We start from the raw sequence: 127,124 nt of genomic DNA, 5'->3' as shown, positions 1-127,124 counted from the left end.
GAAGATGAGGCATTCTTCCTCCAGGCGTCTGGTGGTGAGGGAGCGGCGGTGAAGGAGGCCCAGGACCTCCATGTCCTCGGCAGAGTGGGAGGGGGAGTTGAAATGTTGGGCCACGGGGCGGTGTGGTTAATTGGTGCGGGTGTCCTAGAGATGTTCGCTAAAGCACTCTGCTGGGAGGTGCCCAGGCTTCAACCCAGGGTATCAACCCAGGGTTTTGGGGAGTCAGGAGGGGAGTTACTCGCCACAGTATTCTGAGCCTCTGACTTGCTCTAGTAGCCACAGTATTTATGTGGCGAGCCGAAGAATGAAGGGCTTATGCCCGAAACGTCGACTCTCCAGCTCCTTGGAGGCTGCCTGACCGGCTGTGCTTTTCTAGCGCCACACTCTTCAACTCTGATCTCCAGCATCTGCTGTCCTCACTTTCTCCCTGTTTATGTGGTGAGTCCAGTTGAGTTTCTGGTAAATGGTGATTCTCCAGGATGTTAATGGTGGGGGATTCAGTGATGGTAACACCATTGATAGTCAAGGGGCAGTGGTTAGTTTGTCTCTAATTGGCATTTGGTTGCCATGAATGTTCCTTGCCACTTGCCAGCCCAAGCCTGGATACTGTCCAGATCTTGTTGCATTTGAATGTGATGTTGTGATGCCAGTATTGGACCAGGGTGGACAAAGTCAGAAGTCACATCACACCAGGTTATTGTCCAACAGGTTTATTTGAAATCAAAAGCTTTTAGAGCGTGGGCCCTTCGTCAGGTGAAATGGAGGGAAGCGCGCAGGCCCAGAATCGATCTCTGCCTCCAAACTCTGTCTGTGTGCTTCCTTCCACTTCTCTTGACAAAGGGGCCACGCTCTGAAAGCTTGTAATTTCAAATAAACCTGTTGGACTATAACCTGGTGTCGTGTGACTTCTGACTTTGTCCACCCCAGTCCATATTCAGATATGCCAGGCCATGAGGTTACAGATTGTGCTGGAGTATAGTTCTGCTGCTCTTTATGGCCGACAGCATCTCATGGATGTCCAGTCTTGAGTTGCTAGATCTGTTTGAAGTCTGTCCCATTTAGCACGGTGACAGTGCCACACAACACGATGGGGGGTATTCTCAATGTGAAGGTGGGACTTTGTTTCCTCAGGGACTGGGTGGTGGCCGCTCTTACTGATGCTGTCATAGACAGATCCATCTGCAGCTGGCAGATTGGTGAGCATGAGGTCAATTATGAATTTCCCTCTTGTTGGTCCCCTCACCACCTGCTGCAGACCCAGTCTGGCAGCTATTTCCTTTAGGACCTGACCCGCTCGATCAGTAGTGCTGCCGCTGAGCCACTCTTGGTGCTGGACATTGAAATCCCCCACCCAGAGTACATTCTGTGTCCTTTCCAGTCTCAGTGCTTCCTCCTCAACATGGAGGAATACTGATTCACCGACTGAGGAAGGATGCTTCATGGTAATCAGCAGAAGAATTGACTTGAACCCAAGAGATTTTATGAGGTCCAGAGTCAACATTGAGGACTTGCAGGGCAACACCTTCTGGACTGTATCCCACTGAGCCGTCACCTTTACTGTATGTGAGGCAGGACCTATCCAGGGATGGTAATGGTGGTGTCTCTAGGGTAGGATTCCCTGAGTATGACTAGGTCAAGCTATTGCTGTTCCAATCTTATTTCTTGTTCTCTGCCTCATCTCTTTCTCCAGGGCAGTGACAACTGTATCAATATTCCCTCCTGCTCACGCCCTGAACTGAAAAATTCATCAATTCAACCATCATTGTTTCGTCTCTCCTCCCCTTCATACGTTCAATCTCCAACTCTTCCCATCTTCAGCTTCTCGGTCTCCATGGTTGGGATTTTACAGTTGATCCAGTTTCACTCCAAGCTGACAGACTCCCTGCCCCTCCTGCCTGCTCTTGCTCATGCCCCATTTCCTGCAGGGACTCGATTCCATTCTCCCCAATTTCTCTGCCCCCTTGGCACTTGTTCAGACAATATAACTGTCCACACCAGCATCTCCGATTTGTCATCCTTTATCTTCAGCTGAGGACTCCCCCCATTACTCCTATTGAGTCAGGTGGACAGGATCCTCCAGTCTGTCTGAGCCATTTCACACACACCCGCTCTCCACCCTTCCTCTGCCTCCCAGAATGACGATAGAGTTCCCCTTGTCCTCACCGCCTCTGACCAACCTGTGGTCCATTAGACCACACCCCGCTCCAGTATGACGCCACCATCAAACACACCATCCCCTCCCCCACCAACATTCCAAAGGGGCTAGTATTTCTGTGCTGCCCTGGAGCAATCCTCAATCACCCCTCACAGTACCTTTCCATCCAAACCCAGGAGATGCCACCTTTGCCTGAACGGTTTCAGTTTGTAACACTGCGTTCCTGCTGACAGTGTGCTGTCCTCTCCATTGAGTTTGTGGAAGGTCTTTGTCCGTCCACAAGCATGACCCTGAGTTTATCCTTGTTCTTCCTCCCCTTGCTTCCCTCACTGCCCTCTCTGTCCTTGGTCTGCAGCAGCTTCCAACACAAGCTCAAGGTGACAGCAGCAGCTCATCGTCTGACCCAGCACTTCACAGCCTCCAGAGCCAACACTGAGCTCAGCAATTTTAGATCCTCACCTCAGCCCCCATTTTGCTTTGTGTTTGTTTGCTGGTTTGTGTTTTTGTCATTCTGTCATCTCTCTAATTGATTTTGTTTTCATAGAGCAAGTGATTCAGGGTCCTATCATTCACACCTCCTCGAGAGATAAGTCTGAATTTTTACTTACCCATTCCCTCTCCCTTTGGTCTTTTATCACTGAATCTCTCCTGGCATCTTCCCTTTCACTCTGTCACACTGGTCTCCTGCTCCCACCACTCCACTCGCTCTCCTCCACTTTCTCAAAACTTACCTCATTTCCAACTTGTCCCAGTTCCGGAGACAGGTCACAGACCTGAAACTTTAACTCTGTTTCTCTCTGCACAGAGGCTGCCAGACCTGTTGAATAACTTTGAAATCTCAGGTTGTATCTTTTGACTGACCAGCAACATCAGCAGCTTCATTTTGAGAGTGAGAGAGTCCCAGCTTTGCACCCCACCTCCCTCCACTGTCTGTCCACCAACCTCAGTGTGGGAAAGCATTTCCTGACATCATCCTGGTGTAAAAAGACCCAGTTTGGAACATGACAATACAGCGCAGAACAGGCACTTCGGCCCTCGATGTTGCGCCGACCTGTGAACTAATCTAAACCCATCCCCCTACACTATCCCAATATCATCCATGTGCTTATCCAAGGATTGTTTAAATCTCCCTAATGTGGCCGAGTTGACTACATTAGCAGGTAGGGCATTCCACACCCTTACCACTCTCTGAGTAAAGAACCTACCTCTAACATCTGTCTTAAATCTATCACCCCTCAATTTGCAGCTATGCCCCCTCGTAGAATCAGATGTCATCATCCTAGGACTTTCACTGTATACCCTATCTAATCCTCTGATCATCTCGTATGTCTCTATTAAATCCCCTCTTAGTCTTCTTCTCTCCAGTGAGAACAGACCCAAGTCTCTCAGCCTTTCCTCATAAGACTTTCGCTCCTAATAAGGCAACATCCTGGTAAATCTCCTCTGCACCTTTTCCAATGCTTCCACATTCTTCCCGAAATATGGCAACCAGAACTGTTCACAATATTCCAAGTGCGGCCGCACTAGCATTTTGTTTAGATAAGACTCCCTACAGTGTGGAAACAGGCCCTTCGGCCCAGCCAGTCCACACCAACCCTCCGAAGAGTAACCCAACCTGTCCATTACTCTCTGACTAATGCACCTAACACTACGGGCAATTTAGCATGGCCAATCCACCTGACCTGCACATCTTTGGACTGTGAGAGGAAACCGGAGCACCCGGAGGAAACCCACGCAGACACGGGGAGAATATGCAAATTCCACACAGACAGTTACCCAAGGCTGGACCCTGGTGCTGTGAGGCAGCAGTGCTAACCACTAAGCCACCGTTTAATTGCAGCATGACATCACGGCTCTAGAACTCTATGAATGAAACCTAACACACCATATGCCTTCTTAACAGCACTATCCACCTGGGTGGCAACTTTCAGGGATCTATGTACATGGACTCCAAGATCCCTCTGTTCCAAGAATCTTCCCATTGACCCAGTACTCTACCTTCCTGTTATTCTTCCCAAAGTGAATCACCTCACATTTAGCTGTATTGAACTCCATTTGCCACCTCTCAGCCCAATTCTGCAGTTTATCCAAGTCCCCCTGCAATCTGTAACATTCTTCCAAACTGTCCACTACTCCACCGACTTTAGTGTCGTCTGCAAATTTACTAACCCACCCACCTTTGCCTGAATCTAAGTCATTTATAAAAATGACAAACAGCAGTGGTCCCAAAACAGATCCTTGTGGCACACCACTAGTAACTGGATTCCAGGCTGAATATTTTCCATCGACCACCACTTGTTGCCTTATTTCAGAAAGCCAGTTTCTAATCCAAACTGCTAAATCACCCTCAATTTCATGCCTCTGCATTTTCTCCAACAGCCTACCATGTGGAACCTTATCAAAAGCTTTACTGAAGTCCATATATACCACGTCAACTGCCCTACCCTCATCTACATGCCTGGTCACCTTCTCAAAAACTCAATAAGGTTTGTGAGACACGACCTGGCCATGACTATTTCCAATCAAATTGTTGCTTGCTAGATGATTATAAATCCTATCTTTTATAATCCTTTCAAAACCTTTCCTACAACAGAAGTAAGGCTCACTGGTCTATAATTACCTGGGTCATCTCTACTGCCCTTCTTGAACAAGGGCACAACATTTTCAATCCTCCAGTTCTCTGGTACTCAACCTGTAGACAATGACGACTCAAAGATCAAGGCCAAAAGCTCCACCATTGCCTCCCAGAGAATTCTCAGAAAAATCCTGATCAGCAACGTGGTGGAAAACAAAAATTTTTTGTCCAATAATTACCATTCATAGCTCCAGATCACAATGTACATGTATGTGGTTTGATCTGAAAATAACTCTCCAGAGGCCAGTATCCCATCATCAAATCCCCTTTTATTTGGATGCAGCTCCCTCAGAACCAGCTCTCAGAGTGACCAGGCTGTCTGAAAACTCCTGTTTTTCTTTTCTCTTTCTTTTATCTTTCCCCAGCACCCATGTGTAAATCTTTATTTATATTCAGGAAGAAAGGAAACACCCGAGTGGCCAGTGACAGGCAGCGCCCTCCCCAAAGGGCAATGCTGTGTAACACCTTCCTATTGATCCTATAAGACTCTTTAATCATCTCAAACAACTCAATCACATCACCTTATAATTGTACAGTTTGTGTATCTGTCAGGTGGTGAAATTTGAAATCATAAATAAAATAAAAACCTGGAATTGAGAGACTAATGACAACTATGAATCTATTGTCGATAAAACCCATCGGGCTCACTAATGTCCTTTAGGGAAGGAAATCTGCCATCCTTACCTGGTCTGACCGCCATATGACAGCAATGTGTTTGGCCAACTGCCCTCTGGGAAATTAGGGAGGGGTAATAAATGTTGGGCCAGCCAACGATGCCCACATCTTGTGAATGAATATAACATATTCCAGGAGTAAACACCTGCAGATGCTGGAATCTGACCTGAAAACAACCAAATTCTGGAGATCACGGTGGGTCAGGAGCAGCCGTGGAGAGAGACTGTGAGTGAGCTAACATTTGGAGTGTAAGTGATTGATGAAGAGTCAGTCTCTCTCCACGGCTGCTCCTGACCCACTGTGATCTCCAGAATTTGGTTTATTGGGGATTAATAATTTTAATCATTTAAATTATCAATACACTTCCTTTTCCAGGCCAGTTTTGCCTGTTACCTGCTGAAGATGCAGATATTTGGACTGGGGTGAACAATGTTAAAAATCACACAGCACCAGGTTATAGTCCAACAGGTTTAATTAGAAGCACTAGCTTTCAGAGCACTGCTGCTTAGTCAGGTGTTAGTGCTTCCAAATGAACCTGTTGGACTATAACCTGGTGTTGTGTGATTTTGAACCCTGTTGAACTTGTTTGACTAGTGTTTTTTAGGGCTTTTGCCCGAAACGTCGATTTCGCTGCTCCTTGGATGCTGCCTGAACTGCTGTGCTCTTCCAGCACCACTGATCCAGAATCTGGTTTCCAGCATCTGCAGTCATTGTTTTTACCTTTTTAAAGTACGCTCCTCTTTTCAGTTAAAATCCTGGGGCTGGACCTGTGTGGCTTCACAGACACAAGGGACCAAATGGACTTTCTGTGCAATCTTAATATCCCTGATTCCATCCATTAATAAATTGGCATTTCTCTGTAAAATCTTGACCTCATAGCAACAGATTTTCCGCAGATCCCACTGGCGAATTGGAGGATTTCAGTATCTCTGACATTGAATCAAGACATTGGTCCGAGTGAACTTTCAGGGAATCTGATCAGATCTTTGCAACGATTTCATGCAGCTGACTAAATGAACACGGGTGAGAGTGAGTCATTTCTGCAGACGGTGGAATCCTTTGAAGGGGAAGTCAAAGGCAGGGCAGGACAGAATAAAAGCGGGGTGTTATTCAGGCAGAGTCACACACTCGTTGCAGAATGGACTCTCGTTGCCAGTACAGTACCTTCCAAAGGATTCTTCAACCGACTGAAACGGGGTAAGAAACAAAAAAACTCCTCTTAGATCCAGTAACAGAAACTTTTATTTGGAATAAAGCAGTGCATCTTGAAGAAAACAAAAGTTATTTCACAAAAAAATAAAATTTTGAAATATAAACGTCACTGTTTACAGCCTCTCTTCAGTAGTTTGTACAATTCTCCCATTTTAAGTTGACTAACATCATAATTTTCTTACTCCCTCTAATTTTTCTTCAGTAAGTTGTTATGCCTCAGCATATGGCTAGTTGTCTTTCCTTGATGCGGTGCCTTTATCTCGCCGGTTTAACTTGGTGAGGAGTCCTCACCAAAGTCTGAAATAAAATCAGAAAATGTTGGAAATGTTGAAGTGGTCAGGCAACATTGCCTGAGGAGAAACAGGTCTGTCCCAGCACAAAACAGCATCCGGTCACCATCGCCTGCTTTTGTGGGATCTTCTTGTGCATGCCTGGTGCGTTGTGTCACCTTCACTGTGACAGTGACTACACGCCTGAATGTAATTCACTTTGGAAAACCCTGAGACTGTGCAAAACAACAAGTCTTTTTTCCTGTTCTTTGTTCAGACTTGAAAATGATACATAATGATACCGTGTACAGGCAATAGATATGAGTGATATAGGGTGAGGTAAGTGAGAGAAATGATTTATATAGGTGATAGTGCATATATTTGGCATATATGATACAGGGTGATATAAGGTGACATTAAGGTATTCCCCAAGTGATGCTATCTAAGATGTCATAGAGTCATAGAAATGTACAGCATGGAAACAGACCCTTCAGTCCAACCCAATCCAATCTAGCAGCACCCAGCCCATATCCCTCCAAACCCTTCCTATTCATATATCCATCCAAATGCCTCTTAAATGTTGTAATTATACCATCCTCCTCCACTTCCTCTGGCAGCTCATTCCATACACGTACCACCCTCTGCGTGAAAAAGTTGCCCCTTAGGTCTCTTTTATATCTTTCCCCTCTCACCCTTAACCTATGCCCTCTAGTTCTGGACTCTCCGACCCCAGGGAAAAGACTTTGCCTATTTACCCTATCCATATGGCCCTGCTAATATATTAAACACATGATATATAGAAACATGGAATAAATGTGGAATTGTCAACTCAACCTCTACTTCAATCAATATAAGTGGTACATATCGGTTGGAAGAATTTATCAATTTATTGGTCCCCCAGTGCTGAATTCTAAAATTCTTCTAATCCACAGGTTTCCAGCTCATTTTTAGCAGCCTAGTCCTTTGACCTAATACTGTCTTTAACTGCCATTGATAGTAAAAGCACTCTCCACTTTACCCTTAAAAGTATATCCCTTTTTAAAACCAAGCATTTATTGCTTACATATTTGCCAATGTCTATCTATAGTCAAACCTGTTAATGTAACTTTCCAATCCACTATAACCAACTTCCTCCTCATGTTTTCAAAATTACATTCATTTCAATAGAAAAGCTCAGTTTCATACTGAACCTACACCCTTTTTCAACTTCACGGCATATTCTATCACATTATGATCACTTTCCCTAAAGGGTCTTTTACAACAAGATTTTTAATAGCCCTTTCTCATTGCATATTATTAGCCCATGTCTTAGTTTGTCAACATATTTCTCGAGGAAATGCTGTTAATCATATTCCAGGAATTTGACTTTCACAAGATTGGTATCTATTAGATGTACCTTCCTTTCTGTAGATTAAAGTCACCCATGATTACTGTATTCCCCTTGTTACTTACATCTTTCATATCTGAATGTATACAGTGTGCTACACTGTCACGGCTGTTTCACTCCTCACAATGTTTGCTGCCTCTTGCTATTTCTTAGCTGCATCCAAACAGATTCTACACCCTCTTCTTTTGATTAGAGGTCCTGTCTAACTATAACTGATCCCATTCCTTATAATCAGTGTTTACCCAGGTCTCTCTCCTTTTATCTGTCATTCCTAAGCGTCAAATATCCTTTAATATTCAGCTCTTGGTCTTGTAAACTCCAATGACAAGTTTCAATTTTGCCTTTTTAACACTGTTCTGCAAATTCTGCAAATGATTTGCTGCTTTTCACTTTCATTCTCAACTTTGTTACTTCCCATAAAAAGCTTTTGTTTCTTTTTATGTGGATTCCCTCTCGAGTTTGCAATTTCCCTGACAAGTTTAGTTGAAGTTCATTCCACCAGCACAGGCAAATCTCCCCCTGGGACGACACAAGCTCCAGTTCTGATACATACCATGAGATTACATCAAGACAGCTATTCAATCTCCTGCAGAATCAAGTTAAAAATGTGCCAACCTAAGCAGAGTTAAAAACTAGACAAACAATTTCAGCAGGTAACAGGCAAAACTACGGACTGGAAAAGGAACTATGTTGATAATTTAAATGATTAAAATTATTACTCCCCGATAAACCAACCTAATATTACAAGCACTAAAAGACAATGCAAATTCCATAAAGGTAACTATATCATTGTGAGACCAAACCATATGAGGACCAGGGCTACATGTGAACAAGACTCAACCCATTTGGTCAGAACTTAAAATAATCCTCATACATCCCTTTGGAAATTCAGGAAAACCTTTTCCCAGGGGATCAGAAGAATGTGGGACTCACTCTCCAAGGAAGTAGTTGAGTTGAATCGCACTGATGTATTTAAAGAGGAAGCTAGATCAATGCACAAAGTAGAAAGCAAAAACAGTGTATAGCGATGAGGATGGGGATATGAAGAGGGAGTGGGAGGTGATTGGGGTGGAGCAGAAATGCTAATACGTACTCATTGGCTTGAATGGCCTATCTGTGTGAAGTCGACATGATAATAGCCTCCACCTTCCAGGAGATTCCAGAACCGTTGGTTGTACTTGGCAGTCTTCACCGCAATCTTGGGAAATCTGAGCTTTGGCTATGCCCTCGTCTACACCTCTCCTGTGATCCCAGAACTGCAGCAGTCTCCCGACCCACTGCTTCGACTGGATGACTACAAGGCCTCCTTTTTTGAGGTAATCAAAGGAAATAACTCATGTTTTCAGAAGAGAATTGTTATTTGTTAGAATGGGCTGTGTAGAAGGTAGCTTTACTCTTTATTTAACCCCGTGCTGTTCTTGTCCTGGGAGTGTTTGATGGAGAACATTGTAGAGGCAGCTTTACTGTTTCTCACCTCCTGCTAGCACACACACAGATACATGTTCAGATACACACACACTCCCAGAATCAAGTAAAAAATGTGCCAACCTAAGAATAACGTGGTTAAAAAACACACATACACGCACATGCACACACAGACACTCTCTCTCTCTCTCTCTCTCTCTCTGTGGGTGCTATGGCTGGTGGGAAAAACTGGGAAGGCACTTCAATGGCCCCTGACCACAGGGAGAGCTCGGAGATATTTGTTTTGGTTTGTCCAGGACTTGCTGCTCCTCAATCTTCCTTCTCCAGGGACATTCACCTGCTGCAGAGGCACAGACTGACTGATTCATAACTTATACAATCTCTGACTTACTGGTTAAACGCATAGGCTTCCAAAAACTGATGAGGGGAATAAACAGACCTCCTTCAGACATCATGTGGTTGTTTTTCACTGCAGTGTAAAGCACAGCACGTCCTCTTTTGCAGGTTCAAAGGCTTCTGGCTAAATTGCTCACATCCAGAAGCTTCAAGCCAATCACATCGATGTTGGAAAGTAGGAGTGATGGTGACATAGTGATATTGTCAGCGGCAGAGTGATCCTGAACCCTGAGTTAATGTTCCAGGGATGTGGGTTCAAATCCTGTTAAGGCAGATGGTGAAATTACAATGTATTAAAATTAGTTATATAACCATTGTTGATTACCATAAAAACCCATTTGCTTTGCCAATGTCCTGAAGGGAATCTGCCAAACTTACCTGGTCTGGCCTACATGTGACTTCAGACCTGTTACAGAGTCATACAGCATGGCAACAGGCCCTTCAGCCCAACTCCTCCATACTGACCAACTTTCCCAAACTGAACTAGTCCCATTTGCCTGTTTTGGCCCATGTCCCTCTAAACCTTTCCTGTGTATGTACCTCTCCAAATGTCTTTTAAATGTTGTAATTATACCAGACTCTATCACTTCCACTGGGAGTTTGTTCCATACACGTACCACCTTCTGGGTGAAAAAGTTACACCTTAGGTCCCTTTTATATCTTTCCCCTCTCACCCTAAACCTATGCCCTTCTAGTTATGGACTCCACCGCCCCAGGGAAAATACCTTGTCTATTTATCCTACCCATGCCCCTCATGATTTTATAAACCTGGATAAGGTCACCCCTCAGCCTCCGATACTCCGGGGAAAATAGCCCCAGCCCCATTGATTCTGAACTGCCCTCTGGGGTGGAGCCACATGACGGAACTGAGGTAAAAGGCTGGTCACCGTTCCACAACCAATCAGTGACTTGTTGCTGGTGGAATCTCCCTGTGTACAGACCCCTGGCTCCAACTAGCCCACAGTAACCTCCGCTCGGCCTTTCCTTGGTTCATTAAACAGGACTTTTCCCAATTCAGTCCATGACCGTAACTACAGATAAATAATAAGATGTAGTGGTTACACCATGTGTGTGTTTCTCTCTACTCTCACAGTCTGTCTTCACCTTGGGTGTTGTGTTTGGAGGCCTCACCACCATGCTCCTGAATGATCTCGTCGGGCGGAAGCTGACCATCATGCTGTCCAGCGTGCCCTCTGTTTTGGGATTTCTCATCATGGGCAGTGCCCAGGCAGTGTGGATGTTGGACCTGGGTCGGGCATTGACTGGGATCGCAGGGGGAATGCTGTCAGGCACAGTTCCGGTAAGATGTGAACAGAAAATCAGGCATCAAGACACTGAGTGGCAGTTACTGAGATAGCACACTGCTGGCTGGGGGCATGGGGGTGGAGGAAGAGAGGGAATGGCATTCGGGGTGGGGTGAGAGATGGGGGTGTGTGGGACCATCATGGGAGGGGGGCGGGGGCTCTCCGTGACCATTGAATGAATCCACACATTACACAGAGTGAGGAGCAGAAAAGATCAGAGCAAAGTGACACTGAGGCTAAGTACCATAAACCCCACCATGGACCCAATGGGCTGAATGGCCTGTTCAGGTGCTGGAAATACCAGACTAATGCAGTCACCACAAGAAAGGTTGTGTTGGAAATGTTTTTTGAACCACTGCAGTCTGTGTGCTGTAGGTAGACCCACACTGCATGTAAGGAGGGAATTCCAGGATTTTGACCCAGCGACAGTGAAGGAACGGTGATTTATTTCCCAGTCAGGATGGGGAGTGACTTGGAGGGGAATTTGCAGGGGGTGGGGTTGCCACGCACCAACTGCCATTGACCCTCGAGATGGAAGTGGTTGTGGGGTGGGAGAGTGCTCGTGGATCCCTGTACTGTACAGCGGGCTCAAGAGACAAACATCAAGAATAAACAGAGATGAAAGATGTGATGGAGCATTGGAGGGACAGGATCGAAGTGTGATCTTTATCAGGAACATTTGAAGAATCAGACTCACCCCATCGGAATCCACTCGTGAGCACTAAATCTGCCTGACACTTCCAGTGCCACACTGTTGGAGGGTCAGTGCTGAGGGAGCGCCGCACTGTCGGAGGGTCAGTGCTGAGGGAGCGCTGCACTGTGGGAGGGTCAGTGCTGAGGGAGTACCGCACTGTCGGAGGGTCAGCGTTGAGGGAGTTCCTCACTGTCGGAGGGTGAGTGCTGAGGGAGTGCCGCACTGTCAGAGGGTCAGTGCTAAGGGAGTGCCGCACTGTCAGAGGGTCAGTGCTGAGGGAGTGCCGCACTGCTGGAGGGTCAGTGCTGAGGGAGTGCCACACTGTCAGAGGGTCAGTGCTGAGGGAGTGCCTTACTGTTGAAGGGTCAGTGCTGAGGGAGTGCCACACTGTCAGAGGGTCAGTGCTGAGGGAGCACTGCACTGTCGGAGGGTCAGCGCTGAGGGAGTGCCACACTGTCAGAGGGTCAGCGTTGAGGGAGTGCCGCACTGTGGGAGGGTCAGTGATGAGGGAGTGTCGCACTGTTGGAGGGTCAGTGCTGAGGGATTGTCGCACTGTCGGAGGATCAGCGCTGAGGAAGCACCGCACTGTTGAAGGGTCAGTGCTTAGGGCGCGCCGTGCTATCGGAGGGTCAGTGCTGAGGGAGTGCCGCACTGTCAGAGCGTCAGAGATGAGGGATTGCCGCCCTGTCGGAGGGTCAGCGTTGAGGGAGTGCCGCACTGTCAGAGCGTCAGAGATGAGGGATTGCCGCCCTGTCGGAGGGTCAGCGTTGAGGGAGTGCCGCACTGTCAGAGCGTCAGAGATGAGGGATTGCCGTCCTGTCGGAGGGTCAGCGTTGAGGGAGTGCCGCACTGTCAGAGCATCAGAGATGAGGGATCGCCGCACTGTCAGAGGGTCAGTGCTGAGGGAGTGCCTTACTGTTGAAGGGTCAGTGCTGAGGGAGTGCCACACTGTCAGAGGGTCAGTGCTGAGGGAGCACTGCACTGTCGGAGGGTCAGCGCTGAGGGAGTGCCACACTGTCAGAGGGTCAGCGTTGAGGGAGTGCCGCACTGTCGGAGGGTCAGTGCTGACGGAGCGCCGCACTGTGGGAGGGTCAGTGCTGACGGAGCGCCGCACTGTGGGAGGGTCAGTGCTGAGGGAGTGCCGCACTGTGGGAGGGTCTGTGCTGAGGGCGTGCCGCACTGTCAGAGGGTCAGTGCTGAGAAAAGATTGACTGAAATTTTCATTCCACTTTGTGTGTTATGTCAGGGAACCCCTAGAATTCTCAGTCTGAGGAAGTTGAAAGTTGTGCGGATATGTAGGTGATCTCCCTGTGTACTGTGTTGTCCATCTGAGCAGTAGGTCTAACCAGCAGTCCTGGGTTTGCTCAGATACAGGAGACAGTGATAGTGCAGCAGATACTAAAGGATTTTGTTCTTGTGTTGCAGGTATACATTGCGGAGATCTCGGTGGCCAAGCTGAGGGGGAGAATGGGAGTTGGACCCCAAATCATGCTTGTACTTGGAACACTCCTGCTGTATGCACTGGGTGAGGAATTCCACAGATTGGGAACGCTGCTTGGTGCAGAGGGATTCTGTCCACTGGCAATGAGAGGAATGTTTGTACTCAGTGGGATCATTCCCTGCTCCAATGCAAGACCTCCGCTCAGAGGCCTAATCAAGGACTGACTATTACACTCGGCCTGTCCATAAACGTTGGACTATATGGCCTACTCCTGATCCTTCTGCCTTTTGAGTCTGCCCCCACTACTCAATATCATCACCACTGGTCATCATCAAATGACCAAAGAGGTCGGGGATCAATGTGAAATCGTTCCATCCCTTTCCAATGTGTGATGGCAAGATTCCTGGTCAACCCTGGGACGGGGAGCACTGGAATCTCTTTGGGACTGGATCCAGGATTAAACATGCCTGCAAATGATAATGTTACCACAGCAACATGGTGCTCACTGTCACCAACAGCACAATCTGAATGAATGGGAAAGGGGCTAATTCATCAGGATTGGAGGGAATAAGGAGGGAGGGATTTGATGGTCCAAGTTGGTTGAGTTTGTGGGGATTATTGGGGGGAATGGGGAGGGAGGGGTGGAATTCGTTGAGTTTGTGGGGATTATTGGGGGGAACAGGGAGGGAGGGGTGGAGTTGGTTGAGTTTGTGGGGATTATTGGGGGGAACGTGGAGGGAGGGGTGGGGTTGGTTGAGTTGTGGGGATTATTAGGGGAACAGGGAGAGAGGGGTTGAGTTTGTGGGGATTGTTGGGGGGAACAGAGAGGGAGGGGTGGAGTTAGTTGAGTTTGTGGGGATTATTGGGGGAACGGGGAGGGAGGGATGGAGTTGGTTTAGTTTGTGGGGATTATTGGGGGAACGGGGAGGGAGGGGTGCAGTTGGTTGGGTTTGTGGGGACTATTGAGGGAACGGGGAGGGAGGGGTGCAGTTGGTTGGGTTTGTGGGGATTGTTGGGGGGAATAGGGAGGGAGGGGCAGAGTTGGTTGAGTTTGTGGGGATTGTTGGGGGGAATAGGGAGGGAGGGGCAGAGTTGGTTGAGTTTGTGGGGATTATTGGGGGGAACGGAGAGGGAGGGGTGGAGTAGGTTGAGTTTGTGGGGATTATTGGGGGGAACAGAGAGGGAGGGGCGGAGGTGGTTGAGTTTGTGGGGATTATTGGGGGGAGCAGGGAGGGAAGGGTGGGGTTGGTTGAGTTTGTGGGGATTACTGGGCGAAGCCGTTGGTGATTAAAGAGTCAATTTAACATGGAATTGTTCTTGTCCATCAGCCCTGGTGCTCTCCTGGCGATGGCTGGCTGTTGTTGGTGCCTTTATCCCCACCATCATGATCACTCTAATGTGCTTCATGCCGGAATCCCCACGCTATTTAATCTCCAAACACCAGTCCAACGAAGCAATGGAGGCGCTTGCCTGGCTTCGGGGTCCTGAGGCCAATTACCAACATGAGTATAGAGAGATCGAGGCTTCACTCAGCAGCAATGTAAGTGGTTGTTTTATCTTCACTTTGCATTGAAATGTCATTGGGAGGCTTCACTGACTCTTTCCACTTTCAGGGATTGGGTCCACATCAGAGACAGTTTCCATGGTAACCAGGTGCCCTCTGGTACTGAGCTCAGATGTGATTCTGTCACTCAGTTTACCCTCACCCAGCGATAGGTCACTCTCACCCTCACTCAGCGATAGGTCACTCTCACCCTCACTCAGCGAGAGGTCACTCTCACCCTCACCCAGCAAGAAGTCACTCTCACCCTCACTCAGTTAGGGGTCACAGGCCAGTCCTGAACCAATGATGGGAATACCTGTCACATTAAACCAATGAACATTCACAGAACAGAGGGTCAGTGGTCAGGTCCCACTCCAGAGACATGAAGCCAACATCCAAACTCACATTATACCACACTACTGAGGGAGCCTGGTCCTACTAAGGGAGCCCGTCCTACTGAGGGAGTGCTGCACTGTCGGAGGGTCAGTGCTGAGGGAGCAGGTACTGTCAGAGGGTCAGTGCTGAGGGAGTGCTGCATTATTGGAGGGTCAGTGCTGAGGGAGTGGGCACTGTTGGAGGGTCAGTGCTGAGGGAGCACCTCACTGTCAGAGGGTCAGTGCTGAGGGAGCAGGCACTGTCAGAGGGTCAGTGCTGAGGGAGCACCTCACTGTCGGGGGCTCAGTCCTGAGGGAGTGGGCATTGTTGGAGGGTCAGTGCTGAGGGAGTGCCGCCCTGTGGGAGGTCAGTGCTGAGGGAGCACCGCATTGTCAGAGGGTCAGTGCTGAGGGAGTGCGCACTGTCGGAGGGTCAGCGCTGAGGGAGTGCCGCACTGTCGGAGGGTCAGTGCTGAGGGAGTGCCACACTGTCGGAGGGTCAGTGCTGAGGGAGCACCGCACTGTCGGAGGGTCAGTGCTGAGGGAGTGCCGCCCTGTGGGAGGGTCAGTGCTGAGGGAGCACCACACTGTCAGAGGGTCAGTACTGAGGGAGCACCACACTGTCGGAGGGTCAGCGCTGAGGGAGCACCGCACTGTCGGAGGGTCAGTGCTGAGGGAGCACCACACTGTCGGAGGGTCAGTGCTGAGGGAGCACCGCACTGTCGGAGGGTCAGTGCTGAGGGAGCACCGCACTGTCGGAGGGTCAGCGCTGAGGGAGTGCCGCACTGTCGGAGGGTCAGCACTGAGGGAGTGCCGCACTGTCGGAGGGTCAGTGCTGGGAGAGCAGAACACCTGAGAGTCCGTACTGAGGGAGGGCCACATCTGCTGTCAGAGCCGGAGACCTTTCCTGACCATATTGCATCATTGAAATAAAATGCTGTCTGTGGGATTTTGCTTGCCTACCTTACCTATTGTGTTTCCATCATTAAAGAAGTGCCCAGGCCTGCAACCTAGAACCATAGAAAATAGGTGCAGGAGTAGGCCATTCGGCCCCTCAAGTCTGCACATCATTCAGTCTGATCATTGAGATCAATACCCTCCCCACAACCACTTTCTGTGTGAGTTAATTCCACACGCTCTCCACACTCTGGCTGAAGGTATTTCTCCTCATCTCAGTCCTAAAAGGTTTATCCCTTATCCTTAGACTATGGTCCTGGTCTGGATTTTCTCGCAATCAGGAGCATCCTTCCTGCATTTACTCTGCCTATTCCTGTTGGAACTTTATAGATTTATCTGAGATCTCCCTCATTCTTCTAAACTCCAGTGAATACAATCCAAACTGATTCAACCTCTCCTCATATATCAGTGTTGTCATCTGAGGAGTCAGTCTGGTCAGCCTCACTGCACTCCCTCTATATCCTTCCTCAGATAAGGGAATCAAAACTGCACACCATACTCCAGGTGTGATCTCACCAGAGGCCTGTATAATTGCAGCAAGACATCCCTGCTCCTTTACTCAAAGCCTCTCACTGGGAAGGCCAACATACCATGTGCCTTCTTTACTGCCTGCTCACTTCCAGCGTCTGGTGTATGAGGACACCCAGACCCTGTTGAACGTTCCCCTCTCTCAATTTACAGGCAATAATCTGCCCTCTGGCAATTGCTACCAAATATTGGTCCACATTATACTATATCAGCCACTTACACACTCATGTATCGCTGCATCCTCCTCACAGCTCACCCTCCCACCCAGCTTTGTGTCATCTGCAAACTTGTAGACATTATATTTAGTTCTGTCACCTAAATCATGAATATATATCATGAATAGCCGGGGTCCAAGCGCTGAAATCTGCACTACCCCTCGAGTCAATGCCTGCCATTTAATAAAGACCCATTTATTCCAATTTGTTGCTTCCTGTGTCCTAACCAATTGACTGTCCATCTCTATACACTACCCCTGATTCCAGTAGCTTTAATTTTACATGTTAATCTCTTATGTGGGACCCTATCAAAAAGCCTCTGAAAATCTAACACATCCACCAGCTCCCCCCCATCAACTCCATTTGTTGCATCCTCAAAGAATTCAGCTTTGCTGAGTTTGATTTCTCTTCCATAAAACCATGTTAATTGTGTCTGATTCAACCAGTTTTCTGTTATAAGATCCTTGATAATGCACTTGAACATACTGCACTGGCTGTAAATGATGAGAGGCTGCTCTGACTCTAGAATTGCAGGGTTTTTGTTTGCAGAGTGAGAATGTAACTCTATTCACCACTCAGGTCAGTCGGTTTTCATGTTCTGAATTAAGTCAACGTCACATCTACAAACCCATGCTAATTGCGGTCTTCATGAGGATCTTCCAGCAGTTCAGTGGAATTACAGTGTTCCTGGTCAACATGCAGATTATCTTTGACAGTACCGCTGTAATTCTGGTAAGTAGCAACCAAACAGCCAACACTCATCCAAATCCCACACCCAGGCATATTTCAGATTTCAGCGTCCTGGCAGCACCAAGAGCTACTGCCCAGCTCAAGCCCACTGTGAAACTAATGCCAGGCACCACCATGAACCAACGATGGGCACCTTTCAGGTGAGACTGCAAACAAAACTGGAGTCAGTGGGTATCAGGGGGCAATCTCTCTGCTGGTTGGAGTCATACCTGACACACAGGAAGATGGCTCTGGCTGTTGGAGGTCAGTCATCTCAGCACCAGGACATCTCTTCAGGAGTTCCTCAAGGTAGTGTCCTAGGCCCAACCATCTTCAGCTGCTTCATCAACAACCCTCATAACCATCATAAGGTCAGAAGTGGAGATGTTCACTGATGATTAAAATGTTCACCACTCCTCAGATACTAAGCAGCCCATGTCCAAATGCAACAAGATCTGGACAATATCCAGGTTTGGGCTGACAGAAGGCAAGTAACATTCATGCCACACAAATGCCAAGCAATGACCATCTCCAATAAGACACAATCTGACCAGTGCCCTTTGACAGTCAGTGGTGTTACCATCACTGGATCCCCCACTATCAACATCCTGGGGGGTACCATTGACCAAACACTCAACTGGACTCACCACATTAAAATTCTAAGTAGTAACAGTGTGTGCTATCTACAAGATGCAGTGCCGAAATTCACCAAAGATCCTTAGACAGTACCTTTCAATCCCATGTCCAATTCCATCTAGAAGGACAAGAGCAGCAGATAAATGGGAACATCGCCCCCTGCAAGTTCCCCTCCGAGCCACTCCCCATCCTGACTTTCAGTGTCGCTGGGTCACAATCCTGGAATTCCCTCCCTTGTCCCACAGCAAGTGGACTGCAGGGGTTCAAGAAGGCAGCTCACCCCCATCTTCTGTAGGGATGGGCAATAAATACTGGCCCAGCCTGTGATCCCCATGTCCTCTGAATGTATGAAAAAGATAATGCAATGAGACCCTGTCTCATTGGTCAGGGTATTGGAATCATCCCAGAGCACGAATAAATCCCACTGTTCAGGCATTTGACCCTCTGCCACACTATAAAAACAGCTTATCTTGGTTACTGCACTGCACTGGAGTACACAGTGTGGCTGACCTTTCTCTTATATTACACCAGTGATTACAAAGGTCTTTCGGATGTTTTGTTGTGTTAAAAAGTGCAATCTAAGCTTGTCCTTTGTACTAAAGCAGAGGCCTGCTCTCAGGGTCCAGCTCCAATTGGCTAAAGATGGCAGCTTTCCTGCCTGCAGGGAACGCTGTCTCCCGACGGTCCGACAGCTTTGTGGTGACTTTTACCACTTTCCAAATTTTTAATTTTGAAATTCTGGAACAGGCCAGGACGGGATTCGTTCTTTTTCCTGGATGTTTAATCAGGGGTCATGGTTCCCAGCCCAGTAATATAACCTGCACACTGTCATACAGAAAGTGCCTGACAGTACTGTCCCCACTGACTCACTGGGGGGGATTGCTGTCTCCAGCATTGTCCCAGTTCCCTGGTCACACCCAAACCTACAGCCAACACTGTCCCAGAACAGGAATGTCGTAGCTTTCATCCTCTGTCTCTAAGATACCAACTGAGCTGGGAGCAGTGGAATGATAAATCATATTACCATCTGAACTAGGAGCAAGAGAACGCCATTCAGCCCCTCAAGCCTGCTCCATCATTCAATAAACCAGAGTTGGCTCTTTGTAACTTGAAAGCCACATTCCCACTTGTCTCAAATGACCTTACACCCCCTAATCAAGAATCTATCCAATTCTGCTGTAATCTCTTGATACTCCTGGGAGTTAGAATGAGAGGATATCTCTGTCTTCTCACTCTCTGGTATCTTACTCTCTCTCTACCTGACATATTGTCTCACTCTTCTGTTCTTTGTTACACTCATTCTGTCTGCACGTCTCTCTCTCTCTCCCCCACCGAGTCTCACTCTCTGCCCCTAACCCCTCTTTTCTCTGTTCCTCTCTCCACCTCTCCCCATTTGTCTCTCCCCTCTATCTCTCTCCCAGCCAGCTTCCTCCCACATTTCTCTCTCCCCTTTCTGTCTGTCCCCCGCTCCCTCGCCTCACGTACTAATGAAGGTTTGTTTTTATTAGGCAGGCCGTCAAGATGCAGTGCTTGTGGGGGTTGTTCGATTGCTCTCTGTCTCAGCAGCTGCCTGGCTGATGGACAAAGCTGGAAGACGGAGACTTCTCTTTGTCTCAGGTAGAGTAAGGCAGGGGCTTCAACTGAACAGAATGCAAGAGCCTATTGTTCATCAGGAACTCAGCAAACAGCAGAGAATGGAAATGAGGGATCCCACTTGATAACATGGTGCTGCTGGGGGAGGGGTGGCATGCACTGAAATTGTTTATTTGCCTCTCTGGAGTTAGGCCAATCAGCTGGGACTCCTGTTCCTGAGCACTATCCTGATGGTACTCCGAGACAGGACAAGGCTCAGCTGCAATGACCCATTGTCAATCGTCTGACAGTGAGACAGGAGACAGCACTGTCATCCTCTGTCTATCCGACTCTGTGATTCTGCTGTTCTGAGATCTGGGTGAGGGTTTGTCCTGACATTCTGAACAATTTGCATCACACATCAGTCACTAAAACTGCCTAACTCCCAATGAAAAGCCCAGGTGGTTAATACCCAATCACAATACTCTCAGCCCAACTCTGAGGTTGTTCTGACAATCAGTGAATGCTGGGACTATTGTTTGAAATAACTCTCAATGTTTGAGCCTTTTTTGATAAGACAATTGCTAACTGTCCTGAACCATTGGCTTTGGTACAAATGGAATGGTCACTGCAGGGGGTCATTGGAATGGGACTGGAGTCACATGGAGGCCATTTCCTCTCCTGAAGGATACACAGGATCCAGTGGGTTTTATGAAAACCTGATCACATCAGGGTCCTGATTTCAGTTTATTAATCAGATACCATGATGATATCCCTTGGTACATTAATCCAGAAATGTAGCCATCAAACTGCCCATAGCTAGCGCAATCCACATCCCCATCATTGATAGTGAAACCACCAAAGAAACTGACCTCTCTCCTCCTCCTCCTCCCCCTGCCAGGTGTCATCATGTCCATCTCAACATTGAGTCTTGGCGTCTATGTCAAACTGGATGAATTTAAATATAATCATACCAGCAGCAATGCTTCCTTTGAAAATACGGCCCACTTAACAGCTCAGCATTTACTTCAACACAAAATGACAGACTGGTTAACCATCATTCCCCTCATCAGTGTCATGGTTTTCATTTTTGGTAAGTTCAACTGTAAGTATTTGATGGAGGACGGTAGAGGGAGCTTTACTCTGTATCTAACTCTGTGTTGTCCCTGTCCTGGGAGTGTTTGATAGGGACAGATAGAGTGGAACCTTCTCAACTTGCATCCAATGCAAATATACTCTTCGCACTTAAGTGAGAATATTCCAGGGGCAGTGTCCTCAAGGCCTGCAGTTTTATCCCAGGGATTCCCTGTTTTATACTCCATTTTTCACTCAATAAGGATCAACGTTCCATTTGCTTTCCTAAATATTTGCTGAACATCCAAATGGGTAACTAGCTTCCGGACGTGAAACATCAGGACACACCGATGCCTCTGATCTTTAGAGTTGTGTAGTCTCCCTCTATTGCTCTATTTATTCTTCCTGCCAAGGTGAACAATTTCCAATGTTTCCACATTGTATTCCATCTTGCAAATTTTCAGCCAATTCCTGAACCTATTTATTTCCCTTTAGACTCTTTACATTCTCTTCACAATTTACTTTCCTACTTACCTTGATTTCACAAGCAAATGTAGGTAGGCCATTCATTCAAGTTATTAATAAATAGTTGGGACCCCAACACTGATCCCTGCAGTAAACTATTTAGAACAAAGAAAATTACAACACAGGAACAGGCCCTTCGGCCCTCCAAGCCTGTGCTGATCCAGAATCTATATCTAAACGAGTTGTCTATTTTCTAAGTGTCTGTATCCTCTGCTTCCTGCCTATTCAGGTATTTGTCTAGATACATCTTAAATGACGCTACCGTGTCCACCTCTACCAGCCCCCCAGCAACGCGCTCCAGGCACCCACCACTCTCTGAGTAAAGAACTTTCCATGCACTTCTCCCCCTCACCTTGAACTTGTGACCCCTAGTAACTGAGTCCCCCCCCACTCTGGGAAAAAGCTTCTTGCTATCCGCTCTGTCTAATGATTTCTCTCATGATTTTGTAGATCTCAATCATGGCCCCCCTCAACCTCCATCTTTCTAATGAAAATAATCCTAATCTACTCAACCTCTCTTCATAGCTAGCGCCCTCCATACCAGGCAACATCCTGGTGAACCTCCTGTATGCCCTATCCAAAGCATCCACATCATTTTCGTTATGTGGTGACCAGAACTGTGCACAATACATCAAACGTGGCCAAACCATAGTCCTATACAGCTGTAACATGACCCGCCAACTCAATACCCTATCCAATGAAGGAAACATGCCGAATGCCTTTTTGACCACTCTATCGCGTTGCCACCTTCAGGGTACAATAGACCTGACCACCCAGATCGCTCTGTACATCAATTTTCCCCAGGTTGTTTCCATTTACTGTATAGTTCACTCTTGAATGGGATCTTTCAAAATGCATCACCTTGCATTTGCCTGGATTGAATTCCATCTGCCATTTTTATGCCCAGCTCTCCAATCTACCTATATTCTGCTGTATTCTTTGACAGTCCCCTTCACTATCTGCTAATCCAATAATCTTAGTGTCATTTGCAAACTTGCTAATCAGACCGCCCATACCTTCTTCCAGATCATTTATGTATATCACAAACAACAGTGGTCCCAGCACAGATCCCTGTGGAACACCACTGGTCACAGGTCTCCATTTTGAGAAACTCCCTTCCACTATTACTCTCTGTCTCCTGTTGCCCAGCCAGTTCTCTATCCATCTAGCTAGTACACCCTGGACCCCATGTGACTTCACCTTCTCCATCAGACTACCATGGGAAACCTTATCAAATGCCTGACTGAAGTCCATGTATATGATTTCTTTAGCCCTTCCCTCATCAATCAACGTTGTCTATTAAGTTGGTAAAACATGACCTTCCCTGCACAAGAACATGTTGCCTATCACTGATAAGGCCATTTTCTTCCAAATGTAAATAGATCCTATCCCTCTGAATCTTCCCCAGCAGCTTCCCTACCACTGACATCAGGCTCACTGGTCTATAATTACCTGGATTATCCTTGCTGCCCTTCATAAACAGGGGGACAATATTAGGTATTCTCCAGTCCTCCGGGACCTCACCCATGTTCAAGGGTGCTGTAAAAATATCTGTTAAGGTCCCAGCTATTTCCTCTCTTGCTTCCCTCAGTAACCTGGGGTAGATCCCATCTGGACCTGGGGAGTTGTCCACCTCAATGCCTTTTAGAATACCCAACACTTACTCCCTCCTTATGCCAACTTGATCTAGAATAATCAAACATCTATCCCTAACCTCAACATCCGCCATGTCCCTCTCCTCGGTGAATACCACTGCAAAGTACTCATCAAGAATCTCACCCATTTTCTTGGACTTCACACATAACTTTCCTCCTTTGTCCTTGAGTGGGCCAACCCTTTCCCTAGTTACCCTTATATATGAATAAGAGGCTTTGGGATTTTCCTTAACCAGGCGGTGCTGAGTTCGAGGGTTGGGACTGAGACAAGGTGGGGGGAGGGGAAATGAGGAAACTGGAGAAATCTGAGTTCATCCCTTGTGGTTGGAGGGTTCCTAGGCGAAAGATGAGGCGCTGTTCCTCCAGCCGTCGTGTTGCTATGGTCTGGCGATGGAGGAGTCCAAGGACCTGCATATCCTTGGTGGAGTGGCAGGGGGAGTTGGAAGTTTTGAGCCATGGGGATGGTTGGGTTGGTTGGAGGGGTGTCCCAGAGGTGTTCTCTGAAATGTTCCGCACTCTTCCTTTCAGGCAGCATGGTGGCTCTGTGGTTAGTACTACTGCCTCACAGCACTAGGAACCCAGGTTTGATTCCACCCTCAGACAGCTGTTTGTGTGGAGTTTTCACATTCTCCATGTGTCTGTGTGGGCTTCCTCCAGGTGCTCTGGTTTCCTCCCACAGTCTGAAGATGAGCAGGTTAGGTGAATTGGCCACCCTAAATTGCCCATCGTGGTCAATAATATGTAGGTTAGATGCATTCATCAGGGCTAGATGTAGGAGAATGGGTCTAGGTGGACTTGTTGGGCTGAAGGGCCCATTTCCACACTGTAGGAATTCTATGACTGTTCTCATCTTTGTCCACGAGTATTCTAAAACTTACAGAATTGTGATCACTATTTCCAAAGTAATCTCCTACTGAAACTTCCACCACCTGACTGGGCTCATTCCCCCACACCAGGTCCAGTATGGCCTCTTCCCGAGTTGGACTATTTACAGACTGCTCCATAAAACTCTCCCGGATACTCCTCACAAATTCTGCTCCATTGAGACCTCTAACACTAAGTGAATCCCAGTTAATGTTGGGAAAATTAAAATGTCGTATCATAACCACCCTGTTGCTCTATATTCTTTGGACCAGTATCTCTCACTTGCTGTTGGGAGACCTGTAGTACAACCCTAACATTGTTACCACACCCTTCCTATTTCTGAGCATACCCTTACTGCTGGAGTCCTCCATAGGGCCCTCCTTCAGCACAACTGTGATATCCTCTGTGGCCAGTTATGCAACACCTCCACCCCTTTTACCTCCCTCTCTTTCCCGCCTGAAGCATCTATATCCTGGGATACTTAATTGCCAATCATGCCCTTCCCTCCACAGCTTGCTAACGTGCAGTCCTCCATCAGCCAATTTCATCTGTTAATATGTCACCCCCAATATCTGAGCTCTTATCTTACATTTTAATTTTGGACTTATTATCTTTAGTATGGAGCCTTTTGCCTAAGCATTGGGTTTGTGAATTGCCTCCATGTGGTTGAACTTTTCCCTTTTGACCCGTGTATACAGGTTATGCCTTGGGCTGGGGACCAATCACCTGGCTGATGATGTCGGAGATCCTTCCACTCAAGGTCCGTGGATTCGCATCAGGCTTGTGTGTGGTTGTCAGTTGGGTCACAGCCTTCATCTTAACAGAATTCTTCTTACAAGTGAAGGTCGGTTTTTCTTTAGTATCTTTGCGTACACTTTTCCTCAGTGCCTGATTTATTTTCTTGCTCAGAATTAGCGAAAGGTTTACTCCACCTGCATTTTCGATGTGTCTCCTGGGAGATGACATGACTGTTTGTGAAATTACATTCATAGAAACTAGAAGCAGGCCACTCAGCCCAACTCCAAACGGACCCCACCACCAGGGATATATTTCCCTTCCTTCCCCTATCAGCGTTCCAAAAAGACCACTCCCTCCATGACTCCCTCGTCAGGTCCACACCCCCCACCAACCCAACCTCCACTCCCGGCACCTTCCCCTGCAACCGCAAGAAATGCAAAACTTGCGCCCACACCTCCTCCCTCACTTCTCTCCAAGGCCCCAAGGGATCCTTCCACATTCGCTACAAATTCACCTGTACCTCCACACACATCATCTATTGCATCCGCAGCAGCCGATGTGGCCTCCTCTATATTGGGGAGACGGGCCGCCTACTTGCGGAACGTTTCAGAGAACACCTCTGGGACACCCGGACCAACCAACCCAACCACACCGTGGCTCAACACTTTAACTCTCCCTCCCACTCCATCAAGAACATGCAGGTCCTTGGACTCCTCCATCGCCAGACCATAATAATATGACGGTTGGAGGAAGAGCACCTCATCTTCCGCCTGGGAACCCTCCAACCACAAGGGATGAACTCAGATTTCTCCAGTTTCCTCATTTCCCCTCCCCCCACCTTGTCTCAGTCGAATCCCTCGAACTCAGCACCGCCCTCCTCACCTGCAATCTTCTTCCTGACCTCTCCGCCCCCACCCCACTCCGGCCTATCACCCTCACTTTGACCTCCTTCCACCTATCACCTCTCCATCGCCCCTCCCCCAAGTCCCTCCTCCCTACCTTTTATCTTAGCCTGCTGGACACATTTTCCTCATTCGTGAAGAAGGGCTTATGCCCAAAATGTCAAATTTCCTGTTCCTTGGATACTGCCTGACCTGCTGCACTTTTCCAGCAACACATTTTCAGCTCTGATCTCCAGCATCTGCAGTCCTCACTTTCTCCACTCAGCCCATCAAGTCTACTCCACCATTCAACATGATCAGTTCCCTTTTCCCACTTTCTCTCCATACCCTTTAGCCCTGAGAACTAACTCCCTCCTGAAAATGTTCAATGTTTTGACCTCAACCACTTTCTGCAGGAGAGAATCACAAAGAATCACTCCCCACTCTCTGGGGGAAGACATTTCTCCTCTTCTCAGTCCTAAATACCTATCCCATATACTTTAGACTGTGACTTTTGGTTCTGGATTTCCCAGCCATCAGGAACATCCTTCCTATGATTATCCTGTCTAATCCTGTTAGAATGTTCTAAGTTTCTAGAAGATCCCTCTTCATTCTTTTGAACTCCAGCGAACACAGTCCCAACTAATCCAGCCGACCAATGTGGTAGGATGTGGGATGGAAGAGACTATTCCATCTGGATGTAGGTTTACTCACTGAGCTGGAGGGTTCATTTTCAGATGTTTTGTCACCATACCAGGTAACATCTTCAGTGACCTCTGGACGAAGCATTGCTGATGATTCCTGCTTTCAACTTAGACGTTCGGGTTTCTTTGGGTTGGTGATGTCATTTCCAGTTCTTTTTCTCAAGGGGTGATAAGTCAGGTCCAAGTCAATGTGTTTGTTAATAGAGTTCCACTTGGAATACCATACTTCTAGGAATTCCCATGTGTCTCTCTGTTTGGCTTGTCCTAGGATGGAATGTGTTGTCCCAGTCGAAGTGTATCTGTACGTAAGGATACTAGTGAGAGAGGGTCAGGTTGTTTTGTGGATAGTTGATGTTCATGTATCCTGGGGGATAGTTTTCTGCCCAATTGTCCAATGTAGTGTTTATTACAGTCCTTGCAAGATATTTTGTTAATGACATTAGTTTTGCTTGTTGTCTGTATAGGGTCTTTCAAGTTCATTAGCTGCTGTTTTAGTGTCTTGGTGGGTTTGTGGGCGAGTATGATGCCAAGGGGTCTGAGTAGTCTGGCAGTCATTTCCAAGATGTCTTTGATGTAGGGGAGAGTGGCTAGCGTTTCTGGACGTGTTTTATCTGCTTGTTTGGGCTTGTTGCTGAGAAATCGGTGGACTATATTCATTGGGTACCCGTTCTTTTTGAATACGTGGTATAGGTGATTTCCCTCCGCTCTGCATAGTTCCTCTGTGCTGCAGTGTGTGTTGGCTCGTTGGAATAACGTTCTGATGCAGCTTCATTTATGGATTTTGGGGTGATTGCTTCTGTAGTGCATTTGGTCCATATGTGTTAATTTCCTGGAGACGCTGGTTTGAAGTTCCCCATTGGCTGTTCGCTCCACAGTGACATCTAGGAATGGCAGTTTGTTGTTGCTTTCCTCCTCTTTAGGGAATTTTATGCCAGAAAGGGTATTATTGACTGTCTTGAAGGTTTCCTCTAATTTGTTTTGTTTGTCATCACCAAAGGTGACATCTACATTGCAGACCCAGAGTTTGGGTTGGATGGTTGGCAGAGCTATTTATTCGAGTCTCTGCATTACTGCCTCTGCTAAGAACCCTGATATCGGAGATCCCGTGGGTGTTGCATAGGTTTTGTTGTTGAAGGTGAAGTGGGTGGTAAGGCATAGATCCACGAGCTTGACGATACTGTCCTTGCTGATGAAGTTGGTGGAGTTTGGTATCTGTGTCTTTGGGTTGTCTAATAATGTAGTCGGTGTCTTCTTGACCAGGTTAATGTTGAGTGATGTGAACAGGGCTGTTAGATCCAAGGTGACCATTATTTCACCCTCTTCTATCTTAGTGTCTTTGATGGTCTTCAGGAATCCTTGGATGGAGTGGTGTGAGCCTTCTACTAAGTGTTTTAGTCTTTAGTCTAGCTCCTTGGCCAGTCTGTAGGTAGGTGGTCCAGGTAGTGAGACTGTGGGTCTGAGGGGGGCTCCTGGTTTGTGAAGTTTGGGTAATCCGTAGAAGCGTGGTGTGTTGGATCCATTTTCTGGAAGTCTGACTTATTTATTTCTCCAGACTTCTGAAGATTTTTTGAGTAGGGCTATGATTCTGTTCTCTAGTTGTAGGGTCAGGTTATCGCCACTTGTTGGTAAATATTACTATCTGCAAATAGTGCTTTCACTTTTTCAATGTAGTCTCTTTGGGTTAAAATGACTGTCATACGTTCTTTACCTGCAGGTAGGATAACAATGTTTTTATCTTTTTAAGTCCTTCTAGTGCTGTCGTTTTTTTGTGTATTGAGTGTGTTTCCTTCCTTTTTCTGCTATCAGGTGTGACTACCTGCCTGATAGTTTGCTGGGTTTCTTCTGTGAGTTGGTTGTCTTTTGGTGTTGTTTTTAATGCTGTGAAGAAATCTTCCTTGTCTTCATCCTGGACGGTGTAACTTAATGCTCTAAGTTGGCTTTTTCAGTGTCTGTTAAGTGTTGGTCAGATAGGTTTTTTATCCATGCTTCTGTGTTGTCACTTTGTGTAAGTTTGCCTAGTCTTTTTATGCAGTTCTAGTTTTTTCATATTTATGGCTTATTGTACGGTGTCTGCCCATTCATGGTCTGTTACTTGAGTGAGTAAAGAGTTTTAGTGCAAAATGTCCTGATTATATTTACAGAGTCTGTTGTGGTATCATTAATCATTTCTCTAAGCATTCTGCAGCCATTTTGCTTTGTTATTCTTATGGCCAGTGGGGTATTGAAGACATTTAGGTAGTACCTGCTACCTTAGGCATTCGTGCAGGAAGTACAGCTGTTCGCGAGTGGCACACAGTCCATTGGCATTAATTTCCCATTTTCGGGCCAGTTTTAGCATATTGCACCCATAGGTCTAAACAAGTTTTGAGAAGATTTATAGCTCAGGTCGAGTTCTGGAGGTAGGTTTCTGAGGAAGGGCTTTTGCCCGAAACGTCGATTTTCCCACTCCTCAGACACTACCCACCTGCTGTGCTTTTCTAGCACCACTCTAATCTCCAGCATCTGCATTACCCACTTCCTACTATTTCCTACAGTCCAGCAGTTACTTCTCTTTTCTGTAAATGACAATGAACTTCACAAATTAAGTTGTGGAAGTTTGCCTTTCTAATGTTCACTCTTTTATCCTGCTTATCAGACTCTCAAGGGTTAAACATTGTACAGCTTGTATAAAAGCTGCTGATCACAACAGGAACAAAGACAGAACTTGAAACCTTATCTTTTCTTTTCCAGCATACCTTTGGACTTGCTGTCCCCTTCTTGTTCTTCTGTGCAGTATCCATTCTGGGAATAATATTTACTGCTTTCTGCATTCCTGAAACAAGGAAGAGGAGCTTGGAACAAATTCAAGACTTGTTCCAGAACCCGAAAGCACCCAGAGCTGTTGTGAACAACTGACGAGGGAAAATATACTTCGAAAAACTGAAGTCCCACCGTTAATCCTTCTCATTGTTCACTGAAGCTACAAGGTTAGACTAATCCTGCTGGACTATGATTTTATTTAACATTTACATTGATGGCTCATAGAAATTGTATATACATTTACCTATGTCCCTCCATTGTCCCCATCAAACACTCCCAGGACAGGGACAGCATAGGGGTAGATACAGAGTAAAGCTTCCTCTACACTGTCCCCATCAAACACTCCCAGGACAGGGACAGCACGGGGTTAGATACAGAGTACAGCTCCCTCTACACTGTCCCCATCAAATATTCCCAGGACAGGGACAGCATGGGGTTAGATTTGGAGTAAAGGCCTCTCTGCAGTGACTTCAAACATTCCCAGCATGGGTAATATTATAGAAAAGCCTCTAGAACAGTTCATATTCTCCAGTGAGACAATTCCAAAATCACTTCTTCAGAAGCTACACAACACCGAAGATGTCACCCAGAAGGTTGATATCTTTGCAAGAAAAATCAACCAACAACAACTACATCCAAAACATGCGGAAGGAACAGATGTGTTGGTTTGAATAGTTCTTTTTCCTCAGTGACAATTCACTGAAGTTAGACAAAGGCTTTGTACAGTCAAACCACAGTTAGTATAAATACAGTTCAAAGGTCCTGCTGATGAATAGGAGTCTTTTGATAGGGAGGATGTTTAAAAGATTGCCTTCATAAGTGTATTCACTAACTGTAACTAAACATGCACTTTTAAAACTGCACACATTTATGTTTGTAAATACATACAGAATCTCTTCTGCAGGTATTCCTGGTTTATATGGGAGTATGAATTACTGATGCAAAATTAAATATATATGAAGAAAAACTCCATGTTCTCAATGAAGAGTCCATTTAATATTCTTCACCAGAATGAAACGATAAGTTCTATATAAAGAATAACAGATACCCAAGAGTGAATTACGTACTGGAATCTAAATGAGGGGTTATGGGATGGTTTATATATAGAACAACAGATACCTGGGAGGGAGTTACAGACTGGGATTAAATCCACTCTAAGTGACTATAACTCTGTTGTATCCAGTTATGTTTCAATAACAGGAAACCCACTTCCAAAAAGACAAGACGCAGAGTAAAACTTTTTTATTTCACAGTACATGGTCAGAAATTGGTCAGAAACAGACATTTAAATAATTGAGAATAAAGTGCAATAATCAAGCTCAGCCCCACCACAGAGACAGTTTGAAGGCTCTCTCATACAACTCCCTCTCAGTCATTGTATAGCGGCCACAATGTATAACTACAACAGGGAAATATCCCAGCAATATGGAACAAACCCATTTATTCACAAGGTCTTCCAGCATAATTCCTGTGGAAACTCTGCTGGAAATGACAGCAGCATTGGGGAATTTCACTGCATGATGTTTCAGTTACTTGGCCGCTGGTCTCATGGATGCCAATATCTCTGGACTGTATTCTAACTAAGAGCCATTTTTAACAAGTCCCACCACTCCTACCCTCAACACTACACACCAGTACAACAGGCAGACACTGCAACTGTCACTCCCATTTAATAAAACAATTCAAACTCATATACAAGCCCAACTCCAGCTCAGAAATGAGAAACTCACAAACTTGCTGGAAAGTTGCAGTATCTTTATAAAGTACACACTGAATTATAACAAGTTAAATAGCAATAACTAGCTAAGGACATTAAACCTTTATAAATAATCAATAATTTAAAATTATCCACAAAGATTGATCTTCTCATAAGTGAGAAGTACAATAGACAGGCAGTGTTCCAGTATAACTTAGCAAGATGTGACTCAATCCTGTCTCTTTCGAGCCCCCCACTTTTGGCTAATATTGTCCTGAATACCTGAAAGCACAGCCTCTCAGTGGGAAGCACCAGAAATATCCCACTCCCTCAGTCTAATGTCCACTTCTCGCAAGAAGGTTCACCATGAGCACTGGCAGGACATTACAAACCACACAGCAAGGAATGTCAATTGCAACTACCCTCAGTCAATATTCACACATGCCAGAGGGGTCAGCTACGGGCTGTCTGCAGTTTTGCTGAAATTCAGAGGCACTACAAACAAAACTAGCAGCCAGTGAATAAACAGAATATAAAATTCAAGAGGTAATGAGGAGTTCATATAAAACCGAAGGCTCAAGTTAAACAAATATTCACAATATGGAGCTTCACTTTACAGGAAAGGTATGAATGTTTCAAAAAATGGACAGCACTGTGCATCAGAAGTGGATATCAGGATATTAGTTCTTTAGAAATTTCAATACAAAGTCTACAAAATTGGGATCTCTTGTTTGATCCTGAGGTCACAGAATAATAGGAGAAAGTATTAACATTTCAAAAGGACAGGCAGAGTTTACAAGTTTGTTCCAATAACAGATTTTACCTCACTCTAGTGCCTCTAAGATAATCAGGTTAGAAGTCAGCAGAAACAGAGTCCTGCTGAGTTCTGGTATTCACTCCCAGGGGCTAGAACCCACACTCTCACCTACAAACGGTCAACATCAGACAGGAGGGTGGGGGGGGTTGAAGGGAAAGGGAGGTGACAGGAGATGGGGAGTATGAATCACAAGCGTACTGCATGTGGGGTGAGGGGTTCCCTGACGACTGGGCAGAGGGTAGCCATCCAGCCTGATCCTGCTGTGGATGAATTGTCCCAATTGGCTCAAACACTTCAAGGGTACTTCCAATTATATTTTAACTGTAAATCAGACCCTTTTGAGGGAGGGTCATTTGACCTAAAATGTTAACCCTGATTTCTCTCCACATATGCTGCCAGACCTACTGAGCTTTTCAAGCAATTTCTATTTTTGTTTGTGATTTACAGTATCAGGTTCTTTGGGTTTTGTATTTTAACCGTTAGGAGAGTTTCTGCCTTCACTGCCCCGTGAAGCAGTGAGTTCCTGACACGCACCTCTGCTGAAAATATTTCCCCTTGAATCTCCCTACCCCCAAACCTACGGTCATTGATTCTGGATGTTAGAACCACTTCCTCACGTACAGAAGCAATACGAACAGACTGAAGCTGAATGCCTCAGTCCATACTGTACATAAATAATGTGCTGTCCGCACAGTTACTGAATATTAAAACCTTTTTCCACTGATTGAGCTGAAAGACCTCTTCCCCATGCTTACTCCTGCATCGTGAGACTTTATGATTTTGCAAACCACACCACCTTCCCTACCGCCCCCACCATCCCACAAAGTTAACCCGCTCATCCCGTTTCTACAGAGTACCAATACAGCATAGCCATAAACTGTTGAACACTGCTTGGAACCCAGTCATTTTCAATTTCAAATCACACAAGGTAAACTCTTTTACATTAACTCGCTACGAGTGTGTCCAATGGCCATCACCAAGCTTCCCAGGGAAATTAATCCACATGTTGCTCAAACCACATCAGATATGGATGCTTGCTCATATCCTGACTGGAAGCTAACTTCATAAATCTCATTACAAATCTATATTAACCAGTGGAATCCTCAGTTAGTTCTTGCCAAAGCTGGGCCTGTGGTGGGTGTGGTACAGTAGCAGCAGTCTGTATACAGGCAGTGTCTTTGAAACAAGTCCCAGGTGCTTTGCTTAAAGAACTAAAACAGGTGCAACAGCAGGAAAATCTCCCGGAGTTTCTAAATGTCAGCAATCCCACCTCACAGAAGAGATACCTAACTTGCTCTGGGAGTTCAATATAGATCAAACTTGTATTTGATTGGAAAAGCCAGATTATGTCTTATCAGGCTGCCCCAGATCACATATTAGATTCAGCAAGGATTCACCTCTCTCTACATTAGCACCTCATATAAACAAAACATTTCGATATACAATTTCAGGTACCACAATGAATTTCAGAATTGGGAGCGGGTACAATTAATCCAGGAAGAGGCAGAATAAAATCCACCCTCTCTGTGGTATGGATCCTGGCCTCATACTCAGAAAGACTAGAGCAAATTATCCAGCACAGGTTAAAGGATGAATTATTCATTTGGTGTCGCTATCTCAGTAGGTAGGGTCAGACGCTTGATTGCAACTCTCTGCAGGAAACTCTCACAACTCTTCCTTCATCACTCCCACTGATCTCCCAATGTTTAAAGCCCCCTCCAGATTAGAGTCAGACTCGAAACATAACTTCAGCCTCTCCTGTTCATAGCGAGGAAGCTACAGGTTACAAACAAAGCAGTCCCTGAACAAAACCTTTTTATTTACTCTTTCAGAGGATGTGGGCATCACTGGCAAAGCCAGCATCTGCTGCTTCTCCCGAACTGCCTCAGTATTTGAGTGGCTTGCTGGGCCATTTCAGAAGGCAGTGGGGAGTTAACCACCTTGCTGGGGCCTGGAGCCCCATGCAGGCCAGACCAGGTGACGATAGCAGATTTCCTTCCCTGAAGGGACGTTAATGAACCAGGCATTAGACGATTATGACTCAATCAATGATAGTGTCACGGTCATCGTCATTGAGATTAGCTTTCAATTACAGACTTATTTATATTTAAACCCCCAACTATCATGGCGGATTTGAACCATGATTCAGATCATTAGCCTGTGCATCTGGTTGTCTAGCTCAGTGACAATGCCACTACACCAACCCTCCCCATGCAAGCTAATATTGCACAACTGCCCCCAGTGGAAGAGTTGGCTGGGGAGGGTGGGAGAGAGTAATGACCCATTTTTGATGATTGCCTTCTCAATCCCTGATTTAAGAGAGCTGGAAAGAGCAGTACTTATTTAAAAATGTGCTTTAGATAGCAGCAGTACAATGGCAGCTCTGACCTGAATCCCATCAATGCTGTAATATAAAAGATATTCCAGACAGTGCAAGGCTCCCAGCAACTGTGACCAGAATCTGTTCAAGTCATGTATGCTCCAATTGCAACTGCTGCCCTCAATATTAAAAAAAACCAAATCCACCAAATTGGGACGATTTAGTCAGTAATGGAATTAATCAGAGCTCCAAACATAACCCACAGAGTCATAGAGATGTACAGCACAGAAACAGACCCTGATTAAGACAAATGTACAAAAACACCAGATTTAAAAGAGAGCTGGCAGCTGCTGTCCAATTGAACAATCAGCTGTATATTGAGCAAAGAGGGAACCCACCCTGGAGCTCACCCCTCTTTGCAGTGCATAGATAAAACAGATATCCACGTTGAGAAAGCTTCGTCAGTTTGCTAACCCAGGCGTACAGATCCCAGTCCCTTTTATTGTTCTGCTGTCTCACCCTGGAGCATTCCAGACTGTTTTTCCTCATCAGCTGCTCTCCTGTCCTGGAGCTTGGCATATGAAACAGCATCGCCCCTTTGGAAATAGAGGGAGCAGCATTAGCAAATGTCCAAAACAAGTACTCCAAATCCAGCTTAACACACAACTGAGGGATTGAGATACATGCAGCACTCAGCTGGCTACTCATAGTTTATGAAGATCACAGTTTCAATGGTTTATTCATTCAATTGGTATAAGAAATGTTACACTTGTTGAGGCAACTCCTTCCTTGATCTTTGTTGTTTTCACCAATCAGGCTGTTCAGCCCATTTTGTCTGTGCTAGCTCTTTGAGAGCCACTCAATTAACTGTACTCTGCCCTACTCTTTCCATATAGCTCTGCAAATCTCTCTTTTCCAGTATTTCTGCAATTCCCTTTGGAAAGTTCTGATTGAATCTGCGTCCATCATTCTTTCAGATAGCACATCCCAGATCACAACATCAAAAACATTCAAAACTGCCCAACCACATCATCTCTGGGTTTTTAGTCAATTATTATAAATCAGTGTCTCTCCAGTTATCAATCTTTCCGCCCAGAAACAATTTCTCATTTACTCCAGAAAGCCCTTATTAATCCTGGACATGTCTGTTAAATCTTCCCTTAATCCTCGCTGTAACATGTACAGCTACCTCAGTTTATGCATATCCAGTAATGAAAAACCCTTCCATCTCTGGAACTATTTACATAATCCTGAAATTCCAATATCCTGAAATGGCAGTGGGCAGAATTGTGACTCAATCCTCCAGCTGGGAAGAGAGAGTTTTAAAGGTTTAATACAACTTATACCAGAGGAATGTCAATGAGGGCCCCAAGCAAATTAACAACAAGTAAAGAACGATTTGCATTATAATGTTACAGTACAGAAAAATGAGTCACTCTCTGACACCATACCTGGGTGGCCCAGCCAAAGCAAAAAGCAGATTATTTAAAGCTGAAAGGTATTGTAACCAACTCTATCCTGTCCTACCTCAGAACATAAACACAGGCAGAAGCTTGTAAATCAAAGCGAAACAACATTTTGATGAAGGGAGTACTGACAGCACTACAACCAATGAGTTGTAAAACTGAGCTAAACAGACTTTGAGTTTTTATTATTCATTCCCGGGTAGGATTGTGTGATTGGCGAAGTGGTGTTTATTGCCCATCAACTGCTCGAGGTGGGGATGGTGAGCTGCTTTCTTGACCCACCACAGTCCACAACCTGCAGGATCTACCTTTAAATCTGTTTGCTGTGATCTGCTTTTAATAGAGTAGTACAAACTACGACACTGAAAAATATATCTAATGCTGCACAGTCCCAGGTGAAAACAAGACCATTTCTCCAAAGAAATACTGAGAGTGATGGATAGTCACAGAATAAAAACAAACTGCAGAAAAATTAATCCTAGGCACTGAAGGCACTGCAGTCTCTGGCATAAACAAATGGAAATTACACAATTATCTCCTCTGTTCCGGGTTCCTCCTTTTCCTACTCCCCACTCAAGGTAGCATTTTTGTTTAAACTCTGAATCCATGCAGTTTCCACGTGACCATATCGATACCTAACCCTGACCTGAGGCTTCCTCCCTCAGGTTTTGCGGCAGATTTTCAGCACGTGTAAACCACAGCCAGTTAAGGATTACACATTCTGTGACAACCAACACTGCCAAATTGTCCAACTTTAAAAGCACCAAATAATAAATTGTTCACTACTGACATATCGTGAAAACTCACTTTTTACCAAGTGATGCGAGTCCATAAAGTACTCCTGATGCAAAAGCAATAGCATTCCCAAATAATGTAGTGATTGAAAATTTCAGGAATATTGGGAAGATTGCCATCCTGTGGAGAAAACAGATATCTCAGATATTATGTGCACCTGTCACAAGAAAGTTATAACAAATTGGCAAAGTTATTTGAGAGGCATGTGATTATCGGTCAGTCAACGTTGGAGCAGCATTAAACCTCATATCTCCCACCCAAAATCAGGGGCATTCCAGCTCTGTTACATCACAGACTGAACACTCACTGTGACCAATGTGTGCCAGACAGACTCCATGCTTACCCGCAGTAAAAGACTGCTTTCTGCCAATATCGGAGTTTATCAGCCCTCGCTGACACAGCATTCGCAAACTCAATAAACTGGCAGCAAAACGGAGCTTCACAGAGGAAGAGGACAAATGCATTCAGTCTGCATATGAAAATTAAAAAGAGCGATTAAAGGTTGGAGAACACACTGTAACAGGCCACCAAAACAGGTTGCTTTAGATCACAACTCAATATTAGACTTAGTGGGGAGAATACAAACCCTACAGGAAATTAAATATCTCAGAGATGTTTAAGGGAAAATTAGAAGTAGAGGTGTTGGTGAAGTGGCAATGCCCTGGTGAGCTGAACTCAAATCCCAGAACAGCTGGTGGTGTCATTTGAATTCAATAAAGTCTGGAATTAAAAGCTGAGGCAAAATTAGAGGGCTCTTGTGGTCGAGTCTTTCTCTGTCAGGTCTCACATGCTGAAGGTGCAGCTAGATGTTGAGCTGGGAATCAGGTCACTGAGTGCAATTTCCCACTCTGTCACACTCACAGCAGATCCTTGTTGGAACAGCTGCCAGTTTCACTGAAACCGAGGGATAAAGAGAAGCTCCCTGTCAGTATCCAGGACAATGTCCCATTGCTGTATTATCCAGGCATTAACCTCACTGCTCAACAACTAAACCAGGCAAACTCTGGGAAAGGATACAAGATCAAACTGCTGTTCAAACTGATCCTTCAAATCTTTAGAAAGATGGATAAGAAAAGATCTATTTTAAATGAGTTTCAGTCAGGACATAGTGGCTCAGGATTAAAGCTTGGCACTGTGGGAAGAGGTGGAAAGGACTTGAGCAGGATGCAGTTGATAAAGTGGGTGGACTAAGCTACTCGGACCAATAGCTGTAGTGAGAAAAAAACAATTACAGTGACACTGGAGGAGAGTTTTGAGGAAGTTCAGGAATTGACTGAATCAATTACCCTTAAGTTTCCGTTCATGCTCAGCAGTCAATTGGATTCAGCCAGTGGGCTAGTCTAAAATGATTTTTAATTGAAATGAGGTTGGCATTGGAAAGCTGACAGAATCAAACATTGGAAACTGGAGAACTTGACAAAGTGTTTTCGAGAATCACAGGACAGCTTCTACTCAATTACTTACATCATCCAGACCCCGGCTGCAATGTTGAGGGGATCGAAGGTTACACAGTTCCAAAGGCCAGCGACTGCACATGCTGCAAAACCACACAGAGAAAGATTACTTCAAAACTGGCAACAGTGATACACTAGACATCTCAACATACCCATCAGTCCAGGCAATGTTCCTTTCTGCCTCCTTGGAATCTACTTTCAGCACTTTCACTTTTTTAAAAAATTCATTCACAGGACATGGGTGCCACTGGCTGGGCCAGCATTTATTGTCCATCCCTAACGACAGTTAAGAGTCAACCACACTGGTGGGTCTGGCATCAAATGTAGTTGATACTAGGTAAGAACAGCAGAGATCCCTCCCTAAAAGACATCAGTGAACCTGATAAATTTTCCAAACAATTGACAACACTTTCGTGGTCACGGTTAGATGCTTTCTGCATTGGTCTCCCCCACTCCTTTCACTTCCAGGCCTAGGATATAGAGTTTCAGTTTGAACAATACTCAATCTGAGATCGAGTCGTAATACCTCCGTCTCATTATGGATTCTGCATTAATGTTTCTAGTTTTTGAATAATTCACTACACCTAGTGAGTGAGGTAGAAGACACAGAAATTGCTCTCTACACTCCAAATTAAGCTGCATCCTCTAACATTGCCCAGAAAAATTCAACTAAAACAATGGATCAACATTTACAACTTAGGAAAAGGTAATTCAGCCCATCTGCTGGACTTTCTGCACCACACAAACCTCCTCACACCCTGTCACTCTATCCTTCGATTCCTTTCCCTCTAAGGCAACCCTTTAAACATATTGTTAATAAACAATCCACTATTTGCTGCTGCAGCAAGGTGCACTTCCTCACTACTCTCCGTCTGTGCTGGGAATTCAGGGCAATACTGGGCACTCAACAGATATTTTCCAACCAGCCTGCTCAGAGATGCTATTGCTCACTTCTGAAACAGGTGGGACTTTAACCTAAGTCTCCTAGCTCAGAAATCATCATTACCTGTGTACACAATATCTTTTATTAAAACACTCCGCATCTTTAATCTGCATTAAGTCACAAAATTGGAGAAAATTAGGAAGGGAGGGAAGCTTATTTTGACTAAGGTATTATAACACGTCTCATCTTACTGCATCTGCCTTTAGATCAGATTAACCTGCTGAATTATACAAACAACCCTTGTTAAAAATGTACAACCTGCTGGAAGCAGATTATCCCACATATCGAGTATCAGAAACTTGGATAGTCGGCACAGAGCAATGACTTCCATAGCACCCATCCCACAAACCACTACCTTATCAAACTGCTGTTCTTTCAATTAGCACAATATTCTGGTGTAGATGGGTATAATGAACACTTCTGCTATTACATCTTATGGTCTAATGCCTCATCCTCCTGCAGCAAATTAAACAATTCTACCCTATAACATCTCAGTATAACTGGAACCTGCATTTGACTGGGGTTCCTATGAGTACAGAGCCCAGAGTGGTACCTACCCATCGACTCTCCCATCTTTTCTGATTTCTGCAGGATTAAAGCAAAAGAGCAGGAAACAGTGAAAACCATTGTGAAAGGGCATTTCAGAACAGAGTGGAGTGCTAAACCCCTGATCTAGGATCTCACTCTGATTGATAGCACCAAACTATTAGTAGAAGCAGCTCGGGGACATGCTGAAAGTCAGGTGAAGTACGACAGATCATGTCAGAGCAACTCACTTACACTTCCTCAGTGATGTCTAAAATTTGGAAATACTCTTAGGTGGTTACACCCTGGAGGAGGAGAAAGTGAGGACTGAAGATGCTGGAGATCAGAGCTGAAAATGTGTTGCTGGAAAAGCGCAGCAGGTCAGGCAGCATCCAAGGAGCAGGAGAATCAACGTTTTGGGCATAAGCTGAAGAAGGGCTTATGCCTGAAACGTTGAATCTCCTGCTCCTTGGATGCTGCCTGACCTGCTGCGCTTTTCCAGCAACACATTTTCAGCTCTACACCCTGGAGGAGACTATTCCACTCATCATTTGGGTGCTAGTTCTTGGCTGGAACAACCTAATGTAATTCCACTATTCAGTCTCTCCCCAACATAAATCTTGGGATATCTGGTTAGCAGCATGTGGGCAGGAGACAAGAGCCATCAGGATCAGATCACTCACGTCCCACCTTCAGCATCCTGGACAATAACCCTGCTCACCATTAAAGGCACAGACATTTAAACACAGGACAGCAGATGCTCAGGCCCGTCCCTGAGCTGGGATATATCTCAGCTCCCATCCATTCCCCCAGCCTCTCCCCTCCCTCCCTCCCTCCCTAATCCAATCTCAATGCGGTTTGCTGAGGGAGACACTCGCTGAGGTTCAGGGCCGCTCACAGTCAAGAGCTGCTGCTGCTGGGCTCTCACCCGCGCCCCTGTACCCACCCCCCGAGCCCCCTCCCCCCGTACCCACCCCCACACACCCCCCTCCCCCCGTACCCACCCCCACACACACACCCCCCTCCCCCCGTACCCACCCCCACACACACACCCCCTCCCCCCGTACCCACCCCCACACACACACCCCCTCCCCGTACCCACCCCCACACACACACACCCCCTCCCCGTACCCACCCCCACACACACACACCCCCTCCCCGTACCCACCCCCACACACACACACCCCCTCCCCGTACCCACCCCCACACACACACCCCCCTCCCCCCGTACCCACCCCCACACCCCCCTCCCCCCGTACCCACCCCCACACACACACCCCCCTCCCCCCGTACCCACCCCCACACACACACCCCCCTCCCCCCGTACCCACCCCCACACACACACCCCCCTCCCCCCGTACCCACCCCCACACACACACCCCCCTCCCCCCGTACCCACCCCCACACACACCCCCCTCCCCCCGTACCCACCCCCACACACACACCCCCCTCCCCCCGTACCCACCCCCACACACACACCCCCCTCCCCCCGTACCCACCCCCACACACACACCCCCCTCCCCCCGTACCCACCCCCACACACACACCCCCCTCCCCCCGTACCCACCCCCCACACACACACCCCCCTCCCCCCGTACCCACCCCCCCACACACCCCCCCCTCCCCCCGTACCCACCCCCACACACACACCCCCCTCCCCCCGTACCCACCCCCCCACACACACCCCCCTCCCCCCGTACCCACCCCCACACACACACACCCCTCCCCCCGTACCCACCCCCCCACACACACACCCCTCCCCCCGTACCCACCCCCACACACACACCCCCCTCCCCCCGTACCCACCCCCACACACACACCCCCTCCCCCCGTACCCACCCCCACACACCGCGTCCGTGACACACCCCAGCCCCAGCCTGACTCTGTTAGACTGGGGGGGGGGGGGCGGGGGGAGATCCGGGCTGGGGAAGAGGGTGGGGGTAGGAGGGGGGCGTGGACCTCGGGGGGGGGCGGGGGGGAAAGGGGGAGGAGGGGGGAGAGGGGGAGCCAGGGGAGGGGGGGTGCTGGGGGGAGGGGGGGGCTGGGGCTGGGGCTGGGGCTGGGGCTGGGGCTGGGCCTCGGTCGTCCCCCCCCGCCCCCCGGGGCTCGGTAATAACGCCGGTCCCCTCCCCCTCGGGCCCCGAGCACTCACACACTCCGCCGATCACCCCCGCGATCCGGCACAGCCAGCGGTACCACCAGGTCATGGGCTCCCCGGTACTGGAGCCGGGAGCGGGCCGGGGCCCGGGCTCCTCGGGCCCGGGCTCCGCGCCCCCGCTCTCCCCGCTCCCGCTCTCCCCGCTCAGCATCGTCACCGAGAGCCCAGTCCCGAAACGCGCCTGCGCGCGCCGCGACCTCAATGGGCGGAAACCACTGTGGACCCACGTGGCACGGCGCGGCCCTCAATGGGCGGGGCCAGCCTGAAGCCGGTGTCGCATGCGCAGTGCACTGGACAGTGCCACGTCTCAGTGTGCCGGAAGTAAGGAGACCACAATGGGTTTTAATTTAGAAATACCAGAACACAATCTAACAGCGCTAACATACTTGTATAATAGGAAAATTGTTTTTTAAAATGTATTAGAGTCCTTTGAAGTCGCTATCGGAAGTTAACGCGTAGATGTAGCAGGTTTGGATTTCCAAAAAGCATTTGAGACGATACCCAATAAAAACGTTGATGTGGAGTTTCTGGGATGGACAAAGTTAAAACTCACACAACCCCAGGTTATAGTCCAACAGGTTTAATTAGAGGCACATAGTGTGCGTGTCTGTAAGGGTGTCTGTGTGTATATAGGAGTGTCTGTGTATGTGTGTGTGTGTGTGTACGTGTGTCCCTGTGTATGTGAGAGTGTGTGTGTGTGTGTGTGTGTGTGTAGTGCAATGGTGATCACCTGTAATGTGACATGAACCCAAGGTCCCGGTTGAGGCCCTCCCTATGGGTACTGAACTTAGCTATCAGCCTCTGCTCGGCCACTTTCCTCTGCTGCCTGTCCTGAAGTCCGCCTTGGAGGATGGTCACCCGAAGGTCCGAGGCTGAATGTCCTGGACCACTGAAGTGTTCCCCAACTGGGAGGGAACCCTCCTGTCTGTTGATTGTTGTGTGGTGCCCATTCATCCGTTGTTGTAGCCTTTGCTCGGTTTCCCTAATGTACCATGCCTCCGGACATCCCTGCCTGCAACGTATAAGATAGACAACGTTGGCTGAGTCACATGAATACCTGCCATGTACAAGGTGGGAGGTGTCCCCACATGTAGTGGTGGTATCTATGTCCACATTCTGACATGTCTTGCAGCGCCTACCGTGACAGGGTTGTATGGAGTTGTCCTGAGAGCCGGGCAGCTTGCTACAAACAATGATCTGTTTGAGTTTGGTGAGGTGTAACCGACAGGGTACCCTTCGTTGTCCAGTATTTCCCAGGACTTGAAAAATTACACCATGTTCTTCGTGACCTGCAACACATTATCAATGAGGATAAGCACCTCACCAAGACCTTCCCCACACCTCCACTACTTGCCTTTAAACAACTGCCAAACCTCAAACAGATCGTTGTTCGTAGCAAGCTGCCCAGCTCTCAGGACAACTCCATACAACCCTGTCATGATAGGTACTGCAAGACGTGTCAGAGTGTGGACATAGATACCAACATTACACGTGGGGACACATCCCACCTTGTACATGGCAGGTACTCATGTGACTCAGCAAACGTTGTCTATCTTATACGTTGCAGGCAAGGATGCCCAGAGGCATGGTACATTGGAGAAACCGAGCAAAGGCTACGGCAACGAATGAATGGGCACCGCACAACAATCAACAGACAGGAGGGTTCCCTCCCAGTTGGGGAACACTTCAGTGGTGAAAATGTGCTGCTGGTTAAAGCACAGCAGGTTAGGCAGCATCCAAGGAACAGGAAATTCGACGTTTCGGGCCAGAGGGCTCTGATCTCCAGCATCTGCAGACCTCACTTTTTACTCGAACACTTCAGTGGTCCAGGACATTCAGCCTCGGACCTTCGGGTGACCATCCTCCAAGGTGGACTTCGGGACAGGCAGCAGCGAAAAGTGGCTGAGTAGAGGCTGATAGCTAAGTTCGGTACCCATAGGGAGGGCCTCAACTGGGACCTTGGGTTCACGTCACATTACAGGTGATCACCATTGCACTACGCACACACACAGACACTCCTACACACACACAGCTATACACACATACACATGGACACACATATACACAGACGCGCACACAGACACCCACACACACCCTTACAGACACACACACTCACACATGCACCCCCTCACAGACACTCTACACTCACTATACACACACACATATACTTTATCACAGTCACAACCTCCAACCCAGACAGACAGACACGCACACAGACAGACAAAGACCCATATCACATATATTTTGTGGGGTGAATTTGTACTTGCAGAGTTACATTGTACTTTGCTCAAAAACTGCATGAATTCATGTAAAACTCTGAGCTCAAAAATTGCATAAAACTCTGTTATCTCACTTTTTTAGATTAGAATTAATCTAAACACCATGGCATAGACAGAGAACACAGGGGGCTAACACCTTCAACACATTGTCTAGCTATCACCCATTGTTAACAGCTAACCTGAGAATGCAACTTTTTTAAAACAAAGGTTTTGTGATTTACACATGAAAGAAGTGAAACTATCTTGGTATTCTAACAGATGAAAGACTCAACAGACAATCAATTTTTCAATGTATAATTTCAGTTACATCACACTGTAAATTTTTGCTATAAATTCTGTGTGTTAGGATTGAGCCCTCCACTACCACCTGATGAAGGACCGACGCTCTGAAAGCTAGTGTGCTTCCAATTAAACCTGTTGGACTATAACCTGGTGTTTTGTGATTTTTAACTTTGTATAAAAACTTCACAGTGTTAGGGGAGTGATAGAACACAGACTGAGGACTGCTTATCTAAACAAAACAGAAGGCTCTGGATAAATGGATAATGTCTGTCTCTGTCACATGATGATGCCCCCCCACTCCCCCCCATTAAGGTTCCATGCTACTTGCAGTTGATAGGACGCTTAACTGTGTCCAACCCATTTCCTGCTCTTTTGCTATCCCCATAATAATGATACGGTCCTTCTTGTCCATTCTAACCACCAACCTCCTCATCCAAAGGACTGTAAGCCATCATTCCATTAACTCCGGCAGGATTCCACCACCAGATACATGTTCCCCTCCCTCCCTTGTCAGCATCCTGCAGGGACCTTACCCTGTGGGAGACTCTGGCCCACTTCTTTTTCAACACCTCCCCACACTCTCAGGGCACCTGCCCATTTACTTTCTCTCTACTTATCATCCAAGGTTAACTTACTGCCGGTCCCTGATATTCATGTGATGTGTTGCATCTACCACTAATCGATTGTGAGACATTACTCTGCTCCACTCCATCAATTCAGATGGGGTTCTACATGCACGAATATGCTCATGAGTTTGGGAAAGATACATCAGCCTAAGGATCTCCTCTGTTGAGCTGGCACAGTGGGTGGCACCTCTTTTCAACTCTGAACGGCCATCTGACTCAGGCTGGGTTGGCTCAAAGATGGCAGAGTTCGAGAGACACCCACAAGTGGCAGTGTGTGAACTCGGTGGGATGTGGGGACCTAAGTCACTGTCCCACCACTCAGTGTAGATGTAATACTGTACCACGAGACCTGATGTTCCTCAACACTGTCTACATACACCTTTACTCAAATTTGAAATTTTTAACATGAACAATTTATAGGTAGCATAAATATAATATAGTCAGTATTAAATCAACAGGAAATTCAGAAGAAACCTCTAAACAAAGAGCATTGAGAAAGTGGAATGTTGTGAGCATTTAAGTTTTTAAAGTTTTAATTGAGACCAGCCCACCCCTACTATAGCCACAGGATTAACAGTCTTAACTCAGGGAGAGAAAGTTCTGGATTTCCTTGGGTGAGGACATTCTTTTGACATCAGCCCTGAAAGCCTGGCTTGAATTTGAATAATCTTCCCTTTCACCCCAGAACCTCCGCTTCCTTCAATTGACCCTATCAAATCCTAAATCATCTTTAACAGCTCAATTAGATTATCCCTTAATCCCCTTTTAAATTATCATTCCCAGGTCGTCAGAAATGAAACACAATGCCTCTTTGCTGCTCTTCTGTGTAAACAAGGAGGGTCTTGCTTGGAGCTTGAATTGGGACAAATACCATTTTCTAATTATTCTCTGGTTCATCACAATTGATGCAGTGGTTCTGAACAATTGGAAACCTTGGGCAGTCGAAAGCACAGACTGAAACAGATAGTCTCTAGTTATAGCTCGAACATTTCAGTGTCCATTCGACTACCTTCGAGTTACTGAAGCCTGCGATTAGGTTCTACACAACGGGAGCTTGCAGCTTAACATCACGGCAAGTTTGGTTTCTTTTGGGAGGTAAGTACAGCAAAGATTGTCTTGGCTTTGGAGAAGGTTGATCAAGTGCCACCAGGTGGTGAGAACCAGAGAATGACCATGTGGAAATGAGGAAGCAGCAGGGTGATCCAGGGGGAGAGAGATTCTGCCTCAATGTCTCAGCCACAGTTCAGCCTCCGGGTAGTACCGAGGGTCAGGGAGGGCAGAGCTCTGAACAAAGCCCGGAATCCGAAATCACCATGAAATTCAATCTCAACGGAGTTTCCCTGTGATTGCCACTGGAACAGGCTGTTACCACGGTATGCCGAATACCTCTGTGTGGTGACATCTTTTAGCTAAGAACAAAAAGACTTTAACAGTCAATGACTGAGCAACACTGTAATGACAGGAGCATGACTGAATCCATACAGGCTGAAGATTAAAGTCAGTAGTTGTTAACATTTGAAATAACTGTAATCACTAACATGATGTTAACGTCATCTCTCCTCTTTGAGAAAATTAGAACTTGTTGTCTGGAAGGAGGCCATTTGGCCCATAATGACCCTCCAGCTGTTTGCAAAAAGATAGCAATATGTACCCCAGTGAGAGTCAGTGTGTGTGGGAGCTGTACCCCAGTGAGAGTCAGTGTGTGTGGGAGCTGTACCCCAGTGAGAGTCAGTGTGTGTGGGAGCTGTACCCCAGTGAGAGTCAGTGTGTGTGGGAGTGTACCCCAGTGAGAGTCAGTGTGTGTGGGAGTGTACCCCAGTCAGAGGCAGTGTGTGTGGGAGTGTACCCCAGTGAGAGGCAGTGTGTGGGAAACCATACCCCAGTGAAAAAAAGAGAGAATTGGGGTAAACTAAGTGAAGAATATAAATTCTTGAAACAAATTCACAGGATTCTAACTCCAACTCACAAGAATGTAGTCAGTTGCAGTCACATTGAATAGAATATTGAATCTGAGGTAAAGGACTCTGATTGCGATCCGGTTGGTTGGAGCCACATTGATAATGGTCCGACAGACTTGCCCCTCTCTGTAGGGCTGCATGGGACTCACTATAACGCCCTGTGGTCCGTACAGCTGCCTGTCGCATTCTGCAAAAAAGACAAAGATCATTTGGGAAACAGATATCTGTTCTGGGGAAAAAAGCTTTCCAGATTTTCACTGCCCTTTTGAGAGGAAGTGGTTCCCTATATCAATGCAGAGCAACCTACTTCAGTTTTATCATTGTGTCCCCTACCACCAGCAGTACCTCCTGCACCATTCCCCACCACAGGAAATAGTCAGTTCTGAAGAGAGGTCATTGGAAGGAAATGTCAACTCTGAATTCTCTCCAGAAATGCTGCCAGACTTGCTGAGCTTTTTCTGTTTTGATTTTGTTTTAGTCTTTTTTTAAAGGCCCTACTGTAATCACAAACATCTTTATCCCATCGCAGCCTTTTCTGTTATTCTTGAAGGAATCTACAAACCTAAATTATGCAACCTCTTAATCAGCTCAAACCTCTGACCCTGGCATTATTCTGGTCATTCTCTATGTGCCCTCTAAGGCTTATTTACCTTTTCTATAGAGTCCAGAACTGAACAATTCCAAATGAGCTCTGTGAATGTGTAAATATAACTTGCACCTATTTAGATAGCAGTCCTCTGGAAGTAATGTCCAACTTTCCTGTTAGCCTTTTTCATTAGTCTTTGGTACCTGTCCATGGAATTTTAGAAACATCCGTAGGAGACTGCACAGATCTTGGATTAACCTCTCATCTCTGAAAGTACAGCAGTCTCTGGGTACTGACCTACTGACATTGCAGATTGTCTTTATTACTGACCCTCCCATAGGGGCACTGGACTGAAACTTTCAACATTTAGCAGGGTGTTGAACAGACTCGATGCTGAGACGGAGTTCCCCCGTGTAGGAGAATCTAGCACCAAGGTGGGCATTATCCCAGAATGAAGAATTCCTTCTATCAAAGAGTGACAGTGCGGCACTCCCTCAGCACTGACCCTCCGTAATACAGCACTCCCTCAGCACTGACCCTCTGACAGTGTGGCGCTCCCTCAGCACTGACCCTCTGACAGTGTGGCACTCCCTCAGCACAGACCCTCCATAAGTGTGGCATTCCCGCAGCACTGACCCTCCATAAGTACGGCACTCCCCCAGTACTGACCCTCCGACAGTGTGGCGAACCTCCAGAATTGCAGCAGGATTGTCAGTTGTCCAGATTTTGAGATCAATGCTCTGAAGCGGTTCACAACTGAGCCACAGTTGATCATGTGAAACGGATGAGCCCAGATTCTAGCAGAGTACCCACCTCTGTAATACTGTCGAGATGAGACACTACTGAAGTACTGAAGGATGGTTCCACTGTTGTCTGTGTTGGTCCGTTGCCTGATTGTGAGTGTGTTAGTGATGGACGAGAGCTTAAACCCACTCAATGGCGAGCAAGTCTTCCAAAACAATCGACGCCCACAAAAAGACAAAGAGTCCTCTACAAGGAAGAAACCAGAAAGGCCAGCTCAGAAACATTGTACTGAGTGTCACAAAGGCACTCCTGAAGGTCAGATCTCTCACTGGGGTACGGCTCCCACACACACTGACTCTCACTGGGGTACAGTCTCCCACACACACTGACTCTCACTGGGGTACAGCTCCCACACACACGGACTCTCACTGGGGTACAGTGCCCACACACACGGACTCTCACTGGGGTACAGTCCCCACACACACGGACTCTCACTGGGGTACAGTCCCCACACTCACGGACTCTCACTGGGGTACTGTCCCTCACACACGGACTCTCACTGGGGTACAGTCCCCACACATACTGACTCTCACTGGGATACTGTCCCTCACACACGGACTCTCACTGGGGTACAGTCCCACACACACTGACTCTCACTGGGGTATGGTATGATCACAAAGATTCTGGGTTCTTACTCTTTGTGCAGTTTAAGGAGCTGGTCAGAACGCGAACAGTGATGACTTCATTGAGTGGTCGTCCAATGGTCACCAGGCAATCCTTCCCCCATAAACTGGTCAGGTTCAGAGTTCCTGATTCACTGAGAAACAGCTTTCCACAGTGACCTGGAATTAGGGAGATGATAAATCAGTAGGCATTTGGTCTCTGTGTATTATAGTCAATCTGCAGCAGCCTTTTAATCTCTGCAACTTTTACACACTTTCTCAGCAAGTGTGTGGAGGACTGCATACCGAGGAAGTCGACCTGGGTGTTCCCCAGCAGGAAACCCTGGATGAATCAGGACATACAGAACCTGCTAAAAACCAGACGTGAGGCCTTCAGATCAGGAGACCCACTCAAATATAAGGAATCCAAGTATAGCCGTTGCAGAGCCATTAAGACAGCCAGGGACCAATCCCGATCCAAACGAGAGACTCAGACAGACACCTGGCAACTGTGGCAAGGACTGAATGACATCACAAGGTTCTAAAAGGAGACAGGGCAAGACAGCAGACGATGACATACCCCTCCCAGATCGTCTCTATACCTTCTCTGCTCGCTTTGAGCAGACTTTCGGCGGAGAGGTAACACCTATTCCGACAAGTCCTGGTGAACCTATCCAAACCGTCACTGCATCAGAGGTCAGATCAGCTTTCCTTCATGTGAATCCAAGGAAAGTGATGGGACCAGACGGAGTACCAGGCTGCACACTCAGAGCAAGCGCAGATCACCTGGCGGAGGTCTTCTCGGACATCTTCAACCTCTCCCTGCAGCAGGCCATTGTTTCAAGAGGGTCAACATCATCCCTGTGCCGAAGAAGACTCATGCAGCATGTCTCAATGACTACTGCCCAGTGGCCCTAACTTCGGTGGTCATGAAGTGGTTTGAAAGACTGGTCATGGTATTAATCAACTCCAGCCTCCCCACTACTCCTGACCCACTCCAATTTGCCTATTGGACCAACAGATCCACGTCAGATGCCATATCACTTGCCCTTCACTCCTCCCTAGAACACCTTGATACCAAGAACAGCTACATAAGAATTCTACTCATTGACTACAGTTCAGCCTTCAACACTATTATCCCCTCGAGACTGATTACTAAACTTAGTGATCTCAGACTGAGCCCCACTCTCTGCAACTGGATCCTCAGTTTCCTGACCCACAGGCCACAAACAGTGAAGATTGGGGTCAATATTTCAACCGCACTAACACTCAACACTGAAGCCCCCCAGGGGCATGTACTCAGCCCCCTACTGTACCCACTGTATACCCATGGCTGCATCGCCAAATACCAGACTAATGCCATTTACAAGTTCACTGATGACACCACCATGGTTGGTTGAATCTCAGATGGCGATGAAACAGACTACAGGCAGGAGGTGGAAGACCTGGAAAAGTGGTGCACTGAGAACAACCTAGCTCTCAATGCCGGCAAAACCAAGGAGCTCATTATTGACTTTTGGTGGGATGTTACTCACGCCCCCCTGCACATTAACAGCACGGAGGTGGAACGAGTGGAGAGTGTCAAGCTCCTAGGAATGGTCATCCACAACAAGCTTTCTTGGATTCTTCATGTAAACGCAGTGGTTACAAAGGCCCAACAACGTCTCTTCTTCCTCAGGCAGCTGAGGAAATTTGGCATGACGGCAAATCCCCTTACCAACGTTTATAGGTGTGCCATTGAGAGTGTTCTGTCTGGATGTATCACTACCTGGGATGGCAACTGTACCATTCAAGATCAGAGACGGTTACAGAGAGTGGGGAACTCATCCCGGACAGTGACAAAGGCCACCCTCCCATCTATAGAATCCATCTCCCAGGCCGGGTGTCAAGGAAAGGCCGCCAGCATTCTCAAAGATCCATCCCACCCTGGCAATGTTTTTCTACAACCTCTACCATCGGGGAGAAGGTACAGAAGCCTGAACACACACCAGCCGGTTTCACAACAGTGTCTACCCTCCTGTTGTTAGAATACTGAATGGACTCTCAAACTCATAACATTCGCTTGTACCTGTGTTTTTGTTTTTGCTGCTGTTTCCCTATTATTTACTATCTACGCTACTTAACTCGGTGATCTGCCTGTATTGCGCACAAGACAAAGCTTTTCACTGTGCCTCTCTACACGTGACAATAAATGCAGTTCAATGTCAGTCTGTAACCAGCCAAAAGATATGAATGTTTCTGACAAATACACATCTGAAGGATGAGAGATGTCATGATAAGGGTGTACAAGATGTTAAAAGGCATAGATAGCACGGATAGCCAGAGACTTCTTCCTAGGGCAGGAATGGCTATCATGAGGGGTATTTTAAGGTGATTGAAGGAGGGTTTAGGGGAGATGTCAGAGGTAGGCTCTTTACACAGAGAGTGGTGTGTGTGTGGAATACACCGCCAGCAGTGAGAGTAGAGTTGGATTAATTAGGGACATTTAAGCAACTCCTGGATAGGTACATGGAAAATAGTCCAATGAAGGGTATGTAGATTAGTTTGATCTTAGAGTAGGATAAAATACATTGAGGGTTGAAGGGTCTGTACTGTGCTGCATTGATCTATGTTATATACACAGGGAAAGCATTCACTGGTTTGAGGTGATGACATCAAAAGACATATTTGTGCTGACTGCAGATCAAAATGATCAGCTGATGGAAACCTCCTCTGTATTATTTAATCACATGGTTAACATGTTAATTTGAATTTAAACTTTTTCACATTTTAGACTGTATTGTTAACTCTGTATCTAACACTGTGCTGTCCCTGTCCTGGGAGGGTTCGATGGAGAGTCAGAATGGTTCAAGGAGTGTGTTGTAAATATGTAACGGGTATCCTTGCCTCCTTTATCCTTTCTGGATTTAGGAGGGTTGATTCTGTTTGTCACCATCCCAGATTCCATCACAGCTGAGCGACTCATGGAGGCAGTGCCTCTGGGGACTGGCCTGGTTGTTGTCAGGTTTGGCCTGTGTGTTGGGCAGGGTCCTGAGTCACAGGGCTCCACTGTAGCGAGCTTTGTCAGATGGTCGCAGAAAGCATCTGACACAGTCTCTGTTGTTTCCATGTTGCTGCAGAGCAGTTGTCGGTTCCGGGTTCCCTGGCCACAGGAAACTGAGCACTGCAAAAAAATGGAACAGACAGACACCCTGAAGCCTGCATTCATCTATCCACATTTCCCACCACCAACCCTCCCATTCTCTCACCATACTGACCCATTTGCACCTGCTAACCCTCTCCCAGATTCCTTGGCCTCAAACAGTAGAATCAGTGCAACAAGGAAAGTAGCATTCTGTTAAACCAACATCTGACTTGGGGGTGTTCTTGCAACTTCTGACCACAAGCAACAGAACTGAGCAGTTTGTGCTGATTCATGTTCACACTGTACAAACTGAACGCAATACAAAACCTTTTATTAAATTCAGGTACACGTGACAATAATAAATCAAATCAAAAAGACCAGATTAGACGATATCTGGTGCACAATGTACTGTTCTGACCACAGCCACAATACTGGCCTTCAAAAGAAAGCAGGAAACGAGGCTGTGATTTTCTGGACTATAGGAGATGAAGCCATGTTTTGTTTGAGGTCTTTAGATCATGGGAAGGAATTGAGAGAATCAACTTATAAGGTGCTAAAGAGGATTGACAAATTAGATGTAGAGAGGATACTTACTTGGGGCAATTTAGAATGAGAGATCATAGTTTTAGGGTCACGGGTAGCAGAGTTAAAACAGGGATGAAAACAATTACTTCTTTCAAAGGGTCATGACTGTGTGGAATTCACTGTCCCAGAGTGTGGTGGATGCTGACATATTGAGTACATGTAAGGAGGAGATGGGCAGATTTTAATTAATAACAGGTTGAAGGGTTAACAGGGAAAGGACAGGAAAGTGGAGTTGAGGCTGAGATGAGATCATCCATGATGGTATTAAATGGTGGAGCAGATTTGAGGGGCTGGATGATCTCCTCCTTCTCCAGGTTCTGATGTTTCTCTGATAGAGGGAAGCAGTTTCTGTGGATGCGGGCTTCAGGGGAAGGAGCCAGAGACATTAATGTCAGACTGGCAAGATCAGAAATGAAATAAAGAACTTGGATGCAGGAAATCTGAGACAATTGGAACCAGAAATAGTTAGAGAAACTCAGCTGGCCTGTCTGCACCCGAGGAGACAGAAACAGAGTAAACATTTTGAGTTCAGAAACACTCTTTGCACAATAGGTGGAAGATGTGTAAAACTCTCTCCCACAATTAACATAGAGGCTACCTCAATCATAAACTGATATCAGAGACCGATCGTGTTTGTACATGTGGACAAAGGGTGGAGAAGCAGATTTACACATCAGCCATGATCATACGAAATGCTAGCTCAGGCTTGGGGCTCTGACAGGTCTCTGACTGTTCGGAATGTCTCAATGTAATCACTTACCCCTGCCTTCCACTCTCTACCCAATCAGGACACTCACCTTGGACCAGTTCTGGACATTCCAGCCAAATGGACAATTGCTGACCACACAAGGAACAAGAGACAGTGGCTCCTCCAGACCCGAACACAGAGTCTTTTTCACTTCCACATTGGTCCCGTTGTGAAACTGGACGCAAGTTACCCTCCTCTTGGCCAGACCGTTCCCACAAACCACAGAACATCGACCCGGCACGGAAACCAGCCACCTGTCCATCAACACATAAATAAAGAGTTATTCCAGCTCAGGATTCCTGCCTGCTCCTCTATCCCTGTCATAGAGAAAGCCAAAGAATCTGGCTCCAGCTCAGTATTCCCATTCCATTTTAGAGAATCTACTGCACGATATTGAATGATCTCATTGATTCTTCAAATAGAGTTCAGCAGCTCCACATAACTACCGAACTCCAAGCCAACTCTACTTGTTTTAGGAGTTGCATTATCAAAAAATTTATGACTTGAATGTTGCTGTACGATCTGTACCCCAGTGAGAGTCAGTGTGTGTGGGACTGTACCCCAGTGAGAGTCAGTGTGTGTGGGAGCCGTACCCCAATGAGAGTCAGTGGGTGTGGGAGCTGTACCCCAGTGAGAGTGAGCGTGTATGGGAGCTGTACCCCAGTGAGAGTGAGTGTGTGTGGGAGCTGTACCCCAGTGAGAGTCAGTGCATGTGGGACTGTACCCCAGTGAGAGTCAGTGAGTGTGAAGCTGTACCGCAGTGAGAGTCAGTGTGTGTGGTAGCCATACCCCAGTGAGAGTCAGTGTGTGTGTGGGACTGTACCCCAGTGAGAGTCAGTGCGTGTGGGAGCTGTACCCCAGTGAGAGTCAGTGCGTGTGGGAGCTGTACCCCAGTGAGAGTCAGTGCGTGTGGGACTGTACCCCAGTGAGAGTCCGTGCGTGTGAAGCTGTACCCCAGTGAGGGTCAGTGTTTCCAGGAAATTGAGAAGAAAATGGAAAACATTGCAAACCTTGGTGGGCATGGATGGAGATTACAGGGTTCTCCGTCTTCAGGTTTAGGCAAATGTAAACATTCTTTTTGCGGTACGAGCTGTTCCAGTTCTCCCTGAGTTTTTATACAGTACCGCAGCCTTCTCCTGAAACCTCCTCCACATGACACCGTGCACGTTTCAGACTTGGTCTGCCATCTACACAATGGGTTAGAGAAAGGAAACCTGTTCATGCCATCAGCTGGAGGAGTGCTCACAGTTGGCTGTGCTCGTGATCCATACTCCAAGAGGGAAGAAAAGAGAGATTTCATCCCAAGAAATGAGGAAGTAGCTCATTAGAAGGATAGATCAGGAAAGGCTAGGTTATTACTCAAAAATAACTCAGGATAGTAGACTTGTGCAAGTTAAATAATGTAAAAGGCCAATATGATGATCCCCAGAATAGACGTGTGTCTTGTGAGAAAAGGCTAAACAAGTTGGAACTCTACTCACTGGCGTTTAGAAGAATTGAAGGTGATCTTATTAAAACATATCAAACTCTTAAGGGGTTTGACAGGGTCAATGCTGAGAGGATGCTTACACTCATGGGACCAGAGGGCACACTCTCAGAATAAAGGGGCATCAATTTAAGACTGAGTTGAGGATGAATTTCTTTTGTCAGGGAGTCATGAATCTTTGGAACTCCTTGCCACAGAGCTCTGTGGGGGCAGAGTTATTGTGTATATTTAAGGCCGAGATAGATTCTAAATTAGATGGGGAATCAAGGGTTATAGTGAAAGGGCAGGAAAATGAATGTGTGGTATATAAGATCAGCCATGATCCTACTGAAAGGCAGAGCAGGCGGAACCGTTTCTATTTCATGTGGTCATATGGCAATAGTGAATGCTAATGTTTGACCATTGGAAGTCCATCAATTATTCATGAAGCATTATGTATATCCCTAAGTGATGAGAGAAGAAGTTGTACCAATATGAGCTCTTTAGAAATAATTACTCAAACCAATATATGTTTGGAATAATGACATAATCATCAACTCACCAAGACTTCTTTGACACAACCTTCCAAACCCACAACCACTTCCATCTAGGAGGAAAAGAGCAGCTGGTACATGGGCACACCACCCCCTGCAAGTTCCCCTCCGAGCCACCCACCATCCTAACTTGGAAATATATCACCATTCCTTCACTGTTGCTGGGTCAAAGTCCTGGAATTCCCTCCATAAGGGCATTGTGGCTCTACCCATACCACTGATTCAAGGTGGCACCACCTTCTCAAGGGCAATTAGAGACAGCTGATAAATGTTGGCCCAGCAGCAATGCCCATTCCTTGAGAACTATTAAAATATACATTGGCAGTGGAATCTCAACAGTTTGATGAGTTGAAAATGTAGTTGGTGCAACATTGGCACTGGGTTAGAGAGTGAGTGCTGGTGAATTTGTTGTGGGTAGGGGAGTTGATGGGTCTGGTGCAAGATTGTGTGTCAGAGTTTAAGGAGGTTGAGATGGAAGAGTCAGAGGGTGGAGATGGGTGTGCTCAGGGGACTGGCATTTGCAGGAGCTTGGGAGAAGGCAGGTGGAGGTGGGGGTTAGAGGGAGGTTTGGGGGTCAGTTGATTCTGGAGATTGGGTTTTGGTTTGTCAGTGGGTCTCGGGTGTTGATGAGTTGGCAGGGGGTTTGATAGGGAGAGATTGATTTTGGTGTGTCCAATATTGGATTGGATGCTGAATTGGAGGCAAAGCTCAAGGACAATTTTTCACCAATGAAAACTACTTACCGCACAGGACAGGGCTCTGTGTTACAGATCTGTGTGGATGCCGGCCTGAGTGTGATTTCACATGATGAAGGAGGCACCCTTTGTCTCACACTCCTCTCTTCCTTTATGCAGTACACGTCCCTCTCCTGAATCCCACCATCACAACTCACATTGCATGGACCAAACACATTGACTTCCCACCTTGCAAAGAAGAAATAACAGTTATATACACTGTTACAGACAACCTCTGTATTGCTGGATTCATGAATGGTAATTTAAGCCAGGTTCTCCTCTCCTGATTACTATTCAATCACTACTGTGTGCACCTGTTAAATACTCTTTGATATTTCTATTTTTGTTAATATTTATAATTCATTCTCAGGGAGCAAGTATCACTGGCTGCGTCACATTTATTGCCCATCCCGAGTTGTCCTTAGGGAGGCATTTCGAGAATTTTGACTCATGACAGTGAAGGAATGACAATATATTTCCAGGTTAGGATGGTGAGTGGCTTGGAGGGGAACTTGCACAGGGTGGTGCTCCTGTGTATCTGCTGCCCCTGTCCTTTCAGGTGGAAACGGTCGTGGTTTTGGAAGGTGCTGTCTCAGAAGCCTTGGGAAATGGGAAATCTAAGCTCTCGTATAAACTCAGACTAGGTCAGGATGGCATTTTTCTGTCCCTGCAGAGTATGGGATGAACTAGGTTGGGTTTAGAATAATCTGAGAGTCTCATGATCACTTTTACTGATTTCTAGCCTAGGAATGTTTGATGTGGCAGTTGAAGGGAGTGTGACCTTGCTAAGTGAGCAATAACAGTTTCACTTGGCAATGCCATGCTAAAACTTACCGGGGGGGACAGGGTTGAAGGTTACACTGCATGAAGCGTGGGTGAGGCTGGAAGGTCTGGTGGCAGAGCTCCTGCTGTGCTTCCTCCCTCGTCTCAGGGTCAGCACACACATACCTGACATCAATCACTCCTGTGGACAGATAACAGCTGTTAGTATAACTTCAATCCAGCTCAAAAGACTACTGACCTGGCAAGAGAAAACCTGTACAAGTTTTCTCTTGGGTGAGAAGCCTGTGCCTTATTAGTGTTGGGAAGGATGAACTCTAAGACTAAACTGAGCTGCTTGACCTCAGAGATGTTGAAGACGGGACCTGGTGGCAGGGAACATAAGAACAGCAGGAGGCCATTCAGCCCCTCCATAGTTCAATGAGATCACCAAAGAATTTTTAAATCAACTGGGGAAGAGGGAAAGAACTTGGGGCTTGTTTTACAATTAAATAATGGGAGAATCGTCATAAGGAAATCCTGATTTTCTGGGAAACTGTTGATTGCATTTCTCTGGCCCAGAGTGATTTATGTGACAGCATTGTGGGGAACGAGAGTCACATTTAGACACAGTCTGGATAAGAACGTCTGTTTTCCATCAATGTTCTCTGCTAACCAGTTGGATATTTTCAGTGCTGTGACTGCCCACACAGGGTAGAGTGACTTGGATTTCCATTATGATAATACATCGGCAGTAATAGTGATTTAATTTATAAATGACCCAATGGGGCCATAATTGTAATATCACTGGGTTAGCAATCCAGAACTGCAAACTAATGTTCTGAGAACATGGAACTAAACCTTACCATGGCAGACAGGGAAACTTGAATTGAGTCAAATCTATAATTAAAACAATGCTAGTCTTATGGTGACCATGTAAATAATGTTTATTGTCATACAAATACATCTGGTTCACTACTGTCTTGAGAATCTGCCATCCTTACCTGATTTGGACTATATGTGGCTGCAGACCCACAACAATGTGGTTGACTCTTAAAGACTCTCCAGGGAAATTAGGGATGAGAAATAAATGATGACCTAACCAGCATCACTCACGTCCCATGAACTAGAATGAAAATAAAACTATATCCCTCAAACTACGACAGAAGAGCTGAATAGTTGACACAATCCAGTCCAAATAAAGGAAGGGTTCTCTGAGTGGCTCTGTTGTTCAATGCACTGTTTGCTGGAGGCTGGCAGGTGGGACTAGATTGGGTTGGGATATCTGGTTGGCATGGACGGGTTGGACTGAAGAGTCTGTTTCGATGCTGTACATCTCTATGACTATGACTGAGGGACACAGATGAAGGACATTCCTGGTCAGTTCTGGGTTTGGATGGAGTTAGCTGATAAACCTGTATGTCTCTGGGTTAGTGCCCCTGACTCTATCAGAGTCAGTCTTCAGTGACTCCTGCTAAGCGTCAACACATGTGTCACGCAAGATTGCACTTGAGGTGATGTCACCTTGGTTCAGTGTCTGTGTACACACTGTGGGCCTTATGTATGAAAATTGGACATTTGCCTGCAATGACCCCTTCTGCTTAAAACCTCTTTCTTTGACCAACTTGTCACCCTGTTCTAATATTTCCTTATGTAGTTGTTGCCAAATTTTGGGTGATTACATTCCTGTGAAACATCGTGGGATATTTTACTACATTAAAGGCACTACATAAATATTGATTGTTGTTGAGATTAACAAGAAACAGTCTTCCAGTGATGTTTGCTTCAAGACGTGGGTGATGGGGAATGGGAGCGGCTCTGGCGATGGATCTGGAGAGGGATGGAGGGAATGAGGAGGGGGTGTGATAAGGGTGGGGGAGGTAATGAGGAGGGGGTGTGATAAGGGTGGGGGAGGTAATGAGGAGGGGGTGTGATAAGGGTGGGGGGGTGGTGAGGAGGGGGTGTGATAAGGCTGCGGGAGGTGATGAGGTGGGGGATGTGATAAGGGTGGGAGAGGTGGTGAGGAGGGGGTGAGATGGTGAATGTGGGAGAGGTGATGGTGGGTTAATGAGGGGGGGGGGGGGGGGGGGGGGGGGGGGAGATGGATGCGATGCCTATTTGTTTGAACTGAGCAATAGCAGTCAGTATAGCGTGAACATTGTTACCATCACCTTCTCCACAGCTCGTTGAACAAGATCCCAGGATCGGAACCCAAAGGTACGTGCGCCTCACACTTAGGGAGTCTGGAATGGCTGTGGCATTTGTGATGTTTCCAGTGTCTCTCTGCAGTTGTTTGGAGATCTGGAACAGTGGTTTGAAAACTCTTTCACATACGCACTTTAAATCTAGCAGCTCCTTATTGTACTAAAGAAAGCAAAACAAGGCCATTGGCCTATTGTACCTTTTTAGAAATCCATGCTCTTTCTCCACGTCTCTGCGTGTTTTTTTTCACGTAGAGTATTTTCTCAGTTCCTTTTGAATCTGCTCCCACTGCCCTCTCGGGCAGCATGTCCCAGATTCTTTGAGAAGATGATCAAACAGGTGGATGAGGGTAAAGCAGTTGATGTGGTGTGTATGAATTTCAGTAAGGCATTTGATAAAGTTCCCCACGGTAGGCTATTGCACAAAGCACAGAGTTTCAGGGTGGAAGGTGATTTAGCGGTTTGGATCAGAAATTGGTAGTTCATGGGTGTTCAACCTGGAGTTCAGTTAATAGTGGGGTACCACAAGGATCTGCTTTGGGCCCTCTGTCATTTGTCATTTATATAAATGGCCTGGATGAGGGCGTAGGGTTAGTAAATTTGCGGATGACAATAAGGTCAGTCGAGTTGTGGATAGTGACAAAGGATGTTGCAGGTTACAGAGAGACATAGATAATAGGAATGCAGAGTACTGGGCTAATGGTAAGATTCTTGGTAGTGTCAATGAGCAGAGAGATCTCAGTGTCCAGGTACCTAGATCTTTGAAAGTTGCCACCCAAGTTGATGGGGTTGATAAGAAGGCACACGATGTGTTAGCTTTTATTGGCAGAGGGATTGAGTTATGGAACCACGAGGTCATGCTGCAGCTGTACAAAATTCTGGTGCGGCCACATTTGGAGAATTGCGTACAGTTCTGGTCACCGCATTATAGGAAGGATGTGGAAGCTTTGGAAAGAGTTCAAAGGAAATTTACCAGGATGTTGCATGGTTTAGAGGGAAGATCTAATGAGGAAAGGCTGAGGGACTTGAGGCTGTTTGCATTAGAGAGAAGAAGGTTGAGAGGCAACTTAATTGAGACATATCAGATAATCAGAAGGTTAGACAGGTTGGACAGTAAGAGCCTTTTTCCTCAGATAGTGATGGCTAGCGCGAGGGAACATAGCTTTAAATTGAGGGGTGACAGATCTAGGACAGATGTCAGAGGTAGTTTCCTTATGCAGAGAGTAGTAGAGACGTGGAACACACTGCCTACAACAGTAGTAGACTCACCAACTATAAGGGCATTTAAATGGTCATTGGATAGGCATATGGATGAGAATGGAATAGTATCGGATAGATGGGCTTCAAGTTGGTGCTACAGGTCGGTGCAACTTCGAGGGCCGAAGGGCTTGTACTGCGCTGGAATGTTTTACGTTCTATCACAAAAACTCACTGTGTTAAATACATTCCCCTCCTCTCGCTCCCGGCTCTTTTTCCAAGAAGTGTAATTTTGTTTCCCTGCCATTGCAAACAGTTTCTCCTTATTTACTGTATTAAACCTTTCATCGTTCTGAATGCCTTGATTAAATCTCCCCTTAACATTTTCCATTCGAAGGTCAACAATCTCAGCTTCCCCAGCTGACCGTGTCTCCGTTACATATTCTATATTTTTGGTAAACATAATTTCTGGTGGATGGTATAACTGAGGAAAAGACTGGCTACAATTGTCCTTCACTTCCCTGGACAGCTATAAAATAGTAACTCTTCATAAAAGGTGGGAAGTGAAAAGTTTAAACTGAAGATGGTACAATGAATACTTTCTGGGACACACACACACACACACACACACACACACACATTCTCACACACCCACATAGACATTCACACACATACATACAATTCACACACCGACACTCACACATACATTCACACACCCACACACACCTTTACATATAAATAGTGTGTGAATGTATTGTCTTATACATACACACACGCACTGACACAAACAGTAAGAATTATTGGGCATTAATAACTTCAGTTACCTCTGACCAGGGTGTCTGCTCCAGTTCAAAAGGACAGATGCTCACAATACAAGGCGTGCGCCCAGGGGGCTGTGCTTCTGCTGGACACAGAGTCACATTCACTTCCACATTTGTCCCATTAACAAACTGGACACAGGTAACTGACCTCTCAGCAACTCCAACTCCACAGGACATGGAACAGATACTCCAGTTCGAAAATGTCCACCTAAAATTAACAGAATTAGAGCTTAACAGCTGCACTGCAAACAGTGTACCTAAGTTCTCTGGACCTCCATGATCATTCTGAACCTGACTGAGTGGAAAGGAGTGACTCCACAAAAGGGCTCATGTGAAATCCAGTCAGAAATCCCTTTGGACCTGAAACTCAATAGCTCACAAAACACTCCCAGGACAGGGAAGGCATCGGATTAGATACAGAGTATAGCTCCCTCTACACTGTCCCCATCAAACACTCCCAGGGACAGGGACAGCACAGGATTAGATACAGAGTATAGCTCCCTCTACACTGTCACCATCAAACACTCCCAGGGACAGGGACAGCACAGGATTAGATACAGAGTATAGCTCCCTCTACACTGTCACCATCAAACACTCCCAGGGATAGGGACAGCACGGGGTTAGGTTCCCTTCCCAGGTTCACTTTCCAATGGGAATTCAGATAAATGAGAACCCGTGAGAATTCTGGGGGAAAATGACAAGGGCCAAAATAACAAGGCTCGGCCACACCCAGCTGCTTCCTTAACAAGCACCATGTCCTCAATGTACCAATGTCTCACATGCAGTGGAACAGCCGCCACTTCACTCCTGTCCAGCAGGTGGTGCTGTCTAGCTCAGTCCAAACCCTCCAACTGTGAGCAGGTGCCTGTGACAGTGACACATTACCCCAGTTTCCCCATCTTGGGCTCCATGGAATACTGGGCTGAGCAGGTCAAAGAATGGGCAGCATCACCCTATCTAGGATGCAAATAATACCCGGGTAAGGATCAGAGCTGAGTGACGGAATGACACATGCTTCATAAAGAAACGTATGAATCATTGGATATATCACACCAAAGGAGAAAGTGAGGACTGCAGATGCTGGAGATCAGAGCTGAAAATGTGTTGCTGGAAAAGCGCAGCAGGTCAGGCAGCATCCAAGGAGCAGGAAATTCGATGTTTCGGGCATGAGCCATTCCTGAAGAAGGGCTTATGCCTGAAACTTCGATTCTCCTGCTCCTTGGATGCTGCCTGACCTGCTGCGCTTTTCCAGCAACACATTTTCAGCTATATCACACCAAAGCACTTCAAAGCACACTCCCAATCTGTGGCACCAGGGAGGCCTGGCAAAGCTGGGCATCAGGGAAAACTCTCTGCTGGTTGGAGTCATTCCTGACACATAGGGTGATGGTTGTGGCATTGGAGGTCAGTCATCTCAGCTCCAGGACATTGCTACAGGAGTTCCTCAAGATAGTGTCCTAGACCTAACCATCTTCAGCTGCTTCAGCGATGACCTTCCCTCTATCAGAAGGTCACAAGTGGGGGCACTGATTAATGAATGCACAATCGTCAGCACCACTCACAACTCTTCTGATACTGAAGCAGTCTGTGTTCATACACAGCAAGACCTGGACGATATCCAGGCTTGGGATGGCAAGTGGCAAGTGGCACTTGTGCCACATACATGTCAGGCAATGACCATCTCCAACAAGTAAGAGCATAACCATCACCCTCTGATATTCATTGGTCATATCTTCGCTGAATTCCCCGCTGTCAACATTCTGGGGGTTACCATTGGTCAGTAACTGAATTGGACCAGTAAGATAAACACAGTTGCTACCAGAGCAGGTCAGAAGATGGGAATCCTGCATTAAAAACTCCACTTTCTGACTCCTCAAAGTCTGCCCACAAGGCACAAGTTAGGAGTGTGTGGAATACTCCCCATTTGCTGGATAGGTGCAGCTCCAACAACACTCAAACAGCTTGACATCATCCAGGACAAAGCAGCCCATATGATTGGCACCACACCACAAGCATTCACACACTCCGCCACTGACAGTAGCAGCAGTGAGGACTATCTATGCAATGATTCCCCAAAGCTCTTTAGGCAGCACCTTACAAATCCACAACAACATCAATCTAGAATAATAAAGGTAGCAATTACATGGGAACACCAGGAATTCCCTCCCCAGGTGTATTATGGATCTACCCACAGGTCATGCACAGCAACGGCTCAAGGCAACAGATCACCACCACCTTCTCCAGGGGGAACTAGGGACAGGCAATAAATGCTGGCCCAGTCATCAACGTTAATACCCTGAATGAAAAACAAATCATGTCTGATACCCTCGTACCTAGTGTAACACCTACCTGAAAGGGCAGGGCTGGCTATTACACATTTCCACTGGCTGGGGTCTTGCAGTAGCTGCACACTCAGCATCAGATGTCCGTTGTCTCACAGGTGCCTCCTGCTTCACACAGTGAATGGACCTTTCTCGCTGACCTCCACCGCAAGTAACACTACACTCATCAAACTCCCCCACTTCCCACCTACACAGCACAGGATGAGAAGAAATGGGCAGTTATAGGGTTTGTCTCTCAAAGGGATTCATTTCGAATTCGAAAGCTCAGGTGCCACACTGGACCACAGAGTCAATCGAAACAGAAATAAAACCAGACAATCCTGGACCAGTGACTGTGAAGAGAAAACCAGAATGAGTACTTCGGGCTTGTGAATGTGTGTCGAGTGAGCAGCACAGTGGCTCAGTGGTTAGCACTACTGCCTCACAGCGCCAGGGACCGGGGTTCAATTCCAGCCTTGGGTGACTGTCTGTGTGGAGTTTGCACATTCTCCCCGTGTCTCGTGGGTTTCCTCCGAGACCCCCGGTTTCCTCCCACAGTCCAAAAATCTGCAGATCAGGTGAATTGGCCATGCTAGATCACCAATAGTATTAGGTGCATTAGTCAGGGGTTAATTTGGGTGGGGGAATGGGTCTGGGTGGGTTACTCTTTGGAGGGTCAGTGTGGACTTGTTGGGCCAAATGGCCTGTTTCCACATTGTAGGGGATCGAATCAAAGTTGCAAAGAGAGGTTTAAAAGAGTGGTTTTGATAGAGTGAACAAGGAGAAAGTGTGGGACTGTACCCCAGTGAGAGTCAGTGTGTGTGGGACTGTACCCCAGTGAGAGTCAGTGTGTGTGGGGACTGTACCCTAGTGAGAGTCAGTGTGTGTGGGGACTGTACCCCAGTGAGAGTCAGTGTATGTGGGGACTGTACCCTAGTGAGAGTCAGTGTGTGTGGGGACTGTACCCCAGTGAGAGTCAGTGAATGTGGGGACTGTACCCCAGTGAGAGTCAGTGTGTGTGGGACCGTACCCCAGTGAGAGTCAGTGTGTGTGGGGACTGTACCCCAGTGAGTGTCAGTGTGTGTGGGACTGTACCCCAATGAGAGTCAGTGTGTGTGGGGACTGTACCCCAGTGAGAGTCAGTGTGTGTGGGACCGTACCCCAGTGAGAGTCAGTGTATGTGGGGACTGTACCCCAGTGAGAGTCAGTGTGTGTGGGGACTGTACCCCAGTGAGTGTCAGTGTGTGTGGGACCGTACCCCAGTGAGAGTCAGTGTATGTGGGGACTGTACCCTAGTGAGAGTCAGTGTGTGTGGGGACTGTACCCCAGTGAGAGTCAGTGTGTGTGGGGACCGTACCCCAGTGAGAGTCAGTGTGTGTGGGGACTGTACCCCAGTGAGAGTCAGTGTGTGTGGGACTGTACCCCAGTGAGAGTCAGTGTGTGTGGGACTGTACCCTAGTGAGAGTCAGTGTGTGTGGGAGCTGTACCCCAGTGAGAGTCAGTGTGCGTGGGACTGTACCCCAGTGAGAGTCAGTGTGTGTGGGGACTGTACCCTTGTGTGTGTGGGGACTGTACCCCAGTGAGAGTCAGTGTGTGTGGGAGCTGTACCCCAGTGAGAGTCAGTGTGCGTGGGACTGTACCCCAGTGAGAGTCAGTGTGTGTGGGGACTGTACCCTAGTGAGAGTCAGTGTGTGTGGGGACTGTACCCCAGTGAGAGTCAGTGTATGTGGGGACTGTACCCTAGTGAGAGTCAGTGTGTGTGGGGACTGTACCCCAGTGAGAGTCAGTGTGTGTGGGACCGTACCCCAGTGAGAGTCAGTGAATGTGGGGACTGTACCCCAGTGAGAGTCAGTGTGTGTGGGACCGTACCCCAGTGAGAGTCAGTGTGTGTGGGGACTGTACCCCAGTGAGAGTCAGTGTGTGTGGGACTGTACCCCAGTGAGAGTCAGTGTGTGTGGGGACTGTACCCCAGTGAGAGTCAGTGTGTGTGGGGACTGTACCCCAGTGAGAGTCAGTGTGTGTGGGACCGTACACCAGTGAGAGTCAGTGTATGTGGGGACTGTACCCCAGTGAGAGTCAGTGTGTGTGGGACCGTACCCCAGTGAGAGTCAGTGTATGTGGGGACTGTACCCCAGTGAGAGTCAGTGTGTGTGGGACTGTATCCCAGTGAGTGGGGTGTGGAGGAAATATACACTTAGGCCTTACCATGGAGGGCACGGTGCAATGTTACAAGATTCCAGCCTATCAGTGGGCTTCTCTGACCGCAAGCAATGCTGTTGTTCCACAATTTCCTCAGAGTGGCGATCAGCACAGACATAATGGACTGTCACAGTTCCTATCAAAGTGCAAAACACACCAAAGCAGCATGAAAAGCAACACTGGCATCCACCCAACAAAATGAAACAACATGCAGTTCAAACTGCTGTGCCAAATCCAACCCAGCTCTGTCAGTCCACTCTGAATGATGAGCATGTGATGGAAGGTGCTGTCAACAGTGTTATCCAGTGGAACATCCTCAACAATACCTACTCACTAATTATCCGGTTTGGTTTCACAAGGCCCATCTTCTCTTTACACCTTGCAGCCTTGATCCAACATGTTCAAATGACCTGAACCCAGGGTGGGGGATGGGGAGAAGTGTGGGTGACTGCCCTTCATAATGAGATTGTATCTCCAGTTTACCTAGTGTGGCATCACGGAGCCTTAGCAAAACTGGAATCAATAGGAATCCAGAGGCAAACTCTGTGCTGGTTGGAGTCATACCTGACACTTGGGAAGATAGTTGTGGTTGTTGGGGGGCAGTTATCTCAGCTCCAGGACATCTCTGCGGGAGTTCCTCAGGGTAGTGTCCTAGACCCAACCATCTTCAGCTGCTTCATCAATGATCTTCCCTCCATCATAAGGTCAGAAGTGGGGATATTTGTCAATGATGGCACAGTGTTCAGCACCATTCACAAATCCTCAGATACTGAAGCAGTCATGTTCAAATGCAGCAAGACCTGGACGATATCTAGGCTTGGTCTGACAAGTGGCAAGTAATATTTGAGACACAAATGCGAGGCTATGACCATTACTGCATGTTGTCTCTCTCTGATAAGAGACAATCTAACCATCTCACCCTGTCACTCAGCACTGTTTTCAAGTAATCCCCTCACTATCAACATCCTGGGGGTTATCACTGACCAGAAACTCACCATAAACACAGTGGCCACAAGTACAGGGGAAACACCAGGAATATTGTGGCGAGTAACTCCCCTCCTGACTCCCCAAAGCCTGTCCACCATCTACAAGGCACAAGTCAGGAGTGTGATGGAATACTCCCCACTTGCCCTGGGTGGGGGCAGCTCTAACACTGAGAAACCTGACACCATCCAGGACAAAGCAGGTAATTGATTGACACCACATCCACAAATATCCCCTCCCTCCACCCCCGATGCTCAGCAGCAGTGTTTACCATCTATGAACAGCACTGCAGAAGTTCACTGAAGATCCTCAGACAGCACCTTGCAGTAGATACATGGGAACACCACCCCCTGCAAGTTCCCCTCTGAGCCACTCACCATCCTGACTTGGAAATATATCTCCGTTCCTTCAGTGTCATTGGGTAAAATTCCTGGAATTCCCTCCATAAGGGCATTGTGGGCCAATCTACAGCAGGCGGATTGCAGCAATCTAAGAAGACAGCTCACCCCCACCTTCTCAAGGGGCAACTAGGGATGGGCAATAAATGCTGGGCCCAGCCAGCGACACCCAGAAGCTGTGGGTGAGATTAAGTAAACAAAATCATAGTCACCCAGACAATTAAATTGGGAAGTGACCGTTACGCAGGGAAGAGACCTCATTCTGTTGCAGCTCTACTCAGTGAGTGTCTGTTACTCTGATCATTAGAAGTGATGGGAATAATATGAGTGGGATGCTCTACCTGGCCCACAGCTGGTTGAACAGGCGTCAGTAACCTCTCGCCAAACGTACAACTCCTCCTGTTTCGGGACATACAGACTGTAGGTGATTTTAGGACTTACGATATCCCCGTATTCCTCTCCATATTTCCGGAATACCTGAGATTGCAAGAATAAAAGCAACATAGACAAAATAACACAGTTTGCAAATACGAGGGATGTCCAGGACCTCTGGTAAATGGCAAGTTAAAATATCATAACTTTGGATTTAAAAGCTGAAGGATAATATCTCCGACACTGCGGCACTCCCTCAGCACTGACCCTCCGACACTGCGGCACTCCCTCAGCACTGACCCTTCCACAGTGCGGCACTCCCTCAGCACTGACCCTCCCACAGTGCGGCACTCCCTCAGCACTGACGCTCCAACAGTGCGGCACTCCCTCAGCACTGACCCTCCCACAGTGCGGCACTCCCTCAGCACTGACCCTCCCACAGTGCGGCACTCCCTCAGCACTGACCCTCCCACAGTGTGGCGCTCCCTCAGCACTGACCCTCTGACAGTGCAACACTCCCTCACCACTGACCCTCCAATAATGTGACACTCCCTCAGCACTGACCCTCCCACAGTGCGGCGCTCCCTCAGCACTGACCCTCCCACAGTGCGGCACTCCCTCAGCACTGACCCTCCCACAGTGCGGCACTCCCTCAGCACTGACCCTCCCACAGTGCGGCACTCCCTCAGCACTGACGCTCCAACAGTGCGGCACTCCCTCAGCACTGACCCTCCCACAGTGTGGCACTCCCTCAGCACTGACCCTCCCACAGTGCGGCACTCCCTCAGCACTGACGCTCCAACAGTGCGGCACTCCCTCAGCACTGACCCTCCCACAGTGCGGCACTCCCTCAGCACTGACCCTCCCACAGTGCGGCGCTCCCTCAGCACTGACCCTCCCACAGTGCGGCGCTCCCTCAGCACTGACCCTCCCACAGTGAGGCACTCCCTCAGCACTGACCCTCCCACAGTGCGGCGCTCCCTCAGCACTGACCCTCCCACAGTGAGGCGCTCCCTCAGCACTGACCCTCCCACAGTGCGGCACTCCCTCAGCACTGACCCTCCCACAGTGCGGCACTCCCTCAGCACTGACCCTCCCACAGTGCGGCACTCCCTCAGCACTGACGCTCCAACAGTGCGGCACTCCCTCAGCACTGACCCTCCCACAGTGCGGCACTCCCTCAGCACTGACCCTCCCACAGTGCGGCACTCCCTCAGCACTGACCCTCCCACAGTGCGGCACTCCCTCAGCACTGACCCTGCAACAGTGCGGCACTCCCTCAGTACTGACGCTCCAACAGTGTGGCACTCCCTCAGCACTGACGCTCCAACAGTGCGGCACTCACTCAGCACTGACCCTGCAACAGTGCGGCACTCCCTCAGCACTGACCCTGCAACAGTGCGGCACTCCCTCAGTACTGACGCTCCAACAGTGCGGCACTCCCTCAGTACTGACGCTCCAACAGTATGCTGCATGTTAGGCCAAAGAACCTGTTATATTTTTTGTAATTATTCATTTCTCAAATATTGCATTGAACAGAACCATTAAAAATTTCACAGCAGGGAGAGAAGCCATTCAGCCCATCATGTCTGTGCCAGCTGAATAAACTAGCCCCTATTCTAATCCCATTTCCCAGCCTTCTCTCTGTGACCTTGCAGGTTCCAGTGTTTCAGATCCAAGCTCCTTTTAAATGAATTGAGGCTCTCTGCCTAAACCACCCTCAGGGCAGTGAATGTTAGAGACACCCCCACTACCCTCTGGGGGGAATGTTTTCCTCAGGCCCACCCTAATAATTGGCTTTTCTCTCCTTCCCACCTGTATTTCGATGGTGTCACTGGTGGGTCCATCAATCACAATCTCCTCAGTGTCCGGTAGCTTCTGCTGTGTCAGGTACAGCCGGTACTCGATCCTGTTGTCCTCCAGGATGCTCGGGTATGAGACATTGAGTGAGATCTTCTGGCCCCCAGCCACAACATACTGATCTTTAATCTTAACCCCTGGAACAACCACCACAACAATTTGAATTGATATGATACCTTCAATATCCAAAATCATTTCATAGGAAGATTCGGTGGACACAAAACTTGATACCTACAAAGTGATTATGATGGAGAAAGTGAGATGCTGGAGATCAGAGCTTAAAAATGTGTTGCTGGAAAAGCGCAGCAGGTCAGGCAGCATCAAAGGAGCAGGAGAATCGACATTTCGGGCATAAGCCCTTCTTCAGGAAATCGATGTTTCGGGCAGAAGCCCTTCTTCAGCAACCTGAAGAAGGGCTTATGCCCGAAACGTCAACTCTCCTGCTCCTTTGATGCTGCCTGACCTGCTGTGCTTTTCCAGCAACACATTTTTAAGCTCTTAAAGTGATGATGATACTGAACTTGGGATCCAGAGACCTGGATTCATGAGGAGCTCAATGGTTTAAGTTGGAATATGAGGTCAGATCCCAGCACGCTAGGGACATTGAGTTCCATTAATTAAATACATCAGGAAAACAATTAATGCATCAGTGATCACCACCATGAGACTACCAAATTGTCACAGAATCCAGATCTGGCTCACTAATATTCTTTGGGGAAGGAAATCTGATGTTGTAACCTGGTCTGGCCTACATGTGACTCCAGATCCACAACGAGGTGGTGGACTCCTCACGGCCCTCTGAAAAGGCTGAGCAAACTCTGCAGGGATGTGGCTCACCACCCCACCCTCTCAATGGCGATCAGTGATTACATGTAAATACTGGTCTTACCAGAACCCCTCACATTCCAGGAATAAATTCCAAAAAAGCCACAGGGAGAGTTGTTCGGACAGGTGATCAAAGCATGTTCAAAAGTCTGTTTGAAAGGAGAACTGAGAGATGGAGAAGGTTAAGGAAAGATCTGCAGAGCTTGGAGCTCAGGCAGCTGAAGGCATGGTCGACAATGATGGGGTGATAGAAATCAGGGAAATTCAAGGAACTAGAGGAGCACAGACAGGTCAGAGGCTTGAGGAACTCTAGACAGTTACAGAGTTACAGAAAAGCAAGCTTTACCTGCTCGGTTTCCATTCACAATGACCAACTGTGCTTTTAAATTGCCAATGACAAGGGTCCTGTGCCAATCAGAATGATGGCCAGCTACACTTCCGGGTATTCCATGGTGGTAACCCCCTCCTGTTGTTCAGACACACCCGTTCGCTCTGCACGTCAGTGTTGTGAGGGGAAGGTGCGGGCTTTAATCTTCTTCGTTATGAAAAGGATATTGAGATCCTCAAGAAAAGGCGCACAGAAGATTCACCCGAATGCTATTCAAGCTGGGAGATGACATGTCCCAGGAGGAACAGCGTGGCTTGGTGCTCTTTTCTCTGGAAAAGAGAAAGCTGAGGGCTACCCTGTTGGACAACTGCTTCAATGTGCAAGATCCAGAGAAGTTGGTTCAACAGTCCCAAGCATGGGGGCCACCAATATAAATCCGTCACCCATCAATTTAATTGGGAGTTTAGAGATACTTCTTTCATCAAAGTGAACGTGAGAAAGTGGAACTGAAACAATCAATGGGAACTGACACATTCTTTCACACATTTGTTTAACGAGAATCTCTCCACCTCTGCCTTAAAAATATTTGAGGACTCTGTTTCCATCACCTTTTTCAGGAAGAGTGTTTCCAAAATCTCACAGGGAAATAAAAAAATCAACTCATGTTTGTTTTAAATGTACAACTGCCAGTTTTAAACAGTGACCCCTATTCTGAATTCTCCCTGAACAACAACAGGAATAATCCAGGAAATTTATAGACCAGTGAGTCTCACATTGGTGCTTGGGTAACTATTGGAGAGAATTGTTAGGGTTAGGATTTACACACATTTGGAAAAGCCTGCCCGAATTAGGGACAGTCGGCATGGCTTTGTGCATGGCAGGTCAGGTCTTGCTAAATTAATTGAATTTTTTAAGGTGACAAAGGTGATTGATGAGGGTGGAACAGTGGATGTTGTCTACATGGATTTTAATAAGGTTTTTGACAAGGTCTCTCACGGTAAGCTCATCCAGAAGATTAAAATGTATGGGATCCACAGTGACTTGGCCATGTGGCCTTGTACATAGAAGGCAGAGGGTGATGGTGGAAGGGTGTTTTTCAGGTTTGAGGTCTGTGACTAGTAGTGGTCTGCAGTGATCCATACTGGGATCTCTGCTGTTTGTGATATATATCAATGACTGATGCATATGTAGATGGATGGGTTAGTGAGTTTGCAGAAGATACAAAGATCACTGCAGTTGTGGATTGTGTAGAAGATTGTCAAAGGAGACAGTGGGGTATATATCAGTTGCAGATATGGGCTGAGAAATGGCAGAGTTTAATTCGGGTGAATATGAGGTGCTGCATTTTGGGAGATCAAATGTTACGGAACAGTATACAGTAATGGCAGGATCCCGAACAGCATTGACGTACAGAGAGACCTTAGGGTTCAAGCCGATAGCACCCTGAAAGTGGCCATGCAAATAGATAGGGTGGGTAAAGAAGGCGTTTGGTATGCTTGCCTTTATTGGTTGGGGAACTGAGTATAAGAATCAGGATATCATGTTGTAGCTTTATAAGACTTTAGTGAGACCACACTTAGAGTATTGCATTCAGTTGTGGTCACCACATTACAGGAAGGATGTGGAGGCTTTGGAGAGGGTGCAGAAGAGGTTCACCAGGATGCTGCCTGGATTAGAGGGGATGAGCTATAAGGAGAAGCTGACATGTGCTTGGCTGCTGATGGATTTTATCCAGGGATCTTAAACGAATTGGTTAGTGACCCAGTGCTTATAATTTTCCAAACTGCGTTGATACGGGATCTGTCCCTTTAGGTTGAAAGATAACGAATGTAACTCCTTTATTCAAAAAAGAGAAAACTCCAGATTTAATACCAGTCATTGGGATAATTTTCAAAACTATTACTAATGACATTCTAACACGACTTTTGGATAAGTTCAAGGTCATCAGCAGAACTTGATTGTTAAGATAATGCTAAGATCGAGAGGGTCTTGGGAAGGTGGATGTTGAGAGGATGTTTGCTAGAACCTAGAAATAAAACATAGAACAGCGCAGCACAGAAACAGCCCCTTTGGCCCACGATGCTGTGCCAAACATGAGGCCAAATTAAACTAATCCCTTCTGCCTGCTCTTGGTCCACCTTCCCCCATTCCTTGCATATTCATGTGCCTACCTAAAAGTCCCTGAAACACCCATATCATATCCACCTCCATCACCATTCCTGACAACACCTTCCAGACTCCTAATACTCGCTTGCCCCTTACATTTCCTTTGAACTTTCCCCCTCTCACCTTAAATACATGCCCCCTAGTTTTACACATTTCAACTCTGGGAAAAATATTCTGACCATCAACCCAATCCATACATCTCATAATTTAAAGACTTTTATCAAGTCTCCCATCAGTTTCTGTCACTCCAGAGAAAACAACCTGAGTTTTTCTAGCCTCTCCTTATAGCTCATACCCTCTAATCCAGGCAGCATCCTGGTGAACCCCTTCGAAAGCCTCCACATCCTTCCTGTAATGCAGCAACCAAAATTGAACGCAATACTTTAAGTGTGGTCCAATTAAAGTCTTATAAAGCTGCAACATGACATCCTGATTCAGCCCATAGCTCCAACAAATTAGTCAGTGAAAATTTCTGAGGAGAGAACCCACCATCTACTAATTAAACAAGTTAAGAAGAGCACCAAGCCTTAAGGAAGAAATGTATAATCATGCAAGTGTGAGTGGCAGGTCAGAAGACAAAGACCAGTGAATGATGACTACAAGATTAATCAGGGCTAATAAATTACAGCATGAGAAGAAGCCAGCTAGAAATGTAAAAACTGACAATAAGAGTTTCTGTGGAAATCTAAAAAGGAAAATATTAATTGAGTGTTGCACCTATAGAGGGGGTGAGAATGGGGAGTGAATAGTAGATAATAGAGAAATGGCAGATGTAATGAATAAACATTTTGTTTCTGTTTTCATCACTGAGGATACAAAAAGAAATCCAAACAATACTGGAATAAATCTGGAGGTTCAGGGAAGAGAGGAACTTGGTGAAATTATTATCACGAGGAATGTAGTACTGAGCAAACTGATGGAGCCATAGCCAATAAATCTGCAGGATTAGAATCCTTTGAAGGAGTATCATGCGCTCTGGGTAAAGGGAAGACCATTGATATCCAGTACAGGGATTTCCAGAAGGCATTTGACAATGTTCCACATGAAAGTTATTGTGCAAAGTAGGAGCTCATGGTACAGATGGTAACATCTCAGAATGGATCGAAGACTGGCTGGTTGGCAGAAAACAGAGAGGATGTATAAATGGGTCTTTGTCTGATTGCAGGATGTGACAAGTGGGGTCCTGCAATGGTCTGGGTCCTCAATATTTTACAATTTACATCAATGACTTGGATGAGGGGTAACTATTAATCTAATCTATTAATCCAGGAAACTCAGCTAATGTTTTGGGGAGCTAGGTCCAAATTCCATCACAGATTGTGAAATTTGAATTCAATAAAATAAATCTGTAGTTAAGAGTCTAATTTTGACCATAAATCCATTGCTGATTGTCAGAAACACCATGTCTTTGAGAAAGTGACAAAGTTGATTGATGAGGGAAGTGCTGAAGATGTCATATACATGGACTTTAGTAAAGCATTTGATAAGGTTCCCCATGGTTGGCTGATGGAGAAGGTAAAGTCACATGGGGTCCAGGGTGTACTAGCTAGATGGATAGAGAACTGGCTGGGCAACAGGAGACAGAGAGTAATAGTGGAAGGGAGTTTCTCAAAATGGAGACCTGTGACAAGTGGTGTTCCACAGGGATCTGTGCTGGGACCACTGTTGTTTGTGATATACATAAATGATCTGGAGGAGAGTGTAGGTGGTCTGATTAGCAACTTTGCAGATGACACTAAGATTATTGGATTAGCAGATAGTGAAGGTGACGGTCAGAGAATTCAGCAGAATATAGATTAGAGAGCTGGGCAGTGAAATGGCAGATGGAGTTCAATCCGAGCAAATGCAAGGTGATGTATTTTAGAAGATCCAATTCAATTGCAAACTATGCAGTAAATGGGAAAGACCTGGGGAAAATTGATGTACAGAGAGATCTGGATGTTCAGATCCATTGTTCCTTGAAGGTGAAAACACAAGTCAATAAAGTGGTCAAGAAGGAACACGGCGTACAGCATACTTGCCTTCATCAGACGGGGGATTGAGTACAAGGGTTGGCAGGTCATGTTACAGTTGTATAGGACTTTGGCTCGGCCACATTTGGAATACAGCGTACAGTTCTGGTCACCACATTACCAAAAGGATGTGGATGCTTTGGAGAGGGTGCAGAGGAGGTTTACCAGGATGGTGCCTGGTATGGAGGGTGCTAGCTATGAACAGAGGTTGAGTAGCTTAGGTTAATCTCATTAGAAGGATGGAGGTTGAGAGGGGACATGATCGAGGTCGACAAAATCATCAGAGTTACAGACAGAGTGGATAACAAGATGCTTTTTCCCAGAGTGGGGGACTCAATTACTAGGGGTCACGAGTTCAAAGTGAGAGGGAAAATGTTTAGGGAGATATGCGTTGAAAAGTTCTTTATGCAGAGGGTGGTGGGTGCCTGGAACGTTTTGCCAGCAGAGGTGGTAGACACAGGCTAGACAGATACATACATGGGCAGGGAGTAAAGGGATACAGACCCTTAGAAAATAGGCAGCAGGTTTAGATAGAGGATCTGGAACGGCGCAGGCTTGGAGGGCTGAAGGGCCTGAACCTATGCTATAATTTTCATTGTTCTTTGAAAGGAAACTGCAACCCTTACCTGGTCTGGACTACATGTGACTCCAGACCCACAGCGGTGCAGTTGACTCCTAACTGCCCTTTGGGTAATTAGGGATGGGCAAGAAATGCTGGCCCAGCCATTCGCATCCTCATCCCATGAATACATTTTTAAAAATACTACCCTGTACTTGACTAATGCCTTCCCCATCCACTTTTGAGGTGGCATAGTGGCACAGTGGTTAGCACTGCTGCCTCACAGCGCAAAGACCTGGGTTCAATTCCCAACTCAGGTGACTGAGTGTGTGGAGTTTGCACACTCTCCCTGTGTCTGCGTGGGTTTCCTCCGGGTGCTCCGGTTTCCTCCCACAGTCCAAACATGTGCAGGTCAGGTGAATTGGCCATGCTAAATTGCCCGTAGTGTTAGGTAAGGGGTATATGTAGGGGTATGGGTGGGTTGCGCTTCGGCAGGTCGGTGTGGACTTGTGGGGCCAAAGGGCCTGTTTCCACACTGTAAGTAATCTAATCTAATGTGGTCTAATGATATTCTTTTTCTGGTTCTGCTTTTGGTCCTGATCATTCCTGATCAAAGCTGGGTTTAGGGTCTCACAGAAAAGGTTTTCCTTTTCAATTCTGTCAAGATAAGTAATGTCTTACCGAGATGGGAGAACACAGCTTGAGTGTTGGAGACTCGGACCTTGGTGGACCGTGGTGGGACTGTGAGAAAAGTGACATACGCTGTAAATTCAAAAGCAAAGCACATCAGTTATTGTGGTGCACTCACTGAAGGGAGCAGAGATGAACAATACACCCCTCCCTACGTAGCCCTCAGTTAAGCTCCAGTTAAACCCACCTCCCAACACTTCCTTCAGATTCTGTCGCCCCATCCTTGCGTAAATGAAGACAGAGAGGAGGGAAGCTAATTGGTGATGGATTGAACTGAATTGCACTCATACTCTTGGAAGAATGAAACATCTCAAATTCTTTGAGGTCCTGACAAGGATAGATGCTGAGATAGTGTTTGCCCAGGTTAGGGCGGTGAGGGCGGTGTGATAGGGTGGTCATTACAACTGAAGTGAAGAGAAACGCTTTTGTTCAGAAGATTGGAAATCTAAAACTCTCTACCCCAAAGAGCTGAGGTGACACACTCAATGAGCATGTTGGGGCTGGGGGAGCGGTTTGCGAAAGAAACTATTTCTGATGCTGCCATGCTCCAACTCCCAGGTTGATCTCTTTGAGATGGGACAGTGATTATGAGGACAGATCGCAGTGGTTAGACATTTCAGGGTAATCTATAAGAGGTGTTTATAATGATTAAAGGATCCAATCCGGTAGCTGAACAACTGTTTATTCCAGTTTGGGGCAGGGGTGGGAACGAAGAAGTCTAGAACAAGGGGCAGAACCTTAAAACTCAAGCCAATCTGGAGGGGTGACATCAGGCAATACTTCCACACACAACGTGGGAGTAAAAATCTGGAACTCCCTCTCTCCAAGAGCTGCAGAGGCTGTTGTTCAATCAAAATTTTACAATTGGGTTGATAGATTCTTGTTAGGCAAAGGTATCCAGGAATTACAGAAGCAAGATGGGTAGATGGAGCTGATATACAGATCAGTAAGAGGTAAACTGACTGGTGGAAAAAGCTCAAGCAGCCAACTGGTCTGCTTTAGTTTCTCTTCCCTCCCTATCTGCTGCTCCTGCTCCGGGGGGGGGGCGTTGATTTTGGAAAAGGACCGTGTAGGGTTGAGACCTGTGTTGCAACACAAGATCTGAAATTGGGAATTTAGCCTAAGACTGGGTTAAAATCCTGAACCTCCCTCGCTAACAGCATTATATCTCTACACCTGGAGGATCACAGTGGGTTGAGAAGACAGCTCACAGTCTTCTTTGCAACAGCAATTCAGAATGGACAATAGATATCAACTTAGTCAGTGACATGCACATCCCATGAATGAAGAAAAATCTTGGTGTGACGTTTCGGATTGTGACTATTTTCTGTCTTCCTGCTGTTTAAGAAACAGAATAAGAGTTAATGATTCTGGCCAGCTTGTTACAGTGGCCGGGTCAGTGCTGGTTACCTCTGGGGCTGCCCTTGGTGTAGGAGCCGACTACTTCCCGGCAGCTGGAATTATTGCCTCCACACACCTGACAATTGTCCAGCACCTGGCCAGAGTCCAACTTTCCATCACAGCCAAATATCTATAAAAGGACCATGTACAACAGAATCAGTAACACAAGAAATAAAATCATGGACTTCAATGCAACTGTGGCACATCCACAATGACTCTTACCAATGTTTACAGATACACCATAGAAACATCCTGTCTGGATTTATCACACCTTGGTATGGCAACTGCTCTACCCAAGGCCACAAGAAATGAGAGAGAGTTGTGAACACAGCCCAGTCCATCATGAAAGCCAGCCTTTCTTCCAGTAACTCCATCCGCACTTTCTGCAGCTTTGGGAAAGCAGCCATTATTAAAGGGTCCTCCCACCCCAGTTATAACCCCTTCCACCCTCTTCCATCAGGCACAAGATACAAAAGTACCAATAGATTTAATGGATCTCGCGTGTACTGGAGTTGATCTTTTTCTGCACCTTCTCTGTAGCTTTAACAATATGTTCTGCATTCGGTTCTATTATCCTGATGTACTTATGTAAGGTATCATTTGTCTGGATAGCAAGAAAAACAGTACTTTTCACTGCACCTCAATACATGTGACAATAATAAACCAAATCAAATCAAATCAAAACTTCTCAAATACAGATAGACAAACAGAGAAGGAAAGACACTGGACATCAAAACCAATGTATGAGAGACGGTAGATATGAGTCACAGAGAATAACAGGCACAGAGCAAGAGGGACACAGAATGAGAGGTTGGACACTAGGTTAGTGTGTAAGGTGGTGGGGGGGGGGGTCTGGAAGTGAGGGGCACTGGTAGTTAGCAGTACTGGGGTAAGGGACACTGGAGGTGAGGGACATTGGGGACGAAGGGCTGAGAGTAGATTCTGGGCACAAGCTAAGGGTCTCACAACAATGCTGAGGGATTAAACTGGTGCTCAGTATTTACCCTGCAATGTCCTGTGACACACAGTTTGTACGATGGTGCTGTCTCTGGATCACTCATCTCACACCTGGTTCCATCCACAAAACTGTTCCCCCGGCTCACCATGAAACTTTTTCCCTCCGCTCGGCACATATGCTTACACAGCTCATAACCTGTGCACAGGCAAACAGAACGGCATCATGATCCAGCAGCAGCTTAATCAGCATGATGAGATTATGTACAACAGGAGGTTATCAAACAATAATCCAGGTACAGATCTATTCATTCGCAGCAAGTGATCAGACAGAGGTGTTACTGGGATTGTTACAGATGGCACAGATTTAATAATAGAGGGGAAATGAAGAGAAACATTGTTCAGAGCCGGTTGTGATTCACAACGCACTGTCAGAAAAGGAGGAGAAGCAGATTCAACAGGCACTTCCTTTAAAATGTAACTGAATAAATGTTTGAAATGAAAAATTTGCAAGGCTATTGAAAAACACTAAGAGATATGGACATCTCGTTCAAAGAACAAGTACAAACATGATACTCCAAGTGACCCCCTATTAGCATTTCATCCAAACAAGTATTCAATATTGACGTCACAGATAAACATGATTCAATAAGATTTTACCTTTTGCATAGCCAAGGGCAGGCTGCCACCTGTAGTAAACTGGAACACTGGAGGAGTGGTAGAGAGGCTGAGAATTGGTGTCAGAACACTGTGTAGCCATGAAATCCAACTGAGTTCCCTGGCAGGGCTGCATAAGGAATAGGAGAGGGTAAACAGTACATCACCATGAGAAATACTTGAGACAATAGTGGTTCAGCCATCATTTAGGTAATACTAAGGTCACCCAGTTAGCATCAAATATTCCACGGCAGGGACAGCATGCGGTTAGATACAGAGTAAAGCTCCGTCTACACTGTCTCCATCAAACAACCCCAGGACAGGGACAGTTCAGGATTAGGTACAGAGTAAGACTCCCTCTATGCTGTCCCCATCAAACACTCCTAGGACAGGCACAGCACAGGGTTAGATACCAAGTATTACTCCCTTTGCACTGACCCCATCAAACACTCCCAGGACAGGGACTGTACAGGGTTAAATACAAAGTAAAACTTCCTCTACACACTGTTCTGATCAAATAATCTTACAGTACAGCACAGGGTTAGATCTTCAAACAGTCCTGTCCACCTTGGTAAAGTTCCCAATCTGCACAGGCACACCTAGGCATGCCTGAAGCTGGGGCTCTGCAATATATCTCCTTACATGTCCCATTACTGCACTGCCCATCACATAAAGGTAACTGTTTTACCCAGTTTCTGCATGGCTGCTCAGATTCTTTTTCTATGTTAAACAAATAACAAAATTATTTATTTTTGTGAAGGCGAGTTTTATGTGGCAAAGCAATAAAGCCAGTTAGTACAATTTGAAAATGCACAGACACAAGTAGACTCGCTCGTTCACTCTGGGAGCAGGGGGAGAATGGATCTGTCTCTCTCTCTCTCTCTCTCTCTCTCTCTCTCTCTCTCAGCAGAAATCATTTTGGGGAAAAAACAAACACTTTCAATCAATGATAGTTAGTTCTGGAAAGCTAAAGGATAAGTTTTGTAATGTTTGCTGTTGATCTGGTGCTCTGGTCATTGTAGATGGGTGTTACCTAGTATTGGTGGTTGTCTCTGGGCTCTTTATAAACACTGCATTGAGGATTCTTCCAAATGCTCTTCAAGACAGTAATTGGGTTTCACATTGGTGTTACATCAGAATTCGTTTTCAGAACCAGAACAGATGTGCTGGCTAGTGCTTTTCCTTAGCAGGATTCTCACCAGCTACTCCAAACAATCTCCAAAGCAGAAACTGGAACCTAACACTCAAAACCGCAGGCTGGTAGTCTCCAGTAAACGAGCACTTATCACAACCTACATGACTACCAAGAAATTCCTTATTTAAAACTATTGTTCCTTTCAGTGGATTCTTTAAAAATAAAATGCAATGTCACTATACTGATGGCAATAGTGCAACAGAAATGTGAAATATGGCCAGCTTATCTCAAGGATGGCTCCAATGACATGTGGAGGACAAAGTTAAAAAACACACAACACCAGGTTATATGCAACACGTTTATTTGGAAGCAGTAGCAGGTGGTTGTCCTGATGAAGGAGTGGCACTCTGAAAACTAGTGCTTCCAAATAAACCTGTTGGACTATAACTTGGTGTTGTGTGATTTTTAACTCTAATGACATATTGTGAGCACTACCTAAGACAAGGAAATTCACATCAGATTTCATCAGCAAGTAAATGTATTCATTGTAATCAACGCATTCTTTAACATGTGGTAAAACAACTTATAATTACTAATGCAAATATAAACTATCTCCCCTTTAAATCTTAATATATACACCTGCATTCACACTTCGGATGGAGAGACAAATGAGATAAGCAGCCCTTTTTCTAGGAATATTGTAGGCCAGAAAGATTCAAAGTTTGTGAACCAAAAGGGGTGGAAAATGAGGTGACTTTCTTCACAGTTCTGTTTTGCTTTTTGGTGACAGTGTCACAGCACAGGCACCCTCAATACGGTTGCTGGCTGGGCAAACCTAGGTCTCAGTTTGAATTTGAAGTTTTCTTTCTTTTTGCAAAGTCATCGAACTGTATTCCTTTTCCAATTAAAGAGAGACTGAGTAAGTGACAGACAGAAGGATTGGGCTTGCTTTCAGGATTTTTGGAGATTTGTGGAGCGACTTAACACTAATTCAAATCATATTGCTAGGCGGTTATTAACTCTTCCCAAAGATTACTAGCGCTAATACAAATGTATTAAAACCCCATCTTACAGTGAAATTATTCCCCTCTTATTTAACCATAAAGTGATCATTATGGTTCCACTTTGCTTTGAGTTATATAAAAAAAAATCATACTTTCATTTTCTGGTTTCTATTTGAATATAAAATATTTGTCTTCTTTACAGCAGGTCTTCAAAGCCCCTCAAAGTCAAGATCCCAAAATTATTAAATATGAAGCCTTCATAACATCTATTTGATTCCATTTTCTTTTTCTGCTTAAATCTATTCAAAGAACAAAGAACAGTACAGCACAGGAACAGTCCCTTCAGTCCTCCAAGCCTGCAACAACACATTTACCCTAATATACTAAAACTGTCTTCACTTACAGGATCTGTCTCCCTCTACTCCCTTCCTGTTCAAGTACTCGTCCAGGTGTCTTTTGAACACTGCTATTGTGTCTGCTTCCATCACTTTCTCTGTCAGCATGTTCCAAGCACTCAACACCCTTTGTGTGAAAAACTTCCTGGGAATTTATTCTTCAACTTGATTACCCTTTCTCTGACTTCTCCTTTCATTCCAAACTCTCTCAATATTCCTGTGATTTGATTCCCTCACCATAGGGAACAAATTCCACCGATAACAAAAGAGAAGTACAGCAGAGGAACAGGCCCTTCGGCCCTCCAAGCCTGTGCTGATCATCATGCTCTAACTAAACTAAAAAACAAACCTTCTGCCCTTATTCAGTCCATGTTCCTCTATTCCCTCCCTATCCTATCCAGATGCCTCTTAAATGTTGCCAACGTGCCTGCTTCCATCACCTCTTCTGACAGTGGGCTCCTACCACTTTCTGCATGAAAAACTTCCCTCTCACATCTTACTTAAAATTTCCCCCTCTCACCTTGAACCTGTGCTGCCATGTAATTGAAACTTCAACCCTGGGGAAAGCCTCTGACTGTCCACCCTATTGATGCCTCTCATAATTTTGTAGATTCTATCAGGTCTCCTCTCAGCTGCTGTCTTTCCAGTGAAAACAATCCTAATCTTTTTAACCTTTCCTCATAGCCAATGCCCTCAAGACCAGGCAACATCCTGGTGAACCTTCTCTGAACGCTTTGCAAAGCTTCTCCATCCTTCTGGTAGTGTGGCGACCAAAGCTGCACACAATACTCCAAATGTAGCCTAACAAAAGTTTAATATAGCTGTAACATGATTTGCCAACTCTTATATGTCGTGCCCCAACCAATAAAGGCAAGCATGCCATATACCTTCTTAATCATCTTGGCCACCTGTGTTGCCACTTTTAGCGAACTGTGGATCTGCATGCCAGATCCCTCTGTACATTAATGTTCCTAAGGGTTCTGTGATTTACAGTATAATTCACACTCATATTTGATCCTCCAAAATGCATTACCACGCATTTGTCTGGATTAAACTCCACCTGCTATTTCTGTGGCCAAGTCATCAATCTATCTATATCCTGTTGTATCCTTTCACAATCAATGGCACTATCAGCAACTCTATCAATCTTCATGTCATCTACAAACCTATTAAGCAGACCACCCACATTTTCCTCCAGTTCGTTTACTACAAACAACAGAAGAACTAAGACTAATCCCTGTGGAACACCACTAGTTACCGGACTCCATTGTGAAAAACACCCTTCCACCACTACCCTCAGTCTTCTATGATTGAGCCAGTTTTGTATCCAGCTAGCCAGTCCACTCCAAATCCCATGTGATTTTAGTTTTTGCACCAATCTTACTAAAGTCCTCATAAACTACACCCACAGCCCTTCCCTCATCAATTATCTTTGTCACCTCTTCAAAACATTCAGTCAGGTTAGTGGGACATGATCTTTCCCATACAAAACCATGCTACTGTCACTAACTAGTCGGTTTTCTTCCAAATGTGTATATATCTTATCCCTTAGTATATTCTCCAAGACAGATGTCAGGCCCACTGGCCCATAATTTCCTGGATTCTCCCTGCTTCCTTTCTTAAACAAGGGAACAACATTGGCTAATCGCTAGTCCTCACCTGTGGTCAAAGAAGATGCGAAGATGCCTGCTCATGCCCCAGCTATTTCTTCCCTTGCCTCTCACAGTAACCTCGGATAGATCACAGCTGGCCTTGGCGACTTGTCTACATTAATGTAATTTAGAATACCCAAAACTTCCTCCTTTAATATATTGACTTTCTCTAGAGTATTGATGCACTCATCCCTGACCTCAACATCAGTAATATCCTTCTCCTTGGTGAATACCAATACAAAGTGTTCATTATGGATCTCTTCTACTTCCTGTGGCTCCACGCATAACTTCCCTCCTTAGCTCTTGAATGGATCTACCCTTTCCTTTGCTACCTTCTTTCTCCTAATGTATGCATAAAAAGCCTTAGGATTCTTTTGACCCTCTTTAATAAAGTTATTTCATAGCCCCTTTTAGTCTTCTTAATTCCATGTTTAAGGTCCTTCCTAATTTTTCTATACTCCTCAAGGGCTTTGTCAGTTTGTAGCTGCCTAGACCTATCGAATGCTTCCTTTTTCCTCTTGACTAAGTTTACAATTTCCCTTGCCATCCATGGTTCCTGAATCCTGCCATTCCTATCCTTCACTTTTGCAGGGACATACATTTAAAAGCCTTCACATGCCAGATGTAGATTTGCCCTCAAATAACTGCTCCCAATCCACATTCCCCAATTCCTGTCTAATTTGGGTGTAATAAGCACCTTCACCCGAGGGTTACTCTTGTCCTTGTCTGTGACTACTTGAAATCTGACAGAGTTATGATCACTTAGCCCAAAAGGCTCTCCTGCTGAAACATCGGTCACCTGTCCTGGCTCATGCCCTAATGCCAAGCCTAGTATGGCCTCCTCTCTGGGTGGATTGTCAGCATACTGCAACAAAAGTGCTCCTGGACACATCTACAAAATTGCTCTCCATTTGAGCCCCTAGCTCTGGGGAGTCCCAGTCAATAAGAGCAAAGTTGAATTCAGCCACCACAACGACCCTGGTTTTATTGAACACTTTTCCCATATCTGATTACATATCTGCTCCTCTGTGTCCTGTGGGCTTTTAGGAGGTCTATAGAAAACTCCCAACATTGTGATTTCACCCTTTTATTCCTGAGCTCCATGAATAATGCCGCAGTGCAAGATCCCTCCAATGTGTTCTCCCTCAACACAGCAATCCCATGTCTGCAATACAAACCCCACCCACCCCACCCCTTTTGTTTGCCTTCTGTCCCATCTAAAATAGTGATTTCCTGGATCTACGTTATCAATTTCCTCCGAATGTGAACTTATGTTTTTATTGATGGGACGTGAACATTGCTGGTCAGGTGAACATTTATTGCTGATCCCGAGTTACTCTGGGGAAGGTGGTGATAAACCGCTGAAGTCCATGTGGTGCAGGGACACCCACTGTTAGGGAGGGAATTCCAGGACTTTGATTGAGCAACAGGGCAGGAACGGTGATATGTTTCCAAGTCAGGATGGTGAGTGACTTGGAGGGGAATTTACATTCAGTGACAGTATTCAGTCCTGAAGAAGAGTCATACTGGGTTAGGACTGTATTCACTGGGGGTCTGGAGGAATGAGGAGGATCTCATAGAAAGCTATAAAATTCTAACAGGACTAAACAGGGTAAACATAGGAAGGATGTTTCCGTTAACTAGGGAGTCCAGAACCGGGAATAATAGTCCAAGGATCAGGGGTAGGCCATTTAGGACTGAGATGCGTAGGAATGTGATCAGGCAGAAAATTGGGAGCCTGTAGAGATCCCGCTACAGAAAGTGGTGGACACCAAAACATTAAATATTTTCAAGAAGAAGTTAGATCTAGTTCTTAAGGTTAAGAAGATCAAAGGGTCCAGGTGGGAAGCAGAAACATGGGACTGACTTGGATGGTCAGCCATGATCATAATGAAATATTGAATGGTGGTACAGGCTCAAAGGGCTGAATGGCCTACTCCTTCTCCTATCTTCTGTGTTCCTATGATCTGTAGGCACTAACTTTGTTTCTCTGTCCAAAGCTGTTGACAGACCTGCTGAGTTTCTCCAGCAATTTTCTGTGTTTGTTTCAGTTTTCTAGCATCTGCTGGATTTTGCCTTTGTTACAGGTGGTGATGTTCATGTGTATTTGCTGCCTTTACAACTTTAGACTGTCACAAATTAAATTAGTCCAATTTTCTGAACTGTTCCTCTCAAGTTAAATTCAGCTTTATGTCCATCTGCCCATACAGTGCCTGAATGGATACCCGTTGAATATAAGCCAAGCAAGCACTCTGGGTGTTACCTTCCTGGAGCTTGTCTTTCTGATTCTGATACAATCCTCCGTACCTGGGTGTTGCACATGATAGCCTCCATATCCACTCCCTTGCATTTATGGCCACCGAAAGCAGGTCTAGAAAATCCAAATAAAATTTTATACAGTAATCAAAACACTGGTCAAATTGCCTGTCAATTAAAGGGATAGTCACCACAATCTTATCAGAACGTAGGGCTGCTCTTTCATTATGGGGAGAAGAATGATGGTGATTTAAACAGAGAGTCACCAAGCCTCAGACAAGGAGAGAGGCTGAGAAAGAAAACCTTTTGTTGCAACCTCAGGCGCTACAGGAATTGAACTCACACTGCTGGCACCACACAACACAGCAAACCAGCTTTCCAACTAACTGAGCTAAACAACCAGATACAGGCCAGGACTGACCAGCTCAGAGTGAGCTACACACAGGCCGGGACTGACCAGCTCAGAGTGAGCTACACACAGGCCAGGACTGACCAGCTCAGAGTGAGCTACACACAGGCCGGGACTGACCTGCTCAGAGTGAGCTACACACAGGTTGGGAGTGTCCAATCCATCAACAAAATGCATTTATTTGGCATCTTTCATGCTCTAAAACATCCCAAAGTTCTTTACAGGAACATAAAAAGCAAAAATTGACATGGTGTCAGTTGAAAGAATTTGGATGAGATCAATGAGTTATGTCTTAGAGGATTAAAGGTAGAGTTGAAGAGGTTAAAGGAGGGAATTTCAGAGATGGGGATCATTGGGGTAGTTCAAAATGAGGCTGATAGACTTTGTTCAGTGTCATTGGAAACAGAGCAAAGCTGATACATGGCAGGTACAGTTTAATTGAAAGATGGAAATGGAGTTAAAGGGGCCAAATAGAAAGCTCCTGGCCCTAGTTATGCTTTCAGGAACAGTCCATTTACCTTGGATTGTTACAGCGTCTGTGTCGGAGAATAATCCCTCCACCACAGCTTCGTGAACAGCTGCTGAACGCACTCCAACTAGACCAGGATCCATGAACAACCCCAATTTCCAAGTCACTAAGTGATGTGCAGCTCCTTTTCAAACACCACTGTGATGGAAATAACATTAACTGTAAGTATTTCCCACTCAAATAATGACTCAAGTTGTTAATAACTGCCTTTGTGCTGTCACTGTGATTACAGAGGAAATGCACTGCCAATTTGCACACAATAAGATCCCACACACATCAATGTGGTGTTAACTGGATAATCTGTTTCTTTACTGATGTTGACCGACAGATTAACAGTGGTTATAAAACCTGACAGAACACAACTGCCCATCTTCGCACAGAGTTATTTGGTTATTTATGTGCATCTGAGAAGACAGATGCTGACTTACTTGATTAAATGTCTCATCCACACCGGCACATCCAAAAAGGCAGCACTCCCTCAGCACTGACCCTCTGACAGTGTGGCACTGCCTCAGCACTGATCCTCCGACAGTGTGGCACTGCCTTAGCACTGACCCTGACACTGTGGCACTCCCTCAGTACTGACCCTCTGACAGTGCCCACTCCCTCAGTACTGACCCTCCAACAATGCAGTGCTTCCTCAGCACTGACCCTCCAAAGCATGGCTCTCCCTCAGTACTGGCCCTCTGACAGTGCAGCACTCCTACAGCACTGACCCTCCGACAGTACGACACTCCCTCAGTACTGACCCTCCAATAGCACGGCTCTTTCTCAGTACCGATCCTCCGACAGTGAGGCTCTCCCTCAGTACTGGCCCTTTGACAGTGCTCCATTAGGAATGTCAACCTGGATTGGGGGTAATGATTGTAGAACGGGCATCAAACCCCTGATTTTCTGAACAATATCCACTGGTCCCTTTCAAAGACTATTGACAGGATTCTAGCCTGATGTTTACAAGCCTCAGTTGGTGATTTGTACCTTGTTGGTGCCACACTCTGTGCCATCCAGGAGGGGAATATACAAACGGGTGCACGTGCTAGGGTCTGCTGCATCTGTGTGACATGACAGAACATTGCACACATCCTGCACAGAAACAGATGAACCCATTATTTACTGACAGTGTGAATCATAACAGTTGAAAAACAGAAAACATATAGATCAATGTGAATTTTTCAATAGCAGCAGGACTGATACAAGCTTTAAGCATAGGCTCTGTACAGTGCAAACGCAGACAGGACGGGGCTGTGTTTGACAGAATTGTGTCAATGCACTAAGTCGGGCTGAGACTGAGCTGCAGGCGGGGACAGGATTCAAACTGAGATTTGGAAAATTGGTGCAAGCCTTTCTATAGTCCCCTGCAACACATCCCCTCCTCTGTCTCTTCTCCTGCCTGTTATCTGAAAGAAATTATTACTTTTTATCCTATAGATTGTTGTGATCTGGAATGCACAACCTGAAAGATCAAAAAAAGGGGATTTAATAAATATTTGAAAAGCTGACATTTACAGGTGTACAATGAATAATTGGGTTAGTGGGACTATCATATACACTGGAGTAATAGTTGATCTCAGATAAAAATCTACTCAACATTGGGCTGCCAAATTTTAGATTTTTCTTAAATCTCATGCTAGTTTTGGAAGCAAAGTTGGTGGGAGCAGTCTAATGAGTCATTTTTACAATTGCACTTTTCTCATTTTAACCATTAGAAATCGATAATCTGAGGTAGCCGGACAATGCTGGATTCAGGACCACGGTCAGCAACCACTAAACTGTGTAATTATGGGCAGTACCCAAGAATGGACATGGATAAACAACCCTGGAAAGTAATTCTGTCAACAACTTGGGCTTAAAAATGCAACTTTTACATTGGTAAGTAAGGTAATTGGATAGGTCCTCCAAAGAGCCAGCTGAGACACAATGACTGAAGGGTCTGTTTCCATGCTGTACATCTCTATGACTCCTTCTGTGCTTTGTGATTCAATTCCACAGGATTTCAGATATAGCCTAAAGCAGAGTGTGAGGCATTGAGCAGTTCCGACCAGCACCTACAATGTCATGTCTGCTGAAAGTGCAGGCAGATGCCTTGGCTCCAAAGGCTATCTTGCACTGGTCATCTATCCCATAGAACAAGCCTGGTTTCTGACCAGGAAGATCAGACTCTGACGCTGGTAGATCATTCAAACAAGTTGCTTGGCTGGTGCTGTCAGAATAAACACAAGAAAACAAGTGTTAATATTAACTGGAAACCAATTTAACAATTGATAGCGCTAAAGGTGTAGCACTCAAATAATTAGCTTTAAAAAATAATTTCCAGAGCCATAGGGCTCAACATGCATGACATCCAATTGGATGCATTTCTGAAGTGCATCACTGTCCTAATGCGGGAAACACAGAGGCCAATGCATACACAGCAGGCTCCCACAAACAGGAATGACCAGCTAAGTATTTTTTCTTTACTATTTTTGTTGAGGAATAAATATTGATCAGGAGACTGGGAATGAACTCATCTGCATTTACTCAAATGATGCCATGGCATTTTTTAACATCCACATGAGAGGGTATTTGGGGCCCCAGCTTAACATCTCATCTCAGGACAATGGGATGTGACCAATGGGTAGCACAAGGATGAGGTATTTAGATCTTCAGCTTTTAACAATCTATATCGATGATTTAGGTATGTGGGCTCATTGTAATATTTCCAAGTTTGTAGACGTAACTGACACATATTTGGTGTGTTGCGGAACTAACTAGCAGTGGTACAACATGTGGTGGAGAAAAGGCAGAGCTGGGTTATGGTGCGAAGAGAGCTTTACCTGAGGAACTTTACAAACTGCTCCCGGCTGCACTCGGACCAGGTCAGGTCAATGCTGTTATAGCCACCCTCTGCGGCCATGATGTGTGTTTTGTTAATGCAGTTGTTTCCAGTCCCATCATGACTGATGCCGAAACTACCAAAAATATAGAAAGAAACCTTGCATCACTGAGGCAGAGACTGCCGTTATCTGACCTCATCCCAAACATAAAATGACTGAGATCTGTAAAATTCTGCAAAGACTTAACAGGTCAGACAGCACCTGAGACAAAAGAAAAGTCCAGTTTCTAGTCTCTGAGTTTTGGTCAGTGACCTAGTTAGGATAATCACCCTGAAACCGTCACACCACTTTCCTCACAATTGCACTCCATGGGGGACAGTCTCTATGGGAACTGAGAGATCTCTTGATTAAGTTCTCGCTCCAGCTACAGGCTCTCACTGTAGATGGGATCCTCATTTTCAAAGAACCTGACTTTCTCCATAGTTTCAGCCTCTACTTACAAACTCATTGACCCTATCATGTCTCTATCTTAACATTGTCATTTCTCCCCACAGTGTCTCTATTTCCCACACTCTCTCTCTTCCAGTGTCCCTATCTCCCACACTCTTACCACTCCCCACACATTTATCTATTTCTCACTCTTTCTCCCAGTGTGTGTCTCTCTCACACTCTCTCTCCTATTGTGACTGTCTCTCATTCTCATCCCCAGTGTCTCTATGCCTCACTCTCTCCTACCTGGAGTTTCTAATGCCCTCCTAATGCTCTATTTTGCATGGTCTCTCTCTCTCTTGTCTATATCCCACTCACCTTACTATCTCTCAAATTCCATTTGCTCTCCTAATCTTTCCATCCTTGTATCCCACTACTCTAGCCTCATGGTCTCTTTCTCATAAAATCTGTGACCTTTAAATTCCCTTGTGCCTCATTGAATTGAAATAGTGATTTGCTGCACTGGGCTTGCTGTGCTGAGTTTGTGCCTGCAGAGCTCACCTGTGACCAATCTCGTGAGCCATGGTGATGCCAAGATTGAACCCTGTGTCCTCAGTTATCACACAGCTCCATGACCGGCTGCACAGTCCACCCAGCTGAGTCACACCACGAACCATTTTGTTCCCACTGCTAGATTCCAGGTCAAACCTTAAAAAAGACATAGCGAATATGAATTTGAGCATGTGTCAAAATAACCATCTATGGGATATAGGAAATTTATGTTTCTTCTGCAATTCTAAATTAATTTTATAAAAAATAACTGAACTCACATCAGTGTGTAATTGTTTCAGCCAGGAGCTGAGTCAACAAGAATGGGAACTCTGTGGAGGAAATGCTGATTGGTTTGTTTGTATTAGCTAAGAATGTATGCAAGAAAGAAACGGGACTACACAACAATGGTAACCCCAATTAGAAGGGCTTTGTGATAAGATGCTGTGAAGACAGACAGTTAAACTCAATATGCCTGTCTAAACAATAGGTATAAACATCTGTTTCCCACTTTTACAGAAACACAGGAACAAATGGTAACCCCAATTTAAAGGGCTTAGTGATAAGATGCTGTGAAAAGGCAGGATGAGGGCAAATGGCCTGAGAACAGGAATGAGCATTTTTGTCACAGACAAGACCGGATAAGACACAAGATAATCAGGAGTAATGGGTACTGCTGCTTAGGGAAGTGGAGGATGTAAACGGGGGGGAAAGCAATGAAATAAGAAAAAAACATATAGGAACCAAATGTATTTGTTGAATTCGGTGTGATTTGTCCCTGCCTTGTGGACATCACACCCACTTGCAAGTGTGAAATAAAGAGCTCTGCTGATTCAGATCTTGTCTCGGACTGAAATTACTGCAGTGAGTGAGCTTTGTTTCTCACACATCCGAACACCAAACCTCACCTTCAAGCCCAAACTCCAATCCACTGTAAATTGAATTACAAACTGAAAGCTAATCACAACTCCGAACCAAGCCAATCCAAACTTAGTTCCAACCTTCAGTCAACACAGGTTGCACTCAAAGCCAACAACACAAATCCAAACCCAACCAATTTTACCCTAACTCTAAACCAAATTACAACACAATCCTAACCCCAACCAAACCCACAACCCAACCATACCTCAATCCTCCTGTTACGTTATCCAACCCCACTGTTAGTGACTTTGGGGTATGTATAGTCTTACTGTGAGTTGATGAGTTGAGAGTAGAGAAGTCTGCAGGGCACTTTTCTAAGAAATTAAACCAATATCAAAAAAAAGTATATTATTTATTCGGGATTGTTATCGGCTTTTCAACATTTTGAAGTCTATGTCCATACTGATTTCAAAGAAATACTAACACTGACCCTAATCTGCTGGCTTTTGTAGAGAAATTTAAAACTGAAAATGCAATATTATTCTGATGTAATTTATTGATTCAACCTCTCAATGTAAAAGTTAATCACTTTCTTGCAAAGATAGAATAATAGCTGATGCATGGTCAATATTGTGATTGTATGAAATAGGATTTATACAGTTAATGGTTGGGCTCTAGGAAGTCTTGCTGATCAAAGAGACCTAGGGGTGTAGGTGCATAGTTCCTTGAAAGTGGAGTTGTTGATAAACAGGGTGGTGAAGAAGGCGTTTGGTACACTTGCCTTCATTGGTCAGAATATTGAGTATATGAATTAGAATGTCATGCTGAGGCTGGACAGGGCATTAGTGAGGCCAATTTAGAAAACTGTACAATTTTGCTCACCCTCATACAGGAAAGATGTTGTTAAACTTGAGAAGATGCAGAAAAGATGTTGCTGGGTCTGAAGAGTTTGACTTATAGGGAGAAGCTGATTAAGCTGGGGCTGTTTTCCCTGGAGCACCAGAGACTGGGGGGTGACCTTACAGTGATTTATAAAAACAGGAGGAACATTACCGTATTCATAGGGTGAATAGTCAAGGTCTTTTTCCTAAGGTGGGTGAATCCAAAACTAGACAGCATACTGAGTGTGAAAAAATTTGAAAAGGACCTGAGGGCTAACTTTTTCATGCAAAGAGTGGTGTGTGTATGGAATGAACTGCCAGAGGAAGTGGTGGAGGCTGGTACAATTACAGCATTTAAAAGGCATCTAGATAGGTATATGAATAAGAAGGGTTTAGAGGAATATGGGCCAATGCTGGCAAATGGGGCTAGGTTAAATTAGCATATCTGGTCAGCGCAAACCAATTGGACCAAAGGGTCTGTTTCCGTGCTGTATCACTCAATTACTTTATTTGGGAAGCATGTCACAAGAAATTGTTTAAATCCTACATAAGGAATGAGTTGAGTGGAATAAACATAATTTTCTTGTTTTGTCTCAGTGCTATGTTCAGCTGATGATGATATGCATTTAAAATGTCTTCCATTTCTTTAAGGCTTGCAAGTGATCACCTTTTACTTTGTTGGGGACTATAAACTGAAATGTATGTCTGACTGCACTATTACTGAAGTTCTGAGAGAGTTTTACAATCTGAAATTCAAGTGCTGAGTATTATTAACTGTCCAATACAATGTAGCTGTTTTAAACCGTGAAGGGGAAAATTCGAGGCTGAGTGGCCTCTGAAAGTGAAGAAAATTCTGCCGAATAACCACCTTCCGATTAGTTGAACTGCAGTCTTAAAAGCTGTAAGTGCCAGGGCGACAAAGAGAAATATTCCAAAGATCCAAATAGAAAACATCCCTTCTTCCTCTCATTCTAAAGAAGAGACACACTGGATTTGAAATATTAACCCTGTTTCTCTCTTCACGATGCTACCAGACCTGCTGAGTTTCTCCAGCAGTCTCCATGTTTGTTCCCTTTCTCTTGTTTTCTTTCTCTCTCTCTCTACCAAGAAAGCTCAAAAGAAAGAACTCAAACAAGAAAAGACCTAGGTCCACCTGAACACGTACCAAACCGAAGAATGATCATCACTTGTATCATTAAGTCAAAACTCAATACGGCCTTGTGACACCAATGAACCCACCTTTGAAATCTAGATGCTTGATCTTTAAAATTGTTTATATTATTTTCCCATCCAGAGTACCTGTGTAAAATCATTTAGGATTGTTTGCCCTAATCATGAATAAGCATGCCTGCATTTGGAGGTTTTGAAGGTATTTAATTAAATCACACAGTAGTAGATTCGAAATTCTTTTTTTTTCTCTGCTTTGTGTTAAAGTTTATATGTTACAACAATGTTTTCATTAATTGTTTTCTGTTAATGCTGTGGTGGTTCTTGTGGTGAATTGCTTTTTGTCCTAAACAGCAGTCAGTCAGGCAAACTGATCATGACCCAGTCATGATCCGACTGGGACCTTTGACATTTTGTGGAATAGAATGGTGCAGTTATCAGCATACTCTTCCCTGGATTAGCCTGGACACTGGGCAGTGTGTTTACTGACACTGATTCAGAAGCTGTTACCTTGGAGTTAATGCTGATTTTGACAAGTTAAAAATGACTCCGATACCTATACAAAATAAAACCACCTCAAACTATTATGAAAACAGGATGTAGTAACTTAAGGTCGCACTCCTAAAATGTTAGATAAAGCAGTAATCAAAACACCAACACTGTGAATTATTCGGTACCTGGTAACGTAGAGGACCAGGTCAGCGTGGATTGGTTCGGAGTCGTTCTCTGGGTTAATTTTACGGCTCCATCTACACAGGTCAATAAGCGATGAGGTGAGATTTCTAGTAATCTCCAGTCCCAGCTGTGAAGAGGAGACACTGTTGGCTATGAGTAGGCTTTTTAGGCTTTTCTTGTTAGAATATCCCATGTGCATCTCAAGATTCTCTAATTTAACCCTTTACTCTGAACAACAGGGAATGTTATGGATAGAGAGAGAGAGATTTCATGGTGAGGTTTGTCCTGAGTTCCATGTTTTAAAAATTCACTGATGGATGTGGATGTTAGTGGCTCCTTGATGCCACATTCAATCAAATGCAGCCTTGATGTGAAGGGCTGTCACTCTCCCCTCCCCTCTAGAATATAGCTCTTTTGTCCATGTTTGAACCAAGGCTGTAATGACATCAAGAGCTGAGTGACCCTGGCAGAAATTCAAACTGGGTGTCACTGAGCAGGATATTGCTGAGAGGGTGCTGCTTGATAGCCCTGTTGATGACACTTTCCATCACTTTACTGATGATCGATGGGTACTACACTGATGGGGTAGTATTTGGATTTGTCCTGCTTTTTGTGTACAGGACATCCTTGGGCAATTTTCCACATTGTCAAGTGGATGCCAGTGTTGTAACTGTACTGGAACAGTGAGTTTTAAGTTGTAGCTCAGGTTGAGATTGTGGATGTAGGTTTGCTTGCTGAGTTGGACTGAAAATGAACCTTCCGGCTCAGTGACCAAACTTACACCCTGTACCGGAACAGCGTGGCGTAGGACTGCAGTAAGGTTTGGAGCACAATTCTTCAGTACAATTCCCAGAATGTTGTCAAAGCCCACAACCTTTGCAGTATCCAGTGCCTCCAACTGTTCATGTGGAGTGAATCAAATTGGCTAAAGAGTAGTGATGCTGGGACCACTGCAGGAGGTTGAGGTGGATCATCCATTTGGCATTTCTAGCTGAAGACTGCTGCGAAATCTTCAGCCTCGTCTTTCGCACTGATGTGCAGGGCTCTTCTATCATTGAGGATGGGAATATTTGTGGAGCCTCCTCCAGTAAGTTATTTAATTGTCCATTCACAACTGGATATGCCTGGTGTGTAGAGCTTAGATTGGATCCTTTGATTGTGAGATCACTGAGCTCTGTCTATCATTTGATGCTTATCCTGCTTGGTATGCAAGTAGTCCTTCGCCAGGTGAAGTATCAGATGTCAGACTTCACTTGACGAAGGAGCAGCGCACCAAAGGCTTGAGATTTTAAATAAACTTGTTTCCACCCCAGTCCAACACCGGAATCTCCACATCAAAGCCAATGTAGATATCATCGCCCTAGCAATACATATATGCTCATTGAATTAGGATATGTCTGAGTTGGAGGCCTTGTCCTACCAAGAGATTCTGAGGATAAGTCTGAGACAGCAAAGGTGAAGTGTTGTTCTTTTCTCCATCACATTTAGTGATCCCACCAATATAAAAACAGAAATTGGAATGACCTGTGTTCATTGTGTAGACTTTGTTGAGAACTTATCTGGAGTACAGTGTACAGTTTTGGTTTCCTTTCTAAGGAAGGATATACTTACCAGAGGCAGAGTGCAACAATGGTCCACCAGGATAATCCCTGGGATGGTGTGATTGTCTTATGGAGGAGAGATTGAGGAAACAGGATCTGTATTCTCTAGAGTTTGAAACGATGAGAGGTGACCTTATTGAATTGGGAATATTCTTACAGGCTGGATCTAGACAAGGTCTTTCTGCTAGTAGGAGTCCAAAATCAAGGGACATAATCTCAGGATAAGGAACAGGCCATTTGAATCTGAGATAAGGAGGAATTTCCTCATATAGAGGGTATGAATCTTTGAAATTCTCTTTGAAGCTCAGTCATTGAGCAGGTTCAAGACAGAGACCAATAAATTTCTGGAGACTATTATCAGCAAGGAATATGGGGAGAGTGTGGGGATGGATGTTAGGGCACTTGTGCATAGCATCATCATGGAGAGAGGAACAAGCTGAAAGGGCTGAATGGTCTACACTTGCTCTGGTGATTTGAACAGATTTCCCTCAGACCTCTGGGAAACTGATCCATTCTTATAAGCACCATACCATCATACCCACATAGGGGCAGTTATGTTACCTGAAGTACAAAGGATTTCTTGCCTCTTCAAACATTGCACACTACCTTTGACCAACCTATCATCAGAGAAATGCAGGGAAAGGAGGTTCCATGATCTCATCCGTGTTTAAAATCCATCATGATCTCAGCACTCCCAATCTCTGCAATCTCTTCCAGTCTCACAATCCTCTGAGATCTCTGTGTTCCTCCAATTCTGGTCCCTTCAGCATCCCCAGTTAATTGCTTCATCATGGCAATCATTCTTTCAGCTGCCTGGATCCCAGTCTTTGGAATTCCATGCCTAAACCTCCCCTGTTCCTTTTTATTCTTTTAAGAAATCCCTTATAAATTTAACCAAGGATTTTGGGCAGTTGTTCTTGTATCTGTTTTGATATATAATGTTAGTTTGATAATTTCTCTTGTGAAGTGACTTGGGACACTGTTACTATGTTAGAGGTATAAGTGCAGGCAGTTGCTGGCTGAGCTGATTGGAAGCTGGGTGGAACAGGGCTCATACCTTAGGTTGAGTCAGGATGACCATCTTTGTGAGGTGGACACGGAGTTGGGCACCCAGGGAAGCGTCTCGCAGGAGCTCAGCTGCCTGTGCAAAGCAGAAGCACACAAAAGACCAGTGAGGAGTGAAAGCCATCAGGAGGAGGACAAGGCTGATCAAGGAGAGAAAATGGAGCTGTTTCCCAGCTTGTACACACCTCCAGATGGGCAGTGTCTCCACTGTGAGAAGCCCCCCCCCACCCCCACCAAACCTCAGAAGCAGGATGTCCAAGTGCACTGCCCACTCAGCTGGACAGCTGCATGGCATTCAGTCCCCAAAGTAAAAACTACGGAGTTAGAGGGTCAAGCAGCAACCCTCCACAAACTGTTGGATTTCGAAAGACCCAGGTCTATTTATCGTAGGTGCAAGAGAGAAGAGTTGCTTTGGTGTGAGAGGTGCAAGTCCACCATCTCCTGCTCCCCCACCCTAGCCCTGGGCTGTCGGCCTATATTGAGGGGCCATGAAGATACTCACAATGTTCAGGTTGGTGAGAATATATCTCTCTGTGTCCTGTTTGTGAAAGTTGTACACATCATGCATCACCACAACCAACAGTTCCAGATGTTTTGTCTCCCTCACGGAGCGTCTTGTTATCAGAGAGGGCCTGGATCGACCTGCAACATCGAAGCAGAACAGGGGACTCAGCAACTGGAGTGTGTGTATGCGTACACGTATGCACATTTCTGTGTATGCACATGTTAAGTGCATGTGCTTGTCTGTGTAAGTGCATGTTTGTCTGTCTGTGTGTGATGCTCCTCCATCACTTTGGGGGAAATTCCTGCACTTCTTCAAAATGGTTTCATGAGATTTTGAGCATCGATTAAGAGAATAGCCCAGGACGCTGTTAACATAATCAGCAACGTGACAACACTTAAAATGCTGCACTCCCTTCTATTCTCTCTCTGATAATATAGCTGCTCCTTAAATACTGAACCTCCGACAGTGCGGGACACTCCCTCAGCGCTGACCCTCCGACAGTGCGGGACACTCCCTCAGCACTGACCCTCTGACAATGCGGCACTCCCTCAGCACTGACCCTCTAACAGTGTGGCACTCCCTCAGCACTGACCCTCCCTCTGACAGTGCGGGGCACTCCCTCAGCACTGACCCACTGATAGTGTGGCACTCCCTCAGCACTGACCCTCTGACAATGCGGCGCTCCCTCAGTACTGACCCTCTGACAATGCGGCACTCCCTCAGCACTGACCCTCTAACAGTGTGGCACTCCCTCAGCACTGACCCTCCCTCTGACAGTGTGGGGCACTCCCTCAGCACTGATCCACTGACAGTGTGGCACTCCCTCAGCACTGACCCTCTGACAGTGTGGCACTCCCTCAGCACTGACCCTCTGACAGTGTGGCACTCCCTCAGCATTGACCTTCTGACAGTGTGGCACTCCCTCAGCACTGACCCTCCCTCCGATAGTGCAGCACTCCCTCAGCACTGACCCTCTGATAGTGCGACACTCCCTCAGCACTGACCCTCTGACAGTGCGGCACTCCCTCAGCACTGACCCTCTGACAGTGCGGCACTCCCTCAGCACTGACCCTCTGACAGTGTGGCACTCCCTCAGTACTGACCCTCTGACAGTGCAGCACTCCCTCAGCACTGACCCTCTGACAGTGTGGCACTCCCTCAGCGCTGACCTTTTCACCATGCAGCACTCCTTCAGCATTACACAGTGAGCCTAGATTATTTGCTCAAATCTTTGATGTGGAACACAAACCTATAACTTTCTCACTGAGAGATGATGGTGAGCCACCAATTGAATGAAGCTGGCAGTTTTGCAATAATTCTGATCAGTAGTTTAATGTTTCATCATCTTACTGTCATCAGCAGCAGTTCTGGTGGTATTTGAGTGTAGATAATGGAATGTAACGAATGATGCAATGTCATCCCTTTCTCCAGCCAGTTTCAGATTCTTCGCCTGAATGGATATCTTCTTGTCCTTTGTAAATACCAGAGCATGCTACAGGGTTGGAGGGGTGAAATTCATGGAATGTCAGCTTTGAAATTAAATTACATTGATTCAGTTTTTAGAGAGATAATCATGTATGGTTTGATAACTATTGCATAAATGCCATGTCTTTTTATAGAATGGTGTTGATTGAGGGATAATCATCAGACCCGAGCATTGGAAAGAACTGTCCTCCAGACTTTAATCTGGGTAAGTAAGAGGTGCTGCATTTTGGGAGATCAAATATTAAGGAAAAGCAATGACAGGATCTTGAACAGTTTTGATGGACACAGGAACCTTGGGGTTCAAATCCATAGCTCCCTCAAAGTGGCCACGCAAGTAGACCATGGCAACACGACGCCTGGTGGAAGAGCACCTCATCTTCCGCCTAGGAACCCACCAGCCACAAGGGATGAATGTAGATTTCTCCAGCTTTCTCATTTTCCCTCCCCCCACCTTTTCTCAGTCCCAACCCTCAGACTCAGCACCGCCTTCTTGACCTGCAATCTTCTTCCCGACCTCTCCGCCCCCACCCCCTCTCCGGTCTATCACCCTCACCTTAACCTCCTTCCACCTATCGTATTCCCAACGCCCCTCCCCCAAGTCCCTCCTCCCTACCTTTTATCAGCCTGCTTGGCACACTCTCCTCGTTCCTGAAGAAGGGCTTATGCCCGAAACGTCGATTCTCCTGTTCCTTTGATGCTGCCTGACCTGCTGCGCTTTTCCAGCAACACATTTTTAAGTAGATAGGGTGGTAAAGCATTTGGCATGCTTGCCTTTATTGGTCAGGGAATTGAGTACAAGAGTCAGGACGTCATGTTGTTGCTTTATGAGACTTTGGCTAGACCTTACTTAGAGTATTATGTTCAATTCCGGTTGCCATATTACAGGAAGGATGTGGACGCTTTGGACAGGGTGCAGAAGAGTTTTACCAGGATGCTACTTGGAGTAGAGGGTATGAGCTATAAGGAGCGGCTAGAAAAACTCAGGTTGTTTTGTCTGAGGCAATGAAAGCTGAGGAGAGACTTGATCGATGTTTATAGAATCATGAGCTGCATAGATAGGGTTGATGGTCAGAATCTTTTTCCCAGAGTTGAAATGTGTAAAACTAGGAGACATGCATTTAAGGTGAGAGGGGGAAAGTTTGAAGGAAATGTGAGGGGCAAGCGAGTCTTAGGAGTCTGGAACACGTTGCCAGGAGTAGTGGTGGAGGCAGGGCTGTTTATGAGACTTTTAGATAGCCCATAAAAATTAAAGGAATGCAGGGACATGGACCATTGGCAGGCAGAAGGAATTGGTTTAATTTGGTGTCATGTTCAGCACAACATTACGGGCCGAAGGGCCCTTTCCTGTGCTGTAAAGTTCTATGTTCTTCAAAATACCAACTGGCAATCTTTTACATCACTCGAGGGGGTAGACAGAGATCTGGTTTAAACTCTCATCTGAAAGAGACTCCAACAGTGTGCCACTCCCTCAGCACTGATACACTGACAGTTTAGTACTCTTTCAGTACTGTTCTGGTAGCCCAGTGTCACTGGGGTTTAAAACACTGGAAGAATAAAATGTTGAAATAAAATAATTGCATTAAAGACACAAATACAAATTAATGGGAATTATAGCAATTCCAGAGACATGTTTACAAGGAAATCAAACCTGTGAACTGAATATTCAAGGATACGTGATTTTTCTGAAGGATGGACAGAGAAAAAGGATAGTGGGCAGCACTATTTGGGATAGAATCAATGCAATAGCAAGAACATTTTGGGATTGAAAGATAAAATCCATATATTGGAAGTAAGAAATAACAAGGGGGAGGAAACACTGATATGTGCCGTCTACAGGCCCCTAACAATAGCTATACAGTGGGACAGACAATAAATCAGAACATGGTGAGGCCATGTAACAAAAGTGTACATCAATCACGGGTGACTTTAATCTTCATGCAGATTGGGAAAATCAAATTTGCAGAGTTGACCATGAGCAAGTACTCGTAAAGTGTATTCAACTGTTTCCTAGAACAATGTTATGCCTCCAATCAGGGATCAGGCTGTTTGGTATCTGCTAATGTATAATGAGGCAGGATTAGGTACTGAGGGATAAATTTTATTATATGTGGAAAAACTGGGCTCATTAGTGATAAGCAACATGGTTTTGTGTGGGGGAGATTGTGCCTTACCAACTTAATAGAGTTTTTTGAGGAAGTGACCAAGTTGATAGATGAAGGAAGGGCTGTTATTGTCATATACATGGACTTTAGTAAGGAGTTTGATAAGGTTCCCCATTGTAGACTAATGGAGAAAGTGAAGTCACATGGTATGCAGCGTGTTCTAGCTAGGTGGATAAAGAACTGTTTGAGCAACAGGAGACAGAGAGTAGTAGTTGAAGGGAGTTTCTCGAAATGGAGAAAGGTGACCAGTGGTGTTCCACAGGGGTCAGTATTGGGACCACTGTTGTTGGTAATATACATAAGTGATCTAGAAGAGGGTATTGTTGGTATGATCAGCAAGTTTGTAGATCACACAAAGATTGGTGGAGTAGCAGAAAGCATAAGGGACTTTCAGAGAATACAGGAGGATATAGATAGACTGGAGAGCTGGGTGGAGAAATGGCAGATGGAGTTCAATCCAGGCAAATGTGAGGTAATGCATTTTGGGAATTCTAATTCTAGAACAAATTATACTGTAAACGGAAGAGCCTTGGGAAAAGTTGATGAGCAGAGAGATCTGTGAGTTCAGGTCCATTGTACCCTGAGGGTTGCTGCACAGCTGAATAGAGTGGTCAAGAAAGTATATGATATGCTTCCTTCATTGGACGGGGTATTGAGTATAAGAGCTGGCACATCATGTTAAAATTGTACAAGGCATTTAGAATACTATGTACAGTTCTGATCGCCACATTACCAAAAGAATGTGGACGCTTTGGAGAGGGTGCAGAGAAGGCTTACAAGGATATTGCCTGGTTTGGAAGGTGCTAGCTATGAAGAGAGGTTGAGTAAGTTAGGATTGTTTTCATTAGAAAAAAGGAGATTGGGGTGGACCTGATTGAGGTCTACAAAATCATGAAGGGTATAGACAGGGTAGTTAGAGATAACTTTTTCCCAAGTTGAAGGATTCAAAAACGAGAGGTGAAAGATGAGAGGTGAAAAACTTAAGGGAGATACACATGGCAAGTACTTTACGCAGAGGGTGGTAGGTGCCTGGAATGCATTGCCAGCAGAGGTGGTAGAGGCAGGCATGGTAGATTCATTTAAGGTGAGTCTGGACAGATGCAGGAGTGGGTGGGGGGCAGAGGGATATAGATGCTTGGGAATTGGGCAATAGCTTTAGACAGTAGATTTGGATCGGCTCAGGCTCGGAGGGCCGAAGGGCCTGTTCCTGGGCTGTAAATTTTCTTTGTTCTTTGTTCCTTGATTAATAAGTTCTTTCAGAGTAAAAGATCTCTGAGGAAACAATGGCCATAACTGACTTCGACAGAGGAATAGAGGAGCTGAATATTATTTAAATGGAGAAAGACTGCAGAAAGCTGCAGCACAGAAGGATTTGGGAGTCCTTGTGCAGAAATCATAATCCGAGTTCAATTCATAATAGGGAAGGCGAATGGATTGCTGAAAATTAATTTCAAAGGTAATGGAGTATAAAGGTAGAGAGGTTTTGCTAAAACTGTGTAAGACACTAGTTAGATCGCAGGTGGAATACTGGGAACAGTTTTAGGCCCTTTATCAATGGAAAAATATACTGCCATTGGAGGCAGCCCAGACAAGGTTGATTCGGTTGACGCAGGAAAGGGAGGCATGGTCTCATAAGGACAGGCTGTGTAGCATGGGTGTGTAACCATTGGAGTTTCGAAGAATGAGAGGCAACTTTATGGAAAGCTTGAAAATTCATGAAAATTGAAAAAGGATCACCCTTTTAAGACAGAGATAAGGAGGAATTTCTTCTGACTGAGGGTTATAAATCTATGAAATTCTTTGTCGCAAAGGGGTTGTCAAGACTAGCTCATTGCGCACATTCAAAGCTGATATAGATTTTTAATTAGTCAGGGAATGGAGGGGTATGGGGAAAAGGCAGTAGAGTTGAGGATTATCAGATCAACTGTGATCTAATTGAATGGTGGATTAGACATGATGGGCTGAATGGCCTTCTTCTGCTCCTATGTCTTAAGCTTTTACATTTTACTCAACAGCAGAAAACTAACTGGAGATTAGACCTTTATATATTAATAATGCTCGGACATACAAACAAAAACACAGCAGTTTTATCCTGTAACTAGTAATGTGCTTACCAGGTGATGGCTGCAGTAGGTAGTCAGTGCCCGAACCCCTGGGGGCCACATTAACTCCCCATTTTGAACACAATTGTCCGGTAATCGTTTGATAGTGCTGTATGAGGAGTTGAAGACATGATGGACCAGAGAAAAGTCAGAAGCAAATCTATTCTTGGTGGAGAATCGCAGCTGGTACATTTCCCCCAAGGTCTTCACGGTACACAGCTCCTCCTCACAGGATTGCCTCTGGATCAGACCCCGGCACTGACACTGGATAATTGCTGGAGCTGACTCTGTAATTCAAAATGTGAGATGTGATTGTATCGTGTAGCAGCTCTCACTATGCATCAGATTCTAAAAGCTACCATAATTAAGGCTCATGATCTACTGATCTTTGGAAACTGGGTTCTAAATGGATGGAATCATGTAAAGCTTTAAGTTCAGTTTGCATTTCTATATATGTGTGTTAAGAAGGGGCAGACATAATTTGAATTTCATTTTTGACTTCTGTGAGTGATAGTGGCTGGCCTGGGAATTTGTTTACCTTCATTTTAATGAGTAAGACTTTTCAACTCCTTGAGGTGAATAGATCACTGCTTAGAAATACAGATAATAAAGAAAGAAAATTGGACTGTTGACTGGCAACAAGATGCTCTGTGGGACAGGGAAACAGAGACAGAACCAAGTCATTTTGAATTGGACAGAACTATCCAGAAGGTTAAGGAGTGTGTAGGTTTCTATCAGAACAGAAAAGTCCTGCAGCAGCATCAATGCAGCTTAGTAGCCTCCGAAACAGTCAAGGCTAAAAGAAGTCTTGTGTGGTTTAATGTCAGTAACAGAAAATCTCCAGAAACAGACCACTGTGGAAGAGGAGTTTAAGGAGCCTGTGTTAAGAAATAAGCGAGCCATTCATGTCTCACTGGGGTATTCCACTGTCAAATCACACCATTCGCAGAGTCGTCAGATTTGGGCGGCATGGTGGCACAGTGGTTAGCACTGCTGCCTCACAGCGCCAGCAACCCGGGTTCAATTCCCGACTCAGGCGACTGACTGTGTGGAGTTTGCACGTTCTCCTCGTGTCTGCGTGGGTTTCCTCCGGGTGCTCCGGTTTCCTCCCACAGCCCAAAGATATGCAATTCAGGTGAATTGGCCATGCTAAATTGCCCGTAGCGTTAGGAAAGGGGTGTATGTAGGGGTATGGGTGGGTTGCGTTTCGGTGGGTCGGTGTGGACTTGTTGGGCCGAAGGGCCTGTTTCCACACTGTAAGTAATCTAATCTAATAAGAAGGTTTGATCATACCACTGAACACAATTTACTTAGCTGCCGAGTTTGTCCTACCAGGTTTCTCATTCACAAGAAAAGAAATATTTATTTTAAGCAATTGTTTTATCCAATGGCAAGAAAAAAAGATGAATTGTTAACTTATAACTCTGCAACGTAAGCTCTACCCCATTTTAAAATTCCCATACACACAAACAGATGCACAAAACAAGACAAAACAAGATACAAGGATAACACATGGGAAAGAAAGAAGAAAGTCAGTGAAGCACAGATGATCCGGATCACAGAAGATGATGACCTGTTTTCTTTCAGCTTTATTGTTACTTCTTCCAGTTCTTTGCTAATGATGTGAAGCTGCGGATATATCAATTCTGTGATTCATTCACTGTTTGAGAATCGGTGTCTCTGATAGTGTTCTTCCCCTTTTCTTTCCAACAAGGGGATTTGCAACAAGGGGAAATGATGAGTGAGAATAGCTGCTCTGAGATTTTCTGTTAGTTCTCCACACAGGAGTGGAAGAGCGTAAGAGAGATGCTTTCTCCTTTATAGGATGGATGTTTCTCCCTCTATTGTCCGATACAAGGATGGAGCCACTTGCTGAGGAACTAATCAAATGGTTGTTTCTGTGCTGAACTCTCTTGAATCCACACAACCGACAAACCAAAGGACAGTCTCTGCATAAAACTGTCCTGAATACATAAATACAAACATGCACAGACATGCACAACACAGACACACACACTCACTCTCTCTTTATACAGTTAAAAATCACACAACACCATGTTATAGTCCAACAGGTTTATTTGGAAGCACTAGCTTTTGGAGCTCTGCTCCTTCATCAGGTAGCTCTTTATATACACACACAATACACTTACTCATGCATTCTCTCTCTCTCTCCCTCTCTCTCTTACACACACTCACACACTCATTCACTCACTCATACAGAGCCAAGGCATCCTCCTCACTGCTTGTATAAGGCAATGTTATAGATACAACTCACAACAGGTTCCAGAAAATTATTTTAAAACTGTAATATCATGTTCTATGTTCTTTTCCTGTTTTTCAGTTCACAGTCGAAAACATGAAAGTTTTTTTTACAACTGTAGCCAGTTTATTCAAGGATCTCATGAAGGTACAAGAGAAGTAGCATTGAGCAAATGCAGAAATGGGCAGAAAATAAACTGATTACAGTCAAGACAAATGAACAAGGAAATTCAAAGTTACAGGGTGATCCTTCACTCAGGTTTAAATAGAGTATCTTCAAGGTTATTGTTGAGGGTGAAAGGATTCAATTGTCATTTCTGACATTTGCAATAAGACCTTTTCAACTAGTTCTTGTGTAGTGTAAAATAGTTTGCATTATTTCTCTTTCTTGCATAATAAACTTTGTTGTATTTTTATCAAAATATATTAGCAGTATCTTGTATGTTCAGTAACTGACCATCACAGTGAACAGTTTGGTAAAGTTACACTTATGATCTATCAGGCCAGACTTTGAGGTCAGACTTGTCCAGTATTACCATTAGTTGGATCCTAACCCACCCCAAACCCAGACATACACACTCTGCAATAAAGTATTTATTTTCAAACCCCTTCAGATAAACTCTCACTCTCCACCACCCCAATGCCAAACCCCTTCCCATACACTCCTACTGTGCACCACCTCAATGTCAAACCCTTTCCCAGACACTCCTACTGTATACCATCCCAGTTCCAAGATCTATAGAACATAGAACAGTACAGCACAACCGATTACAACTAAAGGACACAGTTGGTATCAGAGTCCAGATAAAGTAGCAGGGAAAAGAAAACAAGCAGACACCCATCCTGCCCAGTTTCCCAACCCCCACCCCTGGTCTCCCAAAGACATTCAGTCAGCTGTGCTTCCTTTAGAGTCAAATATTCACTCTTTAGGCTCCTGCAGGAAGAATGCTGAGGCTTTCTCTCCTTCATTACCTCAACTTTTTTGCTTTACTGAACAGGCCTGTCCCTTTAATAAACGAGCAGAGCTCCTCATTTACAGCAATGAAGCAATCCTGCTTTAGTGTAATATTAACCAGCTTAACATGTAAACATGAAGGGGTCCGCTAAGGGGATGAAGAAAGAGTGAGTGAGGAGAATCATACCTCCAATCCTTGAGAGATCACCCAAATAAGACTCATCATCAACAAATTCTGGAACATTCTAAGGGAGAATGGATGAGCATAGTTAGGTAAGAAACAAGTACAGAGTTCACATTAAACAACATCATAATCTTCAACTAAAATATGGAGAGTATTTGGCAAACAAAAATTAATATGATCCCTCCCCACCAACAGCACCCCCAACTCCACCATTGTCAGTATCATCAACTCGGTCAAACAATATTAATAGGTGGAGATTGCATTTTGTTAATGTAACAACACATTTACCTGCTTCAGCGTAAATCCAACGGACCAGAGCTGGAGACTCAGAAACACAAGGCACAGTGAGAGACTCGTCATTGTGTTGTCCTCAGGCAGTCTGGATGAGGCATGGCAGGAGAATGGCATTGTCAGAAAAGCAAGGGCTTCGTTGTTCTGCTTGGAATGTCACTCACCAAGCCTCAACCCTGCAGCAGTTTTGATTGCATCACCACATTTCTGGCACGTTGTCCATTGGCCATGACACAACTCCACAAATAATGACTCGCACAAGCAACAGTCAGTTCTGCTGGAGATGGCTGGATTTTCACTATCTCTCTCTCACACACACAAATATACACAAAGAGGATAACCACAGAATTGGGAGAAAACATGATAATATATAAAATATTCAAACCTGCAATATAACCATTACAATTAAGTAAATAATTGAGGGAGGAATGTTTTGCAGGACTAAGGAGAGTGAAAAAAGAGGAAGAAAATTGATTAGCTTAGCTCTTTCAAGGAGTATAAAGCCCACATTTTCTTTTGGATTGTGGACTAAAACTGGGAAAAGATATTGCTTTAAATCAAGGAAACCTTTTATGATGTTTATTAGCATGGATAGAAGTTAGCAAAGAGTAGGGACAAATTGGTAATCAGTGGTGTGTCTCAGAGATCAGTGTTGGGACTGCAATTGTTTACAATTTACAGAGATATTTAAGAGTTGGGGACCATGTGTAGTGTCAACATTCAGGGATGACACTAAGATGAGTGGTAGAGCAAAGTGCGCAGAAGACAGTGAAAGTCTACAGAGGGATACAGATCGGTTAAGTGAGCGGGCAAGGGTCTTGCAGATGAGTACAATGCTGGTAAATGTGAGGTCATCCATTTTGGTACAAGTAATAGCAAATTTGACTATTACTTAAGTGGTGAAAAATTGCAGCATGCTGCTGTGCAGAGGGACCTGGGTGTCCCTGTGCATGAATCACAAAAAGTTAGTTTGCAGGTACAACAGGTAATTAAGAAAGCAAATGGAATATTGTCTTCCATTGCTAGAGGGATGGAGTTTAAAAATAGGGAGGTCATGTTGCAGCTGTATAGGGTGTTGGTGAGGCCACACCTGGAGTACTGTGTACAGTTTTGGTCTCCTTACCTGAGGAAAGATGTCCTGGCACCGGAGGGGGTGAAGAGGAGGTTCACGCGGTTGATTCCAGAGTTGAGAGGGTTGGTTTATGAGCAGAGACTGAGTAAACTGGGGCTATACTCATTGGAATTTAGAAGAATGAATGTGGATGTTATAGAAACATATAAAATTATGAAGGGGATAGATTAGAAGCAGGAGGTTCTTTCCACTGACAGGAGAAACTGGATCGAGAAGGCATAACCTCAAAATAAGGGGGAGCAGACATAAGGCTGAGTGGAGAAGGAACCTCTTCACCCAAAGGGTTATGAACCTGTGGGAGTTCCTGCTCGGTGAAGCAGCTGAGGCTACTTTCTTGAATGTTGTTAAGGCAAAGATCAATTTTTGAACAGCCATGATCCTATTGAATGGTGGAGCAGGCTTGAAGGGCCAGTTTGCCCACTCCTGCTATTTCTTATGTTCTTATGTTTGCAGTTTTAAAACCAAGTCACTGGAACACATTGTGAGTTGTTTATATAATGTTGCCTTATTAGAACAGTAAGGGAGAAGTCAAGGCAAATCAGTACCACCTATGTGTGTCGAGGGAAATTCTGTCTAGACAGTCTCTGCATCAGTCCTTCAACTGTCACCAATTGTTGGGGGTTCAGAAGAGCTCAACACAGTAATAAACTTTTCCATTTGACTGGCTGCAGTTTAACAGAAGAAGACAGAAGCAACATTCCCTTTCATTTTCTTATCAGTCATGCCGCAATTGAAATGCCAACACTAATCACCATTCAAGGAACATCGCAATAACTCCACTGTGTGGGACCATTGGACAGAAACTCCAAAAGCTTGCATTGTATTAATTTGTCTCCCTCTCGTTGTCTCCTTGCTGTGAAAGAAATTGCCTCTCCAACCCCCTGTTGAAACAAGAGGGAAAATCTACAATCAGAACTGAATGGAAGAACACTAAAACTCTCAGAAAAAAAAAGACCTCCAGGTTCAACCAAGCAACCAGTGAACTAAAGACTGAACATCACTATTCAGACAACATTGTGGCATCATCAGGAAAGGAAAAGTATTGTGGAGCCAACTCATCTAGTCTTGTTAATTTGAACTGATGATACATCTTATATACCTTGAATTAAGGTGATCCTGGTTTTAGGACAAGGGACTACAGATTTAAAACAGAGGTGAGGAAGAATTTAATTTTGTGAGGTGATTATTTTTCAGGAAGGTGTCAAATATGAAATTGAGTTGGCAGTGGTTAGAGAACTATCCTTCTGGTGAAGTGGGAAACTGTGAAATTCACTGCCCCAGAGCGTGGTGGGCACCAGGACGCTGAGTAAATTTAAGGGGAAAATAGACAGATTATCAATCAGTAATGGATTGGAGGGTTATGTGGATCAGGCAGGGAGGTTGAGATGAGATCAGCCAAGATCGTACCAAATAGTGGAGTAGGCGTGAGGGGCTGAATTGCCTACTCCTGCTCCTAGTTCTTATATAATTGTGCTCCTCTATGACTTTTTTACATTCTGCTCTTAATATATTTGTTTTTCTGTGTGTGAGTGTGTGGAGAGAGGGGGCATTTATAAGGAGTAAAACTTAAGTTACATAAGTGATTGAATCACAGTCCAGAAGATGTATGTACCACCACAAATATACTACCTACAGCCCTCCCTTCCCACACCACATCCACAGCCTTGAATGTCATGATCCTTCAGCTGAATAGGTTGAGGATAATTTCCCTGAGGGGTGACCTTAGAGAAGTTTATAAAATCATGAGAGGTGTGGATAGGGTGAATAGCAAAGGTCTTTTCCCCAGGGTAGGGGAATCCAAAACTAGAGAGCATAGGTTTAAGGTGAGAAGGGAAGAATTTCAAAGGGACCTAATGGGCAACTTTTTCACACATAGGATGGTGTGTGTATGAAATGAGCTGCCAGAGGAAGTGGTGGAGTCTGATACAGTTACAACATTTAAAAGGTGTCTGGATAGGTATATGCATAGGAAGGGTTTGGAGGGATATGGGCCAAATGCTGACAAATGGGACTAAATAATTTAAGATATCTGATCGGCGTGGATGAGTTGCACCAAAGGGTCTGTTTCTCTGCTGTACATCTCTATGACTGTAAGCGCTCATCCATGTACTGTTGAACGGTTATGATGTTTCCCATATCATCCACCCATTCAGGCAGTGCATTTCAGACCCCACCATACTCTGGGGTTTTCTCAAATCCCCTTAAAACATTTTGATTTTCAGTTTAAAATGATACCCCCTTGTTACTGACCCTGTCCTTGTACTATTCTTATTAAAGGTATACATGTATAGATTAGCAATTCATCTGGTATACAGCTTCCCATTAGTTAAAAAAAAAGAATTTTCTTGTTAGTGATGAAAACCTGGCATGCACATTATTTTAACCTGAGTTAGGCAGTCAGGCAGAATTGGCCAATTCACTGGTTTTGATTTTTTTAAAAATTCATACTCGAGACTGGTAGGGTTTGTAATTCACACAGTATCATTCCCAGTGTGACATGACATTTGTCAATAGACAAAAGAATGGAGGTACCCAAGAGGCCGCAATTAAATGAGCTCAGAGATCTCAGAGGTTGATGAGTCTGGTGGAAGATGATGGAAGAATGTGAGATTGAAATATTTGGCACGTTATTAATCTGTGTGTGAATTATATCACTGCTGTAACTGATCCCAGTCCATGTTCACACAGCATGAACAACTGGAAAGTGACCAGGAACAGGAGCCCTGGCTGATGTTATTCCCTCTAAAACCCAGGGGTCACACAGGTTGATTGAGCTTCTGGGATACCAGTCTCAAAGGCTGCCGAGTCAGTGTGGCTCAGTACTGAACCGGGAAGTATACTTGCTGCTTCATCAGGAAGATAATTCTCAAATTAATCAAACCACCCACAACTAATTCCACTGCCAAGTCAATTTCACATTTGCTGCATTTCTGAAATATAACCATCTCACAAATCAAAAAATATTTCCAAATTGTTCCTGTAAATACGTTACAAGCTTATCTTGATTTTTCTTCTTTCTCTGGTGTTGGTAGAATTTACTCAGGCAAAATAAATAAAACTACTTAAAATCTGATTGAAGATTTGTAGCTCGGGTATCCGTTGTTGTGGTTCTGCTCGCCGAGCTGGAAGTTTTTGCTGCAAACGTTTCGTTCCCTGGCTAGGGAACATCATCAGTGCGGTGGGAGCCTCGTGTGAAGCGCTGCTTTGATGTTTCTTCCGGTATTTATATTGGTTTGTTCTTGCCGCTTCCGGGTGTCAGTTTCAGCTGCAGTGATTTGTATCTGGGGTCCAGGTCGATGTGTCTGTTGATGGATGTTCTTGCCGTTTCCGGGTGTCAGTTTCAGCTGTAGTGGTTTGTATATGGTGTCCAGGTCAATGTGTCTATTGATGGAGTTCAGTTACACCAGAACTGCGAAAAGAGGAAGAGGAACATCTATACAAGGTATTCGCCAAAAACGGATACCCACGCAACTTTATCACCAGATGCCTAAGAGATAGACCACGGAACGAGGACATGCCACAACCAAAAGGACTAGCCACTCTACCATACGTCAGGAGTGTCTCAGAACTGACAGCCAGACTACTGCGACCCTTAGGACTCATAACAGCACACAAGCCAACATCCACGCTCAGACAACAACTCACTAGAACAAAGGACCCAATACCCAGCATGAGCCAAACTAACGTAGTTTACAAAATACCATGCAAGGACTGCACAAAACACTATATAGGACAAACAGGAAGACAGCTAACAATCCGCATCCACGAACATCAGCTAGCCACAAAACGACACGACCAGCTATCTCTAGTAGCCATACACTCAGACAACCAGCAACATGAATTTGACTGGGAAAACACCACTATCATAGGACAAGCCAGACAGAGAACAGCCAGAGAATTCCTAGAAGCATGGCATTCATCCCCAAACTCCATCAATAGACACATTGACCTGGACACCATATACAAACCACTACAGCTGAAACTGACACCCGGAAACGGCAAGAACAAACCAATATAAATACCGGAAGAAACATCAAAGCAGCGCTTCACACGAGGCTCCCACCGCACTGATGATGTTCCCTAGCCAGGGAACGAAACGTTTGCAGCAAAAACTTACAGCTCGGCGAGCAGAACCACAACAAATAAAACTACAAATATTGTGTACTCTTTCCCACTTCCTGATCAATGAGTCACAAGAAAAGGCATTGTTTAACCTTGTGCTTTTGGAAAATTGATCAACAATTTCTAAATTATCACTGAATGCTACAGCACAGCCTTCAACCCATTCTGCCAGTTCTTTGGGAGATCCATACACTCAGTCCCACTGCTGCGGCTCTTTCCCCATTTCTCTTTTACATGAAGTCATCCAATTCCCTTTCAAAGGTTCCAGCTGAATCTGCTTCCCTCACCCTTCAGGTGACATTTCCAACAAGTCTCCAGCGAGTATTGAGAAGATTTGTAGCTCAGGTTGAGGTTCTGGATGTAGGTTTGCTCACTGAGCTGGAAGGTTCATTTCCAGACATTTCATTACCATACTAGATAACATCTTCAGTGGGCCTCAGGCGAAGCAATGCTGAAAATTCCTGCTTTTTATTTATACGTTGGGTTTCTTTGGGTTGGTGATGTCATTTCCTGTGGTGATGTTATTTCCTGTGGTAAAGTCACTTCCTGTTCCTTTTCTCAGGGGGTGGTAGATAGGGTCTAATTCGATGTGTTTGTTAATAGAGTTCCAATTGGAATGCCATGCTTCCAGGAATTCTCGTGTTTTTATTTAGCTTGTCCTAGGATGGATGTGTTGTCCCAGTCGAATTGATGTCCTGCCTCATCTGTATGTGAGGATACTAGTGAGAGAGGATCATGTCTTTTTGTGGCTAGTTGGTGTTCATGTAACTTCATCAACAAGGAGAATATCATCAAGCTAGTGGACCTATGCCTTACCACCCACTTCACCTTCAACAACAAAACCTACAGAACACCCATGGGATCTCTGATATCAGGGTTCTTAGCAGAGACAGTAATGCAGAGACTCAAACAAACAATCCTGCCAACCACCCAACTAAAACTCTGGGTCCACTACGTGGATGACACCTTTGTCATCACTAAACAAAAAAAGGTTAGAGGAAACCTTCAAGACCATCAATGATACCCTTACTGGCATAAAATCCATTCAAAAGGAGGAAAACACCAACAAACTGCCATTCCTAGATGTCACAGTAGAGCAAACAGCCAATGGGGAACTTCAAACCAGCTCAACAAGAAAACAACACATACAAACCAAATATTGAACTACAGAAGCAATTATCCCAACACCTACAAATGAAGCTGCATCAGAACATTATTTCAATGAGCCAACACACACTGCAGCACAGAGGAACTACACAGGGCAGAGGAAAATCATCTATACCATGTATTCAAAAACAATGGGCACCCAATGAACATAGTCTGCCAATTTCTCAGCAATAAACGCAAACAAGCAGACAAAACACGTCCAGAAACCGTAGCTACTCTCCCCTACATCAAAGACATCTGGGAAATGACTGCCAGACTACTAAGACCCCTTGGCATCTTTGTAGCCCACAAACTCACCAAAACACTAAAACAGCAGTTAATGAACTTGAAAGACCCTATACAGACAACAGGCAAAACTAATGTAATTTACAAAATACCGTGCAAGGACTGTAACAAACACTACATTGGACAAACAGGCAGAAAACTAGCCACCAGGATAATGAACACCAACTAGCCACAAAAAGACATGACCCTCTCTCACTAGTATCCTCACATACAGATGAGGAAGGACACCACTTCGACTGGTTCAAACACATTCATCCTAGGTCAAGCCAAACAAAGACATGCACGAGAATTCCTAGAAGCATGGCATTCCAACAAACATGTCGAGTTAGACCCCATCTATTACCCCATGAGAAAAGGAACAGGAGGTGACTTCACCATAAGAAATAACATCACCATAGGAAATGACATCACCAACCCATAGAAACCCAAACGTTTAATAGAAAGCAGGATTTTTCAGCATTGCTTCGTCTGAGGCCCACTGAAATGTTACCTAGTAGGGTAATGAAACATCTGGAAATGAACCTTCCAGCTCAGCGAGCAAACCTACATCCAAAACAAGTCTCCAGTTGAATAAATTCTCTGCATCGTCCCCTTTGTTTTTTTTTTACCAATTCTCTTCAATCAATGTCCTTCAGTTACTGACCCTTTTGCTAGAGAAATGGCTTTTCCTTATTTATTTGATCAAATCTTAAATGATTTTGAACATCTTTTACCAATTCACCATCACCTACTCAACAAAATTGGGGACAGACAATAAATGCTGGCCCAACCAGCAACACACACATCCCACACATCCTGTGATTAAATTAAAAAAGGCCATGCAAAGAACTTCTGCAGTTTCAGCGAGTCAGTACTGAAGGAGTGCCATACTGTCAGCGGACAGTATTGAAGGAGTGCTGCCTTGTCAGTGGGTCAATACTGAAGGGACACACAACTGTCAGTAGATTGTAAGATCATGAGATAGAAGATTGGAGATAGGCCATCAAATAGGCTCTGGCATTCAATGAGATTGTTGCTAATCTGGTAATCCCTGACTTCAGTTTTCCTGCCTTTTCCCCATGCCCCTTGGTTCCCCTCCTAATTCAAAATCAGTCAATCTCAGTTTGGAAGGTTTGTGAAGGTTTGTAGCTCATGTTGAGGTTTAGGGTGTAGGATTGCTCACTGAGCTGTAAGTTTGATATCCAGACGTTTCATTACCTGGCTAGGTAACATCATCAGTGGCGACCTCCAAGTCAATCTCAATCTACATCCTTCCACAGTAAAGCCTTCCATAAAGTCATAGAGGGTACTCTGAGAGAAGAAATTCCTCCATTGTCTCATTTTCTGGTCCTAGTCTCTCCGACAAGGGGAAACAACTTCTCCATATCTATCTTGTTAAGCCCCATAAGAATCTTATATATTTCAATACTTTGTTCTTGAAAACTTCAAGAGGCCCAACCTATTCCTCCTCTCCTCATAATAAATTCCCTCCATACCCAGGATCAACCCAGCAAGCTTTCTTCAGGCTGCCTCCAACGCCAGTATATCTTTCCCTAGACAAGGAGCATAAAACTGTTCACTAAAGCTGTAAATGTGCCCTCATTAGTGTCTTGAATAACTTTACCAAGAATTCCTTGTATTTATTCTCCATTCCATTTAGATTAATGGCCAACATTTCCCTATAACCTGCAAAATTCAGGTCCTGGCATTTTGTGATTCATGCACAAGGACCCACAGTCTTTTGCCATTTAAATAATATTCAGCTCTTCTACTGTTCCTGCCAAAGTGCAGAACCTCACACTTTCCCATATTACATTTCACCTGCCAAGTTTTTGTCCACTCACTTTACAAGTTCATATCCCTCTGCAGACTCTTTGTGTCATCCTCAACACTTAGCCTTCCCACCTGTTTTTGTGTCATTGCAGACGAGGTGATACTACATTCACTTTTGTCATCCAAGTCACAATATACATTGTAATTAATTGTGGCCCCAGCACTGCTCCCTGAGGCACTCCACTCATTATATACCATCGTTATCCCAACTCTCTGTCTGCTAATATACCACCTGCAATACTATAAGCTCTTAGTATATTAAGGAACTTGACATGCAGTACCTTCTCAAATGTGTTCTTGACATTCGAATGCATTACATCAGGAGATAGTGAGGACTGCAGATGCTGGAGATCAGAGTCGAAGCGTGTAGTGCTTGAAAAGCACAGCTGGTCAGACAGCATCTGAGGAACAGGAGAATTGATGTTTCAGACATAAACCCTTCAGCAGGAATGAGCTTCCTGATGAATGAGCTTCCTGATGAATGAGCTTCCTGATGAAGGCCTTATGCTTGCTTATGCCCAAAACATCAATTCAAATGCATTACATCTACTTCTTATCTATTCTGCTTCTTACTTCCTTAAAGAATTCTAGTAAATTTATCAGACATGATTTCCCCTTCATAATATCATGCAGGCTCTGCTTGATCATATTATGTATTTCTAAATGTTCTATTACATCCTTAAAAATAGACTCTAACATTTTTGCAATTAGTCATTAGGCTAACTGACCTATAGTTACCTGTTTTTTTATCTTCTTCATTTTTTAACAAGGATATCACATTGACATCTTGCCACTTTTTTGGAACTGTTCCAAAATCTACAGAAAATCCAGCGTTTCTACCATCTTTAAATATCCAGAGCACATCCATCAGGTCCAGGGGACTTATTGTATTTTAATCCCATTCGTTTCTCTTGAACGTTTTCTCTAGTGATAGTTATTATATTTATTACTTCTGTCCCTTTTGCTCTGTGATTATTGAATATTTTTGGAATGCTATTAGTGTCTTCTACCATGAAGACTGATGCAAAGTATTTATTCAACTCCTTGGCCATTCCCCCAGACGCATTCGTGAAGGGGTCTGTGTTCATCTTGGTCACTCTCTTCTTTTTTATGTATTTAAAGAAGCTCTTGTTGTCCATCTTGATATGACTTAAAATTTCTGGTTGTCTTATTATTGGTTTTTGAAACTTTGTCAACTCTCTGTCTTAAGACTGCATGCTTTTTTCTTTCAATATGATATTATCCTTAAATTTCCTTGGTTCATCATAACGGATTTGTCACCTTCCTAGAATCCAACTTCCTCATACCTTTCTTGTGAGTCACAGGCTATTTTTTTAAAGGAACGACCATCGTTCCTCAACTATTGATGCTGCTCAACGCCAGCTAACTCCACCCTCGTTCATTAGTAATTACTCTTATTTATGTTTAGCACAATTGTTTCTGATCCACATTTCACACTCTCAAATTGAATGCTAAATTTTACCATATTATAGTTATTAATTTTGAGGGTATCTCATTAACTCCTGATTACTTCTTTGTCCTACAACAGTTGCTGTTTTAGAGCTATAGACCACCTTCCCAACCAACATGTTCCTCACCTTGTTATTAGATCCATCTAAATGGATTCCACATCTTCCAATCGAAGATTATGCCTTGCTTTCATACTTATTCCATCTCATACTAACAAAGCTAACGCAATGTCCTTCCCTTTTTGCCTGTACTTTTGAAAAGTCACATATCCTGAATATTTATTTCCCAGAGTCCATCCCCTGGTTAGAATGTTTTTGCAATAGTTATAACATCACACTCAATAGTCTGTATCTCTGCTATTAATTCATTTTGATCATTATGAATTCAAAGTGCATTCGAATAAAGAGGATTTAGTTTTGCCTTTTTATCATATTTCCCCTGTTGACTCTATTTGCTGCTGATTTTCTAAGCTTGCTCACTCCTTCCCTTCCTTACATTGGGTATTGTTATTCAAATCGTTCCCCTGTAATGCTGCAATATTTTTTGGCTTTGTATGTTACATTTTGCATTTTCCCTGCTCTAATTAGTTTTAAATCCACTCTGCAGCACAGGAGGAGTCAGTACTGAGGGAGTGCTGCTCTGTTGGGAGATCAGTCTGAGGGAGGGTTACAGGGTAAGTGGGTCAGTACCATATCATTTTGAAGAAGGGCATGTATTGGATGTTGTCTATGTGAAATTTGAAAGCCTTGCACAAAACACGAAACGCTGGTGACGTGACCAAGTCTCTCAGATAAAAACAACCTGCTCTAACAACATAAACAGAGTTTATGTAAGTAGTTGTTTTCAGACTGAGGACATGATGTTTCCCAAGGGTCTGTGCTTGAACCACTTTTATGATTGAGTATTTATATACAGAAAAAAACTCCAAATTTGCCAGTGGTACCAAACTTGGTGACACAAATCAACACAACGGAATGTAAATACAAGTGTTGGTGTCACTGTTTCCACTGTAGAGATTCTATTCTATTCTGGGAATAATATAAACCAAAGGGTATTGTACAGACTTTGAGGTCAAGAGGAATAGACCATTAAAGATAGGAGAACGAGTTTTAGTTTTCCAGACAGTTACTGAAATAAACTAATGGGTTTGTACTGAATCCTGATAAAGCTCAGGCCACATTCTGCCTGTGGGAGTACAGGCTCCGCGGTGCAGTAGGCCCCGTTGCCCATGGCGACGCGGATCGTCAATCCTCGTGAGGAGATGGTGCGGGGGGAACGTTTAACCAAACGGATCAGATTGTGAGGGCAATTTCCGGTCGGAGCGGTTCAGCAGCGGAACCGCTTCCGGTTTAGGAACACGTGAGGACATTCACCGGCGGAGGGTCAGTGCTGAGGGAGTGCCGCACTGTCGCAGGGTCGGCGCTGAGGGAGCGCCGCACTGTCCGAGGGTCGGCGCTGAGGGAGCGCCGCACTGTCGGAGGGTCGGTGCTGAGGGAGTGTCGGAGGGTCGGTGCTGAGGGAGTGCCGCACTGTCGGAGGGTCGGTGCTGAGGGAGCGCCGCACTGTCGGAGGGTCAGTGCTGAGGGAGCGCCGCACTGTCGGAGGGTCAGTGCTGAGGGAGCGCCGCACTGTCGGAGGGTCAGTGCTGAGGGAGCGCCGCACTGTCGGAGGGTCAGTGCTGAGGGAGTGGGCACCATTGAGGATGTTGTCTTGATGGGATTGTAACCATTCTCACTGAGCTGAAAACAACAAATTAGATTACTTACAGTGTGGAAACAGGCCCTTCGGCCCAACAAGTCCACACCGACCCGCCGAAGCGCAACCCACCCATACCCCTACATTTACCCCTTACCTAACACTACAGGCAATTTAGCATGGCCAATTCACCTGACCCGCACATCTTTGGACTGTGGGAGGAAACCGGAGCACCCGGAGGAAACCCACGCAGACACGGGGAGAACGTGCAAACTCCACACAGTCAGTCGCCTGAGGCGGGAATTGAACCCGGGTCTCAGGCGCTGTGAGGCAGCAGTGCTAACCACCGTGCCACCCAAACGCTGGCGATCACAACGGATCATACAGTATCCATGGAGAGAGAGTGAGCTAAAGCTTCCACTCTAATTGGCTCTTCATTTAGACTCAAAATGTTAGCTTCCTCTCTCTAAATGAATGCTGACTGACTCACATTTTGTTGTTTTTAGCAAAGATTTCAGCATTTGAAGTAACTTGCTCGCACGTGCTCTGTCTGAACTGTATTGTAGATATTGACAACTTGATGTTTTGTGGTGGTCAGGTGCATCTAGTGTTCTGGCTAATATTAAAACTTTGTTAGCTGGATTATCACATTGTTATTGCATTGCTGCACATGAGAATTTGCTGCTGCATTTCCTGAGTTAAATGCTTTGGAACATCTGGGAATTGTCTAAGACATTTTTAGGAAAGCAAATTCTTTTAAGCAGTAAAGATGTTGAAATAATTAAATTTCAGTATTATTATGTTGAGTTCTGTTTTGAAATATTTTATTCTGGAGTTTGACATTAAAATCAGAACTGCAAATGAAATTGGATAGTTAGAGTTAGGAAGGATGCATGTTAGGAAGAATGTAAAAACTTTGGGATGAGTTCAAGCGATGGAGGACTTCACAGAATATGGAGAGGCAAGAGAAGATGGGCTTCTCATCTGAAAGGAGAGCAGGTTTAGTGGAGAACAGATTTGTTGAGAATCATGTAAATAAACTAGGAGAAACTGTTTCCAGTGGTAGGACTGTCCGGAGCAACAAGATCCACACATCAACAGATACCAAGAAACATACATCTGCACGTAAAGACACATCGAGCTATAAACATACAACAATACGGATCCAGAGAGGTACAAGCTGAGAGCCACATGACCCACACAGCACACGTACGGATACCCTCACATATGGATAAACAGTTACCCAGACAGGTAGTCCCAGAGAGATACAGTTTGTCAATGTCACTGAGAATCCTAGGTGATTGTGTAAGGATTTACAGTATATGCATTTGGAGAGGCAAAGAATGATTCCGGATAGTCAGCATGGTTCTGTGCGAAGGAAAATTGTCTCAAATTTGATGTGATTTTTTTTTAAAGAGGAAGTAACCAAGAACATTGTGGGCAGAGTGGTAGATGTTGTGTACTTGGACTTTAGTAAAGCTTTTGACAAGGTTCCATATGATAGACTAATTAGTTAAGTTTGGCCAATTGGACACAATATTGACTTGACAGCAGGAGATGCTGTGACGGTAGTTTTTTGGACTGGAGAGCTGTGAGCAGCATTCCACAGGGATTGGTGTTGGGTCCACTTTTGTTTGTCACTTTATATATAAATTATTTAGATGAGAATAGAAAAAGCATGGTTAGTAAGTTTGCAGGTGACAGCAAAACTGGTGGTATAGTAGACAATGCCGAATATTAGCTAAGATTACAAAGCGATTTTGGTCAATTGGATCAATGAGTTGAATGGCAGCTGGAATTTAATTTGCAGAAATGCGATGTACTGTATCTTGGTAAAAGAAACAAGGACAGGACTTTACAATTAAAAGTAGGGCATTGGGTAGTGTTGTGGAACAGAGAGACTAGGGGGTTCAGGTTTATAATTCTTTGAAGTTTGCGACACATGTAGACAGTCTGATTAAGAAGGCATTACCTTCATTGCTCAGTCCTTTGAGTATGAGAGTTAGGATGTCATATTGAGGTTGTACAGGACATTGATGAGGCCTCCTTTGGAGTCCTGGTTGGACCAAACAGTCTGTTTCTGTGCTGCACAACTCTACAACATAGATTGATAGACAAGATATCCAGAGGGAAATCAGACATTTCTTTTGACGCAGTGAGTTGTTGTCGTCTGGAATGCATTTTAAAGTGAAATTGGATAAATATTTGAAAATGAGAAATTCGCAAGGAGAGAGCAGGAAATGAGGTTAATTTAGATACCTCTTTCAGAGAGCCAACACACACACACTGGGTGAATGGCCACCTCCTGTATATATTGATACACTGAACTATATTTGTAGGAATGGTTGTGTCCTTGTGGAGTGAATGGACAACGACTAGCAATGGCCAGCGTGAAACCAGGTCTCCCTGTGGGCAGGACTGCCTCAGCTGCATCAAAGCAGGACAAGCGAAAGAAATTGAAGAAGAAGATGATGATGTTTCCTTGGCCCAGAACAGCGGGGACCAAAAAAAACACTGGGCCACTACTGCCTCCTAGAGTTGCTGTGGAGTACTCCACCAACTGGAAGATACTCAGTCAGGTAAGGTTTAAATAAACACCTAAAGGAAAATATGTCTGTCTGAAAGAAAATCTTTGAAGATTAAGGTGAAAGTTTGTGTTTGATATGATGCTGGATATTGCTGAAGGCGATGCAGCGTCTGTGGAGAGAGAGCAGTATTGCAGTCTCTTCACATGAGATGCACACTCTACCTTTCCCTTTACAAGGTTGCTGGCTGACATTATCAGTGTTTCCTGCATTTGCCATTTTTTTGATGGTATTCTGCCTGGACTGAACACTCTGAGCTGGCTCAGGGGGTTTCACTGGTACTCATTTTGTCAAAAGCTAATGTAAAATGTAAGAACCTTCGGCTAACTCATTTCATTGGAACGAGCAATTGTCCTGTGTTTGAACCTGGGCACTTGGTCCTCCAGGGTGGGAGGTTATTAACAAAGTTCAGGTGATTTAGGACAGATGATTGTTTTTTTTCCCTGAGAATTGACCGATTTTTGGGACTGTCTGCTTCAGTAGGCTGTGTACCAGCAGGTGGATAGAGGGAATCAAAGATTCTTAGGGATAGATGGGACTGTGAAATTTGAAACAGATTAACCAAGATCTCATTGAGTGATAGAGCAAGGTTGAGGAGCTGAATGGCCTGCTCCTGCAAATGTTTGGATGTTATTGCCTTTCCCTTACAAAAAAACCCCACATTGTCCCTCAGTAGTCTATTACAGAAATATTGATTGCCTTAACCCTGTCTGGGGCCACAGCTGGAACTATTTTAAGATAAATTGTCAGGATGTGGGAGTCACTGGTAAGGCTTTGCAGTTATTGCTGATTCCTGGATACTGTGGGAATGTGCTCTTTGTCCTCCTCAAATTCTCAGTAGTGGATCCACACAAACAGAATGGTTTGTTGAACTCTCCAGAAAATAGTTAATTTTTAATCATAACACAAAAGCAGCAGACTCCAGATGCAGGAAATCTGAAATAAAATCTGATACTCCTGTCAGGTAGCATAACTGGAGAGAATCAGTTAATATTTCAGATTGATGATAGATGGTAAGCATGTTGGTTGGAGCAGGAGCACACTGCGTAAGGTGAGTGGGATATAAGTGTACAAAGGGTGGATAGTTTATAATAAGATGTGAACCTGGGTGAAAGGCGCTTTAGTTACAGCTGAATGGATACAACAGTATGTGGGGTGTGCGGGGCCTATAAAGTAATAGGAGAAGTAAATACATAACTGTCCCAAGCTCCGATGCTGCTGATGGATCCTGAACTGCAGCTTGGCTCTTACACCTGCTGGGTAATAAAAGGCTGAAATCCATCATGATCTCCTTCGAGTCATGGAGGTGTACAGCATTGAATCAGACTCTCTGGTCCAACCCGTCCATGCCGACCAGATATCCTAAACTAACCTAGTCCCATTTGCCAGCACTTGGCCCATATCCCTCCAAACCCTTCCCATTCATATACCCATCCAGATGCCTTTCAAATGTTGTAACTGTACCATCCTCCACCACTTCCTCTGGCAGCTCATTCCATACATGCACCACTCTCTGCATGAAAATGTTGCCCCTAAAGTCCCGTCTAAATCCTTCCCCATCCACCTTAAACCTAAGCCGTCTAGTTTAGAAGTCCCCCACCCCAGAGAAAATACCTTGTCTATTCACCCTATCCATGCCCCACACGATTTTAGAAATTTCTATAAACTCACCCCTCAGGGAAATTAGCCTCAGACTCATCAGCTAAAGGGTGATGACATTTAAGGCGGTGGATCTAGTCCAGGAAGGAATCCATGTTTCAATGAGCTCACACTTGGTGCTTCTATACTCCAAAACAACAGGCCCACCTATTCAGCTTTTCATAAGATCCACATCCAGGATCAACCCAGCGTGCCTTTTCTGAGCTATCTTCAAAGCCAGTGGAATAAAACTGGTTAACAGTAGGGGGTAGGTTTGCATGGGATGCTTTTTGGATGGTTGGTATAGACCCGATGGGCTGAATGGCCTACTTCTGCACTTTAGGGATTCTATGATATTCTGTGATTCACTCATTCTTATTAAGGGCTGTTATTTCAATCAGCTGATGAGTAAGGCAACTAATGCCAAGAAAGTTCCGGAAAGTAAATCCAAGATCCGATTGAAAGAGGAAGCATTGACTGTGGGAAAGGAGGATCACCAAGGAGTTAAACCAGAGAAAGGTGCAGAAAGCAATACCCGGCTGGACTCTCAAGCTACACATGTCCTGCAGAAAGGAAAGAGTTTGAAACCTGATGAAAGCCCCTCCCAGGGAACACAGCAGAGCACCAGAAAGAGAACCAGGAACAGCCAGGAATCTGCAGAAGAAGGTACTTCTGGGAGAAAAAAACAAACCAAGATTGAACCAGAAACTGAGAACCACATGGAGTAAGTTTGTGGGAAGTTTCCCTCATCATTCCCTCCATCCTCCACTTTACTGCAGAGCCCTGTTTGAGCTGAGCAGGTTGTGATTAAGCAGAACTGTTTAAAATTCTGTAGGGATGGAATAGAATAAATAACAGCAGTGCATAATGTTTTCAGTTATTCAGTGATATGTATGCTTTATGCAGGTCATCAAGTCAGTCTGTTTGGCTAATCTCTATTTCAAGATCTCTGGGCTGTTTCAGCTTATAATTATTTCCTGAAGCCACATTAGTGTAGTAGGTTATTTAATGTTCTCAGCCTTTTGGCTCTGGTCTGGAGTTAGGGGCTGGTTGTTAGTTGTTAGAATCTGAATTAAGTGAAAATAGTCGCGCCCTGCTCCGGTCCAGAATGACAACAACTGCCAACACTAAACTAACCCTCGGGTTTTCATCTCCGGCTTGTGAAGCTGCAATTCTTCCCTCCACCATAAGGTCCGAAGCTGGGATGTTCACCAGTGATTGCAGTGTTCAGCATTATTTGTGACTCTTCAGATACTGAAAGCAGTCCATCTCCAAATGCAACAAGATTTGGACAATATCCAGGCTTTGGCTGACAACTGGCAAATTATTCCCATACCACACAAATGTCAGGTTATGATCATCTCCAACAAGAGTGAATATAACAATTACCCCATGACATTTAATGGTGTTACCATCACTGAGTCCTATGGTATCAACATTTTGAGAGTTACTATTGACCAGAAACTCAACTGGATTTCCCATGTAAATTCAGTGACTACAAGAGCAGGTCAGAGGCTGGGAATACTGCCTTGAGTAACTCTCCTCCTGACTCCTCAAAGCCTGTCCACCATCTACAAGGCACAGGTCAGTAGTGTGATGGAATACGCCTCAATTGCTGGATGGGTGCAGCTCCAACAACACTCGAGCTTGACACCAACCAGGACAAAGCAGCCACTTGATTGGCACCACATCCACTCCCTCCACCCCCGAAGCTCAGTAGTTAGCAGTGTGTGCTCTCTACAAGATACACTGCAGAAATTCACTAAATAATCTTAGACAGCATCTTCCAAACCTATAACCAGAAAATCAAGGGCAGCAGATACGTAGGAACACTACCCCTTACATGTTTCCCTGTGAACCACTCATCATCCTGACTTGAAAATATATCACCATTCCTTCAGTTTTAGAGGATAAAATCCTGAATTCCCTCTCTAAAGGCATGTGAGTTTTACCAAATGAACTGCAGAAGTTCAAGAAGGCATCTCGCTACCTCAAGGGGAATTACGATTGGGCAATAAAAGCTGGCCCAACAAATGAAGTCCGACTCTCCTGATAAATTTTAAAACCCTCTGAGATATCTCTGCATATCCATTTCTGGTCATTCAGTATCCCCAGTTCTAGTTACCCATCTAGGAGCATAAGTTTCATTAGCATCCTGGATCATAAGCCCTAGATGCACTATTGCTTTCTCTGCTTTTAATGTGCTTCTGTATTGCTTTGTCTCAGCTTTTGTCTATCTGTCCTATTAAACTGCTTATATAACTTTTTGTTTCGGAGGTGTGGTATTGCTTGATGACACTTTGATGAATTGCCTTGCATGTTTTACTGCCTTAAAGATGCTGTATAAATACAAAACGTTGAAATGTTGTTTCATCTGTAACAGCTACTTCAGGTAGTGGGGTTAGTGTATTGTACTTCAATGCAGGATCAGAACCCAGTGTGGTTTTCTGTTACTTTCAGTGCACCGTCCTCACTCTCTGGTCTCCAACAGGCCTGATATCTGGTTTGATGATGTTGACCCAGATGACATCGAAGCTGCAATGGGGCCTGAAGCTGGACGTGTTGCTCGGCAGCAGATAGCACAAACAACAGGAAAGCCACACACTGCAGTACCAAGCTTGGAAAAGGTGCTGGTTAAAGATGAAGCCTTCCAGGGGTAGGTAGTCAGCAATTGCAGTTCATTTGTTAACTGATAGCTGTACTAATGGGGACAGGTTAATGGGAGCTTTAGTACATATCTAACCCCATGCAGTACCTGTCCTGGGAGTGTTTGGGGATGGTGTAGGGGGAGTTTTACTCCGTGTCTAACCTGGTGCAGTACCTGTCCTGGGAGTGTTTGGGGATGGTGTAGGGGGAGTTTTACTCCGTGTCTAACCTGGTGCAGTACCTGTGCTGGGAGTGTTTGGGATGGTGTAGAGGGAGTTTTACTCCATGTCTAACCTGGTGCAGTACCTGTGCTGGGAGTGTTTGATGGGGATGGTGTAGAGAGAGTTTTACTCCGTGTGTAACCTGGTGCAGTACCTGTCCTGGAATTGTTTAATGGGGATAGTGTGGAAACAGTGAGATTAGGAATAGACTGTTCAGCCATTCAGTCTTGCTGCTCCATTCTTTTATGATAATGGCTGATCTTCCAACTCAATAACCTGCCCTGCTTCTTCCCCATATTCTTTGATCTCTTTAACCCTTGGTGCTAAAACCAACTGCTCTTTGAAGCCAAAACACAATGTTTTCAACCACTCTCTGTGGTAGTGAATTCCACAGGCTCCCCACTCTCTGCAGAAGACATTTCTCCTCATTTCAGACCTAGATGATTTACCCCATATTCTTCCACTGTGACCCCCTGGTTCTGGACTCCCGTGCCATCAGGAATATCCTTCCTGCATCTCCCCTGTCTAGATCTGTTAGAATTTTGTAAGTTTCTATTAGATTTTCCTCATCTCCTTCTGAACTCCAAGAAATATAATCCTAGCTGATTCAACCTCTCCTGATGCATCAGTCCTGCCATCCCAGGGATCAGGCTGACAAACCTCTGCTGCACAATGTCTTGAGCAAGAACATCCTTCCCCAGGTAAGGACACAGCATTCCAGGTGTGGTCTCACCAATGCTCTGTACAATTGCAGCAGCTATCCCTGCTCCTGTACTCAAATCCTCTTGCTATGAAGGCCAACCTACTATTTGCCTTGTATACTATGTGCTATACCTGCACACTTCATCTCATTAACTGGTGTACAAGGCTCTTAGCATAATCCTCTCACTGTTCATAGTCATTCAAATCATAATCTGCCTTTCTGTTTTGGTTACCAAAGTGGATATTCCCCCCTTTTTTATCCACATTATTCTGCACCAGCCAGTCACACTGCATCCTCCTCACAGCTCACCCTTCCACCCAACTTTGTGTCACCTGCAGATTTTGAGATATTATGTATCATTCCCACATTTAAATCATTAACATATATTGTGAATGGCTGGGTCTGAGCACTGATATCTGCAGTAACCCACTGGTCAATATCTGCCATTCAAAAAAAGACCTGTTTATTTCAACTGTTTCCTGTCTGCTAAGCAATTTTCTGCCCATTCTATACACTATCCCCATTTCCAAGAGCTTTGATATTACAGGTTAATCTCTGTCAGACTTTGTCAAAAATCCAGATAAACTCCATCCACTTGCCCAGCCCTGATCAGCCATGTTCATTGCATCCTCGAAGAATTCCAGTCGACTTGTTAAGCATGATTTCCCTTTCATAAATCCATGCTGACTCTCTCTCTGACCCTGCCATTGTTTTCCAAGTTAAAAAAAAAGAAAGAATTGCATGTGCTTCAGTTGTGAGGAATGGTTAACTGATTTCTCTTTACAGACGCTGCCAGACCTGCTGAGCTTTTCCAGCAATTTCTGTTTTTGCTACTGTTTTCTAAGTGCTCTGTGTTAAAACTTTTGTAATGGACCCTAACATTTTCCCCATGACTGACATCAGGCCGACTGGTCTATAATTCCAATTTTCTGTCTCCCTCCTTTTTTTAAAATAGGGGGGTTCCATGAGCTGCCCATTCAATCCATAGGAACTGTTTCAATGTAAGAACCTTGGAAGACTATTCTAGGGCCACTTCCTTAAATATACTGGGACGCCGATTATCAGCTCCAGTTTTCAATCTCATCTATTTCCCCAACACCATTTTCCTTCTAATTTTGGTTTCCGTCTGTTCCGTCCTCTCACTAAACCATGTTCCCCAATATTTTTGATATGTTGATTTTCCTCCCCTTTGAACTCAGAACCAAAGTATGTGTTTAGTTGGTCAGCCATTTCGTTGTTCCTATTGTAAGTTTCAATTTCTGACTGGAAGGGGACCTACATTTGTCTTCAGTATTTTTCTGTTCACGTACCTGTAGGAATGTTTAATCGGTTTTTATGTTCCTTGCAAGCTACTCTCATACTGTTTTCCTTTTCTTAATCAATCCTCATGTCCTCCTTTACTGAATTCTAAACTGCTCCCAATTCTCAGGTTTATTTTCCCCAACTAAGTTGTATGCCTCTTCCTTGGATCTAATACTGTATTTACTAAACCTGGAAGCCAGGGTCTGGCAATCTTTCTCATTTAGACAGGAATGAACAATTGTTGCAATTCACCCATTAGTTCTTTGAATATTTGCCATTGTCTTTCCACTGTTATTCCTTTATGTAACGTTCCCCAAACTATCGTACCCAACTCGCGCCTTGTAACACGTTTCTTTTATTTAGATTCTGG

The 127,124-nt window shown here is 45.2% G+C and overlaps 4 protein-coding genes across 5 annotated transcripts in view; 2 read left to right on the top strand and 2 right to left on the bottom strand.

The window, feature by feature from the left end:
- The first annotated feature begins 6,583 nt into the window (after positions 1 to 6,583).
- Positions 6,584 to 30,278, top strand: slc2a6 (solute carrier family 2 member 6). The gene is made up of 10 exons (XM_060841644.1): positions 6,584 to 6,662; positions 9,487 to 9,649; positions 11,248 to 11,454; positions 13,578 to 13,677; positions 14,922 to 15,133; positions 17,790 to 17,942; positions 20,084 to 20,192; positions 21,049 to 21,240; positions 24,964 to 25,109; positions 29,319 to 30,278. Exons 1-10 carry the CDS (start codon positions 6,604 to 6,606, stop codon positions 29,481 to 29,483), a joined length of 1,506 nt encoding a protein of 501 aa, XP_060697627.1. The 5' UTR covers positions 6,584 to 6,603; the 3' UTR covers positions 29,484 to 30,278.
- Positions 30,279 to 30,614: 336 nt separating this feature from the next.
- Positions 30,615 to 41,722, bottom strand: cacfd1 (calcium channel flower domain containing 1). 2 transcript variants are annotated; one of them, XM_060841641.1, is made up of 5 exons: positions 41,556 to 41,722; positions 37,946 to 38,018; positions 36,825 to 36,950; positions 36,494 to 36,601; positions 30,615 to 34,816 (listed from the first exon to the last, which is right to left on the bottom strand). In XM_060841641.1, the coding sequence occupies exons 1-5, from the start codon at positions 41,710 to 41,712 to the stop codon at positions 34,720 to 34,722; spliced, it is 561 nt and encodes a 186-aa protein (XP_060697624.1). In that variant the 5' UTR covers positions 41,713 to 41,722; the 3' UTR covers positions 30,615 to 34,719. The 2 variants fall into 2 exon arrangements, with proteins under 2 accessions (XP_060697624.1, XP_060697626.1); XM_060841643.1 differs by lacking the exon at positions 36,825 to 36,950.
- Positions 41,723 to 45,980: 4,258 nt separating this feature from the next.
- adamts13 (ADAM metallopeptidase with thrombospondin type 1 motif, 13) lies at positions 45,981 to 106,045 on the bottom strand. The gene is made up of 32 exons (XM_060841234.1): positions 105,974 to 106,045; positions 105,689 to 105,746; positions 102,300 to 102,574; positions 97,889 to 98,030; positions 96,536 to 96,675; positions 96,026 to 96,109; positions 93,370 to 93,494; positions 89,796 to 89,942; positions 88,806 to 88,940; positions 88,042 to 88,192; positions 86,971 to 87,075; positions 85,982 to 86,130; positions 85,106 to 85,169; positions 78,616 to 78,742; positions 78,006 to 78,154; positions 77,011 to 77,131; positions 75,592 to 75,672; positions 68,976 to 69,157; positions 67,130 to 67,265; positions 65,413 to 65,542; positions 63,236 to 63,415; positions 60,890 to 61,094; positions 58,833 to 58,968; positions 56,743 to 56,872; positions 55,918 to 56,097; positions 54,166 to 54,342; positions 53,205 to 53,409; positions 51,585 to 51,861; positions 48,732 to 48,878; positions 48,106 to 48,282; positions 46,715 to 46,893; positions 45,981 to 46,157 (listed from the first exon to the last, which is right to left on the bottom strand). The coding sequence occupies exons 1-32, from the start codon at positions 106,043 to 106,045 to the stop codon at positions 45,981 to 45,983; spliced, it is 4,743 nt and encodes a 1,580-aa protein (XP_060697217.1).
- An 11,244-nt stretch (positions 106,046 to 117,289) lies between these two features.
- rexo4 (REX4 homolog, 3'-5' exonuclease) overlaps positions 117,290 to 127,124 on the top strand; it is a 25,110-nt gene continuing 15,275 nt past the window's right edge. Inside the window, exons 1-4 of the mRNA XM_060841645.1 lie at positions 117,290 to 117,346; positions 119,999 to 120,238; positions 122,266 to 122,606; positions 124,374 to 124,538. Coding sequence (XP_060697628.1) covers positions 120,041 to 120,238; positions 122,266 to 122,606; positions 124,374 to 124,538 — 704 coding nt within the window. The 5' untranslated portion in view covers positions 117,290 to 117,346; positions 119,999 to 120,040. The remainder of the gene's footprint in view (positions 117,347 to 119,998; positions 120,239 to 122,265; positions 122,607 to 124,373; positions 124,539 to 127,124) is intronic.

Source organism: Hemiscyllium ocellatum, chromosome 21, assembly GCF_020745735.1.
Source record: "Hemiscyllium ocellatum isolate sHemOce1 chromosome 21, sHemOce1.pat.X.cur, whole genome shotgun sequence".
NCBI classification, from domain to species: Eukaryota; Metazoa; Chordata; class Chondrichthyes; order Orectolobiformes; family Hemiscylliidae; genus Hemiscyllium; species Hemiscyllium ocellatum.
The sequence above is the reverse complement of the archived record's forward strand: the minus strand, read 5'-3'. Positions and strand labels throughout refer to the sequence as shown.

Coding starts and splice junctions, on each gene's coding strand:
- slc2a6 (XM_060841644.1), top strand. CDS start 6,604: ATGGACTCTCGTTGCCAGTACAGTACCTTCCAAAGGATTCTTCAACCG. Junction 20,193..21,048: donor GAGACTTCTCTTTGTCTCAG/GTAGAGTAAGGC, acceptor TCCCCCTGCCAG/GTGTCATCATGTCCATCTCA. Junction 21,241..24,963: donor TGTCATGGTTTTCATTTTTG/GTAAGTTCAACT, acceptor CCGTGTATACAG/GTTATGCCTTGGGCTGGGGA.
- cacfd1 (XM_060841641.1), bottom strand. CDS start 41,712: ATGCTGAGCGGGGAGAGCGGGAGCGGGGAGAGCGGGGGCGCGGAGCCC. Junction 38,019..41,555: donor GGGGGTGATCGGCGGAGTGT/GTGAGTGCTCGG, acceptor GTGGTTTTGCAG/CATGTGCAGTCGCTGGCCTT. Junction 36,602..36,824: donor AAAGCAGTCTTTTACTGCGG/GTAAGCATGGAG, acceptor TTTTCTCCACAG/GATGGCAATCTTCCCAATAT.
- adamts13 (XM_060841234.1), bottom strand. CDS start 106,045: ATGACGAGTCTCTCACTGTGCCTTGTGTTTCTGAGTCTCCAGCTCTGG. Junction 102,575..105,688: donor TGATCTCTCAAGGATTGGAG/GTATGATTCTCC, acceptor TTTGAATTACAG/AGTCAGCTCCAGCAATTATC. Junction 58,969..60,889: donor AGCAGACACCCTGGTCAGAG/GTAACTGAAGTT, acceptor CCACTGTTCCAG/ATCTCCAAACAACTGCAGAG.